The following is a 144,179-nucleotide window of genomic DNA, read 5'->3' as shown; positions in this document are numbered from 1 at the left end:
CCGAGGCTCGTCAAGACCTCGGCCGACCTTGCTAAGCGAGACATCCTCCATTGACTCTCCCTCAGCTATTACAACTTTATCAGATTAGGTCTCCACGACCTCATTCACAAGATGGTCAAAATGCTTCTCCAGCATTCTTGACATAAAACAGTCATTTAAAAATAGTTCAAAAATACAATTTCTATAACGAACTCTCGTCTTGCCACATTACTCCACATCAACCCACATTATTTAATTCCACAACCATTTCATAAGTATTCCTATTCTCATTCAATCACATCATTTTTCATCTCATCGCATCTTTCCTCAATTTATCCTCATCAGATCTCATCCACTCGCATCTACCCATATCCACATCTCATCACATCACATTCATTCACATCTCATCCATTCAGACCACATCACATTCACTCACATCACATCTCATTTATTTTACCTCACATCTCATTCATTCATTCACATATATCCCTATTTACATCCCATCACATCACATTCATTCATATCCATCACATTCACATTCATTCATATCCATCACATTCATTCTCATCACCATTATATCACATCACTTCTGTCCACATCATATCTCATTCATACACATCTCATTTCATTCATCCACATCCATCCAATCGTTCACATGTACGACTACTCACATCTATCCATACATTCATATCTATCACTTCACATCCACATATATTCATGTCACATCTCATCTCTTTACATCACATCACATTCTTTCACATACACATCTATATCCATTCTTTCACATACATCCACATCCATTCTTTCACATACTCATTCACATCCATTCTTCGCATACACATTCACATCCATTCTTTACATACACATCCTAATCCATTCTTTCACATACCCATTCTTCACATACACATTCATATCCATTCTTCACATATACATTCACATCCATTCCTCACATACACATTCACAGCTATTATCATCACATACATTCACTCACATCTCATATCATTCATTTATATTCTGATTCACATGACATCATATCTCATCCATTCATTCACATTTATCTGATTCGCATCACATCTCATCAGATCTATTCATCTCATATTCTCATCACTTCTATTCACATCACATCTATCCAATCATCTACCTGATTCGCATCACATCTCATCACATCTATTCATCTCATATTCTCATCACTTCTATCCAATCATCTATCTGATTCACATCTAATCTCATCACATCTATTCATCTCATATTCTCATCACTTCTATTCACATCATATCTATCCAATAATCTATCTGATTCACATCACATCTCATCACATCTATTCATCTCATATTCTCATCACTTCTATTCACAGAATTTAAACATAGAATTTAAGAGGATCCAAATTTTTGATATAAAGATTCTTTATGCATCTATTTATGCATAATTCAAATTTAAGAAAAATAACACTTTTGAAATAAAATAAATTCCTTTATGCATCTTTCTATGCATAAAATCAAAATTAATGAGAATAACTCTTTTGAAATAAAAATAAATTCCTTTATGCATCTTTCTATGCATAAAATAAAAATTAATGAGAAGAACACTTTTGAAATAAAAATAAATTCCTTTATGCATCTTTCTATGCACAAAATCAAAATTAATGAGAACAACGCTTTTGAAATAAAAATAAATTCCTTTATACATCTTTCTATGCACAAAATCAAAATTAATGAGAACAACGCTTTTGAAATAAAAATAAATTCCTTTATGCATCTTTCTATGCACAAAACCAAAATTAATGAGAATAACGCTTTTGAAATAAAAATAAATTCCTTTATGCATCTTTCTATGCACAAAACCAAAATTAAAAAGAATAACGTTTTTGAAATAAAAATAAATTCCTTTATGCATCTTTATATGCATAAAACCAAAATTAATGAGAATAACTCTTTTGAAATAAAAATAAATTCCTTTATGCATCTTTCTATGCATAAAACCAAAATTAATGAGAATAACGCTTTTGAAATAAAAATAAATTCCTTTATGCATCTTTCTATGCATAAAATCAAAATTAATGAGAATAACTCTTTTGAAATAAAATAAATTCCTTTTTGCATCTTTCTATGCATTAAATCAAAATTAATGAGAATAACTCTTTTGAATTAACATAAAAATAAACTTTATTTTCCATAAAATTTTGGAAAATTTTACCATAACCTCCTTTGTATGGCTGACCATTTCTCAATTTTAACATTCAATTTATGACTTGAATTAATCCAATTTGAATTCTAATATCTCTAATCTACTCCATTTTCCAAAAATCAAGAGAGTAAATAATGAAAAGAGTTTAATCAATCTTTTAAATAAACTTTCTAGGATTAAGAAGGGCTGAATTGTAAAGAGGAGAAGGGGGTGGCCTTTCCATCAAGGCATAGCATCAGATTTTAATTCAAACATTTACAAAGCATAAATTTTAAGAAAACCATGGATTTAAAATTCACAATAAGTAAGAATTAAGGTTACATGGAATTTGTAAGCTTTCCTTTGGCTTAAGGGATTGAGGGTTCTACTCTTGTTTGCAGCAAGAGTGGCCACCAATTCTTTTGGAGAGGATTTAGTCAAAAATAATTGAATTATCAAGTGAATTCAATGTATTTGACTCTGGGGAGGAGTAGTGAGTTTGTTTGCTCTTAAGCTTCTCTATCTTGTGTGTGTGCATTATTGAAACCCTAACCCTAATTCCAACAATTGGTATCAAAGCTAGCTTCCTTGACACTTGATCTAGTAGTCTACCTCCCTCCTCACGACCCTATTTTTGTGTCTCATGTGTTTGATGAAATCAAAAGGTATGGTGTTGGGCATACTATCTTTTCACAAAGGTGACAAAGTCTGTGAAGCCTAGTGCATTGGCAAGTAGTCCAGAGCATAATTTTCTAGAAGCACTAGTAGAGCAAGAGGAGTTCTTGACATAGATGTCTGTGAGTTAGCCCACACCCCTTCACTTGGTGGTAATACATATTATGTTTCTTTCATAGATGATTACTCCAGATACACTTGGGTTTTCTTCATGAAATCTGAAGCTGAAGTATTTAGCATTTTCAAATAGTTTCATGTTTTGGTTCAAAACAACTCAGGTAGAAAAATCAAGGCCCTCAAGTCAGATAATGGAGGAGAATACCTCTCAAAAGACTTTAGCAAATACCTTCTTAAGCATGGCATTAGAAGGCGATTGACCTACAACTATACACCTTAGTAAAATGGAGTTGTTGAGAGGAAGAATAGAGTACTATTTGAGTCAGCCAGGTGCATGCTAAAGGAGAAGAACCTCCCCAACACCTAGTAGGCTGAAGCTATTAGCATAGCATGCTACCTAATGAATAGATCCCCAATTAAATCACTCTAAGGCATCACCCCATATAAAGCTTTTCATGGACTAAAGCCTTAGGTACATCATCTTAGAATATTTAGTTGTCTTGATTTTTCTCATATTCCAGATGCACATAGGAAGAAGCTTGATGGCAAGTCAAGAAAGTGTGTGTTTGTTGGATATAGTAGTGAGCATAAGGCTTAAAAACTTTATGATCCACTTAAGAAGGATACATTTGTGTCAAGGGATGTGATATTTGATGAACCTACTAGTTGGGTATCAGTTGATCCATCATATGTAGACACCCCTTCTTGAACAACTCCTCTCAAAGGCCAGATAGCACCTTTAGAAGACTCCATTGAAGAACTAGAAGAAGAAGATGATGCTCACCAAGAAGTCCTCAGGAGATCTATTTCTGTTGCCATATATATAGGTAGTGATGTGTGTGAACACACTTAGGACCGCCGGGGCACTTTTTCCCTCTTTAGGAGGTTTTTTCCCCCGGCTTGTATATACGCCCATCATTCTAGGGCTAACTTATCTTTTGTACATTGACACAATCTAATAAATTGTGTATTGTGTGCATTCTTGCTTCTTCTTCTTCAATCTTTGTGTGCTTTCATGCAACCCTAATTCCAACAATTGGTATCAGAGCAGGCATCGGCTCCCAGGGCTATGCCGCCAGCACCCTCCGACTCATGTTCTCTGATTGAGGTGAGCTTTCACGAGCGCTTGCAGGTCCCTATACTCTGCGTCATGAAGACTCAACTTCAGCATCATGAAGACTCAACTTCAGACCTGTCTCCCTTGGAGTAGCAATAGGCTTGCAGTCTTCAAGGCCAAATCTCCGCAACAATGTCTCAATATACTTTGTCTGACACAAAGCAATACCTCCATCACACTGCTTAAATTGTATCCCCAAATAATGATGCAAATGCCCCAAATATGATATCTCAAAAGAGGCATTCAAATCAGCCTTAAAATCAGCAATATGACTCTCATTTGGTCCTGTGAGCAGCATGTCATCGACATAGAGAGCAATGATTAGATGTACATCATCCACACATTTAGCATACAAAGTGATTTTTGTTGGACTATTCTGAAAACCATGTGCAGTCAAATATGCATGTATCTTTTCATACCAAGCTCGTGGAGCTTGCTTTAAACCATATAAAGCCTTTTTCAACCTGCACACTTTGTTTTCCTGCCATCTTTGAACAAAACCACGAGGCTGCGATACATACACCTCCTCATGCAAATCTCCATTCAAGAACGCTGTCTTTATGTCCAACTGATGTTCATTCCAACCATTATGAGCTGCCAATGCACAAATGCTACGAATGGTAGTCATACGACAAGTGGGAGCAAAGGTCTCATCAAAATCAATGCCCTTTTCTTGAGCATAACCCTTTGCAACAAGTCTAGCTTTATAGCGATCAACACTGCCATCTGGCTTTCGTTTCAACTTAAAAACCCACTTACATCCAATGGCCTTTTTACCAATAGGCAAATCACACAAAGACCATGTATGTGCTGTCAAATATTCATGTATCTTTTCATACCAAGCTCGTGGAGCTTGCTTTAAACCATATAAAGCCCTTTTCAACCTGCACACTTTGTTTTCCTGCCCTCTTTGAACAAAACCACGAGGCTGCAATACATACACCTCCTCATGCAAATCTCCATTCAAGAACGCGGTCTTTATGTCCAACTGATGTACATTCCAACCATTATGAGCTGCCAATGCACAAATGCTACGAATGGTAGTCATACGACAAGTGGGAGCAAAGGTCTCATCAAAATCAATGCCCTTTCTTGAGCATAACCCTTTGTAACAAGTCTAGATTTATAGCGATCAACACTGCCATCTGGCTTTTGTTTCAACTTAAAACCCCACTTACATCCAATGGCCTTTTTACCAATAGGCAAATCACACAAAGACCATGTACCATTCTTCATTATAGCATCATATTCACTTTGCATTGCAGCCAACCAATTTTTTGATTTTTGTGCCGCCTCATTAAATGAAAGAGGTTCTTTCTCTTCACACATACTAGACACAGCCAAAGCGTAACAATCTGATGCATAAGAGGCATACTGAAAACGTGAACGAGTATGACTAAACATAGGTGCATCAATTTTACTATCACGCAAGGTTTGCACCAGCCATTTAGGCATACCTCTAGCTTGCTCATTTTCAGCCCTATCTTCATAAATTATATCTTGTAAATCTGCATCAGAAATAGGCTGATCTATGATGTCGTTTGAAATCTGCATAGGCTGAATATTTGCCTCATTAGGACTTACATTTGAATTCCCACCTGTAAACAGAGGCAACAACGTATCAAATACATCCCGTGAGCTCACACCTGTCTCTTTGGTATGATAACAAAGGCTGCACAGCATCTTCCACAAAAACAACATCTCGACTAATCAAGATACGCTTTGACTGCGGATGATACAATCTGTAACCCTTCCTCTCAGCACTGTAACCAACAAAAATGCATTTGACAGCCTTATCATCCAATTTTCTACGTTGTTGCACAGGCACTAAAGCATAGGCCAAGCAACCAAAGACACGCAAGTGACCAATAGAAGGCTTCCTACCATGCGAAGCTTCGTATGGAGAAACAGACTGCAAGGCCTTAGTGGGACACCTGTTGAGTATATATGCAGCACACATGACAGCCTCAAGCCAAAACGCATGTGGCAAAGCTTGGCTCTTGACCATACATCGTGCCATCTCCATAAGTGACCTGTTTTTCCTCTCAACAACACCATTTTGCTGAGGGGTATATGGCACTGTACATTGGTGTTTTATCCCATGACTAGCCAGAAATGCATCAAACTCTTTAGACATGTACTCCTCCCTCGATTAGAACGGAGGGTGCCCACAGTACAATTGGATACATTTTCAACCACCATAAGCAAAAACTGTTTGAAGCACAAAAACACTTCGGACTTTGCCTTCAGTGGATATACCCATGCATGCCTTGAGTAATCATCAATGAAAGTCACAAAGTACAAGTGTTTACCAAATGATGGAGTTTGCATAGGCCCACATACACACTATGTACAAGTTGCAATTTGCGACTGGCCTGCACAGAACCATCCTTTGGAAACGTAGAACGCTGCATTTTGCCCAAAATACAGCCTTCACAAACATGTTTCAATGGTGCCTCAAGAGGGGGCAATGAAGCAACCATATCAAATTTCTGCAAACGCAGCAAACTAGCAAAGTTCAGATGACCAAAACGAGCATGCCATAGTTTTGCATCTGAAACTACCTTTTTATCAGAAACTGCATTTGCTGAATCTTCCACACACTTGTCATAAGAATTGAGCCTATACAGCCCACGAAACAAGGTGCCAGATACAGTAATCATATCACCAGAAGTCAAATCATGAATAGTACATCTGTCATTCACAAATTTGACTACAAGTCCAAGTCTAGCAAGCGCAGAGATAGACAATAGATTCTTCTTTATCCCTGGCACATACAAAGCATCTGAAAGTGTGAAAGCGCTGCCATTTGCACCAGTAAGCATAATTTTACCAATGCCCTTCACTGGATAAGAAGCATTATTGGCACATGTGATAGTATTCCCATTAGGGATAGCCTCAAGACAAGTGAACATATCACGATGCGAGGTAATGTGCTTTGTAGCACCACTGTCAAAATACCATACATCAGAGTCAACAGAAATTGCCAAACATGCATCATGTACAGATGGGTCATACTGGCAATACACGCTAAACGCCCATTCTGTATCCTGCACAACATTTGCAGAATCTGCATTTGTAGAAGCATCCGCTATTGTGGCTACATTTGACTCTTTCTTCATTGCCTCTTTCAAAGTGGGTAGTTGCTGTCTCCATCCAATTTGTCATCAGCAGCCAGCAGACAACATGCAAAATACATCATTGCTGTTATCAGCCATGGCCATTGACTAAAACTAATGCAAAAGCTACCTGTAATGAAGCAAAGACTGAACTCGTGCTATGTAGCACGGTCCACAATAGAATATGTATGCCTGTTTTGTAGAAAACTGCACTGTCAAAATTTTTACAGAAAATGATGAAAACACCTGTGCAAAACTTGCAATGCAAAAACGGAGCCCGAAACGACTGCATCTGAGGTCGTTTCGGGCTTCGTTTTTGCATTGCAAGTTCTACACAAGTGTTTTCGTCATTTTCTGCAAAAATTTTGACAGTGCAATTTTCTACAAAACAGGCATACATATTCTATTGTGGACCGTGCTACATAGCACGAGTTGTTCTCTGTTCAATCTTTGCTTTATTACAGGTAGCTTTTGCATCAGTTTTAGTCAGTGGCCATGGCTGATAACAGCAATGATGTATTTCGCATGTTGTCTGCTAGCTACTAATGACAATTGGATGGAGATAGCAACTACCCACTTTGGGCATACATGATGCAGCATGTTTTGGTTGCAAAAGGAGTGTGGAACATTGTGTAGGGTATGGATGTACGTCCAGGTTTTGTGGATGTAGGATCTGTTTTTGAGGATGTTATAGGTTCTAGCAGCTCTACTGTTATTGATGTTTTACCCACTGCTGAACAAGCTCGTTGGGATGGTAAAGATGCGCAAGCTCATGCCTTTATTGCACTTTCTGTCAAACGTAACATCACCCCACATATTCGTTCAGCTAAAACAGGCTTGGGATATTCTAGCTGGTTTGTATGCAGGTCGTAATGAGGCAAAAATCTCTTACCTGCGTAAAGATCTAGAATCAAAGATTATGTAGGAAGATGATGACATGAATGCTTTTCTTGCTAAGATTAAAGATCTCAAGGAATAGTTGATTTTTGCAGGTAAGATTATTCTTGATCATTCTCTTGTGCAGACTGTTCTTGATGCTTTACCTGAGTCATATCAGACTTTTGCTTCCACTTGGAGACTTGTTACTGAGGACAGACCTGATGTTATCAAGTATGATACTTTAGTCAACAAGCTCTTGTAAGAAGCGTAGTCCAGGCAAAACAGGGCTAGGCAGCGTGCAGTTGATCAGGCATTTGTTGCTGTGCCCAGCAGAGAAGAAGTGGTAAGGCAGTCCCTTCCACTGTTTCTTCTCCTATTAATAGGTCTGCAACTTCTTCTCCTTCCACAGGTAGCAACAATAGGTTTGAGAAGGCTCTTGATAAAGGCAAGCACTTTGTATGCTAAACGTGTGGATGATGTACATCTAATCATTGCTCTCTATGTCGATGACATGCTGCTCACAGGACCAAATAAGAGTCATATTGCTGATTTTAAGGCTGATTTGAATGCCTCTTTTGAGATGTCAGATTTGGGGCATTTGCATCATTATTTGGGGATACAATTTAAGCAGTGTGATGGAGGTATTGCTTTGTGTCAAACAAAGTATATTGAGACATTCTTGTGGAGATTTGGCCTTGAAGACTGCAAGCCTATTACTACTCCAATGGAGACAGGTTTGAAGTTGAGTCTTCTTGATGCTGGTGGAGATCACTTTGAAGTCACACTCTATCAGATAGATATTGGTTGCCTCATTTATGTATGCATTATGAGGCCGGACATTCAATTTGCAGTCTGACAGGTGAGCAAGTTTATGCATAGCCTAGGGTCTCTGCATTGGAAGGCAGTTAAATGCATCTTTCGCTACTTGAGTGGCACCATACATCTTGGATTGTTTTATCCCAAGGGGGGTTCATTGCCACCAGATTTATATGCTTATTTGGACTCAGATCGGGCTGGTTGCTATGACACAAGAGTGTCCATAAGTGGTTTTTGTTTCATGCTCGGTAGCTCATGCATATCTTGGTTGGGCAAGAAGCAACCTACTGTGGCCACTTCTAGTTGTGAAGCTGAGTACAGGGCAGCTTTCACAGCTACGGTTGAGTGTGTGTGGCTCTATGGTTAGCTGACTTGGGTGTTGGATAGGAGTCTACCACATCTATCTACACTGACAGTCAGAGTGCATTGGCAGTTGCGAGAAACCCAGTTTTTCATGCTCGCACAAAGCACATTGAGGTGCATTATCACTATGTCAGGGAGAGATTCTTTTCGCAAAGCTTTGGGCTTGCTCCCCTTTGTGGACTGATCTACTTAGGGCATGGCACTTCCCTATACATGAGTGCTAGCTCTCGTTCATACCATCACTCCCAGGGGGGATTTGTTGCCATATATAGAGGCAGTGATGTGTGTGAACACAGACCGCCGAGGCACTTTTTCCCTCTTTAGGAGGTTTTTTCCCCCGGCTTGTATATACGCCCATCATTCTAGGGCTAACTTATCTTTTGTACATTGACACAATCTAATAAATTGTGTGTTGTGTGCATTCTTGCTTCTTCTTCTCCAAGCTTTGTGTGCTTTCCTGCAACCCTAATTCCAACAATTTCTAGAGATAAAAAGTAGCCCCAAAGTTTAACATATCATAGAGGTAACGATTTATATTTTAAACAAACCAATTATGCTCTCTTAACATCATTGCCTCCTTGCAGCATGATAAATCCCTTTTCTATGAGGATTCTTATGATAAGCAAGAACGGTTAGATGCAATGGACAAAGAGACAACGACCTTGCACAAAAACCACACTTGAGATCTGTGTGAGCTCCCCCCCAACCAGAAAGCCATAGGATACACATGTATTTATAAGTTGAAGTACAACAACGAAGGCAAGATAGATAGGTATAAAGCAAGACTTGTGGCTAAAGGTTTTGCTTCAAAGGGGGTTGATTATGAAGATACCTTTGCACTAGTAGCCAAGATGAAATATATCAAGTTTGTTCTTTCTCTAGCTTCTCTTTATAAGTGGAAATTGTGGCAAAATGGATGTCAACAATGCCTTTCTCAATGGTCAACTTGAGGAAGAAGTCTACATGTAACAACCTGCAGGTTATGTCAAAGCAGGAAAATGGCATCTTGTTTGCAAGGTCTAGAAGAGCTTGTATGGTATAAAACAAGATCCTAGAGCCTGGTATGATAGAATTGATGCATATCAAAGCTCAAGGGCTCCACAAGAGTAATGCAAATTATACTCTCTACTACATGGTAAAAGAGAAGGACATTGTTCTTGTATTTTTGCACGTTGATTATCTAATTTTGATGGGAAGCAATGAAGTCATGGTTGTATCTATCAAATCCAAACTCTTAGCTAAGTTTGAAATGAAAGATCTTCGATACTTGCACTATATTCTTGAGATTGAAGCAGCTAGGACCATACTAGGTGGTATCTTCATTTCTCAGCAAAAGTACTTTTGCAGACTATCCTCAAGAAATTTGGAATGGAGACCTGCAAGCCAGTGTCTACACCAATGGAATCCACTTTGAAGCTGACAATGGATGAAACATGACATTCTTCTGACACTACTTTGTATAGGCAACTTACTGGTTCTCTGATTTATTTGATTGTCACTAGGCTTAACTACTGTTTTACAGTCAATAGTCTTGCAGAGCCCCAAATTGTCTCATTGGGCTATAGCCAAAAGGGTGCTCAAATATCTTAAAGACACTCATCATTGGGGTATCTTATATGCAGGTGACACTCTGAGTCTACATTGGGGTATCTTATATGTAGGTGACACCCTAATTTTGCATGGATTTAGTGACTCAGACTATGCATCATGTCTGTGAGCATAAGAGTAATATGATGCACAACTCAAATGATGCTCTTATGAGATTAGAGAACCTCCAAAGTACATGCTTTATAGGCATCAAGCATTATCTTATGACCTAGATATTCCCACTATGATAGAGGGTGTTCACACAAACTAACTTCAAAATACCCAATACCCCCCCTTCAAAGTGATGGAGGCGATACATGGAAAACCTTCAATAGTCTCTATACTCTAACACTATAGCAAAGAAAAAAAACGTGTTCCCTGCTCTACTAACTAAGAGGTTAATGAGCATGGGGCATAAAAGCATGGCTCAATGCAAAGGATTTAGAGGTCAAGTTGTGCCTCAGGAGATAAAGACAACCTACATCAGTATACCACAACAACTCCCTTGCTGTAAGCAGAGGGTAAAGAGGGAATGATAAAGCATCACAAAAAGAAACACAAAATATTCAAATTTTGGGGGACTTCTTGGTGGGTAGAGAACCCATAAATCAAAAACATAATAGGAATCCCAAAAATATTTTAATATTTTAAAATTTTAAAAACTTACTTTTGAGCATACGTCAATGAAGAGTAGTCTCTTTTAATGACGTCTCCTTGCCACAATGCGAATGTAGATTTTGTTGCGGAGGGAAATAATGACTTAATATAGATGCTTGGACCTTCCATGGTACGTCAAAAGGCCCAATTTGATGGACGAGGCTTCATTTTGATGATTTTCTCCATATTGTAGATAAGCCCTTTGTCCCCTTTCACATATAGTGCCTGTTTCTACAAACCTAATTGTATACTGACCAAGATGCCTATAGAAGATGGTGTGGAGGGATGTTACAAACCACAATGTCCTCCTAACAACCCTTGAGCCTTGTGATTTTCTCCTTTAGGAAGGTGATGTGTGTTTTTGCATAAATGTTTGTTGATTTGACCCATGGATGTGCTGCATTTTTTGCTTTATAGGCTGTAGGTGTAGCAATTGGACCTCTCCTTCCTTGTGCTAATGGATGAATGTAGGTTAAATGTTGAGCGATGGCTATGGGCTATTTGGACAACAAGCATCTCATGAAGATATACTTGGGGTAGCACATAGATTTAGAAAAGAAAATGTAGCATAGCATGAGAAAAATGCATAGCTTTATATGGGAAAAAACATAGCATAGCATGATGATGGTGATAGCTGTAATAAAAAACACATAGAGGAGGTGTGGCTAAGATGGATGTGATACCATGTTAGATTTTATGGTGCCCATAGGGAGAATGTGCAAAGAGAGTGATGAAGAATCAAGCCATGACTTGGTGGATGGAGGATAGCCATGGTGTGTGTGTAGAGAGAGAGAGAGGGAGAGAGAGAGAGATGTGATAGCAGCATAAGAGAAATATGTTGCATAACTCAAAAGATTCTCTTTTGATTAGAGAACCTCCCAACTACATTGCATAGGGCTGAAGCCTTATCTTTTAGTCTAGACTTTAATAAGGGTTGTTCACACTACTAGAGGGTGTTCACACCAACTAACTTCAAAATACCCAATAAGAATTGCATCTAGTCCAAAGACCAAGTTATAAAGTGTAGTCCATGTTGAAGTTTTGTAAGCAATGTTGATTCAAGTTAAAGTTCTCAATCTCAATCATTCCTAGAAACATCTATAATTTTTTAGAGCATTGTGTATAAAACTTTGTTCGTACTCTCTATTTGTCCCATTACGGGAAATTTAGACTCCAAATGTGCCCTTTTAGAGCCCATTTAAAAACATATAAGGCTAGCTAATGAGAGCGCTTAGATTCTAGATCATGTAAATGGATATTTTTTGTCAGAGTGGGCCTCCAAAAATTCAAGCTCAAAAAAGAGGAATAAAATATATTAGCATAAAACTAAAAAATAGAAGAATATCGGGCCTAAATATAACTTGCCAAACTTTAAAAACAATGTATGTCAGAAGGAATCTCAAGAAAAGAGGCCATACTGGTTGAAAACTAGTCTAGAGACTAGAAGAAACTTGAGTTTTAGTCGTGTTTAAGAAAAAACCAAATTTTTTTTCACTTTTGCCACAATTTGAACTTTATTCTTTTTGTTTTCATGCCTCTTTTGTGTATCACTCATTTTCGCCATATCTACTTCATCTCTTCTTCTCTTGCAAAAATTTACAGTATGTTTCTTTTTCTCAGCCTCGTTTTTCTTCCATCTTAATAGTCCGGTAAACTTCTTTAAAATATGTTTGCTAATCATGATTCTTTGTGATTTTATTTTTTTTGTTATGTTTGTTTGGTATGGAACCTTACTGATCATAATATCATTTGTGAAAACTTATAGGGTTATTTGTTAACTCTGCTACTACGAGGAAAACTCAGTGCAAGGTATGGTTCACAAACAAATTTTTAAAGTTTTATTTTAGTTTTAGATTATTAAGCCCATCAAAATGGTAATAATTTTATGTTCTCCCTTTGTAGATGAGCTCTAGGAGAAAACATGTCTACTGCAACATTGAAAGTGTCGAGCTTTTCAACAGGACGGATGCTGATACAAGCTAGATCCCTTAGTAGTGCAGAAAGTTATATTAGATCACAATGAGACCCAGCACTTGAGGAGCATTCACAAGGTAAAACGAAAGACATTGGTGATCCTAACAAGCATTGGAAAGGTAGGGTCCTAGAGCTCTGCAAGGCAGCCAAATGGTGCAATAGAGGTTCTTGCGCAACATGTTTATATGCATAAGGACATAATGCTACATCACCAATGATCAAAGTATAAGATCTAAGATAAATAAGAAGATTCAGTACGTAGTATTTGTTTTTTACATTTAATAGCTAATTGTTTTGTGCTCTATAGCTAAGCATTAAAATTTTCTTATAGCTTTATATCCACCAAATGTGTAGGAGTGGAAGAATGCAGAGTGCCTCTGTAATAAAGGATGAACCAATTTTTGGGAAAGGGATGGGATGTAAAGAGGGCCTATGTTGAAGATGCCATTGAATGCAAAGTAAGAATGCAAAGTAACAATGCCGAATGTAACATTTAGGTAAAATTAGAATATAATGTTTGTTTGTGTTTGTAGCCAATTCTATTAGGGTAACAGGTGTTGATTTTTAGCATTTGTTGTTTCTATGACTAGGTATTTCATTGGGAGGCAAACATTATGCATGCGATTTTGTTTATAGAAGATGGTGGCTGCTGTGGAGAGGCGTCTGGCAAAAGCTTGGATCAAGACATGCATGATGGAACTAAGTCTTCCCCATCATAGATGTTGTAATCCAATCACAAGGTCAAGACGTGAGACCCGTTATTACTAGTCAATCTAGAAAGCCATTTGCCATAGGCCTTTCTTAGACAAGAGATCCAATTGATGTATAGTAGTGCACCAAGTGAAGTTAGATGGTAGGAAAATCAGAAACAGGAGTGAAGCTTCCAAAAACCTACTCTATTTGTATTAAACCACATATCCTAGAGGTTATGGAATCACCCTGAGATTGTAACCTTTCCATCTATAATAAAATTTCAAGAGTTATCTTTGGTCTATATGTTGTGTAGTTCTTCTCTCTAGAATTTTGAAATGTTTTCTTTGAGGTTTTGGACTCATTTAATCAATGATCTTCTCTCTAAAAATTTTGCATGTTTTGGAGTTTATCTCTTCTTCTTTAAAAAAAAACATTTTAGGTTAGCTTTCTTCTTGCATCTGCTTTTTCTGTCTATTTGCTTCAATGGTAACAACACGTCTTAGACATCCCTTCTTCTCTACCTTAAAAATGTATAGATTTCAACATTAAGCCATCATCACTATTACTTACATACATTACTTTAAATTCTACATATAGGTATCATGAATAAACAAAAGAACCATATCATGTAAATACATTACCACCACGAAGCAAGTTTTCTTGGTGCTACTTACTATATCATAGAGACTAAGAAAACAAAATCACTACAACACGATAAAGGTCCAACAACTGGACGTGATGACCTTTGTTGCGTTTTAGTCATTCTGTAAAGTTTTCCAAATCATTACAATGCAATAAGGGTCCAATAATTGGACATGATGACCCCTATCACATTGTCGTGATTTAGCAAAGTTTCCAAATCACTATAATACTAACAGAATCATTAGGGGAGAATTAAACTCTAAAGTTTCCAAATCACTACAACACTGGTAGAAGCATTAGGTACATAATGTTGCCAAATGACTAGGAAAATAAAATCACTACAACGTGATAAGGGTCCAACAACTGGACATGATAAACCCTACTGCATTGTAGTGATTTAGCAAAGTTTCCAAATCACTACAACATTGGCAGAAGCATTAGGGGGAGAATTAGACTCCAAAGTTTCCAAATCACTACAATATTGTCAGAAGCATTAGGTGTATAATTTTACCAAAAGATTAAGAAAACAAAATCACTACAACACAATAAGGGCACAATAAGGGTCTAACAATTGAACATGACGATCCCTATCATGTTATAGTGCTTTGGCAAAGTTTTCAAATCACTACAAGCATTAGGGGAGAATGGACTCAATTTTGGGCCTTTTTTCTCTACAAAGAGAAAGACTTTAGACTAACAAAAAGAGAGCCATAGGAAAATAAATTCACTACAATGCGATAAGGATCTAACAATTGGACATGATAACCCCTATCACATTGTAGTGATTTGGCAAAGTTTCCAAATCACTACAATGTAATAAGGGTCAAACAATTGGACATGATGACCCCTATCATGTTGTACTAATTTGGCAAAGTTTGCCAAATCACTACAATGTGATAAGGTTCCAACAATTGGACATGACAACCCCTATCACGTTGTAGTGATTTGGCAAAGTTTCCAAATCACCACAACACTGGCAAAAGCATTAGGGGAGAATTGCACTCAATTTTAGGACTTTTTGCTTCCTATTTTGCATCTGCTAACATTGAATGATGCCTATGGCTTACATGTGTTTGTGCCTCTACATTTCAAAGACCATTGATGAACCGACCTTTTTTTTTTGCATCTCTTCATTTGGAGTGCAATAGCTCCCATCTTCCTCACAATCATTTCCATTCGTTTGATGTAATGGCCAATACTCACATTTATGCCTTGAGACAAGTAGTCTTGTTGTGCTAATCGATCTTTGAAACCTTGCCTTTTGAATTTAGCAAGGAAGGCTTGTGATAAGTCATTGTATGTGGCTTTAGAAAATGGATCTAAGTTCCTATACCAACTGGTGATCTCATCCTTCAATGGCTGGAAGGATATACAACTTCTGGTCAATTGTATGATTTCATTGGGGCTATGCATCATGTGACCTCAAATTGTTTTTTATGGCCATCTGGGTCTTCATCCCAAAGTTCACTATATTGCGTAAAGTCTGCTAAGCGAACTATAGCTCTTGACGGTGGTAACACCATTGAGAATAAAAGAGTTAAACTAAAATCTTCTTCTTCAAAAAAGTTTAAGGCTCTTCTTTTGGGTATATTGAATAATTTCCTAAGGCCAAATTTTGGCATATTCCAGAAACTTCTCAAGTTCTTTTGAGCACTTGGAATAGGTGTATGAGTACTACTTTCGACCTCTTCACTTTTTCTTACACTACTCTCTCCTTCTTTTATTAGACCTGACATGAGGTTTATACTCAACATTGTCACTTTGTTAGAACTTGAAACAACTAAATCATAAAAAGAAGAATCGTTGTTGTTTATACTCGAGGGAGTACTTCTTATGATATGGCCTTGATTTAGATATACACTAGTGTTTGTAGAACCTCTAAGTCCTTCTTGAATTAAGTCGTTTATCTTTTCCAATCTCTCAGCTAATAGTAAGGTACGTCTCTCATCTCTTTGCTTCCTTCTACCTCTCTCTCTCTCTTTCTCTAACGTCAGTACCACTACTTTTACTACTCATCCATCTACACTTCACTAACTCCTTTCAATAGAATTCAATCTCATGAAAAATATAGCTTAACACTTCGTTGATGTTGGGAAATCCTAGAGTGGACTCCAATAAGGCATATAGAGTTCTATTTAGGCTAGCATAGTTTCTAATGAAGCACCTATAATATGCTAGTCTCCCTATGATCCCTCGTAATTTTATCTCTCTAATTGGTCTATCCATAATCTCTGTCTCTAGAATATAATAACTTGATATTTTAATAATAATTAAGACATTCGGATCTCTCGTACCACAGGGTCTCTAAATCTTCTAGCTTTTGTTTAGTTTCTCGAAAAGATTCTACCTTCATTCCACTACACACAGAAGGAAATATTTCTTAAAATCCTCAAAGTGTAAGTAATAAGGAATTTCTGTTGATGGCCTTGGTCCTCTCCAATATCCTGAGTGTTAAAACCCTAAGATCTCTCTAGATAATTGTTATGCATAAACATGCATAAATCAAATATCTCTTTTCTTTTGGTTATTCTTACACATGGTGGTCTCCCCACCAATCAATGATCGGTTTTCGGTGTAGCACCATCATGTCCCTAGGTGTGTAGATTCTGAGACTGTACAACATTATTTATGGGGATGCAGCACTGCACAATAGATTTGGGGTTTCGTAGCCCAACTTATGGGCAAATTGAGTGGCCGAGCCATGCATCTCTCCCTCTCTTGCTCTCTCTATTCAGCACACTCTAGTGCTCCTTTGCTTCACTCTTTCATGGTATCGCTCCCGGTTCAGCTACTCCATCTCACCTCTGCCTTCCTCACAGTTTGGCCACCTACCACCTTTACCATTTCACCTTTTCATGCCACCTCTCACAACCCCACAACCGCCCGACTCACATAGTGACCCCCTCATAGATCATCATAGCCACACCTCTCCTCACTTCACCATTGCTTCCATAAACCCTTCTTAACATGTTGTTTGCTGAGGACAAACTTGATGGGACTAACTACCCATTGTGGTCCTATATGATGAGGCATGTACTGGTTGCTGAAGGCCTTTGGAATGTGGTCAGTGGTAGTGAAACTCGTCCTGTTTCACAACTACCAGTGCAACCAGGTGCTGTAGGTATATCAGTGCTCCTCCACATGTACCACCAGTACCTCCCACTACTGCTCAAACGAGATGGGATGGAAGAGATGCACAGGCACATGAATTGCTTGCACTTTCAGTAAAGCAAAGCATTATTCCTCATATTCGGTCATGTAAGACTTCAAAACAGGCATGGGATGCACTTGTTGCATTATACCAGGTGCACAATGAAGCATGTGTTCCATATCTGCTCAAACAGTTGGAGTCTGAGCACATGAATGAGGGAGACTCAATGGACAGCTTCTTGACCAAGATAAAATATTTTAAGGAGCAACTTGCTAGTGTGGATGAGATATATCCTGATAGTACATTGGTGCCCACAATTCTCAATGCATTGCCAAATTCTTATCAGAGTTTTACCTCTACCCTTAGACTCATGATGAAGCAAAATCCAAATGCCCTTACAGTTGATGAGCTGGTTTCAGTACTCTTGCAAGAAGAGCAGTCTAGGCAAAACACATCTAATATGCGAGTTGGTGAACCAAGCTTTTGTTGCCAATCAGAAAGGTAAAGGTGAACCTTCTTTGCATGGTGGCTATACGCTGAAATCAAAATCCTCAGGTAAGGATGCAGAGAAAGAAGGTGATAAGCCTAAAAAGAAGGTTAAGTGTCACTATTGCAAGAAACTAGGGCACTACATACATGAGTGTAAGAAAAGGCTAGAGAAGGAGAAAAAGAAAGAATCGGGCATGGCTGTGGTGGGGCTGATGCATCTGCACCAAGTGCAGAGAAGAAGGAATCTGCAAGTTTTGCTCAAGATGATTGGGCATGGATTGTACATTGCAGTTATGACCCTTCTATTTATGATGTATGCATGTCAGTGGTAAAATCGAATTCTTGGAACTTTGACATTGGTGCTAGTAAGCACATTACTTCACCAAAAAGTTTGTTCTCATCTCTGGAATCTGTCCCAAGTGTAGGAACTATCGCATGTGCAAATGGTTCCTCATATCCTGTCAAAGGAGTTGGTAGAGTTGTGCTCTCACTGTTATAAATGGGGGCACATTTACTCTTTCAAAAGTTTTATATGTGCCAGGCATTAAGAAGAACTTGTTATGAGTTTCAGCTTTAGCCTTGTCAGGCTTGACGGCGGTGAAATTTGTGGATGACAGATATACAGTTCAGGATAGAAATGATGGTTATTCTATCATTGCCTCAGGTATCTTGTTTCATGGCCTATATAAGGATGTTTTTGAGAAGTTGCAGCATGATGCTTGCTCAGTCTCTACGACTAGTGCTATGAGTGATGCAAAATTATGGCATGCACGATTTGGCCATCTGAATTATGGTGTATTCTTGGTAAAATGCATCCAGCATCATTTCCAAAGGATGGATCTGTGAGACTGGTTAAGAAATTATAGCTTATACATAGTGATGTATGTGGTCCTATGAGGACACCATCTATTGGGGGATATCTCTACTTCGTCACTTTTATTGATGATTACTCCAGATATAGCTGGGTGTATCCATTAAAGCAGAAGTCAGAGTTTTTTCTATGCTTTAAGCACTTTGTATCCATGGTTGAATGTAAAGTTGGAACCCTTCGTTCAAATCGAGGGGGGAGTATATGTCCAAGGAATTTCATGCATATATGGCTGAAAAAGGCATAAGGCATCAATGTACAATGCCATACACACCTCAGCAAAATGGTGTGGCTAAGAGGAAGAATAGGTCTCTCATGGAGATGGCACGATGTATGGTGAAAGCCCAAGATTTACCTCATGGTTTTTGGTTAGAGGCAACTATGTGCGCAAACTATGTGTTGAACAAATGCCCTACCAAGGCCTTGCAGTCTAAAACTCCTTATAAAGCTTGGCATGGCAGGAAGCCTTATGTGGCTCATTTGCATGTTTTTGGTTGTCTTGCTTATGCTCTTGTGCCCGAGCAACAATACAGTAAGCTTATTGATAAGGCAGTTAAATGCATATTTATGGGATATAGTTCAAAAAGCAAGGGATATAGACTCTACCATCCGGCCCTCAAAGCGGATTTTGGTAAAGTAGAGATGTTGTTTTTATCAAAACTCAGTTTAGCCCATGCTTTCATGCAAAAAATAGCAGAATGTATGCTCAGAGGACATGTTTGATTTGCTCCTACCTTTGTTTAATGGAGGGAAGCCATATGTATGCTCAGAGGACATGTTTGATTTGCTCCTACCTTTGTTTAATGGAGGGAAGCCATATGTAGAGCAATTGAATGCTCAACCAAGTGCTGAAATTCAGCCTTTGTAGGTGCAAAATCAGCCTGCAAGTCAGCCTTTTGATGAGGCAATTATTGAGGATGTAGTGGATGAGGAGAGAGCAGCCATAGAAGAATCTAAGCGTATGCCAAAATGGCTTGTGCAAACATTGAGGGATAGTAAGTTGGCAGCTCCTTTACCTAGCAGAACTCGTGCAGGTTCTAATCATGTAGATTATTCTCATGTGGATCATGTTCTCATTTCTACTTTATGTACTGAGGAGAAACCTATTTCCTTTGAGGAAGCATAGGATGATGATCATTGTATGATGATCATTGGATGCATGCTATGCAGGATGAGTATAACTCTATACTCAAGAATGACACTTGGTATTTGATAGATCTACCTCATGGCACAAAGGAAATTAGTACTAAGTGGGTTTACAAGTTAAAACGTAATGTAGATGGTAGCATTGATCACTACAAGGCCAGACTTGTTGCAAAGGGGTATGCCCAACAAAAGGGCATTGATTATGATGAGACCTTTGCACTCACATCTTGTATGACTACCATTAGGTGTCTCATTGCTTTAGTAGCACATCATGGGTGGAATGTACATCAGTTGGACATTAAGACTGCATTCTTGAATGGTGATTTACATGAGGAGGTGTATGTATCGCAACCTCCTGGTTTTGATGTGAAAGGGAAAGAGTCTAAAGTATGTAGGTTGAAAAAGGCTCTTCATGGCCTTAAGCAGGCTCCTAGAGCATGGTATGAGAAGATTCATGCATACTTGGTTGCAAATGGTTTTTGCAACAGTCCAACAGAAAGTACCCTCTATGTGAAGAGGAGTAAGGGTACATTTTTGGTCATCGTTCTATACGTTGATGACATGCTGCTCATGAGACCCAATATAGATCAGATTTCAGCCTTTAAGGCTTATTTGCAGTCATCGTTTGAGATGTCAAATTTGGGACCTTGCATTATTATTTGGGGATTCAGTTTATACAGCGCAATGATGGCATTGTCACATTGCAGTCTAAATATATACAGAAGCTATTAAAGAGGTTTATCTTGAAGACTGTAAACCTGTGGTTACACCTATGGAGACAAGTACTCGACTTAGTCTTCAAGATGCAAGAGACTCTTTTGATGCTAGTTTGTATCAATAGGCTGTTGGATCCCTTCTTTTATGTATGCAACATGAGGCCAGATATACAGTATGCGGTCTCACAGTTGAGCAAATTTATGCATAACCCATGTACAAAGCATTGGCAGGCTGTCAAGCAGGTGGTTTTCTGGGGCACTCGGTATTTTGGATTGTTTTATCCAAAGGGGGGTGAGTCACAGCTGCATGCTTTTAGTGATTCAGATTGGGCTGGATGTTATGACACACGAGTGTCCACCAATGGGTTTTGCTTTTGCCTTGGTGATTCATGTATATCACCGCTCAGCAAGAAGCAGCCTACAGTGGCCACTTCCAAATGTGAAGCTGAGTACAGGGCAGCTTTTACAGCTACAGTTGAGTGTGTGTAGCCGTCTTATGGTGGCTGATTTGGGTGTTGGACAGTCATCTAGCACTACCATTTTCACTAACAGCCAGAGCGTATTAGCAGTTGCAAGGAACCCAGTGTTTCATACCGCACTAAGCACATTGAGGTGAATTACCACTTTATCAGGGAAAGACTCTTTACAATAGAGATCAGCTTGGTCTATGTGCCTACACATGGCAACATGGCAGATTTATTCACAAAGACTTTTCCTCGTCAGGGAAAAGTCTTTCATACTCGTACTAAGCACATTGAGGTGAATTACCACTTTGTCAGGAAAAGACTCTTTGCAAGAGGTCAGCTTGGTCTATGTGCCTACACATGGCAGATTTATTCACGAAGACTTTTCCTCGTGAAAAGTTTGAAGCTTTTCGTAAAGCTTTGGGCTTACTGCCTTTTCAGGATTTGATCGCCATACCTTGTACATGTTCACATCATCACTCTAGGGGGAGATTTGTAGCATTATATGGTAGTGATGTGTGTGAACACACTTAGGACCGCGGGGGTACTTTTTCCCTTACTACTAGGAGGTTTTTTCCCCGTGCATATGTACACCCTCTTATCTACTCATTTTGGGGTGTGTACTTATCTTTTGTATTTGGCACACATTTGTTGATTCTATTCTAGTGAATTTGTGTGTGTGCATTGTTGAAACCATAACCCTAATTCCAACATTCACCCCTATATTGGACTCCATGTAAATGATGTCCCGTGTTCCTAACTCCACGCTAATGAGTCATCCTCTTACTCCTTTATTTCATTGGTATGAGAACTCTTGGTTTAGATATTGATGCTTTGATTAGGAGATTAATTATTTTTAGATTACTGTTAATCTAGTTTTTAGAATGCATTTACTTGATCATGATTAGTGATAACCATTTTTGGATTACTATTAATCTAGTTTTTTAAAATGCATTTTTTTATATCATGATTAGTGTTAATCATTTTTCGAAATTGATTTTTACACAATTTTTAGATTTGTTAATTTCTTGATTTGAGCAGAATAGCAAAGAAATTTATATTAATTATTTTTAATTTATATTAATAACTATTTTTAGAATCCTAATCCACTTAACTGCTTGATTTTCTTGAATTTCTTGATCTCTTGATTTTTGAAATTAGGATTTACAAGAATTTCAACAACTAGAATTGAGTGATTTCTTGCATTATCTTGCTTAGGGAGCATACTTTTTCAAAGATTAATCCTTAGAGCCCTTATTTCTTCAAGATTGAAACCCTAGATTGCCATATCTTTGAGTTCTTGAAGGAATATGGCAAGAAGAAGGTTGCTGTATAGAAATTTAGTGTAGTTTCAAGAAATTGTGCAAAATCTTGTTTCAGTTTCAAGAAAGTGTGGTGAATCTTGGTGTAGTTTCAAGAAAATGTGCAGATTCTTGGTGCAATTTCAAGTGTGCAGAATACAGTTGTTGTTTAGATTCAAGTACAGAGTTAAAGATTATAGTGCAGAGTACTATTTTGTTTTGCAGATCTACAGTGCAAAACAAAGCAATTTATAGATTATGCAAAGTTTATTATGCTGAAATCAAATCTTGATACAAAACAACAACAATAAGTGATTCTTGATCAAATATTTATAATCTTGTCACTTTCTTGCAAATAAATTAGACAAATCTATTGGAGTAGTACAAATCTATTGGAGTAGTACAAATCTACACAAATCTATTAGAGTAGTACAAATCTATTGGAGTAGTACAAATCTACACAAATCTATTGGAGTAGTAAAAATCTACACAAATTAGTGTGATCTTGATGTACTGCAAGTACAAATTAGAAAAATCTACACAAATTAGTGTGATCTTGAGTAAACACAAATTAGTAGCTAGCACCTTGAGAGTAAGCAGACCCTATGGCAGCCCCAAAATGAGGTCTCATAGTAGTAGTTACTCATGCTGATCTTTTACTCTCAAGGTACAAATCTACACAAATTAGACAAAGATTACAAATCTATTGGTGTAGTACAAATCTACGCAAATTAGTGTGATCTTGAGTGAGTAGTTTCAGCTCATCATAACTTTGCTCAGCCAAGATTCATCACATTGTTTTCTGAAGGCTCAGTTGCTCAGCCTAGTAGTATCCAAACGCAATCACAATCTCAACAAGGCTTCACAGCAGCCCAACGCAAGCATGATTTCAACAAGGCTCGACCAAGGGCTTCATCGGCTTGTTTTTTGTGAAGGCTCGACCAAGGGCTTCATCGGCTTGTTTTTTGTGAAGGCTCAACCAAGGGCTTCATCACTTTGTTTTTTGAAGGCTCAGCAAATGTTTTCACAAAAAAAAAAAAGAAAAAGAGAAAGAAAAACAAGAAGCCAATATTATTAAGCTCTTTAAACTCTCAGGAGATGTGTGAGAAAGAGGGAAGAAAAGAATACACTAAAAAAACACAACCAAACAAAAAGTTTGAATAGAGAGAGTTTCTTTTACCCTTTATTTTATTTATGCCTTATCTATTTTTTCCATTCAATTTTCACACCTTTGGTCCAAATAAAGTACTTCTTGTCTACAACACATTTACTTGGGCCTTAGGGGTGTTTCGCACACATAGCTTGCATCATTGGGATTTTGGTGGGTTTGTACACGTACCTTGGGCTTGCTCACATGCTTTTAGTGTATTAGTTGGTGTTCACACACTATGTGTGGGACATTAGGGATTATTCACACACTTGGGTTTGATGTGGTGTGTTTATTCACACATGACTATAGTTTGGGCATTATTTAGGCTTATTCACACATGGTGTGAGTTTTGTGCATTTCTAGCTACATGCCACTAGTGTATTGTGTCGCTTTTGGGGATTTTGTGAGTTCATAGACACCTTAAGCTATATTGGTGTTCATTTACACATGCCTCATACTTTGGGCATTTTGGATGTTTGTATGGCACCGAGGTGCAACATTGTGTATGTATGCCATGTAGATGAGCTATATGCATATCATGATTATCAGATGTTTAGCTCGGGTGAGAAGACAACAATATCATGTTATTTTGATGAGTGCAGGGCTATGTACATGCATGCATCCTTATATCCATTTGTATGGGATCAAATGAGGAGCTATGATGCCTACTTGGATTTCATTGGTCAATTTGGGACCCTTTGCACATACCAACACTTATGGGAGGAGTGGTAATGGGTTTGATCCATATCATTGCATCGAGGATGATGATAATGTTCATGATTGACTATGGATGATTATATGGGTGATGATGATCTTGATATTATTCATGGGTATGATACGTGTTGCGAGTATGGATGATTATTTGCGTGATGATGATCTTGAGCATTCATGGGGCCTTATCATACCATGCTTCTATTTTTCTCACTCTTTCGCTACTATCACACTGGTGTTTGCATGGGCCTTGATAGCTTCTACGACTCGCCCATAACATCAACTAGCCATCATCTCATTGATTCTCATTTACTAAGACCGACTCATTCATTGTATTATGATGAAGATGATGATGTATTGTACACACACACACACACACACACACACACATGATGATATTGATGTATCACACACACATGCACATGATCATAGTGATATACATGCACATGATCATAGTGATATACATGCACATGATGATGATATATGTGATAGTGATGTGTGTGAGTTAGATGCATCAGTCTATTCTTCTAGGATTTATATTTTTGGAGATATCGCTGTTACTCCTAATATTCATAGCATTCCTTGCAGTGTTCGTGTGGATAGAGTTCATGTATTTGAGTAGTGGGGGGTAGTGATGATTTTTCTTAGAGTAGACCTCGTAGGAGAGGTAGGATTGTGCATATGGATCTAGAGAGTTTTGTATTTGATTTGGGCATTTTCCTAGATCTAGTGAGATCAGAGAGATTGACCTATCTTAGGATATAGGTTATACATGGATTCCATTGGTGGACACAGACCATGATCATTGATGATGATTTTAGAGGTTGTGAGGATGACATGGTCAGTGATTTGATGGATGTTGACCATATCCATATGACCATATCCATAGTAGCTTATGGTATAGATCTTGAGAGATTTGTATTTGATCTAGACATCTCCTTAGATCCTATACTATTGGAGATAGAGTTATCTTGGGATATAGGTCACATAGGGGAATCATTGATGGAGATAGACCATGTTTATTAGGATGACCTTGGAGGCCTTGGGGATGCCATAGATGATGATTTAGGAGATGATAACATTTATCTTTTAGATGATGATTTAGGAGATGATACCATTTATCTTTTATGTGAGGATACCTCTTCATTTTTCTGTGAGATGACTATGATAATGTTGGTGATTATATTAATATCTTAGACTATCATACACACTTAGAGGGCCTTACACCTGAGGATATAGTTCATGGATCAAATCACACTCATGCACACATAGATGTGATGGATTATACCTTTGAATTTTTGAGTAGAGCTATGTGGGATGATGATGGCATGGGTTCCCATTTGATCCTACATGAGGCCGACCTAGAGAAGAGTTCATCTGGCTCCCATGGGTGCCTACATGATCCTATGATCCTTGAAGTTGGGATATTCATCTTTGGGTGCATTCTATGCCACTTGAGATGTATGGTAGATGCTTATGTGGCATGGCACTCTGATGCACTTGAGACATACTTTTGTCTTGCCCTACACGATGATTCTTTTGTGCCAAGGTCTTTCTACATTTCGACCATGATGAGTGATGGCTACATTTAGTGGGACACCACGGATGTCATATTTGCATTATGGTCATTATTAGGAGGGACTTACAAGTTTTCCCTTTGACCCAGGAGCTACTGCATCAACATTGGAGATCCATGATGTGTATCATATCTATCCATTTGACCCAAGAGGATTGACTAGATGTGATCGACATTGGATCACATTTTTTGTTCAATCTAGGTGCTTTGAGGGTCATTGCTTTTGACTCTACATGGCTTGGATTCCTCTTTTATCTAAGCAAATGTGGTTGTAAGGATTACTTCATCTTCGAGGTGATATTTGTATCTTTTCCATTTGATCCAGGAGGATATCGGACTAGCCTCATCATCGACATGAGTCCTTTATCCTTTTCACTTGACTCTGGGGGTCATGAGATTCATGTATTGGTATTGGTGCTCTGCGATGGTGACACTTGATCACGTATTTGGCTTTTTATATATATCCTTTGTATTTGTATATATGTGCACGAACACCCTTTGATTTCAAAGATGAAATCGTTATAGGAGGGGATAGTGTGTAATGAAGTAGATTTGGTATGCACATTTGGTATGCACACGCACATGGGGGATGGGTCCTAGGCACTTGGGCTTAGGGTCATTTACATGTGTACTTTTGGGGGCCTTCAGCTATATTAGACATAGGGCTCATGGGAATTGTAACCTTTTTAATCATATCTTTACTCTATGGACATCTATGTCTTCTTGGTGCTCATGCCCAAGCTTCCATGGTGACCTTCACCCATGTATTGGACTCCATGTCTACGACGTCCCATGTTCTTGACTCCATGCTAACGAGTTATCCTGTTCCTCCTTTCTTTCAAATGCATATGTAAGGAGTAAAGGTAAAAAAAGAGAGAATGTTTCATAAGCTTTAATGAGGGTGTAAGTGCAGCGTTGGTTGTTTTCACCCACACCTTTTAAATATCCACCCTTGGGAAAAAAAACAATATAAAAATATGCCCTGGCGATTTCATATGCCACGTGGTCTTAAAAAAATATGCCCAGACAATCACATGGCCAATGTGCCACGTGTTTTTTTTTAACACTTGAAAGATTACGACAAAAAAATCTGATCACACTGGAAAATTCTAATCACCATTGGAAAGGGCAAGAAACATGCATCCAAGCATATTAGAAAGGGTGAAGGACAAGGTAGGCATCCACCATAATTTCTCTAAGGATACTAGTTCAATAGACCCTTCGATAAAAAAAACATATTCAAGGCTAAAAATAGTGATGACTCATCAAAATGGAACCAAAAGAAAGTGATAACCACACCAAGGAACTCAGATCCTCTTCATCTCCTAGAGGAAGCCCAAAAATTGGTTTAGGAATATTAAAAAAAGTTTGTTGAAGGAAAGGGATCGAACACTATCCACCCTAATGTTTTTCCAATCAACCAAGTGGGGAGATTATTTCTAGAGATTCTAATGGAGGATCCAAAGGATGATTTAAAAGAATCATCCAAAGAAACATTTCTAAAACTTCCTTTATATATTGGAGGTGAACTTGATGACCCATTACAGGAGGTGACCTTAATGACCCATTACATGAAGGAGCCTTATAGACTCCCTATGTGGAACCTAGCCCTCTTATGTGAGATTGACTATAGACCACGAGACATCAAAGCGTACTTATCTACTAAGGTCAAGGTTCCTATTGCAAATCTTCTACTTTAGGGTGATGTGAGTTTATGGATGGATTTAAAGAATTGTGGATGGAAGTGAGATTATGAGAAATTTTAAAGGAAAAAACATAACCTAGGCTTCTGTCGAAATTGAATGAGGAAAACTATGAGATGAGTGACAAAAAGGAAAGGTTGCCTAAGGTGTCTATAATAGATTGAGATATTACTATGAGAATGCCTAAGGTGCAGGATCAACTGAGAAGCCAAAAATGTCAAAATTTTATAAAGTAACAGTAAAAGATCAAACTGCAGGCATTTCTCTCATCGAATCAAGGAGATCTCCAAAATACAGGTGTAATTCTTCCATACCCACTCTCTTTCGTTTTTACTGTTCAATTAATTGCATGAACTATAATGCATGACCACATGGAAATTGTCAATGTACTACTTAGTTTTTGAAGTTGCTTGCATGCTAGTGTAAATCATTAATGAGCTTAACTTTATTGGAAATATTTATAGGCAGCATGACGTCTTTAGTTAACCTTGGCATACGATTGTCTTAGGTCTAGGGTCAAACCATCTTAATGTTTGACACCTGGCCATGTGTGTGTTGACCTCTAGGAAGGATCCACCACTGTGAACATGTAGATGATCACATCCGACGGTTCATCTCTATGTGCAAAAGCCGAGGTCTTAAGTGGGAGGATGCCTTCTTGGTACTCTTTCTATCCACTATAGAAGGCTCTATAGACAAGTGGCTTGATCAATTCCTAATCAACCACCTTGTGGACACTACAAAGAACACCTTTTGTCCTAGTAACTAAGAGCTAGGGAAACTATAACTACTACTAGGGGAGAGTTTGAACTAATGACGCGGACCACAATGCTGGTGGTTCACTACTGAAGGTGCATCAATGACTTACCTTGGCGACCTCATGGTGCATCAATGGCTTACCCTGACAACTTCATGGTGCATCAATGGGTGACTTAGGCCTTGCCTAGGACCACCCAAAAGAAGACTTAGGAGAGTCGGCCACACCACCAACCACTTTGCTAGAATTTCAAGATCTAACATCCTAACTAGAAAATTCACCTCTCATGTTTGATTGTGATGTGGGCTCTATACATCCAACAGAAACACCACTGGATGAGCTAGTAGCTTAGCTAAAGAAGGAGCTAGTAGAGGCACTCAAATTGAGCTAGAAGTCTCAAAGTGAGGAAAGCACTCTGCTCCAACTCAAGAAGGAGATTGAGGAACTAAAAACCTCAACAAGAAGGGTTGTGGTGTGCCATATGACAATCTTTGGGACACATTGCCCAGGAATGCCCAAAAGAGGAGGTACTGCTCCTTCTGCGAAAAGGGAGGACATGAAGATAAAGATTGTTACTATCTGAAGGGATTCTGTTAACTTCAACAAGTGCCTCACCCTACCTCAACAACCCCTAACTACACCCATTATGTTGTTGCTTCTAAAACTGTTCCACCAACCTTTCACACTGCCACACCTCCCCTTTGCCAACCTACTCCTTAGGTGACCAACCTTCCACTTCTCATTCCCAATCCTCCTGCACTAGCCACTATGGCAACAGCTCCTAGATTCACCCTCCCCCACCCCGTAATCACCCAGTCCTCTACTACATATGTGGGGAGTATGGCCACTACCAAAGCCAATGCCCTCTTCCTAAAGGTAAACCATCTTGTAGCACTATCTAGAGTCTACGGATAATTACACTCACAATTGCCCCTAACAACGAGCATCCACTTCAGCCGACTTCACATTCCAACCAGTTTCGGCCACCCCCTTGGTTTCAGTAGTAGGAAATCCACCGCCACTTGCTCTCTGCTTTGCACACAACCCTTCCTCCCCCACTCTTGGTGTGTCTCTCACACCCACACATCAACCATTCAGGTGGATCCACCCTCAACCATAGTGGTACCCATGCACAAAACAAGGCCATGCTAGAAGAACCAACCCGTGAAGGGGAGGAGCCCAATGATACCAACTTCCCAGCACGATCATAGACCAGTCCTTGCATGTATTCAAGGACCTCCACAACCATCCCTATGCGTCAGACAAATCACCTACCTCTTCCCTCTCACAATCCAAACCTCATCTTCCACCCTTCTCCGTATAAGATGTATTCCATGAGAATAAGATGATACTAAACCTCTTTGATCTTCTCCATATTAGCCCTAATGTCCGCGCCCACAATGCCTCATTGCACTACTAGAGAAGCTTGATGATGCGCCACCCAATTCTAATGGTGGGCAATATGGTGTGATTCCACTTCCTACAAGGTCACAGATTGTTGGTTGCATGGATATTGGACCAATCCCTCCCTTATTGACTATCGGAACCTCTGCCTCTTTGTGGAGATTCATAGCACCCCGCTTTCGAGGGAATTTGTTATGGTGGCTCTAGGGTAAATATAATGCCGAAATTCATAGTCCATTGGTGCCACAGTTGCCCCCACTTTGTCTTCCACCCCTCATCTGACCACATCTTGGCCCATGTCTAAAGAAATCCTTGTTCCACATGGTGATGAGTCAAAACTACTTGACTGGCTCCAAGCAGCGGATGAAGGAGGTCAAATAAAATTTGCGAAAGGCATGGCATGATATCTCCAGAAGCCTCAGTTCCAGGAAGTTCAATTGGTATCAGTTTACCAGGATTGTTATCTAGAACAGGCAAAGAAGCTGGTTCCACATTGGCAAGGGTCATTTTTGGTCCACGAAATTCTCCCTCAAGGTGTTGTGCAACTCCGCACACAGTGGAAAGCCTTCTACTACAATTGGTAAATGGCTCAAGGATCAAGGTGTATAGCTTTGGGGCCTCTCTTTAAACCTATTTTCATAACCACATCCCCCATGTCTTATCATACTTGCCCCCCTTCACACATGCTAGCCCCATCTCCTCTTTGCCTACTCAGTCGGCCTTCCCAAACCTTCTTCCATCCCTCCACACTCATGGTTTGCCTCTTCATCACATACTCGAGTCCCTTCTCATGGCCACTTTCTTACTACTCACCTCCCTACACATGGAAACTTTCATCCTTGCCCCCCCTTGCACGTTTCTTACTCACCTCCCTCCCATGGGCAATTCTCATACTCACCCGATGGCTTCATCCTACTCGCCTCCCCCACATGCTTTTCATAATCGCACCCAAATGTTATCTTTCCATACAACCCCAAATCCTCCTGCTTCATAGCCCACATCTCCTACTCGCCCCTGCTTGGGCACATTTCATACTACACGACCACATCTCCTTTTCGCCCTCCCCTGGCCACGTTTCATACTGCACAATCACATCTTCTACCTGCCCTCGCTTGGCCATGTTTCATAATGCACGGCCACATCTCCTACCCGCCCCCACTTGGCCACATTTCATACTACATGGCCACATCTCCTACTTGCCCCCGCTTGGCCATGTTTCATAATGCACGGCCACATCTCCTACCCGCCCCCACTTGGCCACATTTCATACTACATGGCCACATCTCCTACTTGCCCCCGCCTGGCCACATTTCATACTCACCCACCCTCTTTGCATGTTTCTTACTCTTCTTTCCCACATGGAAACTTTCATACTCGCCCCCCCTCCTTTCATGTTTCTTACTCGCCCTCCCCACATGGAAACTTTCATACTTGCCCCCCCTCCTTACATAATTCCTACTCTCGCCTACCACCCTTCATGGTGCTCACCTCCACATGGCTTTTCATTCTCGCCTCCCCCTCTTCATGCTTGCCTTCACACTCAACAACAAACGATAGCCATATCATAAAAGTAGCCAACTCACATAGTTGGCATCCTTTTTCTTGCTCATTGATTTCAAATTCGCCCTTTCCAACTTCATCCTAGCTAGGGCCGCAGCCTATTCAGTTTGGCAATTATCTCATACCCGCCTCCTATGGCTTTTCATGCTCGTGCCCTCTCTTAATCCTTTTGGAAAATTCCTTCTCGCTCCACCTCATCCCTCCTTGTCACCCCCTCTCTTAATCCTTTTGGAAAATTCTTTCTTGTTCCACATCATCACTCCTACTCATTCCACGTCATCCCTCCTACTCACCCCATGCCACTCCTCAAGCCTCCACACCACATCTCCCTTGTAGGTCGTTCGTTGTTGCTTGCGTGAATTCTTTAGTTAATTGGGCAACCTTCTAATAATCACTTCCATTTCTATTTGGTAACCTACCATGCTCACCTCTAAAAGATCACATCAGTCACCCTTGCTTTTCCTATTCACACAATCTACCTGCCTCATGCTCACCTCTACTCACTCGTGTGCTTGCCTTCTCCTACTCCTCCTTATCTCCCAACTCCACCTCCTTCTTGTACTATTTTCCTTCTCCTACTTGCCCTCTCCCTTTTTCTCCTTATCTCCCACCTCTATCTCCTACTCACCTCTGTTTTTCTCCTTGTCTCCCTGCCTCTATCTCCTACTCAACCCCTTCTCCTTGCTTGTCTGCATCTCCTCTTCCTACTATCCGTGTATAGTGCCTTGTAGCACCCAAAAAATTCCTTTTTCTACCGCTTTTTCCCACGCCATTTTTCCTCTTTAGACTACGTCTATTTTTGTCTACTTTCCTTTTGTCTTCCATTTCTTCTCTCCTACCACACTTCACTCAAGGTAGATGGCCTCCCCATGGTACTCCTATAGATTCCGTATAAGCATTCTATCACTAGGTTCTTATGACCTATGTGGAGCATGTCCTCCATCTACATAGGTGACCCCGACCACCCAGGTGCTGCCTTTTGTAACCATTCTTGTGAGATGATGACCACACTGATCACTACCCCAAGTGCTCTACAGTGTAACCATTGCCTTTTGTATCGGCTACTACGGCAATGGCCCCACAGGTATAATCTTTACTTGTTTCTTCAAATTCATCTAAATCTTCATCAACCTCGTCTGGCAGTGATCCTTGATATTCTCCCTATGAGGATAATGCTATAATTCCCATTTTCGCTCCACCTACTTGCCTCCACCCCACCGCCACACCACTACCTTCCAACCTTGTCTCTATACACCATTTCCACCTGACCCCCTCATCCACCTCCCGCACTACCCCCTTCACCATCAATTTCATCGACCGATGCCTCCTCAACTCTACCACTTTATTCAATCAAGCTACACCTGCTTCCGCTGAGCTGCATAAAGAGACTCAAGAAGAAAAATTGCTAGAAGTAGAGCACCCACAAAGAAGCCACATCACTACAAGAAGGACTCCCCGAAGAACAACTGGATATAGGAAAGCGACAAAGAATTAAGTAGACACCAAGCCCCAGCAGTAAGAGGCAACATTTGGTTGATGCAGAGGGAATTCCAGAGACGTCCTTCCTTCACAACATGGATTATGACAAATTCCTTCATGAGACTGTAGAAGGCATGGACAGTCTCTTACAATTGCCACACTCTAGACTGGAAGGAGCAGCGGAAACAAGTGCTTCTCTTTGGGAACAAGAGCAGAGAGTGTGGTGATGCCATCTCCTCACCACTCATATGCTTTATGACAAAAATACAACGCTATGGAAGCAGGTCCAGGATGCAACCAATCAAGCTCAAACACTCCAAGAGCATCTAACAATAGCGGAAGCAACACACAGAGATGTAATCCTAAAAAGCTTAAAGGCTACCAAGGAGCAAGAAGTGAGATACCAAAAACTCAAAATTAATAATCTTGTTCTCAGCCAAACCTTGGTACAAAGAATCAAGGAAAATACAAACTTGAAAGCGTAACTGGAACAGGCAAAGGAACAGATTCAAAGAGAAGTGGAACATAACAAGGAACAAGCAAGCATCCAGGCTCAACAGCTACACGAGTTCTAGAATACCTTCCAGGCTAAGGAAGAAGAACTATAAGGAAACCTGAAATCATTATCCACGGCCCTTAAGGATGCTGAACAAAGAGTGCTCCAACTTCAACAAGAAAGAGAACAAAGCAATAAAGCAAATGCAAAAAAAAGTATGAGCACTGACAAACCCTGTCAGTCATGCGTACCACACGAACATACATGTGACTGCTCAATGCATGCCAATGAGTATAGCCGCCGAATGGCTACACTCGCCCTGCAACCTGGAAGAGCATAAAACAGGTATAATGCAAGGCCGGAGCCATGTACCTGGTGCCTGGACTGAAATTAATTAAGCAGGAAAGCTGCCGCCTACAGACAAAAATGCGTGGAGCTCTCTCTCTTTCTCTCCCTTGCTCTGTATGGTATGACACCTGCTCTCTCTCTCTCTCTCTCTCCCACTTGCCCTGTATGCTGGAGAGAAGCAGGTTCTCTCTCTCCCACTTGCTCTGTATGCTGGAGAGAAGCAGGCTCTCTCTCTCTCTCTCTCTCTCTCTCTCTCTCTCTCTCTCTCTCTCTCTCTCTCTCTCTCTCTCTCTCCCACGGCTGAAAACGCTGATTGGAGCGCTGATAGTAGTTGAGCGTTTCTCTCACGCTGATAGTAGCTGAGCGTTTCTCTCACACTGGTGCCCGCCAATTACGTGTGTGTGTTGAGTGCTTACACGAGCTCTCTGCTCTTTCTCTACAGCAAGAGCTACAGCCCATAAGCAAGGCTTGCTTCATTCCTTCACCTGCACGCAGCTCACGGCTGAAAACAAGCGCTAATCTCTCTGTGTGTGTGTGTAGCGTGCATACACAAGACTCTGCTCTCTCTCCACTGCAAGCTCTACAGCCCACAGTGCAAAACTTCAACTCCTTCCACCTGTACACACTTGCTCACGACTTCACAGCTCCTCTCTAATGGATAAGCCTCGCCATAAATTGCGTTCCCACGCTGGCTATGCCGCAAGCGTCGCCAAGGCTCCCGGCTCGCAGATCTGACTCCGCTCTTGCAGATCTACACTCGCAACAGCACCACAACTCTCGAAGCTTCGCTGCGAGCTCCGCCCGTCAAACCACCGCGACCACGCACACGTGCATTGCGCACACGCCACACTCCACGCTCTGATACCAGTTGAAGGGACCTCGGGGTGTGTGCAGATGCTGTGCTGTGCGAGAGAGGAGATGAAGGAGAAGAGGAACACACAAAATGTGGGTGGGGAGACCTCAAAGTGTCAACCCCCTATAAACACTATAGTATATATATGTTTAAGGTACAATCATCAGTGGGTGCCCGCCCAACGCATGGGCGGCCGGGCAAAGGCAATGCGCCTTTGACCCCAACAGACTAATTCTAATGGGCAGTCAAATCTCGAAATGATTTGCTCATATAAGAACTTAGTTATTGTTCGTGCATCAGCTCGCTTGGCCTCTGCTCATTTCATGAAATAGTCTGTGTGGTGGCCACCACGATCACATATCGGGCTTGCGAGATGAATGCGCAACTGGACTAATAGGTCCAACAAAATTAATTCCCCATTTCTCAAAAGGTTGTCTTACAAAAACAGGGGTAAGTGGCATCATGTTCCTTTTTTGTGGAATAGCAAATCGTAAACACTCTTCACACCTTTTAACAAACTCTATGGCGTCCCCAAACAACATAGGCCACCATAGTCCTTCTTGAAGCACCTTGTGAGCTGTAATTTCACCAGTGAAATGTCCTCCAGCTATCCCTGAGTGCACTTTGTCTAAAATTATGACAAATTCATCTTCCCGCACACATCTCCTTAAGACATTGTCCTTACCTAGCTTGTATAGTTCTCCAACAATTAATTGATAAGGTCCAACCAACTTAACAAGCCAACGCATTTTATCTTTGTTCAAGGGTCGTTCTTGTGGAAAACTATAAGCTAGATAATTTGATATTTCTTTGCTCCATTCGGGCACCATGTATAGTTTGAACAAACAAGCATCTAGGAGGTCATCATCAACACCAGTTTTCGGTTCCCCATTTGTAATTCTCGACATATGATTGGCCAACACATATTGTGTTCCCTTTCTTACTGTGACCGTGTCAAATTCCAATAGTAATAACAACTAGCATGTGATTCCTGTCCTGGCTACACTTTCCAAGTCTCTTCTCATTCTGGGGGTGCCAGTGTTAGACAGCCTAGAATTTGAAGGTTGGATTGGTAATTCTTGCCTTGGACCAATTCCAACGCTGGTTGATGGACCCATGCCCGCAAATTGCACTTCCTCATCGTTGCTGGTTTGGAGACCAAAAAATCCCCGGGCTATATCAATGATACCACTAGATCTAGTAGGGGAGGGTGGTTTCTCCTCTTCCCCAAACCTAGAGAATCGTAGCCCTTCTTCCTCCATGGATTCTTCACTACTTGTCTCAAATGGTGGTTAGATTCCTTAATACACTCAATTAAGTGCTGAGTGGCCTGAACCAACACTCTTTTGATAGGAAGATCCTGGGTGATTTGATGCACTATCATTGGGAGTGAAGTCGTCTCCGATGAGCTTTCCAGACCTCAAGTGCATGTGAATATGATTTGATAAGCTAATTTGCTAACCCAATTGAATTTTAGTAAGATATTGTCGATTTATTTTATGAGGCCGTGAGAATGGAGATAACAGTTCACAGCGTGAGAAGTTTAGAGAATCGTTCACATCATGAAATGGTAAACCGTTCACACCATGAACTAATTTATGTACTTTCACGTGCTCCAAATTTTACTTTGGACTCAAAAATCAGCATTACCTTGTTATAATTTTTATTGATCTCAAGCACTTCCCTAACCTTGTTATAATTTTTACTGGTCTCAAGCACTTCCCTAACCTTAATCTCACAATACCAGGTTCGTGAACTAGATCTAGTTAAGTCGTGAAACTACAAAAATAGTTCACATCGTGAAAATGGAAACCGTTCACGTCGTCAGTTCCTATGTAGTTCACGCCGTGAGATGTAATTGGTTCACGTCGTGAGATGCACTGAAACAGTTCACGTCATGAAATGTAAATCGTTCATGTCGTGAAATGTTTAGTGTTTCATGTTGTGAAGCATTTTCTGCTAGTTCATGGATCGCAATTTTGTTAGGGTTGGCAGTACTGGTAGAGCAAGGGTTGGCCTAGCTCTACTAGCACTCGTGCTAGCAATTGAGCACCATATCTATACATTGATGTTTCATGATTTCCCAGTCATTTGTAATGTGCATAATATAGCAATTGTCTCTATCATAGATGCGGGCATTCACTGTGATGATAGTCATGTTTTTTAAATGCCTTCCCTGGTGTCTTAGTTAGAGCAACTTGACACAGGCACAGTTGAAAGATGGAGCCTTGTTTTCCTTAGGCTATGGTAACTCTAGCATCTTATCTTCAAATTTTATGGCCAATTTGTAGCATGCATCCAACATGGTTGGTTTAGATAAGAGAAAATAGTCATGCATTCTGGGGTCCTATACTTCCTTACACAAGCATGGCAATAGCTGATCATCAATGAGCCTCTCCTGAATCTTACACCAAGAGTTCAAGTGCTTAAGACGAGAGACATAATCCCTCTGACTAATGGTCTTGCTACTTGATATTGTAGAGTTGTGCCACTAGGCTCCACTTATCACCGCTTCTAGCAAAGCTTGGCATGAACACATTCTTAAGCTGATCTTCAGGCTTAAGCATCCTATATCATTGGTGTACCTTCCCACCTAACGTTAGGAAAAAGAATGCATATTTGTAAGCTCGTTAATGAGTCCACAAGTTTCACAAATGAACTCAAAGATTTCCATATGTTGAATGGGATTCCCATTTCCATTAAATCTTTGCATTAGTTTTTCTCTTTATGATGATAAGGCTTCATGGGATTATGCCTTAGGGTGTGATTATGAACACTTCCCAATATCCTAGCCACCCCCTTCTTATTTTAGTTGCAATCCTTAACATATTAACTGTGGCAATAGCTATAGTTAAGGCTTAGACTGGCTCATAAGTTGGTTCAGTGAGCTGTACATTTCCTCTCCTCTTCCCCCTTCATGGGTGAATTTCTTTGTGATACTCCTCTCAGCCTAAGTTTCTGGGAAAGGGTATAATGCCTCTAGCCTTTAGGGAAACATATCTTGCTCTTGCAAAAGCATTATTTTCATGTAAGCAAAGAATTCATGATTGGTTATCAACTCATTAATATCTTCCTTATTATATATCTGTTCTTTAGGTTTCTCACTTTTTTTCTTCTCTCCTTTTGCATAACATTTGGTTCTAGGATTTTCCCTCTTTCCCTATATCCTTGTTCAGCTAGAGCCCTCCTAGCATCCAATTCTTGTTTCTCTTGGTTATAAATATGTAACTGTCTTAAGGCCTCCTATAACTTTATCTCTACCTCCATCTCTTTTCTTGTAGGAAAATGGGTTTCCCCAGTTCTAGCGATACACTCTACATCCCTCTTAATCCTTGGAGTGAAAGAGATGAGATCTTGAGACTAGCTCAAGACTTCCCTCTGGACAAAAGTTCAAGGCTTCCCTCTGGATAAAATTTTAAGACTAGCTCAAGGCTTCCCTCTCTGGATAAAAGTTTAAAGGGGAGGTGATGTATACACCATCCCTCTTCAGGAAACTCAAGATATTACTTGTTGCACGACCCTCTTCAGCGTAGAGTGAGCCTCTTGTTATATATATTTGACATAATCCTTTAGCAATATTCAACAAGCCACTAGATAGTATAGGGGAGTTAGAAATTCTCTCCTTCACTTGTTCCATTAACAATATGAGCGTCCTCCATGGACTCTTCACTACTCGTTTCACTTGGATATAGAACTCTCCATGGACTCTAATGTGTGTTGGCCAAAGGGCCAAATCCAATACTCCTTTGGTATGAAGATCCTAAGTAATTCAATGCACTATCATCTAAAGCGACTTCATCTCCTAAAATCTTTCATGATCTCAAGTACATGAAATGGGGTTTTCATGACCATGAATAAAATATGGGGTTATTTCACTCTTCCCATCGAGGGGGTTGACATAGAATGGGAGTTCTAGGTTACTCTCAATAACCTTAAAGAAATCATTAAAGGAATCATGGGGGCTCATAATGATCACGAAGCATCATTGTGAAACATAATGAAAAGCTTAAGCTAAAGTAATTAATACATGGATTAACACAATCATAGGTGTGATTAGTATAATCATGCTCACATTGTATTAACTAACTTGCCTCTTAAATAGGAATCTTGGATACATTGATTCACCAAAGAAACTTGTGGGCATGAACCTAGGGAGCATCCCCTACATCTTCCCCTAAACCTCCTCCATAAAACCTTGAATCTCTCCACCTCTCCATAACTCATGGGCTCTGATTTCTAACTCATTTATTGGTGATTTTACATGGATAAAATGATTATGAACCTTAGTACCTTGTTCCCTAATGTCATAAAGGATATTTTGGTGTATTTAATCCAACACCCCCCCTCAACAAAATATCCATGACTAAAGTTAATGATAATGCTAGTTCTAGTTACTGTTTACAATGATGGGTATGATGACCAATGCTAGTGCCCGTAGGTCTTATTCCAATTAGGTTTACAATGCCATTTATGATGCCAGATGCTAGGCCCTAGTTATGTTTACAATATGGGGATGACTATAGGAGGGTAGGTTCTCTTTTGTTTAGAAAGCCTAGCTCTCTAAGATAGTTGGCCTCATGTGAGGCTCCTGCTTCTTCCTTTGCTTCATCTCCACTTGAATATGCCTCCTCTATAAGTAAGGACTTTTAAACCTTTTTCTTGGCAAAACAATCCTTCTCTGCATGATTACTTCTCCCATAGAAGTTACAAGACTTCTTAGGAAACTCCTTTCTCTGAAATGATCATTTGAAGGATGCCTTTGGTCCATGTTTCTTGTAGCCTCCTTCGTTGAAGTAAGCTTTCTCCATGTGATAGTGACCTTGCCTCTGCTTGATCTTCTTCTCCTCTTTGAATAGAGAAGCATACATCCAATAGCGATGGATAAGGGAGGTTGGTAAGTGTGGTAACAATGTTAACATACTCATCTTATGGTAGGCTATTTAGAAGTACTGTAGAAACTTCATCATCTTGTGGTAGGCTCTTTAGAAGCACTGTAATAATTTTTCTTCATCATCCTCAATGTGTTTGTTGATTCTTACAAGTTGGGTTAAAATGCTATTTATATAGTTTAGGTGAGTGGGAAGATAATCTCCCACATTCATTTTCAATTTAAAGAATTTTAGAAGAAGAGAGATTTTGGAGTTCTTGGCTTGTGCTCCAAACAGTACATCAAGTGTTTCCCAAGATTCATTTGATGTGTCCTTCCCATCGATATGGTGGATGAGATTATCACTCAAACCTAAGGCTATAATGGCAAGTGCTTTTTCATCTTTGGTTAGCCATTTAGCCTCTTGATCCCTTGTACCTGGTTTCTTATCTGTATTACCATTTGCAACATTCCACAATCCTTTATTCATAATGTTTATTTAACTTTAGTTTGCCATGTGGAAATTTTGGCCTTTAAACTTGTCTATCTTCATTGAATAAGCCATTGTAGAGAAGGTCTTACCTTTGGGGTGAATACCCAAAAGGCAGTGTCTAGTCCCTTTACAAATTTGAATGGCAAGACAACCTAGAATTCACCCTCTCCATACATATGCATGTTATTGCTCAAAAGTTCTCTTAGACCCATAGACCTTGCATAAGCATAATAATGTGGCTTCTTTTTTATCTTTATAATCTTCTTTTTAATGTAGGTTTTATTGGCATTGTGAAAGATAATTGTATATAAGCCATTAATATTAATGAGCAACTATAATGTGAGCGGATAGAGGATTGGAAAAACCTCTAATGGAATGAATGAACAACCAAATGCAAATAATGGCTTAGATTAGGGTTGATTAAACACTGATTAGTGGAGACAATTCTTTGTTTGTACTACAAAAAATGGGGTAGCTTAAAGCATGCAATTGATCACCTTCCACTTATCCAATGCTAAAATGCTTCAAGATTGATATTGCTATGTGTATTGAGTTGTGATTGAGTCCATAAAGCATGCCATTAAACTTAATGAACATGACTTAAAGAACATATTACCAAAAGAGCTTTTTGTGAAGCACACAGTTGTGAACCGGCTGCTACATGCCTTCACTTGAAAAGCGGACACCAAAGTCGGATTCATAGGGTCAAAAAACCCTGGAACTCATTGGAATCATGTTGATTTGTCATATATGCGTCGAGATCTGATTTTCCCCCAAAAAAATAGGTGACTGGTTCTGCTACTCCCGCTGGCGAATGGCGCCATTTTACTTCAATTCTTTTGAGCTATGGCTATGTCGATGGTTGTGAAGAGCCTGATTTGGTAATGGCGTTATGTAATGGGAGATATCAGGCCTCCACTAGAGATGGGTCTGGCAGAGAGAGAAAATAATGGTTAAAACTTGATTATACTAATGATGGTAACCAATTAGGATAATGATAAGCATAATGCAAGTGTAACTGATGATCCTGATGGCTTTGATACCAATTGAAGGAATCATGGGGGCTCATAATGATCAAGAAGCATCACTGTGAAACATACTGAGAAGCGTAAGCTAAACTAATTAAGACATGGATTAATGTAATCATAGGAGTGATTAGTATAATCATGCTCACGTTGTATTAACCGACTTGCCTCTTAAGTAGGCATCTTGGATACATTGATTCACTAAAGAAACTTGTAGGCATGAACCTAAGTAGCATCTCCTACATCTTCTCCTAAACCTCCTCCATAAGGCGTAGAATCTCTCCACCCCTCCATAACTCATGGGCTCTAATTTTTAACTCATCTACTAGTGCTTTTATATGGATAAAATGATTATAAACCTTAGTCCCTTGTTCTCAAATGTCATAAAGGATATTTTGGTGTATTTAATCCAATAACTCATGGGCTCTAATTTTTAACTCATCTACTGGTGCTTTTATATGGATAAAATGATTATAAACCTTAGTCCCTTGTTCTCGAATGTCATAAAGGATATTTTGGTGTATTTAATCCAATAATCATCATGGGTGGCCTTCGGATAAATAGTTCTCAGTACTATATTGGGCCAATCAATGCAAACTGTCACCTTAGGGCACCTAGTGAGCACATTCACAATACTCTTACAAGAAGAGGAACCATTGCTAGAAATGGATCCTTTATTACCTAAACCCATGGGGCTTGAAAACCTAGCACCTAGACTTGACCCTATTTTAAATCTTCCAAGATTGGATTTAGGATTTAAAGCATTTGGAAATTAGCATAATTAAAGCCCAACTTTATCCATGGTATGAATATAATCTCATGACCCTTGAATATATGGAAATTATTAGGTCAACCTACAAGCTCATCCTAAGCAGATTCCTCTTTCACATAGGACATGAATATGCCATGTCTAGGGTACTATTATGATAATTAATTTATTAATTGTTGGGTGACCCAACAAGTGAAAAGAATATATTGGGCTAAGTTGATTGTGAGTGAATCCAATCAATGGTAACGTGTGAGACATATGGTGTGAGTTTGATTGTGAGTGAATCTGATCGACTTTGTGACACGTGTGACGTGTGTGAAGACGTGTGGTGTGAGATTCATTGTGAGTGAATCCAATCAACTCTGTGAACACGTGTGGTGTGAGCTTCATTGTGAGTGAATCCAATCAACTCTATGAACACGTGTGACGCGTGTGAAGACATTGTGACCAAATCCAATGTGGGAGTGAATCCAATTCATGATGTGTGATTCATGGTAGTGAATCTAGATAATGATTTCCACTTGTCAGTATTATTTTTATGAGTGATTCTAAAGTAATTATGATCTAACATTGTGGACTATTTTTTACTATAGATCGTAAGTTTGGGACAAAAAAGGTGGACATTGGACGGAATTATCTAGCTGTGCACATGTGTGCAAAATAATTAATTTCGTATAGTTTGGCCCATTGTACATATGTTAGGTAAGGTTTATTTTCAACAAGATACTTTAAAAACAAGGTTTATTTTCAACAAGATACTTTAAAAACATTGGACTATGGTTCAATTTTGTAAAAGCCCAATTTTGGAGAAAAGCTATGCTATTTATGGCTCCAAGGACTAAATTTATGAACTATGATTTAAATACCGCATGTGGGAGAGAAGCCACACACGTCGAGGGGGAGGATTGTTCCCAATCTTGTGTTCTCTGATTTTTATGCTCTTGAGTTATGTTATGGTGTCTATGGTTTATTTTCTTTATTTATCAATTTGTGGTATATTCAAATCTCCATGTACCAAAGGTCCTATAACAGTGGTATCAGAGCACGACAAATTCAAGTTTAGAATTTGGGTCATGTCGACATGAAGAAAAATCACGAAATTGATTTTTTTTCAAAGGTTGTTGGCTTGGAGCAAATTTGAAGGCTTTCTACAAATTCAAAATACTTGCACAAGAAGAGAAGGAATCTGCAAGGGCTTTGGACAAAGATAGGATTCATTCAAAAATCCAAAGTACAAAGGAGGCAAAAGCAAAGAGACCTTTGGGCAAAGAATCAAAGGTTTATGGGAAATTTCTTAGCCGTCGGATCAAGATTTGAATCAAGGGTTGAGGTTTAGAGCCACCTTTATCCATAAAACCACTTTTCTTGTAGTGAAACCAACCTTCTTCTCCCAAAACCACCTTCATCAATTCTAATCCTCTTCATAATCCATCTGTATGGATGAAATCAGATCTTTGAGGAGGTTATTGGTCCAATTTCAGAATTGCTAAGCTTACCCTCTACTTAATTCATATAATGGAAGGCTCTTATTAATCTTACAAATACAATGAATTTGGAAATGCCCTCACAGGTGAAAATTGCACTTCGCCGATTTCAAGAGAGGGAGAAGTTTAAAATTTAAAGATTAAAACTTTAGATTTTTCAAAGCTTTAAAATATTTTCCTTTCCACCCCTTTGGCGACGGCGATGGTAGCACACAGACGCGGATTTCCTCCTTGTTCCCTCCCATTCATGCTGCACGCTTTTGTCTCTTGTTAAAACCCCCCAAAAAAGCTTTTGAGTTTTGCTATGCTAGAAAGCTTCTCTCTCTCTCTCTCTCTCTCTCTCTCTCTCTCTCTCTCTCTCTCTCTCTCTCTCTCTCTCTCTCTCTCTCTCTCTCTCTCTCTCACAAGCTCTAAAAATTATGCAAGAAAATTTCAAAAGCCTCAACGATGTCTTCTATAAATTTCCAATTTTTTTTAGCTCTAATTGCTCCAAAATTCTAAATTTTACTTAAAATATACTATTTTTGAGCTTCCAGGAGCCCGAGAAATTACCCAAATTTTTTCTAAATTCTTTTCGTAGCCTCTATAGCAGATTTGTCAAATTTCCAGCTGCTTACCACTTTTGGATTTAGCCTCTCCAATTCAAATCAAGGAATATAAGTGTCGAATTGAAGCTTTTGTTGATGCTTTCGATAAGTTTCTTTATCAAGTCAGCAAATTTTGGAGGTATTAAACAACTTGCCGAAGTCGACCAACTTTGGATTGGTGGAGTATCAACTTGATACAAGCTATTGCAAATTGTTCGAGGTGGAAAATCTAGCAAGAGTTTTGAGCAGGCTTCTTTTCGAATTGTCAACATCAAGGCGTTATTGGATTATTATTCTTATTGTTTGTTGGATGCCATTGACTTCAAGAGCTTCAATAACCCTTCTTTTGAATACACGGGAGTTAAATAAGCTTATTATTTTTCCTGTTTTATTTCCACACTTCCATATTATTTTGCTTGGTTCTTCTATAATGGCAACCTATTCTCTACCGCCAACTATCCAAGATCAATTAAATGCACTTTAAGCTCGACTCCTTAGTGAGAGTAATCAAAGAGAAGAACTTGAGAGAAGAATTTCACGCAAGAAAAGAAGAAGGTCATCTTTCGGATCTCATTCTTTAGATTTTGAGGGGCATTGCATACACAAAACAATACAGGCTACTCTTCAAGCACAAGAAAGGAAGAAGGAAAGCAAGATTAGCCGCCGTAAAGCTTTCACTTTTAAACTTGACGACTATTTTTCTAGGGAAGAATTTTCGAAGAATGATAAAGTCAAATGTGCTGCCAACCATTTCTTTGAAAGTGCATCTCTATGGTGGAACATCATCAAGCAAGGACCAAATAGACCAAGGACTTAGAAGGAATCTCAAAAGCTCATCAAACAAAATTTTCTTCCACCTCAATACAAAGCCAGGGCATGTCAACAATGGGATATGCTACACCAACTTGATAAAGAAACTGTGCAAATGTATGTGGATAAATTTTGGCAAACACTTATCCAACTTCAAGCTATCGAGAGAGTGCGATCGAAGGAACAAAAGTGAAAGTCATAGCCAGATTGAAAGTCATAGCCAGATTGAAGTCAGTCATTAGAGAGAAAGTGAACATGTTCCATCCTCATGCTCTTAGCAACGCCATTTCTCTAGTGACAAATAGTGAGAATAAAAATGGATTTTCTAGGGACACTATAGCGGTGGATTCTCACATTCCTCAATTTTCCTTGATCTAACCCTCTTTCTAAAAATTTTGAGAAATTTCAACGTAAAGGTGAAGTAGCAAGGGATAATGGTTCACAAGTGAATTGAAAGAAGACCGAAACCAGCAAAGAAGAATAACGAGCCGCCTCGTGTGATTACATGCTCTACGGATGCAACAAAGAAGGACACTATGCATACGAGTGTCTAGAGAAGACAAAGAATTGAGTTGCGGCCGTGAATGTGATTGAAGATGAGGACAACATCGACCAACTAAATTAAGAGGGTAATCCAAATCCTGACTTCTACTACTAACAAGGTAAGCCTAAAACTCATTCTTATACATTGTTCAATATGAAAAGAAATTTAGAGTCCATAGGTGAATTTTTTGGCAAGCAAGAGGGGGGGAAATTATTATAGAATATGTTTATTGATTTCCTAAATAGATAAAGAATAGTGCTTAGTTAAATTCAAATTATTCATCATAAATAGTTTCAATATACTGATATGTACTTTTTAAATGTGGAAGAAAATACATATTAGACCATTCACTATTAAGACTTTAGTGAACTAACAACAATGACTGATATGTACTTTCTAAATGTGGAAGAAAATACATATTAGACCATTCACTCTATCAAGACTTCAGCGAACTAACAATGATGTACATATGTTTTTTGATTGATCACTGAAGAATATATGTCACTTATTGTCATTTCACATTGAGCCTATAGATTCTATTATACATAAAATTACTTCAATTTGTTATAGTTATCTTCATCTCAAAACCAAGAAAAATTAATGAGTCGTTTGTGAAGGGTACTTGTGTTGGTTTCTGTGAAGGATACTCTTTTTTATGCTCGTGATGGATACTTTTGATGACATTTATCTGTGATGGACAACTTATCATAATTAAGTTTTGAGAGGGATTCTATCTGGGACTCTATCCTGAATCTTTTCACTTGCTCAAATTAAATATGCAACTGAGGACAATTGTTGTAACCCAAGCAAGAGGGATGTTACAATAATTAATTTATTAATTATTGGGTGACCCAACAATTGAAAAGAATATCTTGGGCTAAGTTGATTTTGAGTGATTCTGATCAACAGTAACATGTGAGACGTGTGGTGTGAGTGAATCCGATCAAGTGTGTAACACGTGTGAAAGTGAGTTTGATTGTGAGTGAATCCAATCAACTCTGTGAATAAGTGCGATGCGTGTGAAGACATTGTGAATGTGGGAGTGAATTCAATTAATTATGTGTGATGCATGGTTTATGTGTAAATTATGATAGTGGGTCTAGATAAAAATTTCCACTTGTTAGTATTAAAGTAATTGTGATCTAACATTGTGGATTGTTTTTTAGTATAGATTATAAGTTTGGGATAACAAAGGTGGACATTGGACAGAATTATCTAGTCGTGCACATGTGTGCAAAATAATTAATTTTGTATGGTTTGGCCCATTGTACATATGTTGGGCAATATTTATTTTTGATGAGAGACTTTAAAGGCATTGGATTATGGTTCAATTTTGTAAAAGCCCAATTTTGAAAAAAAGCTATGCTATTTATGGCTCCAAGGGCTAAATTTATGAAATATGATTTAAATACCGCGTGTGGGAGAGTAGCCACACACGTCAATGGAGGATTGCACCTAAGCTTGTGTTCACTGATTTTTATGCTCTTGAGTTATGCTATGGTGTCTATGGTTTATTTTCTTTATTTATCAATTTGTGGTATATTCAAATCTCCATATACCAAAGGTCCTGTTAATAGGTACTTTTGAATATATAGCCTAGAAGTAAAAACTAACCCCTTAGCTGCAAATTCTTTATGGTTGAGTTTATGTTGGAAGGGGGCTGGAAGTAGACTTAGTTATGGGATGGGAATGGATTATTTCTTACCAGTGCAATGAAGATCCACGACATGGAGATGGTGATACCATTTTGTGACATTAAAGGATCTATATGATGCTAATTGTAAAAGGCTATAGGCTTCTCAACATAAAAACTTGTCTTCTTTGTGAGAAGGCCTTTCCAAAAAAGTATCTATCCTTTCAACTCCATTCTCACCATAAAAAGAAATAGCTTCTACCTCTAACTTCACCACCTTGCCACTATGGAATATGTCCCTTCTTACACCCTATCGACATCAACAACATAGATTAAATTTTGCTCGGACAAGGGTAACCCCTGCAACCTTTAACATCACCATAGCGTAGTCGATTGCCACTTTGGAATATGTCCCTTCTTATACCCTGTCCACACCAACAACAGATATTGAATTTTACTCTGGCAAGGGTAAGCCCCCATGACCTTTAACAAAAAAAAAACAAAAATAGACCCTCTACTCAAGCAAATAGCCTATTTAATGTCTGCCATTGATAATAAGGACCTACCCTTTACATCGATAGTACCTCATGATGATGAAGCTTCTACTTCGAAAGCCCCCCTTCGACCAACATCAAAAAAGGAATCAAAGTCTTCTATAATAAAACCCCTCATAATCGACATCCCCTCTTGAAAACTCTCATGAAGACTAGGCCCATCATCAAGGTGGTGTGCCTAAACCAACAATTATCACTACTCCATTGCAAGCCAATGCCATGAAGGGTACCAAACCTTCATTCCCACAAAAGAAGGTATAACCACCTCATAAGTCAATGTCAAAATAATTCCATGGTATTAAAAGGTGGGTAGAGAAGCAGTTATTAGTGGCTGAAGGCTACTATAAAGGTGGGTAGAGAAGTAGTTATTAGTGGCTCAAGGCTACTATAAAGGTGGCAATTTGATTTTCCTACCTCGCTAACCATCACAACATAAGTCTCAAAAGTGTAGAAAGTGGAATACTTGTCAACAAAATCTTCTTGTAGCTCATCAGTTATGGGCTTCCCAAAAAAATATTGCAAGTGCAGGGATTCAAAAAGAGGCTCAAAATGCACCGAGTCCATTCGACCATGTTCGACAAGCCATCCACATCGGTTGTGACTTACCAATGTCCTTGCCAGGTAGGGTCTCCTAATTCTTTCATCCTCACATGGACACCCCAACCTCATTCCCACCCACCTTATTGGCAAGCCTCATTACATATCAACTACCAGTTTTCTATCTTAAACTATGTGTAAGAGTCAAAGAAAGCTGGCAAAAAAGAGTCCAAGAGTAGAGTGTTGGAGTTTTCACCAAAAAGAAGCTTGTACATGGGCCCACCTTTTACCCGTTGCCCATGTATGCCACGTGCAATATACCCACCTTTTACCCAATGCCCATGCATGCCACGTGTAACATATCTATGGGCTCTGCATGTAATAATCGCATAGGCATTGTTCCTTCACAGATTGAGTTATGCCACATTGAGCACACTCTCCCTCCATATTGTAAACCAAAGGACAACAAAAAATGCCCATAAAAAAGCTTGATCCTACTTTAAAAGTGGTGAGATGAACACTGTGTTACTTGTCGTTTATAAAGAAATGTTAGTCTTTACTATCTTGGATGGTGGTGCTTGTGTTAGTATAATCACCAACGATTTCTCCAATTACTGGAGGGTTGGGAAGTCCACCTCTCATAGGCACACCTTGTGGTCAAGCGCTTATTATTGACGGGAACACAACTAAACCATTGGCGTTTTGCCAATGCAAGGATTAAGACCTTCGGAGCACGCATTGAGAGAAAGGGTCGTACACCATGGTCCTCGGACGCCTTGCATTTACATTGCCAAATATTATGACACAAAACTATCCGAACTGATTTCGGACAGTTCAACATGTGTAAATGTTGCAACAGGTTGTTGGATAGCGAAGATGCGAACCATGATTATGAGAACCAAGATTATGAGCCTCTTCTAGAGCTTGATGGCTCTAGATTAGATTCATGTGTTGGGAACCATGGATACTCTCCCATAAAATCTTAGAACAAGGTTTGAAAATTACCTCCCTATTCATGCTTAGTGTATCATCCCTTTTGGGAGCAAAGAGTGAATTTGAACCGGAGATAGTTAGTGATTCATTTAACAAGAACTCTTATGTAGAAGGATCAACTAGGCATGAAAATTGAATCATGCATGGACAAATGTGTGGCAAGCAACCCGGATCTTTCTTGTTGTGTTTAGATGCGATTCGGACTCATTTCGGACCCGAAACTTTGTTATGGCGATTTTGCACTATCTTCGCCCCGGGACCCAAATTTGACGCGCTGGGAGAAGTGATTACGATGCCCAAATCCATGCATGGAGTGATGTGGACATAGAGCAACTTCCCTAGCACAAGTCTGTGTGGTCCGTTCTCTGATGGGGTCCCGGATCCTCAACTTCTAACTGTCCGAATCCGGGTTCTCGAAAAAGATGCACGAGCGTGCCAAATGGCGAAAATTTCCAACCATGGCCCAAACGATGCCGAAGAGGCATGAAAATCGAATCATGCATGGACAAATGTGTGGCAAGCAACCCGGATCTTTCTTGTTGTGTGCAGATGCGATTCGGACTCATTTCGGATCTGAAACTCTATTATGGCGATTTTGCACTATCTTCGTCGGAACCGAACTTTGACGCGCTGGGAGAACTGTTTGCGTTGCCCAAATCCATGCACAGAGTGATGTGGACATAGAGCAACTTCCCTAGCACAAGTCCGTGTGCATCGCCAAGCAAGAAGGAGGAAACCAAATAGAAAGCCTAAAGCCTGAGAAGTATCTTCTCCCATGGAGACGAATCTTCATTAGCTTTGCTATGTTGAGGTTGTGGATTCACATGAGACCTACTCCAAACAATGGGAAGCTAACCTAAATAAGATCACCCTTCAGGCCAAGATAATGGCCAATAAAGGTGACAAGGAGCCCACAAGCTCCAAGCAAGCCAAGCTCTTTGCTAATAGATCAAAGCTGAGGCAGAGAGGAAGCCAAACTCAAAGAGCTCAATGAGGAAGTCTAAAAGCAAGTGTTTGAGGAGTTTAAGTCCAACAATATTAAGGATAAAGTGGTAGTAGACAATGAGAAGACTCAAAGAAGCCCAAGCGGAGAGCCTCATGCCTCTTATAATGGCCTTGCCAAAGGTCAAAGAAGTTAATCTTGATGTTCTTGGTGAAGAACCTATTGCCAAAGACCTCACCCCTACGCAAGAAGGAGATTTGACAACCTTGCTAAAGGTACACTGACATGAAGGGGATTCCTTCAGAAGTGGTAAAACACACCATCCCTTTCCATGAAGATGCAAAACCATCCAAACCAAGAGCTTACCACATACAAACAAATAATCAAAGAATAGACAAGCATATCGACATGAGATTTGTGTATGGAATTGAGCACACCAAGTGATTTTCACTGATAGTGATCATTCCCACAAAGAATAAAAAGCTTAGAGTGTGTATTGAACTAAAAAAGGCTAATATGCTGCCACAGTTTGCAATCACTACCCTTGCCATACATGGACCATATGTTAGGAGGAGTCATTGGAGTGGATGCTTAAGCTTCTTGGATGGCTTCTCAGGTTCTCGCTCAGGTTACAACCAAGTGATGATGATCGATCTAGTTGATCACTAGAAGACAACATTATAGAGTGGGGGAGCTACGCTTATCGCATCATGCCATTTCGCTTTTTGACCAATGCCCTTGCCACCGTCCAACACTTGATGTGTATAGCCTTTAAGGATCTCCTTTAGAAGATCGTGGAGATATTCATTACTGACCTATGCATGCACTAGGAGTATCTTGCTCATCTTAGGCTTGTTTTCGAGAGATACCAACTCTACCACATCTTATTGAACCCACTCGAATGTTGATTCTAGGCTAAACATGGTGTCATCCTTAGACACATTATCTATAAGAATGGCATCTGCACATACGAGAATAAGATCCGCGTGATCTTGGAGTTACCACCACCTAACTACAAGGGGGTGTAGAGATTCATGGGGCATGTAGGTTATTATGATTATTTTTGAATGGACAGACGGCTATCCTCCTTCAGTCCTTAAGAGACTTCAAAGCCTCTAACCCTTTTTGCTTTGTTGCTACTATGTGCATGGGCTTCTACTACCACCTGAGTCACCCTTGCTATCGCTATGAGGCAAATCTCTTGCAGCCTGTGGGCCATGTTGATGTGCACCTGTAGATGCGGTTCGTTGTGGTGCCTCGAGTAGCTGCTATGTGTGTAAATTCAAACCCACGTTTCTTCTTTGGATGCTAACAAAAACTGGCCACACTCCCTCCTAGGCTGTTGATGATGTAAACCCTACCTCCTTCATCTTCTATAGAGGTGCCCTATGACTCCCCATCTACCCTCTCTAGCTCACCTAAATAGCTTCAAGACTTTAAAAAGCCAAAATTTATTTTAGAACGAACTCTATTAATTGCCACGTTTTAACTAATACCCTGAAGCCATGCACTCAATGTAGTGGCATGTTTATTTTTCCCTTTCCAGTAAACAGATTTTGGGTTTGATTTTTTAAAAAATAAAATTTCTAAGGATGGGTTTAGACGTGCATAGTGGAAAAGGGTTTCACATGAAGTGACAAGAAATGATCCATGAGCATTCCATGTCAACCTCAACCCCTTGATTGAGGAGAGGACATTTCACAAAAAGTCACAAAAGATAAGTTGTAAAAAAGGTGACTTCCCACTATGTCACTAAGTATTATTTTATTGTAAACAAACAATAAATGCTAATCAAAACATAACTACACCATACCCACAAATTTCTAGAAACAAAATTGCAAAAACAAACCTCCACCCTTGGATCCCTTGATGATTGACTTTTTAATGTAAACAATAACTATACCTTACACAAACAATATGTGCTAATCAAAACGTATTTGGTCCACCCTTGGATCACTTGATCATTGATCCCAAGAGCTTTGGCTGAACAATTTTCCTCCATTCCTCATAGAGTGTTGAATAAGGCTAGACCACATGCAATTTATCTAGTCACATCATTCTGTGTTAAATTCCGTTTGATTCTACCTCAAATCTCGCATGAATCCTCAGCCACTTGTTGCACTATGCCCATCGAGATTTATTCCTCTACCACTTGTGCAATGCCAATTTGTTAATGAGATTTATAGGGGAAATGTCCTCTTGAAACAGCATGTCTGATCCAGGCCTAAGGTGGAAGTTCCTTGGGTGCCTTCTCCTCTCGCTCGTGTGAACCATTTCCTCTCGCGTGTGGGCATGTCACGCATGTGTGAGTGCCGAGAGTCCAGAGTCGTGACTCGTGAGGGCACCCAGGGGGGGCGATAAGAACCAAGCTTCATACGTCTCACCTGTCGCTTTGATGACGATGATGGGGGAGCCCATTCTCTTTTACCTTCTTGCACTGTCACGGTGCCTACTATTAAATGCCCCAATTATGTCCTTCCACGGAGAAAGAGACCCGTTGTTCTTCTAGGGTTTGCCCCTCTGTTGGTTATGGCGGAACAGGTGAGCCCTTTCTCTGCGCTGAAAACCTGTGTTCCTTTTGCTTCTCATTTTACTTGCAGCAATTAGGGTTTTGCTTGTGTACTCCTTCCTTCCTTCTCGCTTTGGGGATTAGGATTTCCGAGCTGGAAGCTAGGTTTTTCTGTGCTTCCTCGCACTCTCGTCTTCCTCCCGAGCGTGAGGATTGAAGGCTTTTTTCATTGTAACTAGCTGGTGATTGAGCCGTGGAATCTGCAAAGAGCAGGGGAAGCAGAAGGCGTCTCTCCATCTCTGCAAAACTATCTGTACGGCAAACGGAAACCCTAGCTGTGCCTGAGAGGAAACCATAAGAAGCTTTTCACGGAGGCGCCCAGCTTGACGACCATGGTGGTGTCGGGCTTCTTCGAAACAAAGGAGGAGGAGCTGGACCTCAACGGCGAGAGCTTCACGCAGATGATGGCAAGCGCTATGGCTTCTTTGCCAATTCCTCAGAACGCACGCGTTACTGCTGCTGCCACCACCGCCAGTGGTGTTGTGGCAACACCAGCAGCATCTAAATGTGGTACTGCTAAAGTTGGCCTTGTACGAACCAACGTTGCCCGTTTCAAGAAGATGACATCTTCCCGGGTCCCCATCCCCGGTCACCTTACCATTCCTCCAGGTCTTAACCCCAGCGCTTTGCTTGATTCTCCGGTCCTATCGACAGGCCAGGCAAGTTACCGTCGTTTCATCCATTAGTATAGTCGATTTGACACTTATCTCTGTGCGTAACTAGGTTTCAACAACCTCAATTCTAGACAAAGGCCACAATCTGTAGCACTGTTGAGTAGAACTTGTCTTTATAACAGATCAAACGTAAGAGGAGCTTTCTTATGGTTCTTAACAGGCAGAACCATCTCCATCAACGGGGAGTTCTCCACTCCCTCCAATCAATCAAGGGAGTGGATCAGCAGCTGTGCCTGCATCAGATTCTCTAGAGAAGAGCTCAGATCAAGATGGCAGTGAAACCTTTCTTTTTAAAAAAGTTCCAAGCCTTAGAAGAAATGGGCTTTCTCCTCTCTGTATGACATCAACGGGGAGTTCTCCACTCCCTCCAATCAATCAAGGGAGTGGATCAGCAGCTGTGCCTGCATCAGATTCTCTAGAGAAGAGCTCAGATCAAGATGGCAGTGAAACCTTTCTTTTTAAAAAAGTTCCAAGCCTTAGAAGAAATGGGCTTTCTCCTCTCTGTATGACAGTTAGCCCTATGGCTGTTTCCAAAGTGGTCCCCCAGGCAGCACCATTGTCCTCCTTTCGGGATGCACCTAATGTTGTGGCTTCTCTTCAAATGAGAGCGCCATCAGAAAGTATCACTGAAGCTTCAGAAAAAACTGAACCAAGCCAGCTGCCTCCTCAAGCCCATTCTCCTCCTGTGGAAATGCTGTCGGAGGATGGTTACAACTGGAGGAAGTATGGCCAGAAGCAGGTAAAAAGCAGTGAGTTCCCCCGAAGCTATTATAAATGCTCTCATCCTAATTGTCCTGTAAAGAAAAAGGTTGAACGGTCAGAAGTGGTTTACAAGGGGGAGCATGATCATCCAAAGCCACAAGCAACTAAAAGAATGTCCATGGGAGCTGCACAGGCTATGAATGGGAGTAGCAGAGATGGCTTAATTGCAGTAACTTTGAGAGTTGATGGTTCCTATGAGCATATTACAGATGCATCCTACACAAGGGGGCAACTACCTAACGGTTCTTGTGGGACAACACAGACTTCAGAGCCCTCCTTTGGGTCCAGTGATGATGAGAGAGATGGTGCAGGGAGGAGCAAAGCTGATGAAGGAGATAATGTTGAACATGATTCCAAGCGTAGGTATGGAATGCTATTGAATGTTGCGCTAGTTTGGTTGGCTTACTTCTACCATTTGCGTAATCAAGCTTGTTACAACAAGTCCTGCCATTGCACTCACCATTTTCATATGGTTTCAGGAAGAAGCAGAATGCAGGTGATGCAGGATCGGTATTACCCTCAAGAACTGTCCGTGAGCCCCGTGTGGTCATACAAACTATGAGTGATGTCAATATTGTTGATGATGGTTACAGGTGGTGCAAGTATGGACAAAAAATAATTAAAGGAAACCCACACCCTCGGTATGGATTCCAAGCCTCACTTATGATCTTCTCTTTCTGAATTGGACAATGCATTGGTTTAATGCAACAAGAACGTGTCAAATTCGTTCCTGGAAAAGGCACACACTGGTGTATTTTTTAGTAGAAAATATTGGGCCTTGCTTGGCCACGGTCAACATTATGTTTTCTTTAAATCAATATTAACCATCTTTTGGACGCTTAAAAGTGTGGTTCACTATAATATATGAAATAGGAACTCAGCAAACACATCCTTTGGAGGACTGTATGCACTTCTTTGTTACTCATGTATGCAGGCGATGCAGTTCTCTTTGCATTTATCTCAGAGGATCTACAAAAACTGACCCATGTCTGGGCATTTTTGCAAGTGCAGTGGATTGTGTGTAATTTTGGGAAAAAACAAAGACAATGATTGCCTAGACAGTTCAGCCCGGAGTGCACCCCCTTATTACATATCTCGAGCAAGAGATCGAGGTAGTTGAGCTCTTAAATTTTTGGGGATTGAAATCCCGAGAGATTATAAGTGGCAGAAATGCTCACAACATAGGGTCAACACAGGCTTGACTATTCAGTGTGCCTTTGAGAACTACTACATTCATGTGTGTATTCAGGGAGATGGCATTTCAGATTAAACCTATTCAATCCCTTGGTCACTCAGGTCTTGTTTTATGGAGTAGAGGTCTGGGGAGGAGGCAGATTTAAGAAGACTTGGAATGATATTGAGATAATACAGAAAACACTTCTATGAAGACATAGGGAAGGCAAGACTATTGTTTGATACTGGGAGTATGCCCTTGGGAATAGCTGCTTTGAAGAAAGCGTACCATTAGATTAAAAAGCATAAGCCTAGTGACAAACTACCAAGGATTGCATGGGAAGTGACTTCAAACAGCAAAAGCCCATCAAAAGCAAACACATGGTCGTTGTGGACCTTGCTCCTAAAACTTGGAGCTGCAAGGGGAGGCACAAGGGAATAAACTTTGCAGCGACATGCAGGCAAGAGACTGAAGTGCACACGCTTCTTGTCTGTTGAGCCTATGCACACATCAGACAAAAGTTTACACAGGTTGTGGAGGGGTTTCTTACTCTGCAGGATATGCTTAGCAACCAACATGTAGCAGTGATGAGCTCCTATTTTGCTCCTATAGACCATATTTTGGTCTCCAGAACAGCTATGCACACATCAGACAAAAGTTTACACAGGTTGTGGAGGGGTTTCTTACTCTGCAGGATATGCTTAGCAACCAACATGTAGCAGTGATGAGCTCCTATTTTGCTCCTATAGACCATATTTTGGTCTCCAGAACAGCTATACAATATTCTTCTATCCACTCTCCCTCCAATGGCAAGGCATGCCTGAGTAAGCTTATCCACCATGACCTAATATACTTGGGTGATGACAAGTAAAAATACTTCGAGTTGTTTTCCCAAGGATGTTGCTGCAGGATGGCTCACTGGCACTACCCTTCCACACCTCTAGTAAACTCTCAATGGTAGAGCTTCTTGAGCATGATGGCTCACCAGCAATACCCTCCCACACCTCCTCAAGTAAACTCTAAATGGTAGAGCTTCTTGAACAGCCCTTTGTTCCAAGAGGTATCCTCCATGTGTCTTGTGCCTGTGCAGCAAGATAATGATTGAGTGCAAGAGGTGGAGAACCAATCACAATCTCACTCTTCCCAAACCTGATTTATACATTATTGATTCTAAGGGGGCTATGAACAGCCCTTCATTCCAAGGAGCCTCATGGGGTGCCAAGAAAGAAATTCTTCCACCTGCGCACAAATCTAGCTGAAGCAAGGGTAGGCTTTGATACCAAAGTAAAATTACTGGTACAATGCAAGTGTGAACAGATAGAGAATGAACAACGAAATAAAATTATTGGTGCAATGCTAGTGTAAACAGATAGAGAATGGACAATGAAAGACTTCATCACATAAGCATTCACAAGTATCCTAGTGTAATTGTATTATGCACAATGAAAAGAATGCAAGGGAATGCTATTTTTGTACAAAAGGATACCAAAGGTGGATATCCCTATGTCGCCACCCCAATGCTGCTGTTAGATGCTTATGCTTAGCCCAATGATGTCTGCAGATCAGTTTTTTAGCGCTTCCACACCTTTTGCATTGCATAAGACCTTCTAGGATAATCAGCAATTTATAAGGGCTAGGTGGCCAGCTCCTACAACCTGTTTTTTCTCCAATTCTCCCACATGGATTCGTACAGGTCGCCCATCTGCTGTTCATTGCCCAGCCCAGCCAGTCCACATATGGGCGCCATAAAAACAGGAAACTTCCATTTCGTGGCCAAAAGTTGCGGAAACTCTAGTTCTAGGGAGGAGCCGTTTCTGTTTCTGCCTTATTTATCTCTGAGAATTTTCCCATGATTTTTTCATGGTAAGTTTGATTTTCCCCAAAAGTTGCTGAAACTCCATTTCTAGGGAGGAGCCATTTTTGTTTTTGCGTTTCCTAATCTCCTTGAGAATTTTCCCATGATTTTCTTGGGGTAAATTTTGATTTTCCCCAAAATTTCTCTCTATTAGATTATGAGCTATCCCAAGTTTCTCCTCTCTTTTCTCATCAATTTTATATATATCTACTATATAATGTTAAAGATATGTCGTTTCCTAGTTGTTTCCATTTCCTAGCTTCAAGCCATTTCCATTGTGGAGATATCATCTGTTTTCCATGCCATTTGTGTCGCACGCAACTATGTTGGTCCCTATATCCAGTAGTCCTACGGGGTCAAGATGCAACCCCAATAACTGTCAGACTAGTCGACCATGGCCGCAGGGATTGGAGGGGAGGTAGGTGTATGACACCTTTTTTTTTTTTCCGAGAAAAGATCCTTTCATTAGTTATATAAAAACGCTTGTAGGGCTACAAAAGATCCTCTCTACTCATAAGAAGACAGAGCAGAGAACAAAGCAAGGCAGCCAGGGAGACTCTCCCTAGGTGCTGAAAAATACAAGAATTAGTACAAAGAACTGAGAGGCTATATCATACAATAGGAGGGGGGAAAAGCCAAACAGGTGGCTTGTAGTGCCAACGGGGGGACCCCACGTGTAGGGTATAGAAGGGGCTGCTGCACCAAGTGGTGTGAAAGGCCTGGCGCCGCAAGATCGCCTTATCCGAGTCGCCCCGGATGCGGTCGTATTGTCCTTGCAGGGTGTGGATGAGCTCCTGCCAGATAGCCCGAACAGTCTCTGCTGGTGGCTCCGGTCTCCCCTCAAAGGCCCTGAAACACCGGGCCCTCCAGGTGAACCATATGGTGAGGCTGCTGAGGAGCTCCCATCGTAGATCCCTCTCCTGTGTCCAGCCGGCGGACGAGAAGTCCGGTGAAGGAACAAGGCGAGGCTGGCCCCTAATGAATCTGATGGCCTGGCTGTCCTGCTCCGTCTCATAGCCCATAGCAGGCCCTGACGAAGTCGACCAAGCAGCGGCTCCCCACGTATACATCCCCTCTGGAGCGAGGGGGGCCAGAATGCGCAGCATCCGCAGCCAAATCTGCTGCGCTTGAGGGCAGTCCCATAGGCAATGTCTTTGTGTCTCCATAGGGTGGCCGCATCGGACGCAGGCCGTCGGAAGACCGCTGTAGACAAGCCAGGTGCCAACTGCCGAACCCCTGTGGGCGACCAGCCACTGGAAAGTCGAGATCCTGCGTGCCTGTCGACTAGCCCAGAGCCTGGTCCAAAAGTCCTCCAGGAACTCTGGTGAGAGCCCCTGAAGCCGCCAGTGCCCCGATGCAGCTGGAGAGACCATCCTCCTCGCCGTCAAAATATGTCACCCCAACCGAACAGTATACTGGAAAAAGGTGATCTCTGTGGCCTCAAGGGATGCATAAGGATCATGCCACTCGTACTCGCCAGGGTTCCACTGGAGCCGGGCCAAGGGGCGTGCTGCATATGCCCATATACGCCAATCAGAGTCCACCTCTGCAGGGTCTGGATCAATATGCCACTTACGAGAAGCGGCGGCCACCACCCGTATCCTCTGAAAGATGCACTCTGCAACCAAAGGCGACTCCACCTCCACTCTCTGAAGTCTGCCCTCATCCTGGATCTCATAGTAGAGGCATCTGCCATCCTTAGTGCAAGCTCTGACAGCAATCAGGATCTCCAATTGAGTAAAGGCTCCCATCCACCGTGGGACCACGGGCTCGAGAGGCGTGAACCACTCCTCTGTGAGTGCCTCTTGAATGTCATCCCTCATAATCAACCCCCCTCTGAAGTGACCCAGCCTCTGTCATGTGCAGAGTGGGTATCTACCGTGTGCTATACGCATGCAAGACTAGTTTCGAGGCTTGGAGAAGCTTGGAACTAGGCAGGCTGATTGACGAGCTGAGTTAGGGATATACTAACGGGTGGGCACCCAAGTATGGACGGGCGGGCGGCCAAGTGTGGACGCCCGATGACTGGCCAAGAGCCTATAAAAGGGTGGCCAAGGTTAGTTATTGGATATAGAGAGTCTTGTGAGTTTGTGAGAGCTCTATGGTCTTGGAGCCTGGATCTAGTGCAGACATAGTTGCAAACATTCGCGAATGCATGGTGTTGCAAACGTTTGCAGTTTGCATCCCTTTGCAAACTTGACCTGCAATTTCAAGTTTCAAGCTTTCAAGTTTTTCATTGTGTTTTCAAGCATTGACTTTGAACATTCTATTTATGCCCAAAAAAAATATTTTTTTAACCTGCCACGAATGCGAATGCATCCACCCTCAATGCATTCTTTTGCAAACTCGGCATTCTCGAATGCGAATGCACGAATGCAAAGAATGCTTGCAACTATGAGTGCAGACGTGCACTTGCTTTATGCAGCCGAGGCCGGCAGCAGTCTCGAGGCCCGCGAGGGCAGCTTCGTGGCGGTATGGGACGTCACGAGGAGGAGATTGGTCGGTACGTCAACCTAGTTAGCTCAGCTCGTGGCTCGGTGGGGACAGCCAAGACTGTGGGCTCGCCCACGGCTGTCATGGTTGGGAGGTGAGTCAGGCGTGCACCCCCTTGCTTGTTTGTTGTTCGTTTGTTTGCAGGATTCGAGTTTCGAACCAAGATCGATCACGAGGGGATCCGTGGGGATTTGACAGTGGTATCAGAGCATACCTCGTGAACGAGCAAGTCGGTAGGTAGAGAAGAAGAGGTCGAAGAACGGTATGTGTTAAAAAACTTGCTGTTTTTTCTGTACATACTGCAGTTTTCAGATTTGGTATGTGTTTTTTATTCATCAAAGAAACCCATGTTGTTGATGGGAGATGGTAGTGTAGTAGGGTTGTGTCATGTGCATCATAGATGCCATGGACATTCTCAGGGCTAGATCCAGAAGAGGCAGCCAGATAAAGAGCAGAACCAGATAGAGCCAGGGATTGGAGCACAAGATACAGAAGTGGCCAGTTTGGATAAGGAGAAGAACCAGGGTGCAGTCGGCTGAGTATAGGAGCTGTCGGCTGTACCAGAAAGCATGTCGGCTGACGTCAGCAATGCCAGGAAGGTGTGGCAGCAGCAGGCGCATCAAGGACAAAAAGCACATCCAGTCGGGCTGCATAAAAAGGGGTTTTATGAACTTATTACTGGCCGACCAGCAGTCGGCCAGTTTCCCACATACTCCAAGGCCTATATAAAGGCACCCTTGCTCTTTGTTTTAGGCATTCTCTCCCACTAGGGGATTGGATCATTAGAGGTCCCATAGGGGACAGATTTTAGGGTTAGCCACCTTTTTATGAAGGCAGCCAAGGGCTGCAAAGATATGTACCTTTTTGTACCATAGTATATACTGAATTTCCAGCACTTCTTACTCTCTCTCTCTCTCTACTCTCTCTCTACCTGCGTTTTTGCATCAGATGGTGCGTTTTTGCATCAGAAGGTTTTCAAGAGTGTTTAGGGCTGAAAGAAGACTACCCAGAGCTTCCGCATGTTACAGGTTGCTTGCTTTGCAAGGAAGAGAGGGAGTTTTGTGCAGTCGCATGAGAGAAATCAGAGAAAAAAAAAGCATGTTGATTTTCGTTGCTTTTTTGAGCACGTGAGCGAAGGAGAGCAACGTTTGAGAAGGTGGCATGTTGGTGGGTTTGCACGCTGGCAGGCTGGGACAGGTGTCGCTGGCGTTGGGCTATAGGCGGCTGCAGGCACCTTAGGCCTGTGCAGCCAGGTGGCCAGGCACGCAGCTAGCCCAGGCGGCGCCTAGGCCAAGCGGGCTGGTGCCCAGGCCAGGCAGCGCCCAGGGCAGCCAACCCAGGTAGCGCCCAGGCCCACGTGGCCATATAGCCCTTGCATAGGCTGTCGCAGGCGCAGAAGACGCCGATTTCAGCATCCGACGGCAGTTGTGCAGGTGACGGCAAGAAAGCAGTCGGGATATTGACGTCAGCAGTCAACGATGGCAGCCCGGCGAGTGAATCCAGGGGAAAAGAAAGAAAGAAAAAAACTAAGAAAGCTTACGTTTTTATTAGCTTTTGGTTTTTTTTAGAGTTTAAAATTTTCAAAGTTTTAAAAGATTCCTCCAAGGTTTCAAGGGTTTCAAAGGTTTCAAGATGTTTATTTATTTATTTTTTAGACTAGAGAATATATATATCCATATATATATATATATATATATATATATATATATATATATATATATATATATATATTCACGGAAAAAAAAAACACAAAAGCTAAAGCAAAAGCTAAGCCTAGCTTTTCGAGTTTTTGGCTTTTGGGAAACCTTTATAAACCCCTCTAGTGGGCTTCTTGCCACACATCTCTCGAGTTCTCAAGTTCTCAAGTTTTCAAGCTCTCAAGCTCTCGAGTTCGCTCGCACTTTCATTGTTCAAAGATCGAATTTTCTCTCCGCGTACCCTCTTCACGATGTCGACCCAAGAATCAGAGTTGGAGCCTCTCGTGGAACGCGAAGGCTTGCCGGCTACGGAAGGCACTGATGCCGATCTTTTTGACGAGTTTGTGTCAAAATCAGATTTCCAAGAGTTCAAAGTAGCTCTCAAAGCTTCTTCGACCGAACGTCAGGCACAAATCGCAGCCCAGATGCAGGCTTTGCAGAACTCCATCGCTCTCTTGACCACTACCCTCTCTATTTTCTCGGGAATGGATACCTTGGCTTTAGCTTTAGGCCCCAACATTACTCCGAAACCGTTCGGGGGCGAGCAAAAGCAGAGAACCAAGGAGATCGTGGACACTTGGCTACACAAGTGGCAAGTTCACTTTCAGTTTCATCCATATGATGATAGAAAGAAGATCCAGTTAGCAGCAGGTTTCCTGTCTGGCAAAGCTTTGCTTTGGTGGAAGGAACTGAACCCAAAGCCAATGACTTGGGCACAATTTGAAGATATATTCAAGAAAGAATTCCTCAAGAAAGAGGATGGCTATGATGTTGTTGCCCGGTTTTCAGCTTTGACCATGACCTCGCAGCACCTCACTTATGAGGTCTACCTCCAGAAATTTCGTGACTTGCAGATGAAAGCTACAAAGATGGATCCCACTACTCTGTTGGGGTTTTTCATAGCTGGTTTACCCGACTCGTACCGATTACAGGTTAAAAATAACATATGTAAAACTTTGGACGAGGCCATTCATTCAGCTCGTATCTATGATGATACGATGGTCTCTTCCAAGTTGAAACCCGTTACCGAGCAGGGGAACAAGCATAAAAGAAAGTTCTCCGCACCTATGGCTAACACGACTGAAGGCAAGTCTTCGGACCACCCTTCGAAGAGTTCAAGTTCGACACCAGCGAAGAAGAAACGACTCCTTCGGGCTTTGAAGCTCAAGAAGGAAGGACGTTGTTTTATTTGCGAAGAAAAAGGACACATGCGTAATGAGTGTCCAAAGCAAAAGGGTACCAAGTCAAACGCAGGACCCAAGCCAAAGGTAGCTAACCAGTTGTCTTTGACAGGTAAGTCAGTTACTGTACTTTCTCGCCCTAGTACTTGTTCTGATTGTCTGTTCAATTCTAAGGTATTTGGCATGCATGATCTTCTCCGAGTTTATGGAGAAGTGAATGGCCATAAAATTCACATTCTGTTAGACCCTGGCAGTTCGCATAACTTTGTTAACTACAAACTTGTGCAGAAATTGAATCTTGATACGACACTCAGCGACCATATCTATGAGGTACGTCTACCTGCAGGCAGGCAAGTTTGGGATCGCAAGGTGGAGATGCTTCCAATCCAGATTCAGGACTACAAAGATACTCTGGAATGCTATGTTATGCATCTGGAAAATGTAGACTTGTTATTAGGGATTGAGTGGTTTAAGACTCTTGATGTCCAGATAGATTGGTCTAGTCATATTTTTTCTTTTCAGCATAGGGACACCAAGTATAGAATTTTAGGTGATTGCATTCATCCCTCTCAGGGACCTCTTGTAAATACTATTGATTTTGGAAATATAATGAATTCTTCTTTGTATACCGCTTTCCATTGTGTATTGATTCCACTTTCTTCTTTTCTCATCCCTTCCATGGATGTGAATGAATTAAGTGTGTTTGAAAGTAAAGAATTACAGAAGATACTTGATTCGTTTCAAGATGTATTTCCTAAGGAACTCCCATCGGGTTTACCACCTGAACGGGCAGTAGATCATCATATTGACTTGATCCCTGGTGCTCATCCTGTGAGTATTCCACCTTATAGGATGAGCCAAGCTGAGGAAGATGAGTTGGCTAAACAACTCGAAGATTATCTGAGGATGGGCCAGATCCGTCCAAGTAAATCACCTTGGGGTGCACCGGTGTTGCTTAGGAGAAAGAAGGACAATACTTGGAGAATGTGTATAGGTTACAAAAGATTGAACAAGCTGACTAATAAGAACCGTTATCCTCTCCCTAGATTAGATGACCTAATTGACCGGTTAGCAGGAGCGAAATATTTCACGAAGATAGATTTGCTACTGGCTACCACCAGATACGTATTCATGAAAGGCATGTCGAAAGAACCGCCTTTCGGACTAGGTATGGCCATTACGAGTTTCTCGTATTACCTTTTGGGTTAACCAATGCTCCAGCCACTTTCCAGCAAATGATGAACGATCTTTTTCGTGAACATTTGGAAAAATTTGTGGTAGTGTTCCTGGATGATATTTTGATTTATAGTCGTACTCTTGAGGATCATGTCAGACACCTCACGATTGTCTCATCTCTTTTAAGACAGAATCGACTATATGCCAAATTGAGTAAATGTGAGTTCTTTATGACCGACATCATTTACTTGGGACACAAGATCACTAGAGATGGATTGAGCATTGACTATGACCGAGTTCAGAAGGTTTTGGACTGGCCTATACCACGAATAGTGAAACAACTTCGTTCTTTTCTCGGTTTTGTTGTTTTTCTTCGGAAATCTGTACGGGAGTACTCTCAGCTCACACTACCGATGACCGACTTATTGAAAGGTCGTGGACGTAAGTCCAATCAGCCTATCACTTGGAATAACGATTTGGATATGGCCTTCAGACTTTTGAAAGATAAAGTCAAGGAAGCACCTATCTTAGCATTGCCTGATCCTAGTCGGCCTTATGTTCTTGAAACTAATGCCAGTGACTATGCTATCGGGCCTGCTTTATTTCAAGATGGTAGACTGGTTGCTTTTGAAAGTAAAAAGCTAGACGACACTCAATCTCGTTGGCCAACCCTTGAGAAGGAGCTTTATGCTGTGATTCATGCTCTCAAGGTTTGGAGACATTATTTATATGGCTCCAAGTTTGTGGTATTGACTGATCATCAGTCAATCAAGTATGTGTGTGATGCGGATGATTTGAGAGGAAGGAAAGCTCGTTGGGCAGAGTTAATGCAAGATTTTGATTTTCAGATCCGTTATCGGAAAGGGTCCATGAATAATATTGCAGATGCGCTTAGTCGGATTAGAGAGGTGAATTCTTTGTCGTTCACCGAGATTTCTACTGACTTATTTCAGTCATTGAGAGAGCTTTGCAGGACTGATAGTTATTTTGGTCCATTTTGGCAGAAGATCCAGGACGAGAGCTCATTGATTGACCAAGACTCGATGACTGAGCAGTCTACTATACAGGTTGCAAGAGGTCAGTGGATGATTCGGAATGGTTTGCTGTTCCGTAATGACAAAATTTGTGTACCACAGATCCCGGACATTAGGTCCAAGATTCTAAGGGAGTGTCACGACGCCCCTTCTGCTGGACACCCTGGGGTACACAGGACACTATCATTAGTGAAACACACTTTTTATTGGCCGAAGATGAAAGGGTATGTAGAAGATTATGTTCTCAAGTGTCAGATTTGTCAGGCAAATAAAGCTAAACGCTTTAGACAGGCTGGCTTGTTGCATCCTTTGCAAATCCCAGGTAATAAATGGAAAAGTATTTCCATGAATTTTATTACCGGATTGCCAAGAACACATCAAGGCCACGATTCTATTTGGGTTGTGGTAGATCGCTTGACAAAAATGGCTAGATTTTTATCGACCCGGAAGACTATTACAGCTACGCAATTAGCTCGGCAGTTTATCGAGCAATTGTTTAGACTGTACGGGTTACCGCAGGACATAGTCAGTGATAGGGACTCTAAGTTTACGAGTGATTTTTGGAAACTTGTTTTCGAGAAGTTGGAAATAACTTTGAATTTGAGTTCCTCAGATCATCCTCAATCCGATGGCCAGAGTGAAAGAGTGAATCAGATTTTGGAGGATATGCTTCGAGCATATGTATCCAAAAGACAAAGTTCATGGGAGAATTATCTTCCTATGTTAGAATTTGCATATAACAGTACTAAGCATACGAATACAGGGTTTAGTCCTTTCATGCTTATGTATGGTTTTCAACCAAGATCACCTGTTACAGTAGGATTCTCAGGACTTCAGCATGATGCAGCACGTAATTTTTTGCAAGATATGCAGGAAATGTTACAAGTTGCGAAGGAATCTATTAGAAGTGCTCAAGATCGAGACAAGTTTTATTCTAATAGACATCGTTCACCCAGAGAGTTCTCTGAAGGAACGATGGTGTATTTGCGAGTTCCGAAAGATTCCGAGACTTTACGAACAGGTAGATCTCCGAAATTATCCCCTAGATACTGTGGACCATTTCGTATTACATGACGGATTGGTTCAGTTGCATATGAATTGGATTTGCCTTCTCATGTGAAAGTTCATCCTGTATTTCATGTCAGTAGACTTAAGGAAGTACTGGGTGGAGCAGATCAATTAGTTACTCCTCAAGAAATCATAGATGTCCAGGACATGACATTTGTTCCGCACGAACCTGAAAAGATTCTTGGATTTCGTGAACGAAGATTGCGTCATACGCTTATCACGGAATACAAGATCAAGTGGAAGGATCGTGTTGAGGAGGACGCTACATGACGCTACATGGGAGACATTGACTTCTCTTCAGAGAGATTACCCTGGCTTTTTAGTGAGCTCAGGAGTGAGCTCTTAGAGGAAGGGGAGTATGTCATGTGCACAGTGGGTATCTACCGTGTGCTATACGCATGCAAGACTAGTTTCGAGGCTTGGGGAAGCTTGGAACTAGGCAGGCTGATTGACGAGCTGAGTTAGGGATATACTAACGGGCGGGCACCCAAGTATGGACGGGCGAGCGCCCAAGTGTGGACGCCCGATGACCGGCCAAGAGCCTATAAAAGGGTGGCCAAGGTTAGTTATTGGATATAGAGAGTCTCGCAGGTTTGTGAGAGCTCTATGGTCTTGGAGCCTGGATCTAGTGCAGACGTGCACCTGCTTTATGCAGCCAAGGCCGGCAGCAGTCTCGAGGCCCGCGAGGGCAGCTTCGTGGCGGTATGGGACGTCACGAGGAGGAGATTGGTCGGTACGTCAACCTAGTTAGCTCAGCTCGTGGCTCGGTGGGGACAGCCAAGACTGTGGGCTCGCCCACGGCTGTCATGGTTGGGAGGTGAGTCAGGCCTGCACCCCCTTGCTTGTTTGTTGTTCGTTTGTTTGCAGGATTCGAGTTTCGAACCAAGATCGATCACGAGGGGATCCGCGGGGATTTGACAGTGGCTGTCAAATCCCCACGGATCCCCTCGCCACTGTCAAATCCCCACGGATCCGCTCGTGATCGATCTTGGTTCGAAACTCGAATCCTGCAAACAAACGAACAACAAACAAGCAAGGGGGTGCAGGCCTGACTCACCTCCCAACCATGACAGCCGTGGGCGAGCCCACAGTCTTGGCTGTCCCCACCGAGCCACGAGCTGAGCTAACTAGGTTGACGTACCGACCAATCTCCTCCTCGTGACGTCCCATACCGCCACGAAGCTGTCAAATCCCCACGGATCCCCTCGTGATCGATCTTGGTTCGAAACTCGAATCCTGCAAACAAACGAACAACAAACAAGCAAGGGGGTGCAGGCCTGACTCACCTCCCAACCATGACAGCCGTGGGCGAGCCCACAGTCTTGGCTGTCCCCACCGAGCCACGAGCTGAGCTAACTAGGTTGACGTACCGACCAATCTCCTCCTCGTGACGTCCCATACCGCCACGAAGCTGCCCTCGCGGGCCTCGAGACTGCTGTCGGCCTCAGCTGCATAAAGCAGGTGCACGTCTGCACTAGATCCAGGCTCCAAGACCATAGAGCTCTCACAAACCTGCGAGACTCTCTATATCCAATAACTAACCTTGGCCACCCTTTTATAGGCTCTTGGCCGGTCATCGGGCGCCCACACTTGGGCGCCCGCCCGTCCATACTTGGGTGCCCGCCCGTTAGTATATCCCTAACTCAGCTCGTCAATCAGCCTGCCTAGTTCCAAGCTTCCCCAAGCCTCGAAACTAGTCTTGCATGCGTATAGCACACGGTAGATACCCACTGTGCACATGACATACTCCCCTTCCTCTGATACCACTGTCAAATCCCCACGGATCCCCTCGTGATCTTGGTTCGAAACTCGAAACCTGCAAACAAACGAACAAACAACAAGCAAGGGGGTGCAGGCCTGACTCACCTCCCAACCATGACAGCCGTGGGCGAGCCCACAGTCTTGGTTGTCCCCACCGAGCCACGAGCTGAGCTAACTAGGTTGACGTACCGACCAATCTCCTCCTCCCGACGTTCCATACCGCCACGAAGCTGCCCTCGCGGGCCTCGAGATTGTTGCCGGCCTCGGCTGTTGGGGTAAAGGCACTATGCCCACCCTTATAGTGTGTACAAGCCCATAAGTTATAGTACATAGTACACTTAGTACTTTTAATGTACTAAGTGCACTATGTGTACTAGTGCAATATACACATGTGATAGGGGAGTCACACACTCATATCTTCATGAGTTGACTTATCCCCACAACTCTCTCTCTCTCTCCCTTTGTTCTTCTCTGTGTATGTCTCCCACATGAATCTCTAACCTAACCCTAATTCTTCCTTCTCCCACACAACTGGTATCAGAGCGTAGGAAAGCGTAGCTCTCTCTCTCTCTGCAACTTACGCAGGCTGCAGTTGAATCAGGTCGACTAGTAGTTGATGTGGTAGAGCTACGTGTAGCATTAGCCACAAGTCAGCAGTCGCGAGAGGTGACAGCTCAGGCACGTAGAAGGGCAAGCGCTAGGCGAAGGCAGGCGTGTAATCGTGAAGGGTGAATCCAAGGGGGCATCGGCGTGGTACCTGGATTCGACGTTGGGAAGCGTGTAGTGCTACACGGCGCTGGCGACTAGGCGAAGTCGGAGGCCAGCGCGCACAACTCCCGACGCCCGTCAACTGGCCGCGTAGCCAACAAATAGGCGATACAGGCGAACGGCTAGTTGTGTTGTCGTGGGAGAGTTGGCGTCTCCTCGTTGGCGACTGTTCCGTGGTATCAGCGCTAGGCAGAGGCCTGGCCACGACTACGCGTGCAAGACCAACTGCTAGATACTACACAAATGCGAGGAATAGGCTTGAGGGTACGTGCGTAACACACAGAGAAATCCCTACTCCGACTTATTGACACACGGACGCCCTGCCTGAAACGGGCCAGCAGACAAGCTGTTGATGAGGCAAGCCCCTTCGTAAACCCTCAAACAGGCAGAGACTGATCTCCATAGCCACAGCCCTTTTCTGCAACAGCAAAAATCATCAACCCCTTTTCTTGCAACAAAAAGAAAAATCAGAAATTACAAAGTATTTGCCTCAATTTTTTTTTTGGGATTTGCAATTGAGCAGGTACAGGTGCTGAATTGCTCAATTTTGAGCAAAATTGGCAAAATTGGGTGACATTGGTCACAATCAGGATCAATTTGCAAGAAATTGGTCGCAATCAGGATCAATTTGCAGGAAATTGGATGTCGAAATTTGGGGCTTTTGATGTAATTGTGCAATTAAGCACTCATACATGCTGTATGATGTGAGAAATCGCACATTTGGGCAAAATTGCAGCAAATTGCAATGCAAATCAAGGGGCTTTTGTGCTGATTGGGTTGATTTGCATGCAGGCACTCGCAGTTGATGCTGTGGATAATGTGTTGATGCCTGACAAGCACTCAATGTGCGTGTAAATCAAGGGGCTTTCATGTATTGGATGTATATGTGGCCAGGGGGAAGCATCGTGAACACTCTGGATGCCTTCATGTGCGTCAATGTACCATGTATGATCAGAAATTGATCTCAAATCAAGGGGCTTTTCAAGATTTTATGCTTGTTAAGCTTGGCAAAGCAGCAGGCAAGACATTTATGCCTTGAATCCTCAGAAATCAGCTTGCAGTCAAGGGGCTTTTGCCCAATTTCTGTTCGGGACTATTGTATGCAGTGTTCGGGATTGTAAAAGTCTGATTTTCACTCATTTGGACAGCCAGGAGAGCATTTATTGCTATTGTACCTGCTGGTACAGATTTGGCACAGCTTTGTGCAAGTTTTGGCATGGCTGTACACTGATTTGAGTGAGGAAAAGGGTACAGGTTTGGTACATCATTGGTGAGCACTTGGTACTGCTGTACAGTACTTTGGAAGGGCAACAGAGCACATTTAAGGTGCTGTCCAAAATCTGCAGCAACCAGATTTTGGTGATTTCATCACAAACAGTGGGAGAATAGTTGCATTCTTGCTTCCGCAGTGGGAGATAAAGCTTGGGAGAACAATTGTGAGCACTTTGTGTGCTTTTGGTGCAGTGTTTGCACATTTTGCGGGGAGTCAGGCATTGACAGGTTGCATATTGCTATGGCAACCACAGGTGAGAGCTCTTCATTGCTTCACATCAAGAAGCTTGAAGGCTCACATAACTATGATATTTGGCAAACCCAGTGCTATAATGTGTTGCTCCAGAAGAAGCAGCACAAGCCCATCAAAGAAAGGGGTGTAATGCCCGCTTCTCTTACTGCTGAAGAGTGGGAAGATATGGATGAGCTGGCAAGATCGATTATCATGTTGTCTGTGTCAGACTCTTTACTTTTCAGCATTCGTGAAGAGAAGATAGCTTGGGGAATGTGGCAGAGATTGCAGGACTTGTATGCCCAACAAAGTACCTCAAGCAAAGTGTATTGGTTGAAGAAACTCATAGGTCTTCAGATGAAGGAAGGGGCGTCTACGACAGCCCATCTAAATGAGTTTAATGGTATTGTCAGCCAGGTCATTAATCAAAAGTTGGCAATGGACGATGAGTTCAAAGCCACTTTTCTGTTATGCACTTTGCCAGAGAGTTGGGACACATTCAGGACAGCCACTAGCAATTCGCATGCTATGCTGTCATATGCAGATGTTGAGGGTGCTCTTCTTCAAGAAGAGATGAACAGGAAAAACAACTCTGTTGGAAAGTCCAATGCAATGAATGCACGTGGGAGATCCCAACAAAGGGGAAAAAGCCAAGAACGGGGAAGGAGCAAGTCTCGCTCCAAAAGGGATTTGGAATGCCATTATTGTGGCAAGAAGGGACACATTAAAAAGCAATGCTACAAATGGAAAAATGATCAAAAAGAAAAGGGAAAAGGCAAAGACAAAGACAAAGATGAAGCCAAAGATGTAAAGCCAAAGGACAAAAGTGGAGTCAAGATTGAAGAAATCAATGTGTCACATGCAGGTGGCAGTGAGGATGAGGTCCTATTTACGTCTTCACTTGATGCCCATTCACTTCTTACAGGTGGTCATGGTATGCACTCATGGATCATTGATTCAGGTGCCTCCTTTCATGTCACAGGTTGCAGAGACTTGTTTGCCAGGTATACTGCTGGCAATGAAGGAAAGGTTTATTTGGGTGATAACCATGCATGCAAGATTCTTGGCAGAGGTGATGTGAGGCTTGTGTTTTCAGATGGCTCACAGCTTATGCTCCATGATGTCAGGCATGTGCCTGAGATCAAGAAGAACCTGCTTTCTACTGGACAGCTTTATGATGCTGATTATGTTACCACATTTGGTCGTGGAAAGTGGAAAATTAGTAAGGGCTCACTGGTTGTTGCCAGAGGCTCTAAGGTGGACACTCTTTACTTTATGCATGCAGGTGTTTGTCACCATGCTAATGTAAATGCAACCGAGCTGCCGGAAATTTCTGTGGCATAGCCGGTTGGGACACATGAGTGTCAAGGGAATGGAGCAATTGTCTCGTTTGGGTTACTTGCCTTCTCTAAAGTTTTCAAGTTTTCAGTTTTGTGAGCATTGTATTTATGGCAGGCAACTCCAGTGCCCCCACAAGAAAGCTCTTGGACAGAAAGATGCTCAGTTAGAGCTTGTGCATACAGATGTATGTGAGATGCCTCAGCTTTCTTTGGGAGGGGCAAAATATTGTGTCTTTTATTGATGATGCCACACGCAAGGTGTGGGTTTATCCTCTTCGTTTGAAGAGTGATACATTCTCAGTGTTTCAGAAGTTTGTTGCTCATGTTGAGAATCAAACTGGCAAAACACTGAAGGCTTTGCGTTCCGACAATGGTGAAGAGTATATGTCCAAACAGTTTCAGGACTTTTGTGATGCTAAAGGCATCAAGAGGGAGCTCTCTACTCCTTATGATCCTCCACAAAACGGGACAGCAGAGAGGATGAACAAGACCATTCAGGAGAAGGTCCGTTCTAAGTTGTCACATGCTGCATTACCTCATGGATTTTGGGCTGAAGCTGTTATGACAGCCGTTCACCTTATAAACAGGTCACCTAACACGAGGCTTGGTGGAAAAGTGCCAGAAGAAGTATGGACAGGGAAGCCTTCGTCATACAAGCACTTGAGAGTGTTTGGTTGCGTTGCGTACGTGCACATACGCAGGGAAATGCGCACCAAACTTGATCCTAAGTCTCACAAATGCATATTCCTAGGATATGGTGACAGAGGTGAAATGGGGTATAGACTTTGGGATCCCGTGAATAGAAAGATCATACGCAGCAATGATGTCATTTTTGATGAAACATGCATGTATAAGGAGCCTGCAAGGCAACAGGAGCCTAGCAGAGTCATCTTTGATGATGATGGACATCATGGACAACAACAAAGGGCCGTAAATCAGCCATTACAGCAGGAAAACCAGCCCTTAAATGGTGCTGAAAATGGTCCAAATGGACAGCGAGAGATGGCAGAAGATATCCCTATGGATATACCACAGTTAGAGGAGATACCGGGCATGATATTTCAGCCTTATGGCATGGAACAGGAGCCACCAATGGGTGATATGCAGGCTGGACAGCAACCTGCAAATGATGGTCATTGGGTACGGAGGTCCACAAGACCCTCGAGAGCCCCTGACAGGTTTGTTCCAGGGGTTGACTACTTGATGCTTACTGAGCCCTGACTGTGGGGAGCCCTCATGTTATAAGGAGGCTTTACAGAGGGCAGACAAAGCTCTTTGGGAGCGTGCCATGAAGTCAGAGATGGATTCTCTGCACAAAAATGGAACATGGAAGTTGGTGCATTTACCTGCAGGCAAGAAAGTTTTGCCATGCAAGTGGGTATACAGGCTCAAAGTTGCACTTGATGCAAAGCCAAGGTACAAAGCCAGGTTAGTGGCTAAGGGCTTCAAGCAGGAATATGGTGTGGACTTTGAGGAGATCTTCTCTCCAGTGGTCAAAATAACCACACTTAGAGCTGTGTTAGCTTTGGTTGCGCATGATGATCTGGACTTGATTCAGATGGATGTGAAGACTGCTTTTCTTCACGGTGATCTCCATGAGGAGATATATATGCAGCAGCCAGAGGGTTATGCAGTGAGTGGAAAGGAGAAGCTTGTATGCAAGCTGAAAAAGAGTCTTTATGGGCTCAAACAGGCACCAAGGAAATGGTATCATAAATTTGATACATTCATGAAATCCCAGAAATTCAGGAGAAGTGACATAGATCACTGCTTGTACACCAAGAAAGCTTTGGATGGCAGTCTATTGATCCTCATCTTGTATGTTGATGATATGTTGATTGCCGGGAAATCTCGTAAAGAGATGGATGCCTTGAAGAAGAGGCTGCATGAAACCTTTGATATGAAGGATTTGGGTGATGCAAATCACATTTTGGGTATGCGGATACTTTGGGACAGAAATCAGCATGTGTTGTATTTGTCTCAAAAGGAATACATTGGCAAAGTCTTGCAGAGGTTCAATATGGACGGGGGGAAGAAGACTAGTACTCCTTTGCCTCCATATGTGAAACTCAGTGCTATGGACAGCCCACAGTCGGATAGAGACAGGGCTGATATGGCCAAGGTTCCGTATGCTTCCGCTTGTGGCAGTCTCATGTATGCCATGGTTGCTACTAGGCCGGACATTGCATTTGCAGTGGGAGTGGTTTCTAGATACATGGCCAATCCTGGCAAGAAGCATTGGGAAGCAGTGAAAGGTGTCATGAGATACCTGAAGGGCACACAGGATATGTGCATTTGCTTTGGCAAACAGGATGCATTAGTGCATGGTTACACGGATTCGGATTATGCCGGTCATCCAGATAACCGGAAGTCTACTACCGGTTATGTGTTTACATTCACAGGAGGTGCTGTGTCATGGATATCTAGGATGCAGAAGTGCACTGCCTTATCTACTACAGAGGCCGAGTATATTGCAACCACAGAGGCTTGCAAGGAGGCATTATGGCTATCTCGGTTAGTGGTTGATTTGGGCTATACAGGGGATATTCCATTGTTGCATTGTGACAGTCAGAGTGCCATCCAGTTGGCAAAGAACCTTGTCTTTCATGCAAAGACGAAGCATGTGGATGTGAAGTATCACTTCATCAGAGAGGTGATAGAGAACAAGCAAATTCAGCTTGTTAAGATTCATACGGATGACAACCCGGCTGATCTGTTGACGAAGAGTTTGCCTCCGGAGCGGTTTGCTCATTGCAGACACTTGATGGGCATTGGATGAGGCCAGTTTCAGCCTTGATATGGCCTTGTATATTATCATGTACATGCTGATTTTTCTTTTCCTTCATTTAAGGACACTTTGCCTTTAAGTGGGAGGTTGTTGGGGTAAAGGCACTATGCCCACCCTTATAGTGTGTACAAGCCCATAAGTTATAGTACATAGTACACTTAGTACTTTTAATGTACTAAGTGCACTATGTGTACTAGTGCAATATACATGTGTGATAGGGGAGTCACACACTCATATCTTCATGAGTTGACTTATCCCCACAACTCTCTCTCTCTCTCCCTTTGTTCTTCTCTGTGTATGTCTCCCACATGAATCTCTAACCTAACCCTAATTCTTCCTTCTCCCACACAATTGCATAAAGCAGGTGCACGTCTGCACTAGATCCAGGCTCCAAGACCATAGAGCTCATAAACTCCCTCTCCACCTGGATCTCCTCTGGAAGACTGCAGAGGGCCTGCCAGTCTCCAAAACTGCGTGCTGGGCCTGCTGCCAGTGGTCCCTAGGCTAAACGAGGCCGAGAACCCAGCATATGACCCTGCACTGCGCGAATTGCTGGGCTCCAGATGAGCGGCTGTCTGGCCCGCTCCTCATCACAAGAAGGTGGTCTCTGAGAGAGCCCCGGTCTCAGCAGCTCCCAAGCTCTCAGGATGCTCAAGGCAAATCTGTCCTCCCATCCTCTACTAAGGCCTGTCCTCCTCATCTTCGTGAAGATCCATTGTATCTCTGGTGCCCAAGTGCCCCCTGCTGGGAGAGCTCGAGCCTGCAGCCGCTGCAAAAGAAGCTCTTTCCAAGGCTCAGCGCCTGGAAGCAGCCCCCGAACAATAAGCTTCCCCAATAAGGCTCTACTTTGATCAACTGGATCTATAATGCCCAAGCCTCCCTGGGCCAACGGAAGTGTAATAACTGCCCAAGCAACCTTTGTCCTGGCTGGCTGACCATCCCTCCCAGACCAATGAAAGTTCCTGATCAGCCTCTGTATCTGGTTGATACAAGAGCTCGAGAAGATCCAGCAAGACGTAATGTACCACATGGTCGCTAAAAGCACCTGATTTGCCACCACCACCCTCCCAACCAAGGATAGCCGAGCTGTACTCCAATACAAAAGCTTCTTCCGAATGCTCAGAAGAAGCGGGGCAATTTACTGCTCAGGTGACAAATCTAGTCCAATCTGGCATCCCAAATATCGCACTGCTGTGCCAGGAGGAATCCATCTGAAACCCGGGTCTGGGCTCCATGCCGGAGTGGGAGCGCTACTGATCCAAAAGGCCACTGTCTTGCGCCAATTGATCAATGCTCCCAAAGCTGCACTAAAAACCTGGAGCGATTGCTCTGCCCGTTGAAGATTGACCTCCTGGCCATGCAAAAATAAACCCGTGTCATCAGCAAACTCAGCATCGAGTAGGTCCTCCCCCCTGACTGGGAGCTGGAGTCCTCTCAAACCAACCTCCTCTGCCGTCAGATACATGCTCATAGCCTCCGCAAAGAAGAGAAAAAGAAATGGGGTGAGAGGACACCCCTGGCGGACTGATCTGGTCAACTCAAAACTCGGCCCCTTTCCTCCTGCAATCAGCACCTGGCTACGAGCTGTGGAATATAGAGCCGCCACCCCTTGAATCCAACCTGGCTCAAAGCCCATGCGAAGCATAGTGCCCTCTAAGAAACCCCAATCGACTCGATCGTATGCCTTCTCAAAATCGAGAAGCATCACGACCAAGTCCTCACCAAGAAATCTAGCTCGGGCCGTCGCCTCCCAGAAGGTGAAAATGTTGTCAAGGATACTACGCTCCTTGACGAATCCTGTCTGGGTAGCATGAATCAACTCCCCCAGGAAGGGCTGGATCCTCAAACTCAAGGCCTTTGCCAAGACCTTGTAGACAGTATTGAGGATCGTAATAGGCCTCCAATGCCGGATATCATCTGATACTCCCTCCCCCTTGGGGATAAGAAAGATCAAGCCCTCTGTAAAGCTCTATGGCATCACCCCAGTGTCCAAAACATACTGAAAGCCCCTGCGGAGGCCTGGCCCCAAAAGGTCCTAATAGCGCATAAAAAAGGTAGGCGTCAATCCGTCCTCCCCTGGGCAACTATGGCGCGGGAGGACCCTCAAGGCCTCAGCAAGCTCAACCTCTGAGAGAGGCTCACCCAGAACTGTACGCATACGATCTGTGATCCTCCTCTGCACATGGGCCCACACAGTCTGCCTGCAAGCATCCCGAGCCTCAATGGCTGGCGCCGCTGAGAGGTCTCTATAGAACCCAGTGGCTATGGCTCTAATCTCCTTTGGCTCAGTAGCTACTACCGAGCCGTCCGGCCTCCCAAGCTGGCGGACTCTTGCTCGAGCATGGCGGGGCCCAGTAATCTCAAAAAACTCCCCAGTCACTCTATCACCAAGCTGCGTCCACTGAGAGGCCTGGCGACGATAGTAAAACTCATGTCTCTGCTCCTCTGCCTCTCTAACCTCGTGGCGTGCCTGGCTCAGCTGGGACGCCACCCACTCACATGTAGGCTGCTGCTCCTGAAGGCGCTGAAGCGAAGCAAGGCTACGTCTCAGCCTACGCTCCCTCTCGCGGGCCTCTCACAGCCGTGTCAAGGCTGCAGCGTGCAAAAAAGAGCTGAGCTCGATGAGTCCCTGGGCACACTGGCCTGTTGCATCCTGGTCAGAGCTCTGACAATCATGCCATATCCTCTCAATGTCCTCAGCGAGACTAGGGTCAGTAAGTACCCTCTCTGGATCCTCAACTGCAAGCTGGTCTCCCGTGTCCTCTCCTCAAGAGTCAAAATAACTGGCACATGGTCTGAAAAAGAGGTGCGAGCGAGAATGCCAACGGAGCCCCCTCGCTCCCCTAACCTGTCGCCCACATAAAAGCGATCAATCCGTGATAGATTAGTCCCTCCCTGCCGGTGATCCGATTGAGAGAAACTAAGACTGTCCTGAGAGCGGGAGAAGGCCTCATGCTGCCATGCATCAGTGATCCTCAGTGTCATGCAAAATCGCTCCCAAGCTGCAAGCTCTGTACCGTGCACTGTAACAAGACTGCCTCCCACCCTATCGGCCGGGTCCTCAAGCATGTTGAAGTCTCCCTCGACACACCAATGTGCGGCCTCTGGCAATGCATCCGTAACCTGGGTCCAGAACTCTGCTCTGGCACTAGCATGGTTGGGGGCATAGACATTGAGCACGCCAAAGAGCTCATCATGCGTCCTCAGAATGACATACTGTGCTCTACCAGGCACAATGATCCCGCGATCCACAATGGCCTGCCGCCATACATCCGCAATGACCATGCGTACTCCTCCCTGCCCACCCAAAGGGCCAAATCTTGCAGACCAAAACGTGTCCCATCTACCAGGCATCACCGAACCATATCTCCGGATCCTGCTCTCACCCAAATGGTGCTCCTGCATCAACAAAATATCAATACTGCCCCCAACCAGGCATCTCTGAAGCTCCTGCCTCAAGCACCCACGATAACGTATATAATGTGTGCCGCCAAGACCCTGTACATTCCATGAGATGATTGGATGACCTGCTGAGGTGGATGCTGGCTCAGCCGTACGGCAGGCCTTGGCAAGCGGCTTGGATGGAGAATAGTCCCCATCCGAGCGGCTACGAATCTGTCCACCCGGTGTATTGCAAGAATCACGGATCAGGCGCCAGTGGCTGTGTCCCATGGCGACTGCCTCCCGCTTAGACAGAGCACCTTGGTGTATACATACATATCCAGGGTCGCGTGCTAAGTCTGCCACAATGCGAACGACCAAATGTCGAATCCCTGAGGCATCCACACTCCCGGGATCAATGAAAAAATGAGCCAACTCCCATAGTCGGCCTATCACATCTGTCACCTCCAGATCGCTCACATGGTGAGAAAACTCAACTGCCTGAGTCTTCAAAGTGCTAAGGGCGAGCTCCAGGGTCCACTCCCGGCTGCAAGGGCCACAGAGAGGGAATGAGAAGGCCACCGCTGAATCAAGTGCCTCCTCCCCGCGGGCCGGAGGTATCACTACATGAACTCGGATGGGTGCTGGCTCATGGGGGCCCTCTCCTCCAAAAAGCCGTGTGAAGGAGTAATCAAAAGCATCCGAGCGTTGTCTGGTGTCGAGACGACTCAGCCGACTGCGGATAGAGGATATCCGTGAAGCCCGAATCGGCATGGTAAGTCTCCTCTACGGTGCTTGAGCAAGGTCAGTGCTCAGAGTCCTCCGGACTGCAGGTGAACGCCAGGGGACTGCCAGGGCCTCCCGAGGAGCTGAGGCGAGCGGGGGGGGAGGGGGGTGGGGAAGGAACCGCTGCCGGAACCGGAACTGGGACGGGAGGAGGCGAAGGAGGAAGCGAAGCGGGAGGGGGAGACGGGGGAGGGGGGGTAGGGGCGAAGGAGGGGGTGCTGGCATCTCCTGGTCCTCAGTCGACGCTGGGGTCTCCTCGTGGAGGGGAGCAAAGCTGTTCCTCATGGGAACCCAGTGGTGCTGAGTCTGTGGCTGTTGCTGCATCGGTCTCTGGGCGTGCTGCTGGGGCTGTCTCCCTCGGCGACGCCCCTGTCCAGGCTGCCACTCCGAGGTCTCTGTGGGCTGAGTAGGTGTCCCGGAGGCTGCCTGCCGAGCCGCATCTGTGGGCGGGCCATCAGGGGCATGTTGCTGCGGTGCAGGTCGGGGTCTCCTGCAAGGGCAGACCTTGGCCAGGTGGCTGACCTGTCTGCAAATAAAGCACTGGTTTTCGGGAGCCCCGAGAACTCCACTCTCTGATCAATCCATCCCCCCCCCCCCTATCCTAGGTAGCTGAATGACCTTCGGAAGGGAGGAGATGTCAGGAACCAAGACTCTGACCGAAGGTAGCCCAGCTGCTCTAGCCGCCACTGAGGCTGTAGTGGGGCCAGTCTCGAGCACCGAGCCCACCAGTGCTCCTAGCCTCGAAAGGAGCGGAAGGTACTCGCAGCGGAGTCTAGGGAAGCAAACAGTAACATGGAAAAGGTGCTCTCCCTGCTCGGCCGCTGTGGGGTCAAAGCCATGCTGCCAAGGTCTGAAGAATGCCCGAGCGCCCTTGATGTCAAGGGGACTCATGGCAAGGACCTGGGCCACACTCTGGGAGGTCTCGAACTCGATCTGATAGTGTCCACGGCCTAGAAGCTGAACGTCCAGGATCTTGCCCACGTCTGCAAGAAGGCGGGCCTGAAGAAGATCCCGGATCTCCCCTCTGCTAGGGCGAGTGTCAACTATACGGCAGATGGTGGAATGTGCTTGGAGGCGTTCCACCTCTGCGGCGAGGCTCGCTTCCTCTTCCGGCGAAAGAGAAAGCCTGATGGGGGTATCCTCAGGGGCGGTCGAGGAGTCCCGCTGAGGTGGGGCGGGAGAAGCCTCCATCAGAGTCTGAAGCTGTGGCGAAGGCGGAGCAAATGCGAAACCTGCAAGAATCGAGCTGCATACGGAGGGCGGAAAGGGTAGGCGGAAGGATAAAAAAAAGAAAAAAAGAAAAACCCCTAGGGGGCGGAAAAACCAACAAGAAGGGAAGGGGCAGGGGTTGGGATAATGCGGCAAAGAAAAAACCGGGGGGGGGGGGGGGGGGGGGGGGGCAGCGCGAAAGGAGAGGCGGGGGGAGAGAGGGGGCTGGCGGAGGGGGGGGGACGGGGCGCTGACGAGGGGAGGGGGGACGCGATGGCGGCTGACGGGGGGGGCGGGCGCTTCAGCGCGCAAGAGGGCGAGAAGGCGAGAAGAAGGGGGGGGGCGCGATGGCGAGATGAAGGGGGGGGCGCAGAAGCGATGGCAGGCGGGGGGAGGAAAGGGGGCGGGAGGAAGGGAAGGCGAGGGGGGCGAGCAGGCAGCGCGAGCGCGAGCAGGGGTGAAGGCGGGAGCTTCAGCGAGCCAGGTGTATGACACCTTAATACTAGTGATATTGCAGTAGCTTGAATGCTTTTCACACGATACGTTTGGACATTAATATTTCATGGTTCATTCAAGTAGGACTTTACATTAGCATGTATCTGGGTAATATTGCATTGCCTTGAATTTTCTACATTTCATGTGTAACTGCTCTTGCGAATGAGGTGATAGCTCAAGTGGTAAAGGTGCTTGTATAGGAACAGGAGGTTTTGGGTAACTCTACTTGCCAATGAGGTGATTAGCTCAAGTGTTGCATTGCCTTGAATTTTTTACATTTCATGTATAACTCTACTTGCCAATGAGGTGATAGCTCATGTGGTAAAGGTGCTTGCCTAGGAACTGGAGGTTTTGGGTTCTAAACCCCACAAGGTGCTTCCTTGGTAGCATCGCCTACGGGTAGATAAAAAAGTGCCTATACGGGTGGGCGCGTACGGCAGTGCAAACAATAACTATGGGAGGATCTTGGGCCTAAGGCCAATTGGGGAAAAAAAACTCTATTCTATAGTTAGTTGCTCTTATAAGGCATCTTAGCATCAGCCACCAGTAGAAGAGCAAGGAGGTGCAGTTCCTTTTTTTTTTCTGGAAAAAAGATCCTTCTATTAGTTATTGAAAAAACAGTCTCAAAGGGCGAAAAAACAGCCACGAAGGACTAGATACAAACTCGCCTCATGTACACGGCGGGAATCAAGCAGTCAAAGGGGGGGGGGAGGGGGGAAGAGACGCTTCTCCTCTGGTTGGCCGCTCTATGAGGAGAAGACTATCTCATACAGGGGGACGATGGGGGGGAACAGCCACACAGGAGTTCCAAGTGGGATCACCACCTCTATCAGTGAGAAAAGGGCTAGGCCGCCAGAGCCTCAAGAAAGCTTCCCGTCGCTTCCGCATGTGGTCAGATCCACCCTGCAACTTTTCCCACTGAACACGGAGGGTATATATGATATCGAGCCAAATGCTCGTGGTAGACTATGTTGGCGGAGTGTTTCGTTGCATCTAGCTCGCCATATGTGCCAGGCTGCAATACTAGTGCAAATCTCCCATCTCTGGCATGAGCTTGGACGTTAGTGATCTGCAGGTGGGGCTGTGTTTGCTATTGCCGAAATGCGGTGGTGAGAGACCTGAAGGGCTAGCCCTCCCCTATCCTCCTCGTATGCCTTGACCATCACAGCCTCTGTGGCCCAAGCAACAGTGCCCCATGTAATGATCCAAATCGAGGCCCTGGCCATATTGAAGATGCGGAGAACCCGCTGCCAAACCTGTTGAGCCTTCGGGCAATCCCAAAGACAATGTCGCTGAGACTCTTGAGGGTGGCTGCACCTCGGGCAAGCTGTTGGCAGACCTCCAATTGCTAACCAAGTGCCGACTGCCAAGCTCCTATCTGCCATCAGCGAAAGAATGAGGGTGATCTTTCTAGGCCGAAAACTATCCCAAAGCCTCTTCCAAAAACCTGAGAGGAAACATTGTGAGAGGCCTTGTGGCTGTCAATGTGCTACTGTTGTCGGGGTGCCACCAATCTCTGGCATCTAGATCCTGCGGGTTAGCCGCATTGCATATGCTAAAAAGGGAGCATCTAGAGTCTCCTCCCGATCAACGGGGTCATGCCAAGTCTACTCTCCCGGGTCCCACTGAAGGTGCGTGAGAGGTCGGCACTTGTCAGAATATGTAGCGGAAATGATAACCAAACTTGGGTAGACAAGAGCAAGTAGATTGCAGAAAATAAACAGCACAAGAAACACAGAGAGATAGGTGTGTAAACTCTTCTCTATACACAAGATCCCGAGAAAACTGAATGAGGAAGTGGTGGGGGCAAGGGGCCTATTTATATGCCCCTGGGAGAGCAGTCGGCCAGCACAAAAGATGCCCACGATTGAGTGAATGCAGTCGGCCAGCACAAGAAATGTCCACGACTGAGTGAATGCAGTCGGCCAGCAGTCCAGAAGCCCACGCATGATCTGTGTGCAGTCGGCCAGCCACAGGACTGCTGTTGGGACAGTCGGCCAGCCCTGGAGTGCTCCTGCCAACCTCTGGCATCCCTCCCCACCACTAGAAAAAATGGAAAAAAATAGGGAAAAATACGGGGAGTGAGGAAAAATGATAAAACACCTTATACAGGGCGGGCACACCCACAACAGAGGCGCTGGTGTATAAATATAGACAGGAGATGACTTCTAACACCCCCTCTCAGCTCCTGGCTGTGAAACCAACCCAAGGGAGCTGGAGTGCCGCCTGAGCGTAGCCTGAGGTAGAGACTTCGTGAAGAGGTCCGCCGCATTGTCCTCCGTCGAACAATAAAGTAGCAAGATGTCACCAGCCAAGATCTTCTCACGTACAAAGTGATACTGTATCTCTATATGCTTGGTCCGGGCATGGAAAACCGGGTTCCGAGCAATAGCTATACAACTCTGGTTATCGCACTGGATGACTGTGGGCTCCCTCTGTGGAAACCCAATCTCGCCTAGCAGCCTCCGCCGCCATACAACCTCACAAGCAGCACCACAAGCAGCCCGATACTCTGCCTCTGTCGAAGAAAGGGCAATAGTTGGCTGCCTCTTGTTGTCCAAGAAACTGCTCCTGAGCCGAGGGTGAAACTATATCCTGAAGTAGATCTCCTCGTGTCTGGATCTCCTCCCAAATCTGAGTCACTCCAACCTTGGAGCCTGACTCCATTCCCTCCTGTGTAAAAGAGTCCCGGATCCTTCGTACTCTGCAGATACCGCAAGATCCGCAATCCTGCATCCCAATGAGACTTCAATGGCGTCTGCATAAAAGAGCTCAACAGCCCCACGGAGAAGCTCAAGTCCAATCTGGTGTTCAGCAACCAGATCAATGAACCAACCAACTTCCGGTACTGCGAGGCATCAACTGGCTCACAAGGATCAGTAACGGTTAACTTTGTGTTCGGGTCCATCGGCGAGGTAATAGGCTTGCAGTTCTCCATCCCAAAGGCCTCAAGCAACTCATGAACATACCGCTGCTGAGAGACGAAAAACCCCCTCTGGGTCTGCCAGATCTCCAATCCCAAGAAGAAGTGGAGTAAGCCTAAGTTGGTCATCTCAAACTCCTTTGACAAGGCAGCCTTTGACACTCCAATGTGCTCCACATGACCGCCGGTGAGAATGAGATCATCCACATAAAGGATGATAAGCGTGACCATGCTGCGTTCCCGAAAGAGATATAGGTTTGGATCTACAACCGATCTCTGAAATCCAGTCGGAATAAAGAAGGAATCAATCTTCTGATTCCAAGCCCTGGGAGCCTGCTTAAGACCATACAAGGCCTTACGTAACCTGTAAACCATCCCTTCAGATCCTGGAACAATAAAGCCTGGAGGCTGCTCAACGTACACCTCCACCTGCTGCAGGTCACCATTAAGGAACGCAGATTTTACATCCATTTGATACACGGGCCACCTCTGAGAAGAAGCAAGGGCAAGAACGGTCCGAATCGTGGACATCCGTGCTGTCGGTGCAAAGGTATCCTCGTAGTCGATGCCTGGCCGCTGAGCATAACCTTTAGCCACAAGTCTGGCTTTGTGTTTGTCCACCGACCCATCAGACGCGTATTTGGTCTTAAAGACCCATTTGACACAAATGACTGACCGCTTCGACGGCCTCGATACCAACTCCCAAATGTTGTTCTTCTCGATGCATCAAGTTCCACCTGCATGGCTTTCCTCCAAGTATCCTGTGAAAGGGCTTCCTTTACGGAAGTGGGCTCTTTATCCCGCATGATACGAGACATCAAAGCATAGTTCACCTGAAGAAGCTCCGCTGTGTTGCTTTTATCTCGGACTCTATGTGATCTTCGAGGGCCGTCCTCTGTGGTCCACTCGGAGGGTGGCTTCGTGACACCTGACTCCCGAAGGGTGTCTAACAACCACCTAGGTACTCGAACAGATCGTGGAGCCTCCTGTGGTCGCGGGGGCTCTACTCCAGTTGCGGGCTCAACCTCCCGTGATGACTGAGGTGGATCAACTGGAATGATAGTCTGGGAATCATCATCAGACTCCTCTGGATCTCCTCGACAGTGGATGCTGGAACATGCTCGTCAAAGACAACATCCCGGCTGACAACAATCTCGTTCCTTTCTGGATCATACAACCTGTAACCCTTGGAAATAGAGTTATATCCCACAAATACCAGCTTGCGGGACTTGGAGTCAAGCTTCTCTCTCTGCTTCTTCGGAATATGTACATACGCGTCACTCCCAAAGACACGGAAGTGCGAGACATTAGGTTTCCTACCAAAGTATGCCTCAAATGGAGTCATATGGGGTACTGAAGTCGTCGGAGATCGGTTAATGGTATGGACAGCCGTTGCTACAGCCTCACCCCAAAGTGGACGAGGAAGATCACGATGCTCCAGCATGGTCCTCGCCATCTCCACTACAGTCCTGTTCTTGCGTTCAACAACTCCATTCTCCGAAGATGATCCAGTATTGGCCAGTTCCCTTTTGATGCCATGATCTGCACAAAATCTGAAAAATACAATCGAGGAGAATTCACCTCCTTTATCACCCCTGAGAGTCTTAACGTGAAATCCAGACTCTTTCTCCACCATCACGTGCCAATCCTTGAACCGTGCAAAAGCTTGGTCCTTCTGGGAAAGAAAGTAGACCCACGTGAATCTGGTACAATCATCAACAAGCAGCATAAAGTAGAGAGATCCTCCCAGAGATGGTATCTGCTGAGGTCCACACAAGTCAGTGTGAATCAACTCCAATGGTTTCGAAGCCCGCCTGGAAGCCTGCTTCGGAAAGGATTCCCTATGCTGCTTACCACGTATGCAAGAACTGCAACGTCCTTGCCTACTACCAACATCTGGCAAGCCAACCACCATCTGGTCTCGGAAAGCTCGCCCCAAAGCATCCACATTTAAGTGGCCAAAACGGAAGTGCCACAAATCTCCGACCTGAGAACCTGTCAATGAGGAGAGTGTAGAGTGCTTGTAGATGCCATTCTCCACACCGCCTTCCCAAACAACCTGGCCAGTCTCACGGTCCCTTAGAGCAAGTGAATGCTCCTCAAATTCCACCCGAAAGCCAGTCTTGCATACCTCATGCACTGACAGAAGATGAAAACCCAGAGCAGGGACATAAAGAACACGGGAAGCATGCTTGCCCCCCTTGCCGTCGGGAATAATCTCCATCCGGCCCTCACTATGTATCGGAATAGTGGAGTTATCGCTAATAAAGATGCGACCTGACTGCCGTTTTAGATCCAGAAAGAAGTCACGGGAAGGAGTCATGTGCCTGGAAGCACCACTGTCAAGAATCCATTCTCGGGTATCCTTCGCGGTGAAGCCAACTGCCTCCTCGTTCGAAGATGATGAAGCATCGGAGTCCACCATCTCTAAGTGCACAAATGCCGGAGTCTTTGCAGTTGAGGCTGAGGAATCAGCACACTTCCCTGTCCGCTTAGGGCACTTCCTCCCTTTCTCGCCACAATCATTACAAGATCTTTCAGCCTTCCGTTTTCTTCTCAGAAGACTTCCCCGGTGAAGCCTTCCCTTTGCCCTTGTTGTTATTCCGGCCTTTCGATTGTTGGCCAGTTAAGGCCTCCGAACCTCCGCTGTGAGGAGGGTTCGTGAAACGTTCCTCCTGGTCCAAGACCATTGGCACAAGCTCCTCCCATGTTATGGTGCTGAGCCTGCCACTCGTAATCAACGAGGAATAGAAAGTAGAATACTGAGCAGGCAAGTGGGAAAGCAAAGTGATGGCCATGTCTTCAGATGATATCTCTTTCCCAGCATGTAGGACTTCCTGCTGAAGGGCCTGCAGCTTGTTAATGTGTTCCCGCATCGTCGAAGACTTTGCAGGGTTCATAACCCGCATCTGCACTTCCAAGGAGATCCGTTTCATGGGTGATACCCTGTTATACAAAGAAGCCAAGTGCTCCCATATGCCTCTCGCCAGCGTCATGTGCTTCACATGATTGATCACTTGTGGTGTGCAATTGAGGAAAATAAACGACCGGACCCTGGCGTTGACACGATCCCACATGTGTGCCTGTGCCTCTCGGTCCTTCCTCGTCGACATTAACGCCCCTTCCTCAGCTTCCGGCCGTGGAACCCCGATGATGATAAAATCAGCAAGGTCATATGACTCCAGCACCGACTCCATCATGAGCTTCCAGATGCCGTAATTGGACCCGTCCAACTGACGATCCATTGGGAACGTGGGGAGAGTCGGAATCTTCACGTGCTTCTCAGCCATCTCTAGTAAATCTGCCATCGCGGAGAGTAACCTGAAAGGGTGGGTGGGTGGGGAAAAAAAATCTGAAAACCTGCAAGTGGCTGTCCAGCACCTTAGCCCGCCTTCCTCTTGCACCTTCTCTTCCCGTACAGTCCAAAACAGTCCACCAATCAGCAGCCTATCGCTCCCCCTCTTGCTCAGAAAAACTTCCAAGATCTATCTCGAGCCTAGGGCTTTGATACCATGTCAGAATATGCAGCGGAAATGATAACCAAACTTGAAGTAGACTGCAGAAAATAAACAGCACAAGAAACACAGAGAGATAGGTGTGTAAACTCTTCTCTATACACAAGATCCTGAGAAAACTGAAGGAGGAAGTGGTGGGGGCAAGGGGCCTATTTATATGCCCCTGGGAGAGCAGTCGGCTAGCACAAAAGATGCCCACGACTGAGTGAATGCAGTCGGCCAGCACAAGAAATGTCCACGACTGAGTGAATGCAGTCGGCCAGCAGTCCAGAAGCCCACGCATGATCTGTGTGCAGTCGGCCAGCCACAGGACTGCTGTTGGGACAGTCGGCCAGCCCTGGAGTGCTCCTGCCAACCTCTGGCATCCCTCCCCCACCACTAGAAAAAATGGAAAAAAATAAGGAAAAATACGGGGAGTGAGGAAAAATGATAAAACACCTTATACAGGGCGGGCACACCCACAACAGAGGCGCTGGTGTATAAATATAGACAGGAGATGACTTCTAACAGCACTCCCATATCCATAGTTGCCAGAATCTCTCCCTGGCCACCTTGGCCAGTGGTGGGTCTATGTGCCACTCCCGTGCCTGAAATCCAATCACCCTCACCCTCTATAAGGTGCAGCCACTGAAATTCTATAAGGGAAGCTCGGATCTCTCTAATTTGCCATGGGATCCAATAGAAAAGGTGAGTAAACCACTGTCCTCATTTGCTCCATGAACTGCCACGCCTGGTGTAACTATTTGGCCCTCCTAGCTCTTTTCACATCATGCAACTCATGCTCGGACTCCTGGACAGATGGATGAAAGCATTGGAACAAGGATTTTGAAGTTGGCTCAAGAAAAAGCACCAGACTCGGTCAAAAAGTCAAACTGCATTGACCATGAGCCAAGGGCACCATTGGATATAGGAGGCTGAGACGGATCAAAAAGCTAAAGGTCGCTTTTTCAAAAGTAGCTCCAAGGCCAAAAAGCAAGGCCTTGAAGCTAGTAAAGCTTAAATTAGGAATTTTGAGTAATTTTTGATCATTATTAAAATATAAAAGATAAAAGCAAAACAAATGCAAAGTTTGGGTTGCTTTTGGCAAAAAGCAAGGGCTCCCTTCAAGTATAAAAGCATCACTGATCCCTCTTGAAGATATAGAGTAAGGGTGTGGAGATACTTTGGACCTGACCATCTTCTTCACCGAAATCAACCGGTTGCCTACATTCAGCAGCTTGCTGCCGCCAGACGTCATGCTGTGCCATGCCTGTGCACCTTCCTGCAGCACAACTGCTCCACCTTTGCGCCGCCCTGCAGTGCTTGCTCAGTCGGATTGCCGCCTTGTGGTGCTGCCATCGCCTGTTGCTTCAGCGTCGCCTTATCTAAGAGCTGGGCCGCCTGGATTTACTGCAGCGCTTGCGTCACCCAAATTAGTTGTGCCACCACATGCATCATTTGAACATACCACCACCGTCGTGTGTAGCTGTTGCCACGTTGCGCCGCTTGCCCAGCCTTACTCCGCCACCTGTATAGCAATATCAGGCACCAATTCTTTTTGGGAACACTCTCAGATTTGTCCTCATCAAAGGATTTGATTTTTGGTACAAAATATCACCAATAAGGAAAAGGGTTACAACGCCATCTCAGTGTTTGGTCTTCTGTAAAGCTTTCTTGAGAATCTTTTACAGATTGGGAATTGAGTTCTCCTGGTGATCTTTGAGATTTGGAATCATACTTTGGATTTTGGTACTAGCCCGGTGAGAGACTCTTGTGGGTCATCCTAATGGTGTGCTCGGCATGAGAGATCTTGTGCCTCGACACTGACTTCGACCCGGACTTCTACTTCGACATATTTGTTTGATATTGTATTCATTGGTTGTATTGGTCCTGGCTTGGAAAAGCTTGTGGATTGTTCCTGAATAAATTCTTGAAAGGGAGCGAGGCTTATTCCGTGCTCAGTGTGGTGTATTGTGTAAAGATTCCTTTTACCCTTATTTCTCTCCCCTTTCTCTCTCTATCTCTGTAACTCTTGGACAGTCTGTCACTGCACGCTTTGCTGGGCTTACAGATGGGTGATCTTGTCAAGAGCCGTGTAAACAATGCATATGCCATGAACCATCCTTTTTCTGAACCAATAAGACTGAGGAGCAAAAAGGTGATGAGCTAGGTCTAATCAAACCCTTTTCTAATAGCTCGTTCACTTGCTTCATAATCTCCTCTTGTTGTGCTTGAATCACACGATATGGAAGTCTGTTATGAGGTGAACTCCTTGGCATGATTTCAATCTGAGGATCTTTCGGTGTCTTTGGAGGTAACTCTCCTAGAAGAGTACTTGCAAAATAATCTTCGAATTTCTTTCGGAAATCTTTCCTTTCATGATCAAGAGTTGGGGAGTGATTGATCACTCTCAGATTCCTTTGGATCTTTGACATATATCAAGTACGAGGAGATAGATTGCTTTATTGCTTTAGGAACTTGTACATGCCTAATGAGTTGAATGGAGTTCCCCTCAACTCCTACATCAAAAGCTACATTCTTGTCCTTAAAAGGAAACCTAATCTTGTTTCCATCCCAATCAATGGCCGGGTTTGTCTTCTTATGCTAGGGCATATCCCAAAGTACATCACAATGTCCAACTTTGCTACAACCAGTGTTGCCAGGCGTTTCTGAAACGGCAGGTATGAAACGGGTTTCATACGTTTTGAAACGTTTCATAAAAGGTAAGAAACGGGTACAGAAAGGTTTCATACAAAATAGAAAAAGCATGTATATTTTTAACTTGAAATATACAAAAGAAAAAACTGTTGACATAACTTATAAGAGACCACATTGAATTCATTTCAATAAAAACAAAATACATGTAAGATATGATAATATCACAAATCACGTGGGTGATCGCTGAGGACTAAACAGAAATCAAAAGGATCACCACGTGGGTGATGAGTCATGACTCAAAATCCAAGATCAAAATAAATAACATGTCCAAATAAAATGATACTGGTAGCTCCTAGCTACTATCTGTATCCTCATCTGCATCTTCTGCCTCTGCAGCCTCACTCTCAAGGTCATTGCCTCTGCAGTCTCACTCTCAAGGTCACTACCGGCCATCCCACTCACACCCAATGCGGGAGATAGCTCTCATTGCCTTCTTCCATCGAGGAGTCCTGACAATGTGGAAGGATAATCCACATTGAATAAACAACTTCATCAACTCCCTCGTTGCCTCTTTCATGGCAGCCTTTTGCATCCCTGCCGGTACATGTCCTCTCTTGAACACTGGAAGACTAGTTCTTTTGGCTCGAGGTGCTGAGCTAGAACCACCTGCAACACCACCTGCAACCTCACCACTGGTATCTTCCTCTCTGATACTGCGAGTCCTCTTGGAGACACTTTGACGGGCTTCAAGCTCTCCCAGATTGGGGATATCCTCAAGGGGGATACCTAGCTGCATGGCCTTCCAAGCCTTGAGGCTATCATAGATTTCTTGTGGCACATGCTTACATGGCCCAATGCCAAAACCCTTTGTTTGTGACAAATGTGCCTTCAGCCTGGTGACACTGCCATGGTGCTTATCAGCACAAAAGTTGCATTTCCACTTTTCGGAGCCCGAGCCACCATATCTAGACTCGAAGGTGACATTGTTCCAAAGAGAATCACATGTTCGAGGCATCCTACAAGGCGGGGATAAATGCAGATTGTTGGCCCTGCAAGTGCGACACAGAACATAAACTAATCTCATTATATGATTCATGATTTTAACTATCATCTTGGCCAACAATAGAGCAAGGGGAAGAGAAGGTAGATAGCCTTAGAAGTTAGGCCTCAATAGAGCAAGGGTGGACCGCGGAAGATATGCCATAAATATTGATGGAAGAGAAAAAAGTTTGCTGCTTTGTGAGTTATGCAGAGAAAACCAACATAAAGCAAAACATGACATTACCCCTTTGGAAGACCTCCACAAGGCCCAAGGACACCAAGGAGCAGGCGGGCTGACACGAGCGATGGAAGGCTGGTAGCCTGGCACACAAATCGGCGAAGTCACAAGCGGCCGTCACTGGGAAACGTGAACGAAAGTGCGCGGTTCGATTCACGAAACGATTTGTTTTTTAGGTTTTTAAAATATGCATGATGAAAAAAACGCGTTTCGTATAGGACAAAACGTTTCGTACGTTTCGAACCTGTACGAAACGCGTTTCTATGCAACTGTGGCTACAACAAAGTTCTCATGATCTACATAGTCTCCAATCTGTAAGCAAAGCTTTCCGAAAGTAGGGGTTACCTCTACTGACATTTCCTCAAAGGCGGCACCTCCTGAAATAGGAGCTCCAAACCTATCCGGAGGGAGGTTCATAGCTTCAACCACTCGAGGATGAATATAGTGGTGGGTAGCACCACTGTCGAAATGGATAAGCATGGGTTAGTTAGCAACTCTGTCCCAGGCCTTGAAAAGTTGCCTTCTCTTTGGCAGTGTATCGTCTTGATGTTGAAGTTCCTTTGGCAATGCATTGGTTTGGGGCGGTTTGGCTTCTTGATTTGGTCAATCAGGACATTTTAGTATTTTACAGCCATATGTACCTTCTTCCCACATTGGAAACATTTTTCCTCTTTGACATATTCTTCAAGTTGCCTGTGGGATAACTTCTTTCGGTAAAGTGGAGTTTTATCCCCACTCTTGTTCTTCTCTTGTGGCTCGTTTCTTGATTGAGATCTTCCTTTGAACCTCTTCTTTTGGGATGGATTTCGATTCTCGTTCTTTGATTTGCCCACCATCCAAGGCATGTGTAGGGCTTTAGCTTGCAAGGCTTTGTCTTGTGCTTCTTTCAAAGTTTTCGGTCCCGCCATGTAAACTCCTTGCATAAGCTTAGGTTGCAAGGCTTTGTCTTGTGCTTCTTCCAAAGTTTTCGGTCCCGTCATGTAAGCTCCTTGCATAAGCTTAGGTTGCAATCCATTGACAAACTTACGCATTTCCATTAGTGATTGAATAGGAGTGTAGGAAGTAAATTTCAATGAGACGGCTGAAAAATTATTAAGATAAGTTGCCACATTCTCACCGACTTTTTGCTTTGCCTCGTCCCATTCCTTCTGCACATCTGCCTCAAAGTTTGTGGGAAGGAACTTCTTGTTGAACATGGTTTTGAAGTTAGTCCATGACGTTGGCTTAGTCCCGTCGTGCACCGCTTTTAGCCATCAATTCAAGGCGGCATCTTTTAAATGCATACTAACCATGCGGAGTTAGGATTTCGGAGAAGTCCTTGCCTCCAAAGGCGGCATCAAATTGCTTGATGAAGGATACGGCTTTTTGGGTGTCCCGATTTCCATAAAAGGCTTTGAACTTGACGCTCTTCTCTGCCAGCTTGAAGTCCACTTTGCCGGTTGAAGGCTCCCTTGCCTTCTTTTCCCTTCCGTGGCCCGAAGAGGTTACATGCCTAGAGGTAGCTTATCTATGTCTGTCAAATCTCCATAGGATCACCTCGTAGAACGCTCCTGGTACAAGACTCCAAACTTGCAAACAAACCAAGCAAACATGAAGGGGGTGCATGCCTGACTCACCTCTGAACCTTGACAGCCGTGGGCAAGCCCACAAGTCTTGGCTATCCCCACCGAGCCACGAGCTGAGCTAACTAGTTGGACGTACCGACCAATCTTTGCCTCGTGACGTCCCATAGCACCATGAAGCTACCCTCGCGGGCCTCGAGACTTCTGCCAGCCTTGGTTGCATAAAGCAGGTGCACGACTGCACTAGATCCAAGCTCTTGACCATAGAGCTCTCACAAAGACACGTGAGACTCTATATGCTAACGACTAACCTTGGTCACCTTTTTATAGGCTCTTGCTTGGTCATCGTGCGTCCACACTTGGGCGCCCGCCCGTCCATACTTGGGTGCCCGTCCGTTAGTCTATCCCTAACCCAGCTCGCCAATCAGCGTGTCTAGCTCCAAGCTTCCCCAAACCTCGAAGCTAGTCTTGGGTGCGTGTAGCACACGGTAGATACACTTTCAAAAAAAGCTAGTCTCCAAGCTTCTCCAAACCTCGAAGCTAGTCTTGTGTGCGTGTAGTACACGGCAGATACACACTGTGCACATGACCTACTCCCCTTCCTCTAAGAGCTCACTCTCGAGCTCACTAAAAGACCAGGGTAATCCCTCTGAAGGGTAGTCAATGTCTCCCATGTAGCGTCCTCCTCAACCACGATCCTTCCACTTGATCTTGTGTTCCGTGATAAGTGTATTACGCAATCGTCTTTTACGAAATCCAAGAATCTTTTTTGGTTCGTGTGGAACAAATATCATATTCTCGACATCTATAATTTCTTAAGGAGTAACTAACTGGTCTGTTCCACCCAGTACTTAAGTCTACTGACATGAAATACGGGATGAACTTTCACATGAGAAGGCAAATCCAATTCATATGCGATTGAACCAATCCGAAATGGTCCACAGTATCTAGGGGATAATTTCGGAGAGCAATCTGTCCCGAAAGTCTCGGAATCTTTCGAAACTTACAAATACACCATCGTTCCTTCAGAGAACTCCCTGGGTGAACGATGTCTATTAGAATAAAATCTCTCTGTCTTGAGCACTTCTAATAGATTCCCTTGCAACTTGTAACATTTCTTGCATGTCTTGCAAAAAATTACGCGCTAGATCATGTTGAAGTTCTAAAAATCCCACTGTAACAGGTGATCTAGGTTGAAAACCATACATAAGCATAAAAGGACTAAAACTTGTACTCGTATACTTAGTACTATTATATGCAAATTCTAACATAGGAAGATAATCCTCCCATGAACTCTGTCTTTTGGAAACATATGCTCGAAGCCTATCCTCCAAAATCTGATTAACTCTTTCAATCTGGCCATCAGATTGAGGATGATCTGAGGAACTCAAATTTAAAGTTATTTTCAACTTCTCAAAAACAAGTGTCCAAAAGTCACTTGTAAACTTGAGTCCCTATCACTGACTATGTCTTGTGGTAACACGCACAGTCTAAATAATTGCTTGATAAATTGTCGTGCTAATTGCGTAGCTGTAATGGTCTTCCGGGTCGGTAAAAATCTAGCCATTTTTGTCAAGGGATCCACCACAACCCAAATAGAATCGTGGCCTTGACATGTTCTTGGCAATCCAGTAATAAAATCCATGGAAATACTTTCCCATTTATTACCTGGGATTTGCAAAGGATGCGGCAACCTAGCTTGTCTAAAGTGTTCAGCGTTATTTGCTTGATAAACTTGACACTTGAGAACGTAATCTTCTACATACCCTTTCATCTTTGGCCAATAAAAAGTGTGTTTCACTAACGATAATGTCCTGTGTACCCCAGGGTGTCCAACAGAAGGGGCGTCGTGACACTCCTTAAGAATCTTGGACCTAATATTCGGGATCTGTGGTAGAGAAATTTTGTCATTACGGAATAGTAAACCATTCTGAATCATCCACTGACCTCCTGTAGCCTGAATGGTAGACTGCTCAGTCACTGCAATCAATGAGCTCCTGTGCTTGATCTTTTGCCAAAATGGACCAAAATAACTATCAGTCCTACAAAGCCCTCTCAATGACTGAAATAAGTCAGTAGAAATCTCGGTGAACGATAAAGTATTCACCTCTCTAATTCGACTAAGCGCATCTGCGACACTATTCATGGACTCCTTTCGATAACGAATGTCAAAATCAAAATCTTGCATTAACTCAGCCCATCGAGCTTTCCTTCCTCTCAAATCATCTGTATCACACACACACTTGATTGATTGATGATCAGTCAATACCACAAACTTGGAGCCATATAAATAATGTCTCCAAACCTTGAGAGCGTGAATGACAGCATAAATCTCCTTCTCAAGGGTTGGCCAACGAGATTGAGTCGTCTAGCTTTTTACTCTTGAAAGCAACAGGTCTACCATCTTAAAATAGAGCAGCCCCGATTGCATAGTCACTGGCATCAGTTTCAAGACCATAAGGCCGACTAGGATCGGGTAATGCTAAGATAGGTGCTTCCTTGACTTTATCTTTCAAAAGTCTGAAGGCCATGTCCAGATCGTTATTCCAAGTGATAGGGTGATTCGACTTACGTCCACGACCTTTCAATAAGTCGGTCATCGGTAGTGTGAGCTGAGAGTACTCCCGCACAGATTTTCAAAGAAAAACAACAAAACCGAGAAAAGAACGAAGTTGTTTCACTGTCTGCAGTATAGGCCAGGCTAGAACCTTCTAAACTCGGTCATAGTCAATGCTCAATCCATCTCTAGTGATCTTGTGTTCCAAGTAAATGATGTATGTCATGAAAAACTTACATTTACTTAATTTAGCATATAGTTGATTCTGTCTTAAAATAGTTAAGACAATCGTGAGGTGTGTAACATGATCCTCAAGAGTATGACTATATATCAAAATATTATCCAGGAACACAACCACAAATTTTTTCAAATGTTCATGAAAAAGATTGTTCATCATTTGTTGGAAAGTGGTTGGAGCATTGGTTAATCCAAAAGGCAATATGAGAAACTCGTAATGGCCATACCTAGTCCAAAAGGCGGTTCTTTCGACATGCCTTTCATGAATATGTATCTAAGATAGCTAGTACGTAAATCTATCTTTGTGAAATACTTCGCTCCGACTAACCGGTCAATCAAGTCATCTGATCTAGGGAGAGAACAACGGTTCTTAATTGTCAGGTTGTTCAATCTCTTGTAATCTATAGACATTCACTAGGTGTTGTCCTTCTTTTTCCTGAGTAACACAGGTGCACCCCAAGGTGATTTACTTGGATGGATCTAGCCCATCCTCAAATAATCTTGGAGTTGTTTGGCCAACTCATCTTTCTCAGCTTGGCTCATCTTGTAAGGTGGAATACTAACAGGGTGAGCACTAGGGACCAGGTCAATATGATGATCTACCGCCCTTTCAGGTGGTAAGTCTGATGGCAGTTCCTTGAAATACATCTTGAAACAAATCAAGTATCTTCTTTAATTCGTTGCTTTCAAACACACTTAATTCATTAACATCCATAGTAGGTATGAGAAATGAAGAAAGTGGAATCGAGAGACAATGAAAAGCAGTATACAAGGAAGAATCCATTATATTTCCAAAATCAACTGTATGTACAAGAGGTCCCTGAGAGGGATGTATACAATCACCTAAGATACTATACTGGGTGTTCTTATGTTCAAAAGAAAAAGTATGACTAGACCAATCTATCTGGACTTGAAGAGTCTTAAACCACTCAATCCCTAATAACAACTCTACATGCTCTAGATGCATAATATAGCATTCTAGAGTATCTTCGTAGTCCTGAATCCGGATCGGTAGCTTCTCCACCTTTCGATCCCATACTTGCCGACCCCCGCAGGTAGGCGTACCTCATAGGTATGATCGCTAGGTGTTGTGTCAAGATCCAATTTCTGCACAAGTTTGTAATTAACAAAGTTGTGTGAGCTGCCAGGGTCTAGAAGAATGTGGATTCTATGGCCATTCACTTCTCCATAAACTCGGAGAAGATCATGCACGCCAAAACTTTAGAGTTGAATAGACAATCAGAACATGAACTAGGGCGAGAAAGTACAGTAATTGACGTAGCTGTCAAAGACAACTGGTTAGCTGCCTTTGGCTTGGGTCCTGCATTGGTCTTTGCACCCTTCTGCTTCGGGCACTTGTTACGCATATGTCCTTTTTCTTCGCAGATGAAGCAATGTCCCTCCTCCTTGAGCTTCAAAGCCTTGAGAAGGCGTTGTTTCTTCGTTGGGGTCGAAGTTGAATTCTTCGAAGGTTGGTCCGAAGACTTTCCTTCTGTCGTGCTAGCCATCGGTGCGGAGAACTTCCTTTTGTGCTTGTCCCACTGCTCGGTCGTGGGTTTAGACTTAGAAGAGACCATTGTATCATCATAGATACGAGCGGAATGAATGGCCTCGTCCAAAGTTTTGCATTTGTTATTTTTAACCTGTAAACGGTACGAGTCGGGTAAACCGGCTACGAAGAAATCCAAAAGAGTGGTGGAATCCATCTTCGTAGCTTTCATCTGCAAGTCTCTAAATTTTTGGAGATAGACCTCATAAGTGAGGTTCTGCGAGGTCATGGTCAAAGTAGCAAATCGAGCAACAATATCATAGTCATCCTCTTTCTTGAGGAATTCTTTCTTGAAGACTTCTTCGAATTGTGCCCAAGTCGTTGGTTTAGGGTTGAGTTCTTTCCACCAAAGCATTGCCTGAGAGAAAACCTGCTGCTAACTGGATCTTTTTGCCATCGTCATACGGATGAAATTGAAAATGGACCTGCCACTTATGTAGCCAGGTGTCCACTATCTCCTTGGTACGCTGCTTTTGCTCGCTCCCAAACTATTCCGGAGTAATGTTGGGGCCTAAAGCAAATGCCAAGGTATCCATACTCGAAAGAGTAGATAGAGTAGTGGTCAACAAAGAGATGGAGTTCTGTAAAGCCTGCATATGTGCGGCGACTTGTGCTTGACGTTCTGAGGAAGAAGCTTGGAGAGCAACTTTAAACTCTTGGAAATCTGATTTTGAAATAAAATCGTCGAAAAGATCGCCATCGGTGGCTTCTGTAGCCCTACCGTCGTTACGTTCGGGAATGGGCTCTAACTCGGATTCTAGGGTCGATATCTTGAAGAGGGCAAGATGAGAGAAAAGTTTGATCTTGCACAAAGAAGAGTGCTAGAGAGCTTGAGAGCTTGAGAGATGTGTTGCAAGAAGCCTCCTTGAGGGGAATTTATAAGCTTCCCCAAAAGCTTACTTAGCTTTTGCTTTTGTGTTTATATATATATATATTCTTAAAAAAAAACACCATAAAAGTAAAGCATGGGTTTTTTAAAACCCTTTTCTAAGGTTGAGAAAAAAAAAAACGAAAGCAAGGTAATGCGTAGCGTGGGTTAAAAAAGAAAAAAGAAAAAAGAAACTAAAAAAAACTTATCCAACGCTTGCTTTTCATGTTTTTTTTGCCACCCGCCTGTTGTCTGCAATGTGCCCGCCTATGATTAGCGCTGCCTGTTTGTCGCCCGTCGGCCTGCGTGTACCACCTGCGCACGTGCTTGCCCGTTTGCGCCTGGCTATAATCAGCGCACCTGTGTCTGCCTACGCATACCAGCCCGTGTGCAAGGCCCGCTTGCCTACGTGCGCTAGGCCACTCGCCTGCCCGCCTGTGTGTACCAGCCTGCCAACGTGCACCACTTGTCTGCGTGTGTGCTACCCGCCTGACTGGTGCGGTGTTCTTGTTGCTGGCCTCTTCACACATGTGGGCTGCGCAGCCTTCAGGCGTCACAAAGCTACAGCCACGCCTTGGCTACTTCTCTGTCTCTTACAAAAATACAGTCGACATGTTGTTACTTCTTCTCTTTGTTTACACAGTTGAAAAACACATACAACCCTTCTTCTTGCAAAGCAAACAATCCTTACAAGACCAAAATCCCCACCATGGGTTCTTACGATGCAAAGAAACATATTGAATCTGAAAAAACAGCAGTATGCACACAAAAAACAGCAATCTTCTCGAACTTGTCACCAGCCTGGACATTTCCCAGTCTGAAAGGGGTCTGGTGGACTCCAGGATGTTTAAATATTTGGAAAGTACAAGCTTTGGGAATGGGGGATTATCCTAGAATACAAAGGACCACACTCCTAAAATTTAGGAGAGTTGCTATTTTTGGCCCGACTCCAATGGAAATTCTGTTCGCGTCATTACATCTGGAATTGAGCAGATACCAAGAGTTGGCAAAGTGCCTATGACAGAATGTCTACCAGTTGGGATATTTTTAGAGGTAAAGATTATGGAAGGACCCATCTCTTAGATTGGGACATGTGGCAAGAAAGTGGACCAAAGTGAGACAAGTGGCCTGACACTTGTTATAAAGTGGATCAAAGTGAGACAAGTGGCCTTACACTTGTCATTTCAGCTATTGTGTGGCTCTCCACTTGTCATTGTAGCCTTCTCTTGCCATTTTAGCTCATGGGAGGCTCTCTTGCTGCACACTAGCCTCTACCACCGTTGAAGGCTTCTCTAATGATGGCTACTCTCTTTCTCTCTCACTTGAAGGCTGCCCATGAAGAATACCGGCTGTATGGGACTGTTTTGGAGGCTTCCATCGCGAAGAAATACTGAAGCCAAGGGTATTCAATCATTTATTATGATTTCTAGCCATTGTATGTGTTGTACCAGCATTTGTACTTGCTGTACCTGCTGTACCAGCCATCGTACCGGCTGTACCAGCCACTGTACTTGCTGTACCAGCTTCTGTACCTGTTGTACCAGCCACCGTACCGGCTGTACCAGCCATTGTACCTGCTGTACCGGCTGAATGGAGAGTTGTACTTGCTGTACTAGCTCTATTGCATGAAGACCCGTGGTTTTTTTGGGGAAGAATCAGTACCCACACGGAGGTATATGGATTATATTGTTGGCTCGGCATTTCTACAACCTATGTTCTGGCTTGGTTGCCTTGTGTTGGGCTGTGTTATGGCATTTGTATATGGATAATCCGGCATTTCCCGTGGGGAGAGTAAGGCCCTCAAAGCTTGTACATGATATTATTCTCCTTGGGTAATAAAATACTCCAAGGGGGGGGGTCGGCCCATTCCGGCCTCTATGCAATGTCACTCGTGCAAGCTCCATTTGCAGCATTTGTGGATGTTTTGTCCAGCTTTATGTTTTATGCAAAGTGATGATGGATATGTGTTAAGGCTGTGGCCATGTTTAAATGTTTTAATATGCATTGATGGTATCAACAAGTGTGTCAAAGGCCCTAGTCCCCCGGGCACCCGCCGCCGCGAGTTACAGAACTCGTACCTTTTCTTTGACCGCTTTCTCTCCACCTATCGACTTGCTTGTTCTCGAGGCTTGCTTTGATACAAGTGTCAAATCCCCATAGGATCACCTCGTAGAACGCTCTTAGTACAAGACTTAAAACTTGCAAACAAACCAAGCAAACGCGAAGGGGGTGTAGGCCTGACTCACCTCCCAACCTTGACAGCCGTGGGCAAGCCCACAAGTCTTGGCTGTCTCCACCGAGCCACGAGCTGGGCTAACTAGTTGGACGTACCAACCAATCTCTACCTCGTGACATCCCATACCGCCACGAAGCTACTCTCGAAGGCCTTGAGACTGCTGCCGGCCTTGGTTGCATAAAGCAGGTGCACGTCTGCACCAGATCCAGGTTTCTGACTATAGAGCTCTCACAAAGACACACGAGACTCTATATGCTAATGACTAACCTTGGTCACCCTTTTATAGGCTCTTGGCCAGTCATCGAGCATCCACACTTGGGTGCTCGCCCGTCCATACTTGGGTGCCTGCCCGTTAGTCTATCCCTAACCCAGCTCGCCAATCAGCCTGCCAAGCTTTCCCAAACCTTGAAGCTAGTCTTGTGTGCGTGTAGCACACGGTAGATACACACTGTGCACATGACAATGTCCTCCATGGGTGGTGGATTGGGTAGCTCTGGATCCTTCACCAGTAGTGATTCCTTTGGTTCGAAGGTAGGCTTTGACTGCCTCCACTCCTTCGGCTTCGGTGGCTTGAACTTTGATAAAATCTTGGAACATTTGAGCCCTTATATGATCATGTTCTTTCTTGGCTCTTGAAGCTAAGAACTCTTCATCTTGGATCCATCTTGAGGTCTTGTATTAGCCTCATAGTTGTTTCCTTCGTAGGGCCCTTGATCTCCCTTGGCTCTTGACATGGCTGTGCCACCCCAAGAAAGATTTCTTCAAGAAAAATCCTTGCTCTGATCCCATTGTAAGCCCCAGGGGATCATGTGGTACATAGCGGCGGTGGTATGTTCAGAGGCGGGAGGCGGCGGCGGCGCAACGCTTAGATAAGGCGGCGTTGAAGCGGCAGGCGATGGCGGCGATCTGGCGGAGTAGGCGTTGTAGGGCGGCGCGAAGGTAGAGCAATGGTGCTGCAGGGAGGCGCACCGGTGGAGATGGCAGAGCAGGACGGCGGAAGGCTGTTGAACGTAGGTAGCTAGTTGATTTTGGTGAAGAAGATGGTTAGCTCCAGCCTTCAAAGTATCTTCACACCCTAGGTCTATATCTTCAAGAGGGATGGATGATTCTTTTATACTTGAAGGGGGTCCTTGCTTTTTGCCAAAAGTGGCCTTAACTTTGCTTTTATCGTTTATATTTTATTTTAATAATGATAAAAAATTACTCAAAGTTCTTGATTTATGCTTTACTAGCTTCACGGCCTTGCTTTTTGGCCTTGGAGTTGCTTTTTGAAAAAGCGGCCTTCAGCTTTTTGATCCATCTTAGCCTCCTCTATCCAATGGTGCCCTTGGCTCGTGGTCAACGCAATTTGACTTTTTGTTTTTTCTTGCTTTTTGATTGAGATTGGTGCTTTTTCTTGATCCAACTTCAAAATCCCTGTTCCAATGCTTTCATCCATCTGTCCAGGTGTCTGGGCATGAGTTCCATCAGTGAAAAGAGCTAGGAGGGCCAAATAGTTACACCTGGTAAACACGCTAAACCACACTGGTGGAGTCGGGTCTGGGATAGGAGTCAGCCACACCTGAGGAATAGCTAAGTCGATGTTGATGTTGAGCTTGTCTCTACCCCGGATCCTTGTCAGGTCTCTCTCCTGCTACTCCGGGGTAATTGCATGTGTGCGATCCAATCTCCAAGGGACTTGGCAGGTCCTATGCTCAACGCTCCCCATGATACATGAGGTTGGGCCCCCAACATGTGGCCATTGGGTAAACGGATCAAGGGGTTCTAGACTAATGGTTGCTGAAGCCGCTCCTCTGAGGCTACCTGAGCTATTTGCTTGAGGGCCGGCCCGAGGTGATCCCAAGCTCGAAGTAAATTGGTTGCAAATCTGTCCTCTAAAGCTGGACTAAAACCGCCGGGCCGCATCTCTGTGAAGATCCGTTTGGTACTATAAGGCCAAGGGTCACCTAGACTCGGGGTGTGGGCTGAAATTTCGGCCAATCTAAGGCTCACAACTGGGAAGGAGTCATCTATCAATGAGCTTGTTCAACAGGGCACGGCCAATACATGCTTGAGAGAAGGCCCATCACGAAGGGATGTACCACATGGTGGCAAGAAGAACCTAGTTCGCCACACCACTCTACTTGCATCGAAGAGTCTCACAGTATCATAGTCACATGAAACGGGAAACGGAACTAGAACGACAAGGCTATCAGAAATGAAAACTGGAAATGGAAACGGATAAGAAACGACTTCTTGGAAAGAACATAGTTATATTTTGTATGCAACCTTAAGAGTTTTACCAAGAAACGGCACAAAGGAAACGAGAAACGGGTGACAATGGAAACGGAGTTTCCAATCCGATATGGCCCCGAAACGGAGTTTCCTTGTGACTATGCACAGTACTCCATTACAAAATCTTCTTCCAAATACTCATAAGAAGAGGGGCGAGTGCTGCTTAGGAGAGATGTCAATGCCCACCTGGCAGCCAAGATAGCGAACTTGAGTGTCCCTCGGGAGCCACAGGAAAGCCTCAACTGGGTGCCAAGTCAGGGTGGGTGCGGAGCCTACCCAAAAACCACATGACTTGTGCCAGTTGATCTGTGCTCTTGATGCGCAACAAAAGATCTCGATTGCCTCCCCGAATCTCTGGAGATTCCCCACATCTCTTGAAAGCATCTCTTGAAAGGTAAGCTGCTGTGTCATCTGCAAACTCTAGGTCAAGTAGCTCCTCTTGAGTGCGGAGGGGGAGACGCAATCCTTGAAGCCCGGTCTCTTGGGCTGAGAGGAAATTGCTCATTGCCTCGCCGACGATTAGGAAGAAGTAAGGTGCCAGAGGACAGCCCTGCTGTACGGAGCAGGAAAGGGGGAATCTATCGCCACGGGCTCCCTGAATGAGAACGTGGCTGTGCGAGGCTGAGTAGAGTCCTGAAACCCCGCGAATCCACTCCATGGGGAATCTCATCCGGCTCATCGTGCCCTCCAAAAAGCTCCAATCCACCCTATCATGAGCTTTCTCAAAGTCTAGTAGTAGCACTATGAGGTCCTGCTGTCGCATCTTGGCTGAAGTTGTCGCCTCCTAGAAGGTGAAGATTTTATCCATAATGCTCCAATCTTGAACAAAGCCGGTCTGAGTGTCATGAATCAAGTCAAGGAGGAAAGGCTGAAGTCTCTTGCCTTGGCCAAGATCTTATAGGCAATCCCTAGACACAGGGCCCTCGTGATCCCAACAAGAACTAGATGCTTTACTCAGGGTTCTAAATGAAGACCCTACATGTTGGCATTATGAAGGCCAAGGAATCTATTAACAAATTGTATATAATATCATTGTTTCTTAGTTTCATAAAAAAAAGGTTTGGGTGGAGAATATTCTTCCAAAGGTAAGCATACCAATCTTTATTAGTCAATGTTTATATATTTTACCCTAGGAAAGAACTTATTTCAAAGTGATTGCAAGTGTAGGTTCCATGCGAGATCATCTCTATAGTTCAATGATAGATCTAATGCATAGTGTTACAAAATTTGATTTTGAATAAAAGTATCAACAACTTCTACAACATTACCAAGCATATGACAGTGTTCAGAAATATGTCACACCAATGGATGGTGTGGGCATGATTGTCTTTGGCAAAGACAATCGCCTACGTTTGGACGCTTATTTAACTATGGAAATGTTGATACCACCAACTTGGTGGAAAGGCTATGGCAATATATAAAGTACACGCTATTGGATACAAGGATCAATAGGTTAGCCTTGGACCTTCTACATGCACTTGTTGGTGATTCCACACTCGACTACCGAATCTCCAATCTGTCTCCACCGTCCTCGGGAATCAAGTGAATCAAACCCTTTGAGAGCCTTTTTGGCATGGTACTTGTGAGCATAATCTCATTGAAGGCAGCTCGAAGGCCGCCTTCCATGAGGTCCCAGTGACAAAGAAAGAAAGAGATTGGAAGCCACTCTGGCCCCGGCCATTTGTCCCTGGGAAGTGCTGTCAATGCCTCCGCCAGCTCCTCAACAGTAAATGGAGTCAATAAGGAGGACCGAAGAGAGGGGGGAACCACCTCTCTCGTGTGCCGCTAGACCCTCGCGCGTCCATCACATGTGGGGATAGTGGGACACCAGTGAGAAGAGATTGAAAAAAATCCATGGCTATGGGGGGGATAAGAAACAAATAACTCCATCGTGGCCACGCAACCTACGAATGCCGTCTCTCCTCCTTTGGGGGCCAACTATCTCAAAGAAATCCCCTGTGACTTTGTTGCCGGCCTGGGTCCAGAATGAAGATCTGGCATGGTACTTGTACTCTACCCTCCTCTTCTCTATGGATCTAATCTCTGTGCGGGCGGCAACAAGCTAACTCTCAATCCATAGGAGAGTGGGGAGCTCTCCTAAAGCCTCTGTAAAGAAGCCAGACCCCTTCTCAGACTCCTCTCCTACTCCCAAAATCCCTCCAATCTTCTCTAGGCTGCCTCCTGTAAGAAATTGATGATCTCCCCTAGGCCCACATCCAATGTGCACGTAGTAGAGCCTGAAATAAACTCCAGTCTCGCCCATATTTGCTCTATCCTGATGCAGATCTCGGGGTCCTGAATGAGGTTGTCCGGAATCCTAAAGCTCGCATGCCTGTCCTGCCCTCCAAGGGTCCTAGGACAGAATAACCGGGGCGTGATCTGAAAAAGTAGTGCCTGCCAGGATACCGATCATGCCCCCACGGCCGCAAGTCCACTCATCAACATAAAACCGGTCAAGTCTAGATAGGTTGGGGCCGCTGCTGCTCCTATCCGATCGCAAGAAGCTAAGGCTCCTAGGATTGCGTCCAAACTTTGGAAGATGCCAAGGGTACTGTCCCGTAAGTGCCAGTATCATCTCCTCCCAGGCAGAGTACTCTGCTCTTGAGATTATGGCTGTGCCTCCTCCAAGTTTGTCCTCTGCTTCCTCTATCATGTTAAAACCCATGCATGAAAAGTCAGCCTGCCAGAATGTGCTCCAAAAGAGGGGTCTACCTGCAGCGGCATTTGGGGCATAGACATTGAGGAAGCCACCTATGCTCACCTTGCAACTATGACTCCTAAGCCTGTTAATTACTGCCGGGAAAAGTTGCTCACTGACAAAGAAGGGTCGAAGGATGGAGACCAGAAAGTGTGACTCCTGCCTGGTGAAATCTTCCCGCATCGGTGGATGCGCCCCTCAGAAAGGTGGTGCTCCTAGAGGAAAAGAATGTCGGTAGGACCCCAACTGCAGCTCTTTGAAGCTCTCCTCTGAGGGCGCCTTGTCTTTGAAAGCATTGAGGCTACCTTAAACCCTGAATGTTCCATGAGACTAATTCGCATATCAATCTTTGTGTGAGGCGGAACTTGCAGAACTGCCCTCCACTTGAAGAGTCTTGGGCGAGGGTTTAGACGGGAAATAATCACAATCCATCCTAGGATGAAGGCGCGCCAAGTGGGCGTTGATCCTTGCCTCCATTGGGCGCCACTGAACACAAAAAACCAACACCTCCAGGTTGGAGGCCACCATCTCCCTGTCCTGGTCCGAACTCTATCGATCACAATGGAGGTACGTATAAGAAGGGGGGAGAGATATTGCGACTGAAATATGCATGAACACAAAAAACCAACACCTCCAGGTTGGAGGCCACCATCTCCCTGTCCTGGTCTCTGTGGCATGAGCCTCCAAGCTCCATCCTAGCCAATGGCCATAGATGGGTGAGTACATCGGTGATGGGAGAGCTCAACGGTGATGGGAGAGCTCAACTGCGTGTCCCTGAATGGTGGCAACCACCGACTCTGAGTCCCACTCCGTCCCCGGGGCTGCACTCAAGGGAAAGAGAAGATCATTGTGCCATTGGTGAAAAACCCCACACATATCCAAATAGGGGCTACTGTCTCCTCAAACATATCTGTCCCTTTTAAGGAAGACATCGGAAGAAATTGTAATCCATAGGTTGTCCCAAGATCTTGGGATCCCACTTGGGGACTCTAGCGGGAGAGTCCTCACCGGGAAGTGGCAATGGTCATCTTAACCGGCTTAACAAAACAGTGAATCAAGTGGTGAACGGAACTCGCCGGCTGCCTCCACTCCGGGTCGGGGGCTGCTGCTAGGGGTTGATGGGAGTGCTCTGGAGAGGCGGAGGGAGGGGGAGGGTGTGTTCTGATGAGGAGGACGGGGCGGAAGGAACTGCTGCAGGAAGAGTTGGGGGCGAGGATGGAGGAGGAGGCTGAGGGGGGCACGGCTGGGGGAGATCCATCGGAGAGGAAGGCTGCTGGGAGAGGCTTGCCGGGGGTGGGTGCTATGTGATAAATGCTCAAAACGGTTCTCTGAAAGAATCGAATCCTCCTGTTTTCTGCCAGCCTGGCAATCGGGACCCGGTGCTCTACTGCCTAAGAACTTGCCGCGGCGGGGGTGGGGGGGGGGTGGTTCTCCTGGACTGACGCTGAGGGTAGGCTCCGGCTAGATGTCCCATCTACTTGCAAATGAAGGATTGGCCTGGAAGGCCTGAATACTCCACTTGCTGAATGATGGGGTCGCCCCGAAGGTATGGAATGGATATAACATGAGGCACTGAACATGGCGAGGCAACACAGATGCGAAGGGATGGAATCCCGGCTGCCTGGGTGAGGGCCGAGGAAGTACTTGGGGGGGGGGGGGGGGGTGTTCCATCACTCCCCCGATGGCATCACCAATCACCGGGAGAAGAGGAAGGTATTCCTTCCTAATGCCTAGGAAGCAAACTTGTCACTGGGAAGCCCGACACACCAGCCAGAAGGTTGGACATAGGGTCGAAGCCGTGCTGCCACCTGCAAAGAAGGCCTGGGCAGTACGCAATGCAAGGGGCTTAGCTGCATGACTGGGTCTGATGCCGCTGGTGAGTCGAACTCCACCTTGTAGTAGCCATGCCCCAAAGGGTGAATGTCTGTGATCTTTGCAGGCTCACCGATGAGGCTCGCGTGTAAACGATCTCTGAGTTGTCCGCGCGCAAGGCGACTACCAACAATTTTGCAAACCAGGGTGGAGGCCTCTAATGCCACAGCAGTCGTAGCGAGGATCTGAAGGTCCGCTTCGGAAAAAGATAAGCAAGTAAAGGTGGCCTCGGTCGGGGTTGACAGAGTGGCTGCCATGGAGTCCTCCCGGGGGGGAGGGGGGGGGGTGAAGACCAGAAAATGCCGAGACTTGCTGAAAGGAAAACTCCCCGAAGAACCAGAAAAAAACTACCTGCGGGAAGGAGGAGAAACTGGGAAAAAGCTGCGGAGGTGGGAAGGTGGGGAGCCGGGAAGAAGGGGGGGGTGTGCTGAAAACGGGAGACAAGGGAGAAAAGGCAGAAGCTGGCGGAAGGGAAGAAACGTGGAGGGGGGAGGAGAAGGGTGAAGAGGCGGAGAAAGGGGGAAGGGGGGCGGTGCAGAGGAGAGGGGGGAAACGGGGGGCAGAAAGCGGAAAGGGATGGGTAGGCACGGAGAGGGGGAAAGGCGGCGCACAGATGCAAAGGGGGGAGGATGGGCAGGGTGGTGCAGAGAGGGGGGAAAGGTGGCGCACAGACGTGGAAGGGGGCGGGACGGGGAAGGGCGGGCGAAGAAGAAAGCAGGGGGGGGCGCGCGGACAGATTCGAAGGGGGCGGTGAAGAAGGTGGGGGGGGGGGGGGGAGCGCAAACGATTCCTATCACAAATGTACTTAGGGAGGTGCAGTCTTATATGTGTGGAGCATACAGATTGTAGTTGTCTATAGGAAGGGCCGGGTCTGTACTCCTCGTCTGTATCACATTTAGGCTGATATTGTGTCTTGACGTGTCTTTGCTTTGCAGTGTCATTTTAGTCATGGAACTTACTGTTTATCCTCTGAAAAGTTGCCAAGTTCTAACTGCTTGGCTTGATGTTACCATTTTGCAGAAGCTATTACAAGTGCCATAATCACGGGTGTCCAGTTCGAAAACACGTGGAACGATCTTCAACAGATATCAGAGCTGTAATAACTACTTATGAGGGCAAGCATAATCATGATGCTCCAGCTGCAAGGAACAGCAACCAATATAGTACTAGATCAATTGTAACTTCAGTCACTTCTGCCCTGAATGCTTCAAGTGCCACACCAGTTACTAGGCCCACTTCTTCATGGCAGCATTATTACTCGATGGGGAGGCTGTTGGAGGAGAGATTGAAGGGTGATGATATGTCTGTTGGCTCAAATGTGGGTGGTGCAAGCATGCTAGCTGTCTGCACAGCTTTTGTTCAGCCAGGTAGAGGCCAAGGAGCTCCAGAAAACTTGGTCCCAACATCTTTAAGCTTCTTGAACCCAGGAGTAAATGGAAGACTGGCATTTCAGGGAGCTGAATCCTCTAGGCAGGGTCTGGTTTCGAGGCTGAAGGAGGAGCCAGATGAGGACGTCCGAAGGTCCTGACTCATGACATGGCAGTGAGGTCCATAAACAGACGAAAGGCAAATCAGCTTTGACACTGTTGACCAGACGTTGGCAATAGGGTAGGACACAGTAACACCATTGGAGCATGTGGTAACATGCTTAGCTTGATGTTACCATTTTGCAGAAGCGATTACAAGTGCCATCATCATGGGTGTCTAGTTCTGAACTATATGGAAGAATCTTCAACAGGTATCAGAGCCGTAATAACTATTTATGAGGGCAAGCATAATCATGATGCACCGGCTGCAAGGAACAGCAACCATGATAGTACCGGACCAATTGTAACTGCGGTCACTCTTCTGCCTGCCCTGAATGCTTCAAGTGCCATGCCAATTACCAGGCCGAAGGAGGAGCCAGATGAGGACAACTGTGTACCAAGTTCTTGGCTGCCATCAAAGGTCTTAGGTTCCTCTATTTTGACTCATTACATGATGGCAGAGAGACTTGTTCACCAGACCTTGACAATAGGGGAGCACACAGAGCAACAGATTGCATATAGCATCCATCGGACCATGTGGTTAGCTGTCTATTGCCTTGAATACAGATTCATACTACCTTTTCAAATATTTGAAGGTGTGCAATCCCCACTCAATTTTCCTGGGCTTTCGCATTTTCACATCTTGTGACGAGCTTTTGTTCTTTGGTGGTTGCCCACGAGGGCAATTATATAAAGTTTTCTGGAACAACAAGGTGGTTTATCAAGCTTTCCTAGCAATCTTGTAAGATGACCCTTTCAACATGAGTTCACTAACGCATTGTGTCTTCAAGTTGTCATGCCAGTGCTAAGAGCTTTTAGCCAGCTTATTCTAGGTGCAAACTTTGTTTTCAAAAATCCTAGTAAGTTGGCTGGGTATATATTTTTTGAAGTCTGTATGGAAAATAGGTGTCGTTGGTATGGTCTCTTTTTGGGGTATTTATTACATGAATCCATGCTTTGGCCACAGCCCTTCACTCCAGAACTTGCGGTGCTGTGTTTCTTCCATACGAAGAAGAGCAGAAGATGAAGGGACATGTGATAATAGTGCTACCTGAAAGATTTTTTCTAGGAACTTTCAGAAATGGCAGCACAGGCACACTATTAGGCTAATTGGTGTCGAAATTTCTTAACAAATCATATTCATGTGTGCACATGGGCTAAGCATCTTTTACTGGTTATTTGGGTGGAACCTGTGATGCTATGGAGACCTAAATGCTAGCAAAAGCAGTCGAGAAACCCTGTCACATGCACCCATGCACTGAGGTGCAATGTGACACACTAGCTCATCATCATTGCCATACTTGTATGTTAGTAGTCACCTTTGTAGGATTATTTGTCGTACGCTGTGACCCCACTGTGAGCCCTAATTCAAGGGCATGTCAGGTATACGCTATGGAGACCTAAATGCTAACAAAAGCAGTTGAGAAACCCTGTCACATACACACATGCACTGAGGTGAAATGTGACACACAATCTCATCATCATTGCCATAGTTGGTATATTTGTAGTTACCTTTATAGGATTATTTGTTGTACAGCGTGACCCCACTGTGAGCCCTAATTCAAGGGCATGTCAGGTATAAGCTATGGAGACCTAAATGCTAACAAAAGCAGTTGAGAAACCCTGTCACATGCACCCATACACTGAGGTGCAATGTGACACTAGCTCATCATCATTGCCATACTTGTATATTAGTAGTTACGTTTGTAGGATTATTTGTCGTATGCCGTGACCCCATCTGTGAGCCCTAATCCAAGGGCATGTCAGGGATAAGCTACACATGTCTTTCCAAGCCTTAGGTGTTAGTGTTTCTCACTTACGCACTTGGAGAACAATCAGTTCATGTAGGTTACCCTAGCATAGCATGCATGTAGAAGCATGTAAGTTGTTTAGCAAAGGGATTCAAGACTGTAGGCCAGCCCTATGGTCAGCTTATGAGCCTGGCTTGTGGGTCACCATGGGCCACACGAGAAGGGGCATACAAGAGTCCTACACCCAATGGGCAGCCTTATAGATTTAGTGCAGTTGGCCAGCAGTCAGAACAGCACAAGTGTGAAACGATTGCTTGAAGGTGTATCATTGAATGCTAATGTCAGTGGTCGTGAGCATTATTAACAGGCCGACAGTAGTCCAGATAACCGACCAGCAACAAATCGTCATATATAAGCCCTCAGCCCACTGCCTAAATCATCTTTCATAGATACAGTAGTAAAGCATTGCATGCTTGAGTCTTTGAACTTGTGCATACATCAGTTCAGCCGCAGCCTGTCAGAAATATAGAAACTTTGGATATCTGGCATCAAAGTAGGGGATCCCATCAAGTAGTCCACTGTACTAGCGCCCTTCTTGTTATTCCAGCATGTAAAAGCACCCGAACCGGGCCATCGTGACAAACCATTATAAATAAGCAACCCATGAGCACTCCCCAAAGCCAAGAGATGTCCCATACTCTGTGATCTCACCCATATCATGTGATGTCCTCTGTATGCCCTCTTCATCCGCTTCAAGCTCTCTATATAAAGGTTCCTCTATGTCATAAAGTGTTGATTGCTCATTGCCCGTACGAGCATTGAAGTCCCCCAACAAAAGAATGTCTCCCAAGTTAGCAAAGCGTATGATGTTCTCATACAATGGCAAATAAGGTGACTAACCCTGCTATGTATGCATATCTCGAGTAGGCAGGAGGAAACTAGCTTACGGCAATGTATATGTCCTGTAGCCTCTCTGTGCGAACTCTAATCCTCATATATAGTGCATCTGCGTCTCTATGTACTACATGAACCCTATCCCGAAGCTCCTCTCTAAATAACACAGCCACTCTTCCTGATCCTCTAGTACTACTTGGTGTACGTGGGTGGGGGCGATAAACCGACTCCCATGTATATCGGCGCACTGTTGGGAGGCGACTCCCTGCACTCTGATGGGTCTCCGTATAGAAGACAATGTCTCTATCTCTGCATGTGTCTTCGAAGTATCCTGCATCTAGACGTAGAGAACCATTACAATTCCATACTGTTAGCTTTAGGGTCCCATAGGCCGCGCACCGTCATGTAGATCAGCGCTCTGTAATAATCACCCTACCGTCCCTGTACACTGCCCACTTCCCTTCCTTCTGTGCTTCATATACCCAAGGCATATGCTCTTTTTTGTGTGCTACTTGTGTTGGTGTTAGATCCTCATCCAGATAAATCTTCTCTCCCTTGAGAGCCATCCTTTTTAATAAGAAGGCCCTCTACGATAAAGGTCTTGTTGTGCGTTCTGCAATCATACTGGTTGCATGTTACATTGGTATTAGAGCTTTTGGTTGTGGTCCAACCTGACTACCTACAATGAGAGCATTTCGTGAATGGTAAAGTGAGTGCATTTCGTGAATGATAAAATTGAGGTCGGGAAAAACTTACCCAGCCATTCACCATGTCGGGAGAAGAAGAAAGAAGGTTCAAAGAAGACAACATCGTAGAAGAAAGTGTCCATGAAGACACCACTGTAGAAGAAAGCATCTAGGAAGATGCAACAAAAGAAGAAACGATCTGCAATGCACAAACATTTTCCTTCAAGAGTTGATGGAACAAAACAGGCTACTCAAGTTACAACTATAGTAGACATAAATAGTAGCCTCAAGAGTAGTCGAAAGGGCAAGGTTCCCAAAATGTTGAACACATGCTATTTCTCATGGAGCAACAAAGATGACGAGAACTTGTTGAGTAACGAAAGATAGAGGGAGCCAAATGCGGGATGCTGAAGATTGGTGCTAGGCAGAATGCATGGTGTATGACAAGGAGCTATTAGGGGTGATCACAACTCTCAAGCATTGAAAACCTTTCCTTCATGGGAGGGAAATCACAGTGAAGGCTGATCACCAGACACTTGAATGGTTGCGGATCATTTAATTGCCCAGTGGAGTGATAGGCAAGCCAGGCACTCCATTGGACACTAGGCATGATTGTAGACCATGCTAGGCACGTGCCCAATGGAGTGAAAGAGAAGGTAGGTGGAGTCAAGTCTTCCAACAATTTGGAGGCATGATTGAATATGTCTCTAGCAAGAATAACCCTGTTGTTGACGCTTTTAGTTGGAAATCAACCATTCAGACATTATAAGGGTCCATCGTGCTAGAAATTCAAGTCAAAGATTTGGATAGTATAAAGGCATAGTATGGAGATTCAGTAGAATTCGGGACTCCATACAATTTTGCCTGATAGTTTAGAACTCGTTGATTTATACAGTTCACGATGGTTGGTTGTTCTACAAAAACCAGCTATGTCAAAAACTAGCTATGTGTACTAAGGGAAAAAAGACACATTCTTCATGATGCCCATGATTCTCTCGTTGAAGGTCATCATGGTATCAACAATACCTTGGAGAAGTATGTCCAAGGATGCCATATTTGCCAAAAAGGTTCCACACTCAAAGTAGGTTGGGTTGCTTCAACCTTTGCTTGTTCTTGAGGGACCTTTTCAAGGTATGGGCATGGACTTATAGGTCCTCTTCCAACAACATTTATGGGAACCAAGAAATTTGGTAGAATTCGGGACTATATAATTTTGTCCCATTTCAGAACCAGGTCATTATGCAGTTCACAATGGTTGGTTATTCTTCTACAAAAATTGGCTATGTGTACTAAGGGAGAAAAGGCATGTACTTCTTCATGATGATGATTCTCTTGTTGGGGGTCATCGTGGTATTAATAGTATCTTGGAGAAGTTGGAGCACTTATTCTATTGGGCAAAGATGAGAAGAGACATCTACCGGTATGTCTAGGCATGCCATAATTTACCAAAAAGCGAAGGTTCCACACTCGAAGTAGATCAGTTTGCTTCAATCTATGCACGTTCTTGAGGGAACTTTTCAAGATATTAGTATGGACTTCGTAGGCACTCTTCCAACAGCTACGGGAGCCAATAATACATTGTATTTGACCATTATTGATTGGTTCAGTAAGTTTTACATGCTCATTCCATGCAAGCAGACGGCCACATCAAAAGATATTGCTTGCTTGTTTATTTGACTTTGGTTTCCCATTTGTGGTTTACCATGGACAATTACTTCAGACAGATATCCAAGTTTACTTCCATTTTTGGAGGGCATTATTTGATAACTTTCGAACTAAGTTGCAGTTGTCTAGTGCATTTTATCCACAGATAGATGGTCAGACAGAAATATAAAATCCACTGGTCTTTGATGTTTTCAAATCTTAATTCCATGACAAGCAGTTGAAATGGGAACAATATCTTCCTTTGGTGCATGCTATCCTAAATGACAACTCATTCCTCTAGCATTGGTAGGATTCCATATGAGGTAGCATTTGGTCTCGCATTTTCTCCTCTCTTTTTACGAGGATGGTGTCGCCATCATTGGAGGCCAACAAAACTACAAACATTTTTAGAGATTATTGAGTCTGTGAAGGAGCGTAAAGCACATAACGCATACACCAAGCAAGCCAACAGTCTACAAGGAGCGAGATTGGATATGTCTTCGAATCATGAAGCAATCGTTAAAGCAGTGGGCAAGAATTGTCCCAATCTCTCTTTCCAAAGATTTGGCCTGTTCCTTATCGTAAAGAAGCTTAGTGATGTCTCCATGAAAAGTTGCTCGCTAGTTGGACTATGCATGATGTCTTCCACGTCTCATGGTTGAAGCCTTATGTTATACCATCCTTACGAGCGGTTCCAGATGAGCAATAGTAGTTGAAGTGGTCGATGAAGCAGAAATTATCAAACCTGAGTAGATTCTTCTCCACGAGTGGCAGCATTGTTTTGGTCGAAGACCCAGACAATTTTACACCAAGTTCAAGGACCGAGGCACACTCACAAAGCTGTTTGGCTAAACGATGAAATCTTCCAAGAGTACCCACAGATATTAGCGGAGTACTTTTGAGGCCATGCAACTACCACCAATCGAAGCAGAAGGGAATGTCACATGCACACATGCACTGAGGTGCAATGTGACATAATGGCTTATCGTTAGTGTCATACTTGTATATAAGTAACTTTTTAGGATTATTTGTCATACACACCGTGATCCCATTTTGAGCCCTAGTCCGAGGATGTATTCGCCACGTGAGCGACGTAGGTCTTTCTAAGCATTAGGGTGTCACAGTCTATCACTGGTCAAAGGGTTGATTTTCAATTCAATGAAGGGTGGGTATGCTGCACATTCGAACTATTTTCTTGTTCAATGGTTTTAACAAAATAATTTTCGGTTTAGGTGGTTCTAGCAAAATAATTCTTGGTTCACGAAGCTCTTCCACTTTCTCCTGCGTGCATAGCGAGCTATGTAGGTTTTTCCAAGCCTTAACGGCTATATTAGGGAGTTTGAGAAGATCCCATTACTTTGGGATTTTTTTTTTCAATATTCTTTTTAGTGTATCTTCAACATACCAAATCCAAAGTTGTTGGAGAATGTGGATTTAGAACCTACTCTTCAAGAGCTTTCCAACAATATGTTAGATGAGCTAGTTTTGATAAAAGCTTATAAAGGTTCACCTTGTCCCCATATTTTTTATCTTGCAAAATGGGAATTGGGATTTTACCAAACTCTGTAATATAGTCTATCACTTAACCCACTTGGAGAAGAGTCAGTTTATGTAGTTTATTCTAGTATGCATAGCATGCACATAGAAGCATGTAAGTTGTTTAGCAAAGGGATTCAAGGCTCTAGGCTAATCCTATGGCCAACCTATGAGCCTTGCTTGTGTGCCACCAAGGGCCACAACCAAAGGGGGATACAAGAGTCCTACATCCAGTCGACAACCTTACAATGGCTTGGACAACCAGTCGGCCGACCACCACCAAGACAACACAAGTGTGAAATGATTACTTGAAAGTGTAGCATATAATGCTAATATCAACTATCATGAGCATTATTGACGGCTGACAATAGTCTAGATAATCGACTAGCAACAACAACAAATCATCATATATATAAGAAAGTCATTGTCCCATTGCCTTAATCATCTCATTTTTTCATAGATTCAACAGTAAACCATTGTAGAAGTATGTGTGCTTGAGTCTTTGGACTTGTGCATACATCAATTCAGCCCGACACTTCATTGTATAACAGTCCTCAAGGCAGGTGGAAGCTATCTTCAACGTTCTATCTTCATCCCTCAACAGATCTGGGTGTGCATAAGGCTCTCGAAAGTGGCCTCATAGTTGTCTTCAATACATTTTATGGTTCAGTGGGATGTTTGGTCTACATTATCCTTGTGTTGGAATCCAAAGCAATAAAGAAATACTCTTGCTTGCAGGAGGAGGACCTCACTATATCCTCAATTAGTGACTCTTTAGAGTTTTTAGCTAGCCGAGTATTAGGCTAATACACTACGTTAGGGCTATTGTATGGCTAATTGCCATTGGATTAAACTCTATTGTGCTCCGAATCCACTCTAGTATGTAGTCCTTATTCATCTTTGCCTTCCTTTAATTAATTCACACGCATTAGTACTTATATAATTCACACACATTAGTACTTATATAAGCTGTTAATTCACTAACACACTAGAAAATGTATGCATTTGAGCATTGAGGATAGACACATACCACTAAAATAAACATCCAGTCCTATATTTATGCTATAAAATGCATCCATTTAACAAAGGACTACTAGAAAATAATCTCAACATAAGCTTAAATTTCACACACTCACTCTAAACAACAAAATAAACATTTCCTATTTTCAGATTAGTATTTAATACTTTCTATTTTAGATTTCCACTTATTAACCCTCCAAATAATGCGCATTTACTCGTATTTTACATTACAAGTATAAGATATATTCATTATCTAGCCAAATCCTTTAACATAGTAATATAAAATAGAAAATAAACTAAAGTTTAGTTGTAAAATTTCTCCAAATTCATTATAAATTTTGAAAATTTTAAAATGACCTCAAAATTAATTAAATAAATTATTATTTATTTAAAAAGGGATTCTTATGGTTTCTTAGTTACATAATATTGTGAATACTCTATTTTAACTTAGTTTGTAAGCAGCACTAATATTAATTAGGGTTCCTTTGTTAATTGGGTTGCAGTCATATTTTATTTAAATACTTAATCCCATCATTAATTGTATTGTAACTATGTTCTATTATTTAAATTAAGTGTATCTAATCAAGATTTATCTTTGTTATGAAGAAAATTATTAGCTCATGATTAGAATTCTTAATATTCACTAATTACTATATTAATTACACAGAAATAAGCAATCCAACCTTAAAGATTAAGCATTTTGTGTTGTAAATTGGATTGCTCTTGCCTCCAGGACTATGTAGGGAACATTGCTAAGCCTTGTATGCGTCCACTTTCTTCAAAAGATTTTGAAATTAAGCCTAATTTATCAAAGTGCAGTTTCTTAATCAGTGTGCTAATTAGCCTCCTTTTTCTCATGCTCTAAACTCATAGATAATGGTGAAATAGGAAGAAATGAATGCATAATCCCATAGAGGATAGTCCCAATGCATGCCAATCATCTTTCACTCCCCAAAATCTCTCGAAGAAGCTCCCCTATGGCTGCATGAGAAACACGATTTTCTTTCTCCTCCTAAAACCACCATTTCACATCAATTATAAAGATCTATCTATTCACACTAACTTACATCCTTTCATATATAGAATATTCGATCGGCTCTAAATTTGGCCTTGGAGGCTCTTGTGTATACACATAAACCTCATACTATGTACAAATCTACATCCCACTAGATATCCGGCGTTTGTCTAGTGCAAGGTAATCGAACCCAAAAGTGCCGCCTATTTAAAATTACCAAAAAATATTTTTTTTCGCTGTACATAAAATTTTGCTAGAAATAACTAATACGCCTAAAAATAGCTTATTAAATACTAAAATAGCATAAATACTTACTGAAAATAGCAAAATCTAAATAAGGTAAAAAATGACCAAATTAAGCCTAAAATTAAGAATTATATTGATTTTTCCACACTTAATTACGAAGCATCCTCACAGTTTCTATCCTTTGGACTGTTTCTGTTTGGTGCACAGGAGATGGAGGTGTTGAGTCAATTGTGGATGAAGTGGGACACTTGTTAGTATCATAGTCAAAGGTTTTACAATATATGCAATATAGAAGAACAGGCGCCTTGTATGCACAATGGGGTTTGGGATGGTCTTAGTGATTGCATTCAACACAAGGCATTTTGTTCCTCACTTGTAGAGGCATTGAGGATGTTTGGTTTTGAAGGAGTTCATCCTCTCTTAGGGATATCGATTGGAAGGTTTTAAGCAAGGCTGCATAGAATTCAGGGAATGTCAATTTCGAGATCGATCTTTCTTTTGCCATTGCTTCACTTGGTTTGCTGTTTTTTGTCTCAATTTTCGGGTTGAATTTTGAGGCTACTGGTCGGAGGCCAAAATGATCGATTTTGACTTCAGACGGCTTTCCGATGAGCCCTAGAGCGCCTTCATCGGATATAGGGTTTATAAGATACGGGCTTCCAAACAGGTCTGTTTTCCAAAATCTTTTTTGTGTGTCGACGAATCCCTTTTCACGCCGTGACACAGACTTCACGAGTTTTATAATTTTTGTTTCTTTGATTTTTTTTTGGTTGCGTGAACGAAGGGTCTCATGTCGTAAACCGGACTTCACGAAAATGTTAGATTCGGTTTTTTTTTTGGTTCGCGTGAACAAAGGGTCTCACGCTGTGAACCCTTATTGGTTCACGTCGTGAACCGGACTCCACGAAAAGGTTAAATTCATTTTTTTGGGTGGGAGTTTCGAGAGTGTGAGCCCTTAGGTCATGAAGTTGCAAAAAATGTTTTTTTTTTGGGTGGTTTCGAGAGCGTGAACCCTTAGGTTGTGAAGTTGCAGAAAATGGTTCATGTGTAAACCAGACTTCATGGATAAATTAAATTTGATTTTTTTTGGGCGCAAGTTCCGAGGGCATGAGCCCTTAGGCCATGAAGTTGCAAAAAATGGTTCATGCGTGAACCAGGCTTCATGGAAAAATTAAATTTGATTTTTTTTTGGGCACGGGTTGTTTCCATTTTTGGGAGGGGTATTTTTTGAATTCAAAATGAAAGAGGTATGGGCATTTTTCCAAAAAGGTAAGTGGGAATAAAAAAAAGTCAACCTTTTTATGACACCCCTTACACACCTTTCATAAATGACCCCTAAAATGGACAATTTGACAACTCATGAACATCTACTCATTGAATTCTCATTAGTCTTAATGAGTTATGTAAAAAAGTGATTAAGAATTAATTTAAGATTAATTTTTTCACTAATCTTTTTCACCTTTATACTAATCAAAGATTCTAATTAACCACTAATCTCTAATTAATTCACACAATTGAGCACATCATTAGATAGATCAAGGGAATGCTAATCTTTGTGCATCAACAAATGTGTAAATTAATCTAAAATAGGAGATTAATTAGACTCTTAATTGTGGTCTCCTCTTTTAAGGTAAAATTAAGTAGAAAGTTAAATTTCTCCAATTAATGAAAAAATTGATGTAATTAGGTGATTTGATGTATCTAGATGCTCTCAAAACATTTAAAAACATCAATTTTTGACTACTCATATGATCAATTTAGACCCCAATTAACATATTTTCTAAATTTTTTATCTCTTGAACAAGATTAATTACTCTTAATGAGAAAAGTTTGTCCATTAAGAGAAATTAGTCAAATTCAACGATTTTTGGATGGTTTAAAGAATTTTTTTGAAAGATTAAGCTACTTCTAATGCCTACCAACCCTCTAATCCAAATAATTTCAACAACAAATACAATTAAACTAAAATTAATGATCTTAGTTCTATGTTTAATACTAAGGAGAGCTAACATTCACTAAAATTGCATTTTATTGCATTGTTTGATATAATGGTTGGATGCAAACTAAGCCTAATACGAACTATGTGCAAGCCCTAAGAACATGAAAAACCACAATAACAATAACAAAAATAATAAATTAAGCTAAAAATTAAGCAAAAGGCATTCTTTTTAAAAACAAAAAGAAGAGCTATTCTACATCAAATCTCACACAAAAGCACCATTAAATCCACATATTTTTCATGGAAAACCATTAATCAAGATAATGGGTAATGGGTAATGTGTAGATTAGAGAAAAAACGATGGAAAAAGCTAAGGGATGGCTCTCGGAAGCAACACCAAAAATGTTAAGACTCACCTTAACCTTCCTTGAAACACATCCAAAAAGAGATTACCTGGTGAAACAGTAACTATCGTGAGAATCTTTTCAATGGCCGAGCTCGTAATCCTTGAGGTCTCCAAGCTCTACAACTCCTTGAGAAGCAATTCCACCACGCCTCCCGCGAGCGTTGTCACATCGTCGCATATTGCACTATGGGTACTCGTCCCTCCTCTCACCTCACTTCACTCACACACACTCACTAGCATGCATTAGGGAGAGAGATTAGCAAGAACAAGACTCAATTGCACAATGGAAGAGTGTCTTGTATTATGAGAGAAATTCACTTATATATATGGCCATAAGTGTTCACACTCACTTAAATTGTGGCCGGTCGGGCACTTCAGGCTCATAAGAGGCCTAATACTATTACAATGACTACTCTCATGATATATCCATGAAGTACATCACTTAGGCATTTATCCTAACTTGCTACCACACACTTTTGAAGTGAGAATCGCCATAAATACTTCGTCACACCATTATGGGCGTCCATCCAAGTTGTAGCTTTGGACACTACTGCTTCATATCTTGAATGTATGACCCTTTGGTGTATCTATCGTAACTCCTTGATGTAAGATAATGGTGGTAGCTCCTGTTAACCCTAGAATTGGGTTAACATTGGGTTTGTCAGACATGATATGCATCTAGCTCTAGGTTTATATAATGTTGACATAATTCTAGCTTAGTCCCCTTTGAGTCCTTATAAGTCCATGTACACACTTAGATGTATAATTAAGACATTTTCAAGATTCTCAAAATGAGATCCTTCTAACACAGATCCCATCACCAACCTTATGATACCTCAAATTTAGTCAATTCTGCACCAGAATCACCTACATAATTAGACCAAGGTTTCGTAGGAGATACTTTAGGAATCTCTTGAGAGATATACCTCAATAATTTTTCTAGAAGACCATGCATATTTAACCTAATTGTCTCTTTCTCTTCATCTTTTATGACAATGCATATGGTCTTCTTCTAGAAGACCATAGAAGAAGACAATACTTTAGGAATCTCCTGAGAGATGCATCGGTATATCTTATATGGCGGATTCGACCTAACTATCTATTTCTCTTCATCTTTTATGATGATGGTTATGGGTGCATAAGGCACAATCTCATGACACTCATAAATCCTCTTTCTTGTGCATCTCCATTATCTCCACGATCAAACAATTAAGCCCTATTTACTTTTCCTTTCCTTTATGTTGAGACATCGAGCTCAACTAGTGCTATGTGACATACATCGATGACAACCGGGGTGATATTCCACACTTATGCCATTGGCATGGTTAGTGAGATTATGGTTGATATGCTGCTAGTGGATGATAGGCTGTGTGATAGCCACTTTGGAGTATTAGAGTTATGGCATAGTTATAACGCTAGTTCATATAGTCGCACTATAGACCCCCTTTTATATGTTGTTGTAGGAGAGTACTTTCCCTTTATATATGTACTCTTATCTTTTAGTTATATGGTTGTAGATAAGATAAGAAGATAGAAGAAAATTTAGCCATCCATCTCTCTCTTGTTGCACTCTCTTGTGTGTGTGGTTGCTTGCAAGGAACTCAAGCTCTCCCTCTTGTTAGACATCACCCCTTCTTGCTGGCTTCCTATTTGGTGTCCTACTATAGCCTCTAGGACTGATCATGTTAGTCAGAGGGGCTGGTCACCCCTTACATATATTTTCCCACATTATTCCCCATATTATGGAGTCTTGGGTATTTTCCCAGTCGTGGAGGTTTTTTATCACCAGTCGACTGCCTACTCATGGACATATATATAGCTGGCTTGCCTCCCTCATTTCTCACTGCTTGCTTAGCATTGTTTGTTGTAGTCCTTCACATACGAGGTTTTCTCCCCTCTTGCTCAGGACATGTATTCTTGGTTGATGATATTGAGAGCAGGTTCTCAATACGAGGTTTTCTCCCCTCTTGCTCGGGACATGTATTCTTGGTTGATGATATTGAGAGCAGGTTCTCACCTGTGTTTCCTCTCCATCTCTCTCTCTCTCACTCTCTCTCATGTGTTTCCACTTTCCCTTCTTCCGCTGCACATTCTATCATGGTATCATAGCGCCGGTGATCTTCAGTGTTGGATGCTCCCTCCTCTCCCTCCTGCGTTTTTGCATTTTCAGCAAGGTGGACAGATCTGCTTTTTTTTTTCTTAGAATGCTGGTTGCCTGCCTCTTCCAGGCGTTTCTTCTCAGCAGCTCGTGGTCAGCCTTGACCTTCTGAGACTTCCTTCACACCTATTTTTTGCACTGTTTTTAGGGCAATAGCACCTAGTGTGCTACGTTTTTCTATAGGTGGCTGCCTACAACAATTTGCAGCAGTTCTCAGCACTTATACCCCCCCCTGTAGTGCTGGTTGCCAGTTTTGTATAGGCCCACAGCAGCATGTTTGCTGCGTTTTCTTTTCCTACAGGTTTCTGATGCTGATGTGCTGATCTGAGGCTTGGGTGTACCTCTTTCTTCTGCGTTTCCAGATTTAGCCCAATCTACAGCCTCTTTTACCCCTCTGCGTTTTCAGATTTGCAGCCATGGTTGCTGCATTTTTCTGAACCGATCTTGCTGGTAGCTCTACCTTCATGTGGGCTTCATCTGTTGGACCCGAAGGTACCTTCTCTTCAGTGTTTTTTCTCATAGGAGGTGTGGACACTGGTTGGCCTTAATTTTCAGGTTTGTAGCCCCTTATTTGGCTACGTTTTCTTCTCCACTGGACACAGATCACTTGCAGAGGGGGTTTCTTGTTTGGATTGTGGCTTTAGAGGCAGTTTGGTACTTGAGGAGGATTCTGAATTTTAGATTTCAGTAAGCGTTTTGCTGATTTTGGAGCATCTATACTTGTGTTTGTGCCTGGCCTACACAGTTTCCCGATTTCTCCATGTTCCTTGCCTTTTGCTGGTGGTGGAGTGCTATTTTTTGCTGGATAGCAGTTATTTGGCTGCATTTTGCTCCCCATAGGAGTTTTCCACACTCAGAGGGGGCCTATCTCCAGCTACTTCACTTGAGGATCAGTTTCGGGAGCTGTTTTGTTTCTGTGGATACTTTCTTCTCTGACAGGAGCTTACATATTTTGGAGGAGAGCAGTGGTCTTTTCAGAGATCATGGAGCAGAGTTTATTTTGTCCAAGCCTATGTTCTTTGCAGTGTTTGTTGCAGAACAAGGAGGGTGTTTTGCTTGTGAGGTGTGATCCTTTCACATGGATCATTTATTTGTTTGCTGATTCTTGGGATCTGATTCTACTTATGGAACAGCCTTTTGCTATCTGTGATGATTTTGAGGAATTTGTGACCATTGCAATTTATATTCCTGCTTCCCTTCCTCATTGTGAGGAGTCTACCCCTGCTTGTATTTGTGATGCTTCTGAGGATGCCCCTCCCCCTCCTAGTTCTGCAGGTTTCTTGTTTTGAAGGATGTTTTTTTGGACCCAGTGGGATGCTTTGGATCTGTGGTTGCTAATCGTGCCTGGGGCGGCACAGTGGTACTTCCAGTTTTTTTTTGGATTTGGATCAGAATCAAGTTGGGCTTGTACCAGTCCAACCATATCTTCTTTCAGAGGGGGATGTGGAGTCCTTTCATCTTGCGATGTCCACCTCAGTGGTGTGTACTATTGTACAGCATTGGGCAACTCATGGTACAGAGTTTGAGCTGATGGACCCCATCTTTTCTACAGAGTCTTTACGTCTTGCGATGCCGATCTTTTCATAGGATGCTTTTATACAGCATTGGCTACTCTTGGTACAAAGTTGGAGCATATTGACTCTATTTCTTTTGAGGTTCCAGTAAGGAGCAGTTTGCTTCTCCCAAGATTGATTATCTACAGGATCTGATCTTGGTTGGTTATGAGGTTTTTCGTACCTTCTCTAGGCTAGATACATGACATTCGACTTCGGGGAGTGTTCTTATACTTGGATTTGGAACCATTATTTGGAGCAGCATGTTGCAGCCTACATGGTTATTTTCTTCCACCAGTAGAGGAGCGGTGTACCTACTAGCAGCTTGTTTTGTTGCTTTTGTAGTTGAGTTACTGATGAGGAGATCTTGTGGAGCTTTCTTGGTACATGTTTCCAGTCCTTCATCTTTGTTCGAGGGTGGCGTCTCTGGCTTCTTGAAGTTCACTCAACATCCGGTGCTAAGAGGGGGTGTTAGACATCATCCCCTAATTGCTGGCTTCCTATTTGGTGTCCTATTATAGCCTCTAGGACTGACCATGTTAGTCAGAGGTGCTGGTCACCCCTCACATATATTTTCCCACATTATTCTCCATATTATGGAGTCTTGGGTATTTTCTCAGTCGTGGAGGTTTTTTATCACCAAATCGGCTGCCTACTCATGGGCATATATATAGCTGGCTTGCCTCCCTCATTTCTCACTGCTTGCTTAGCATTGTTTGCTATGTAGTCCCTCACATACGAGGTTTTCTCCCCTCTTGCTCGGGACATGTATTCTTGGTTGATGATATTGAGAGCAGGTTCTCACCTGTGTTTCCTCTACATCTCTCTCTCTCACTCTCTCATGTGTTTCAACTTTTCCTTCTTTCGTTGCACATTCTATCACCTCTCCCCCACATTCTCTTTCCCAAACATGCTTTCCCATATGAAAATCATGTCAGCGTAAGGAAATGATTAGATGTTATATATTTAGATGTATGGGGACCGACCAAGATTGTAACAATTGCAGGTTGTAGGTATTATGTTACATTCATTGATGACCACACTAGAAAAGTAGGGGTTTACTTCATGAAGGAGAAAAGTGAGGTGTTTGCTCACTTTCAGAGATTTAAAGCCTTGGTTAAGAAGAAAAAAGGCATTCAAATAAAATGTCAGATCATATGGTGGGGGATAATATTTCTCCAAGAGTTCAACGATTTCTTGAGACAGTTTACATGTAGGTACAGTCCGCAAAAAACAGAATGATATTGTAGAAAGAAAAAACAGGCACATTGCAGAGGTGGCATGTGCCTTGATGGTGGTGGCTGAAAAGAATATGCCACCATATTTTTGGACATAAGCATTAGCATTGATGTGTACATTATGAACAGGACACCCTTGCAAAGCTATTTATGGTATGACGCTTGAACATAAGTTTACAGGCATAAGACCGGATGTGTCTCACTTGAAAGTATTTGGTGTTGAGATATCGAGCTCATCTAGTGAGGCAGTGGACACTGATGACCCGCCTGGGGGATAGGCCCCACACTTACACCATTGGCATGGTTGGTGAGATCATGGGTGATATGCGGCCAGTGGGATGACAGGCTGTGTGACAGCCATTCTAGAGACTGGCATAGTTATAACGCCAGCTCATTTAGTTGGGTTCACACTAGAGAGAACCCTAGTATGTATTTGGTTGAGTACCATTCATATAGTGTGTACTCTTATCTTTGTATATGGTGTGTTGAGTGTTGTGTGAAGAAGAAGAAGAAGATTTTCAGCCTCTCACCTTGTGTGTTCTCTTTTAGGGTTTTGTGAGTGTGTGTGTGCTTTGCAAGAGCTCAAGCTCTCTTCTCCCCTGCATCTTTTCATGGTATCAGAGCGTGGTTCATGCAAAGGGCTGAGCTGCAAGTAAGAGAAGCACAGGAAGTGGTACGCGAGGGTAAGAGCTTCAACTACTCTTCTCTATTTGTGTTGGCGACTAATCCTTGTCGGGAGCTCTACGGGAGGCACTGGCAAACGATCTTTGATTGAGGAGCTTTCTTCGCGGGAGTAAAGCTATAGGACAACTATATTGTTCTCTTGGACACCATTTTTCGGGCCGAAAACGCGTTTCGAGCACGTTACGACCTCCGTTTTTCAGAAAGCAGGCGATTTCGAGCACTAGTACGGGTAAGTCATCGATTCTCTGCAGAACTCTGTTTAAAGAATTGCAGGAAGACAGATTGGCTGTGTAGACAGTGTGTGGTTGCAAGGAGGTCAACAGTTGCCATTGGGTGTATGTATGCACATTGAGGTCACTTGTTGTGACATTTGAGTATACTACAGTACAATTGCAGAAAATACATTAGTTTGTGCAGGACAAACCAGAGTGCTGTTTCTGGTAAATTTGTGTGTCTAGAAAGATGTCAAATGATGGCATAAACCAGATTGTTGCTGAGAAGCTTGATAAGAATAACTTCCATGCTTGGAGGTTCAGGCTGACAAATTTCCTGATGGGAAAGGGTTACTGCTCTGGGACTATATAGAAGGTGAGCATGAAGATGCATCGGAGATACCGGAGATCAATCCGACTGCTGCAGATGTGAAAGAGTTCAAGGATTGGAACCAAGGAGCCAGAAAAGTTATGTGAAAGAGTTTAAGGATTGGAACCAAGGAGCCAGAAAAGTTATGTATACAGGACACCATGGTTGGGCACATACAGGATGCTAAGTCTCCCAAGGAGGTGTGGGACACCTTGGTAAAACTCTATGAAACAAATACCAAGGCACGAAAGATACAATTGAAGAATGAACTTCATACTGTGGAGAAAAAGAGAATGTTTGTGAATGACTATGCATTGAAGATAAAGGGTATTGTGGAATCCCTTGCATCATCTATTGGTGTTTCAGTAGTAGATGATGTGATGATAAGGTGGAAGTCTGCCTACGTGGTCTCAGGTCACAATACAAGGCGTTCAAGACGTCTATTCAGACTCGGAAAAACATTCCCAATTTTACAAATTTGGTGTCTATGTTGATTATAGAAGAGAAGAGCTTGGGTGAAGACCAACAGTCTTCACAAAACAAAAACAGTTCAGAGCAACAAGCCTTCTACACAAGTTCAGGAAGAGGACGAGGTAGAGGAGGCCGTGGATGCGGCCAAGGAGGTGGCCGAACAGGTAATCAAAATTATGGCCAGCACCAGCAACAACAACAGTCCCAGAATTCACAACAACAACAACAACAACACACAGGTGGAAGAGGCTAATTCAGAGGCAGGGGGAGTCAAAGAGGTCATGGAAATTGGCAAAGGTAGTATAATGATACACTTGGATGCTTTTATTGTGGTAAGCCTGGACATGTGCAGGTAGATTGTTATAAGAAGCAGGCTGACATGCAAAATGGAAAATTGCAGCAAAACATCTATGCATCCTCGAGCAGAAACAATGAGGATAATGAAAGGTTGTTTGTTATGCAGCATGTCATTAATGCCATGTCTGAAAATGTTGAAGCAGCATATAAAGATGATGTATGGTACGTTGATTCAGGTGCTTCGAACCACATGACAAGTCATGGGGAGTGGTTCAAGGAAATGAAAAACCTTGAAAGACCAGGTTTTGTGGAAACAGGGGATGACACTGCTCATCTAATTGTCCATGTTGGAGATGTGCCATTGTCTATGTAGGATGGCAAAGTGAAGTACCTTGCAGATGTACTTCATGTTCCGAACATAATAAAGAATCTGGTTTCAGTTGACCAGATGATTGAGCAGGGTCTGCAGGTTCGGTTTAATCCTGATGGTTGTTATGAAGACTTTAAAGACTAGTGCAGGTTGGTTGCAAAAGGCAACAGAGTGGGCAGAATGTTTACATTGAATGTAAACATGCCTGAAGTGAGTGCTGCGATGTTTGCAAATGGTTCAGGAATTGTTATAGACACAAACATTTGGCATAAAAGAATTGGACATGTGAATGTGCAGAGAATGAAGTCTATGCAGACTAAAGGAATTGTGACAGGGCTGCCAAAGTTCAAAGTTGAAGGTATGTAGAGAATATGTGAAGCATGCCAATTTGGAAAGCAAACACAGCATGTATTTCCACCTAACAGAAATGTGAGCAGAAATGTACTAGATGTTGTGCATTCAGATGTATGGGGTCCTACGAAGACCATGTCTATGGAAGGCTGCAGGTATTATGTGACATTTATTAATGACCACACAAGGAAAGTGTGGGTATACTTCATGATGAAGGAGAAGGGTGAGGTGTTCACTCATTTTCAGAATTTCTGAGTTATGGTTGAAAAGCAAACAGGGAAATATGTAAAGTGCCTAAGGTTAGATGGAGGGGGAGAGTACTTCTCCAATGAGTTCTCTGAATTTTTGAAGAAGAATGGTATTCAGAGACAGTTTACATGCAGATACACTTCGCAGGCAAAATGGAGTTGCTGAGCAGAAAAACAGGCACATTGCTGAGATTGCGCAAGCATTGATGGAAGAGAAGAATATGCCGCATAGCTATTGGGCTGAGGCTATTTCTACAGTAGTTTACATCATGAACAGAACTCCAACTGTAGCCATACATGATGTAACTCTAGAGGAGAGGTTTACTGGCAAAAAACCTGATTTGTCTCATCTGAAAGTCTTTGGATACATTGCATATGTGCATGTGCCAGATAAGCTGAGAACTAAGCTGGATCCAAAAGCTAAAAAATGTGTGTTTATTGGATATTCTCTTGAGCAAAAGGGATACAGGTATTATAACCCTGCTACACGTGAGTTGAGGGTAAGCAGGGATGTTGTTTTGGATGAGATGAGCAGTTGGTATGCTGCTGAAAAAGAAGCTATTGGGGCTGATGTGAGTGGAAATGTGGTTGCACAGAATGCAAGTCAGCAATCACAGTCTTTGAGTGGACCAGGAGAGTCCTCATCTAGTGGTTCAGTTGATAGACCATGGAGTGGCAGGCTACATCATAATACCAGTCCTGCAAATGTGATTAGTACATCACATAAAGGCAAAGAGAAAGTGGTTGAGCCCCTTAGTATGCTTGACATTTCTACAGGGCATTCTCTTGTTTTTGATGGAGAGTCTAGTGGCTCAGTGATGAGCCTTGATGAGGAACTTGGGATACCAGCTATGAGAACACCTGGTGTAAAGAAGGCTATGGAAGCCATGAATGCAAAGCTGCGAAGATCTGGGAGAGTGAAGAATCCTGTGCAGAGGTTTACCTATGATGGTTATGTGGCACATCACTATGCATACATGGCAAAAGTTGTGCAGGTTGTAGAGTCCACATGCATTGATGAGGCTATTGGAAATGTGTGTTGGGAGAAAGCTATGGGGATGAGGAGATGGATGCACTATATGGAAATGAGACTTGGGATTTAGTGCAATTGCCTGAAGGCAAGAAAGCCATTGGATGCAAGTGGGTGTACAAAGTAAAACATAACAATGATGGAAGCATAAGCAGGTACAAGGCTAGATTGGTAGTAGCTACAGATTATGTGACCAAATGGGTGGAGGCTAAGGCCATAGTCGAGGCTGTTGCATGTGATAGCTAAGTTCCTCTCTAAGAACACCATCCATAAGGTTTGGATGTCCCCTTGAACTCATTAGTGACCGAGGGACTCATTTCCTAAATGAGATAGTGGAGTTTCTTTTAGAAGAATATGTGGTTATCCATCATTGCAAGTCTTTCCCCCCTACTATCCATAGACAAATTATTAGGGGAAATTTGGGCTCCAAATGGTCCCTTTAAGGGCTTTCTCTCTCTTCCTGGAACCTAGAAAAAGTACAAAAATAATAATAATCTATTGGGTTTCTCTCTCTTTTTTAAGAATATAAATTCACCTTTTTTCATATTTTTCTAAAGAGAGTCAATGCTTCTTTTATTCTAATGTGCTTAAATTCCATGTAAATTCAACCATTGTGAGTCAAAATTAATAAATGAGAAAAGCCATTAGGAACTCAATGGAGTCTTCTTGGGCCCTTTTATTTGGCAGTTTAAGGGAGTCAAACCTTTTCTCTTAAGAAGAAATGTTTTCTAATTTAAAGCTTCAAAACGGCTACTTTATTTTAATTTGAATTTTGGGGGGAAAATGGAATTTAAAATCTAGCGGATAAAACCATATCATGTAACATATCTATGGAAAGCTCTTGATGCGTAGATCACGGATCTGTAATCTCCGCTCAAATCGGAGCTTGTATGTAGAAGTTATGGAGGTCCGAAAATTGTAAAATTGTCCCCCCACTTTTTGGGGGAAAAAGTGCACCCTTTGACCACTCTTACACCTCTCTTACAAACCCATGGTTTTTGCTTACATGGCGGGCTCCTATTTGTCAAAAAGTTAAACGTTTCCATAACCTCATGGCAAATTAAAAGGCCCAAAAAGACTCCATTGAGTTCCTAATGCTAATACTCTCTAAAGTAAGAAAACAAGTACGAGAATACTTTTGACATAAGTAACTATGTAACTTTAAGTACAACATGAAATTCAAAGATGTCGATTGGAAAAAGTGGTGTTTTTAAAAAGAACTCGAATATATCTTGAAGAAAACTTAGTATTTGAAAAGTTTTTTTTCTAGCACATATAAACACGCTTAAGTTCTATTCTAGTGCATTTTCATAAAGTTATGGTGGTTGTTGTTGTGGGAGAGTTTTCCTCATTCAATAGACACTCTTTTAGTCTAGCCTCCATTTGAATTTCCCTCCATTCAAATCTTCAATCTCTCAAGCAAGCCTCTAAGCTTTCACTTAAATCTCTCAAGCAAGCCTTTAAGTTTTCACTTGAATCTCCTCTTTTCTCACATACTATTTATGCGTGGACAACAATAAAAAGAGGTTTGATTTTCTGGTGCCATCAAGTGGAACCAAAAAGTCATATTTACCTTCATTGATTTTCAATACCCAATTCCTCTACTGCCAGGAAGTGTTGTTGCATCAAGAATGTCGCCTACAGTGCTGAATAGAGGTATGGATATGTTTAGAGGGCATTAATTTTAGTTATTTGAAATGTAAGTGTCTAAAATTATTGATAATGTTTTACGACACTTATATTTTGCAAAGAAATAAGTTAATTACAATTTTAGTATTGTTTTATGGCTTGTAGAACATCAAAAAAAGCTGTTAGAGTGATTTAGATATATGGACTTGGATGATGAGTATGCTCCTCTCTATAAGAGAATAGAGGCTTCTAAGGTCAACCCTTATGTAATGCAACAAGCTAGGGAATTAGGGAGAAAGCATGTCGATATATGGGTAAAAGGATCAATTTACCTACATGATCCCTCAACCTAACAACCACATAAATTTTCATGGATAGCAGCTAATAGGATCTTATAATGTTGTAGAAGGCCCATTGGAATAAGAAGGATTTATAAAAATTCATCTATAACCAAGACAAAACGTTTAAACTTTGTAAATTTCTTCTTGAAAGCTTTCCAAGTGGTTGGATTTCATCCATTCATCTTCAGTGCCACCCACTAGCTGGCAGCTACTTCTTTACAAAGTTGAATATGAGATACAAAAGGGTTTGAGTTCTCTTCAATGCCAGTATGAAGTTCAATCTTCTTTTGCATCCTCATATGACTGACGAGTCTTACTAATCATCCCACTAAGAGTATGTGAAAATGTAAGAAAATTCTTTAGTATCAAGATAATGTGTGTTTCTTGGTTTTTTTAACAAGAACCTGGTAATGTTTAATAGGTTTTAAGGCATAAAATAATTGTACTTACTTAAAAAAACAAGAACCTGGTAATGTTTAATAGGTTTTTTTAACAAGAACCTGGTAATGTTCATAAAATAATTGTACTTACTTAAAAAAACAAGTTGGGACCTCCTTTAGTGATCCCCTTAATCTAAAACACATAGATTCCCAACTTTTTATTTTTATTAAGTTAATTTTGAATTCATATTTGGACAGATCATGAAAAATTGATCACTTTTTCTTTTTATAGCTCATTAATCTGAGCTACGGAACAAAAGTTATAGTCATTTCTTTGACACCCTTGAGAAAGTCACTAAAGCGATTTGGGACATCCAACAAGATTGTGACCATCTAAGTATGTTGTGGTGATTCTACTTTATTTTCACACATAAGTTCTCCCATAATGTAATATGACACCGTTTCATTGACATATCTCACTAGTAAAAGTGATTTCTTTGACATATCTCCAGAATAATTAGGCAGAAAGTGCAAATGAGAAAATGAGCTCACTTTCTAGTTTTCATATATATTAAAGAACTAACAATATGAAGTGTGGTCTAAGTATTTTATTAAGTAATTCATATTTATTTATTGATAATATATTCATATAAGGAATATATAAAAAATATATCATATTAAGTTAAGTTTGAATTCGTATTTGGGAAGTGCATGAAAAATCGAGCACTTTTTCTTTTTATAGCTTGTCAATCCAAGTTACGGATCAAAAGTTATGGTTATTTCTTTGACACCCTTGAGAAATTCACTACAAATTGATTTGGAGAATCCATCAAGATTGTGACCATCTAGATAATCACGTTGTAGTGATTCTACTTTATTTTCATACATAAGTTCTCCATAATGTAATATGACACCATTTCATTGACATATCTCACTAGTAAAAGTGATTTCTTTGACATATCTCTAGAATTATTGTACATAAAGTGTAAATGAGCAAATGAGCTGACAACACTGTAGTTTTCATATATATTAAAGAACTGACAATATAAAGTGTGGCCTAAGTATTTTATTAAGCAATTTATATTTATTTATTAACAATATATTCATATAAGGAATATATAAAATATATCTAATTATCAAAAGTTCTATTAACGATGGCTCACTTCTTGTTGGTCCAAACTCTTTCTCTCTCTAAAGGCAAAAGGCCCGAAATTGAGTCCAATTCTCCGATTCTCCCCTAATGCTTCTACTAGTGTCCTAATGATTTGTTGGAAACTTTACCAAATCACTACAATGTAATAGGGGCCGTCATGTCCAATTGTTGTTGGACCCTTATCGCATTATAGTGATTTTTTTTCCCTAGTCTTTTGGCAACATTATGCACCTAATGCTTCTGCCAGTGTTGTAGTGATTTGGAAACTTTGGAGTCTAATGCTTTTGCTAGTGTTGTAGTGATTTAGAAACTTTGAAGTCTAATTCTCCCCTAATGCTTCTGCCAATATTGTAGTGATTTGGAAACTTTACCAAATCACTACAATACGATAGGAGTCATCATGTCAATTGTTGGACTGTTATCGTGTTGTAGTGATTTAACAAACTTTGCCAAATTAGTACAGCGTAATAAGGGTCGTCATATCCAATTGTTGGACCTTTATTACCTTGTAGGTGATTTGGAAACTTTGTCAAAGCACGACAACGTGATAGGGGTTGTCATGTCTAATTGTTGGACCCTTATTGCATTGTAGTGATTTTGGGCTCTCTTCCTATTGGTCTAAACTCTTTTTCTTTATAAAGAATAAAGGCCCAAAATTAAGTATAATTCTCTCCTATGCTTCTGCTAGTTTTGTAGTGATTTGAAAACTTTGCCAAATCACTACAATGCATAGGGGTCATCATGTTCAATTATTAAACCCTTATCATATTTAGTGTTTTTATTTTCTTAGTCTTTTAGTAACATTATGCACCTAATGCTTCCGCCGGTATTGTAGCGATTTGGAAACTTTGGAGTCTAATTCTTTCCTAATTCTTTTGCCAGTATTGTAGTGATTTAGAAACTTTACCAAATCACCATAACCCCATAAGGGTCATCATGTCCAATTGTTGGACCCTTATCGCATTTTAGTGATTTGATAAACTTTGCCAAATCACTATAATGCGATAGGGGTCATCATGTCCAATTTTTGGACCCTTATCGCATTATAGTGATCTTGAAACTTTTTCAATCCACTACAACGCGATAAGGGTTTTCATGTCCAATTGTTGGACCCTTATGCGTTATAGTGATTTTGTTTTCATAGGACTCTCTTCTTATTGTTGGTCCAAACTCTTACTCTCTCTAGAGAAAAAAGGCCCGAAATTGAGTCTAATGCTTCTGTGAGTGTTGTAGTGATTTGAAAACTTTGCCAAATTACTACAACGTAATAAGGGTCATTATGTCCGATTGTTGGACCCTTATCGCATTATTGTAGTGATTTTGTTTTCCTAGTCTTTTGGCAACATTATGCACCTAATGCTTCTGTGAGTGTTGTAGTGTAAGATTCCTCCCTCTAGCTTTTGAGAAGTAAAGGTATAAGAACCTCCCCTTCTGTTCTTGAAATTATTCCCCTTTCTGAAATAGGAGAAAGATCTTGTGGGTCTATAGTTTTAGAAATTTTTGGATTATGGTCCAATTAAGGTTTCAATGGGCCAATTAGATTAATCCAAGTGTTGGGATGAGATAAATCCAAGAGAATAAAAGAAAATACCCAAAAATGAGTAAATACTCACATAAGATGAAGAGTTGACTAAGTACAAGGTTTATTAGTTAAAAATTATGAGATATTACTAAAAAAAGAGATATTTTGGAATAATGATGCATTTTTGACACCTTGGTAAGGAGAGGGGGACTCTTGAGGTAGGAACCTATTTCACATGCGTGGAAGGATTTTTAATTCAAAAAAATTGTGATATTTTTATCTCTCCTCTCTCATGGATCAAACCAAATAAAAAAGGGAGCTAAACTAGTCCAAATCTTATCCAAATTGAGTCAAACTGAACCTGGAAAATTATATAACCCAGTTGGACTTGGTTAGTGGCCTCCCTCACCTATAAATAGACCCTCAGTAATTTGTAAAAAAATATTAGAGCTATACTATGCCAATATTATATTAAAATAATCATATTTTCTATTATCCATTAAATTTTTCTCTCTCTCGGGAGCTTGGAGCTCTCTCTCTCTACAAAAACTCTTGGAGTTGCTCTTCTCCTCTTGGTGGACCAATTGATTGGTCGAGGGCTTCACTGCTAATAGAGAATCAAGCAAAACTTGGAGGTAAAATCAAATTTTTATGTTTTTTTTCAATTTATCTCAACAACTTTCTTCTTCTCAACCCCTCTCAAGCTTGAGAAGCTTTCTAAATAATTGTTTTAATTCAAATTAAGCTTTCCCTTAAAGTCTTAATACTTAATTAAGAGAAAGTTAATCTTTATGTTTCTTTGTAATGCTTTTTTAAAGTAAATCTCTCTCTCTAAAAGAATAGCCAACTTTATGGCTAAATCCCTTGAAAAAGGATGCTTCTCAATGATAGTCTCTTAATTCAAAGCTAAACTCTAGGCTTGATAAGCTACAAATTAAGAAAATGGTATTTTTATAATTTTATGTTAACAAAATAATGGTTATTTCTTTTAGATTATTTATAAGTAGTTAAAACTACTTTGATTGATTCTAAATGAGAAATAGATTATCTTATCAATTTGGGAAAAGAGAAATAATGGAATGAGCTTAATCTAGTGGGATAATCATAATTAAGTTTATGATTATGATTAAAATTATGATTTAAATTCATAATTTAGTTTTAAGCATAAAAGATGAACTACTATCATATTTTCATTACAAGCTTTTACTCTTTTAAGAAAAATTGAGAAGTATCAATAATAGCAGCGAAGCTATGGCAAAAATTTTAGAAAATAATACATATCTTATTTTTATGCATAATGCTAAAAGAGGACTTCCTACCATATTCTAGGATTGGATATCCTATGCAAAAAGAATGATTTTCATCATATTCATGAGAAATAAACTTTTTGTAATTATGCACAATTAATTGATTATGAGAAAAGAGTAAATTTTGGTAAATTTATTTTTATATAAAAAGAGGAATTTCCATGATATTTGAGATCCAAGTAATTAAATGGTAAAAGAGGATTTTTTGGCATAATTCAAATTATGAGTATTTATCAAAAGGGAAATTTTGAGCATTATTAATTTTATTGAGAAATATGGGTAGAATTGATTTTTGTAAATCCCATGAATCTTTTACTCAAAAAGAAGAATATTGAATATATTTCACTTGAGAATTTTGAGAAAGAATATGAAAATATCCATCGAGAAAAAGTACCTTTATCTAGGCCAAGCAATTGGCAAAAACTTAGAAAAGTCCCATGGGCATCGAAAGTAGAAAATAGTACTAAATGTGAATGCGATGTGAATAAGATGTGAATGCGATGTGATAAGATGTGAATGCGATGTGATAAGATGTGAGTGGATGTGATGAGATGCTGATAAGATGTGAATGCAATGTGATAAGATGTGAGTGGATGCTGATGAGATGTGATGTGATGTAAATGGATGTGGATGTGATGAGATGTGGATGGGATGTGATGTGATGTAAATGGACGTGGATGTGAATGTGATGAGATGTGATGTGATGTAAATGGATGTGGATGTGGATGTGATGAGATGTGGATGGGATGTGATGTGATATATAGTAAATGGATGTGGATGGGATGTGATGTGATATATAGTAAATGGATGTGGATGTGAATGTGATGAGATGTGATGTGATGTAAATAGATGTGGATGTGAATGTGATGAGATGTGAATAAGATGTGATGATATGTGAAAGGATGTGATGTGATGTAAACGGATAAGAATAAGATGTGATAATATGTGAAAGGATGTGATGTGATGTAAATGGATAAGAATAATATGTGATGATATGTGAAAGGATGTGATGATATGTGAAAGGATGTGATGTGATGTAAATGGATGAGAATGAGATGTGATGATATGTGAAAGGATGTGATGTGATGTAAATGGATGAGAATGAGATGTGATGTGATAGATATGCATGTGAATGAATGGATGGATGTGGATAGATGTGCAAGTGAATGGATGGATGGATGTGGATAGATGTGAATGTGAATGAATAGATGGATGTGGATGAATGTGATGAGATGTGATGAGATATGGATAGATGTGGATGTAATGTAATGTGGATGGAATGAATGAGATGTGATGTGGATAGATGTGGATGGAATGAATGAGATGTGATGTGGATAGATGTGGACGTGATGTAATGTGGATGCAATGAATGTGATGGATGTGAATGGGTGTGATGGATGGATGTGAATGGGTGTGATGAGATGTGAGTGGATGTGATGAGATGTGAATGAATGTGATGAGATGTGAGTGGATGCGATATGATGAGATGTGAATGGATGTGATGAGATGTGAGTGGATGCGATGAGATGTGAATGGATGATATGAGATGTGAATGGATGTGAATGTGATGTGATGATATCTGAATGGATGCGATGATATCTGAATGGATGCGATGAGATGTGAATGGATCTGAATGTGATGTGATGATATTGAATGGATGTGATGTGATGTGAATATGATATGATGAGATGTAAATGGATGTGAATATGATGTGATGAGACATGAATGGATGAGATGTGATGTGGATGGATGTGATGTGATGAGATGTGGATCTGAATGAATATAAATGAATGTGATGTAATGTGAATGGATGGATGAGATGTAAGGTGAATGTGATGTGATGTGGATCTAGGTAGATGTGAATGGATGAGATGTGATGTGATGTGAATGGATGTGATGTAATGTGAATGGATGGATGAGATGTAAGGTGGATGAATGTGATGTGATGTGGATCTAGGTAGATGTGAATGGATGAGATGTGATGTGAATGGATGTGATGTGATGTGGATCGGGGTAGATGTGAATGGATGAGATGTGATGTGGATATGGGTAGATGTGAATGGATGAGATGTGATGTGGATATGGGTAGATGTGATGAGATGTAATATGGGTAGATGTGAATGGATGAGATGTGATGTGGATATGGGTAGATGTGATGAGATGTAATATGATATGATTGGATGAGAATGGATGAAGATGATGGGAATACATATGACTGGATGTGGAATAAGCAATGTGAATTGATGTAGAAGAATGTGGAATAACGAGAAATGATGTGGAACAATGTGGAAAGATGAGAGTTCGTTAGAAACTGTATTTATTGTTGAAATATACAAGTGAATAGGGTGTGTGCGGGAACAAGCCCTTGGCTAGAGGCTGTAAAAGAGAATCTATAAATGTGAGAGAACCTGTGAAAAGGTGAGAAGAATCTACTGGGAGAGAATAAAGGGTAGCATGAGGAGATTTAGGAGGTGTGGAGATATTCTGGGAGAGGTGGAGAGAATCAAGCAAAAGAGGTGGAGTGAATCAAGGAGAAATCAGTGGGATTAGATGCTTGGATGTAAACTCTATAAATTGAGACATTGGCCTAATGAGAACTTGCTGGTTTTTGATTATCCATGCCTACATTAAGCTATTAGCACTAATCACATCTTAATTATCATCCAATCTCTTTGTTAATGATGTTGATTCTAGCATTTGATCCACCATAGCTCATCACATTGTTGTAATTTTAACATTTATGACCTGTTTTTAAATGACTGTTTTATGTCAAGAATACTAGGGAAGCATTTTGACCATCTTGTGAATGAGGTCGTGGAGACCTAAGTGATAAAGTTGCAACAGCTGATGGAGAGTCAACAGAGGACGTCTCGCGTAGCACGGTCGACCGAGGTCTTGAGCAACCTCGGTTCGATTTAAATGGGGAGCTTCCGATATGGTGGATGAGGGACCAAGGAAGCGGCCTATGAGTGAAGCGCTAGGTGACCTGCGAAGGAGCATAGAGGGTGCTGACCATATGGTGCTCAGGCTCTAGGTCGCCGAAGATACCCATGCATGCGTCGAGGAAGAAAACTAGAACAAGGAGTTAGAGTTGTTTTCTGAACTCGGGCATGGATTTGGTTGATTGGCCTTGCTGGTCCTCAACGGATGAGTCCATGGCTCTTTTATATGTATCTGTTGGTTGATCTTGCTGATCTTCAGTCCATCTGGATTTTCTTAAGTGAATATATTTCCGGGTACTATGAGCTAGGAACTATTGAAAAGGCCCCTAAGTAAATAGGTGGTGAGCGTTCTGGTTGCTAATGATGCCATAGGTACACCGATGAAGGAATGATTGGAAATTAGAATTCAAGCTGGATATTTTGGAGGATTATGATCAGTGATACTATGGTTTCATTGAAAGATTATCTTAAAGACAGCTGAATCTGTGAAACATGCAATTTCATATTGGGTGTGTAAGTGGTGTGACTATCTTGAAGCTTGAAGCGTCAGCTAGGGGGCCTGGGAACTCTTTTCCCTGGTACCCAGGGCAAAACATAACCAAATTTCTAAATGGATCCTATCACTACAGTGGTTGGGCAGTTGGCTAACCCATGGGATTGGATGGGGTTAGGTTGGACTGATGGATCCCTAAAATGAGACTCAATTCTGTTATGTTACGATAGATGAAGTAAATCCTGGATAGTCCTTGTTCTCCAAATAGTCCTTGCTCTATGGAAAAGAATCAACGGCTGTGCCTCTTGACGAGGAAAAAAGCGTTGGTCTCTATGATCCAAGTGAAAGTCTCTTCCTTGATCTGACCAATTGATGTACGGGTTCGGTTAGATTAGTTTGGTTAGTGAAGACCTTGACTACGTTGGAATAAAATATCCTGGAGGAATCGCCTATGTCTATTGGGCGAGGGAAGTTTTTTTGAGTTCGGTTTCGGAAGAACTGAGGGATTAGTCTCTTGTCCAGATATCCGTGGGCGAGGCCCCGAGCGAGAGGTTCTGCCCTGCGCAAGAAGTGCTACTTTCGCTGCTAGCACCCCAGAATTTGTTGCGTGGAGGGGGCAGGGATCTAACTTCCCTTGGTGCATTACTACATATCAATTGGATCTCTTGTCTAAGAAAGGCCAATGGCCAATGGCTTTCTAGATTAACCACTAACTTCCCTTGGTGCATTACTACATATCAATTGGATCTCTTGTCTAAGAAAGACCAATGGCCAATGGCTTTCTAGATTAACCACTAAAACAAGTCTCGACCTTGTGATTGGATTATAACATCTATGATGGGGAAGATTGAGTTCCATCATGCATGTCTTGATCCAAGCCCTGTCAAACACCTCTCCACAGTAGCCGCCATCTTCTAGAACAAAATCACCATGCATAATGTTTTCCTCCCAATAAAATACATTGTCATAGAAACAAAAAATGCTAAAAATCAACGCATGTCACCCTAATAGAATTTGCTATAAACACAAATAAATATTATGTTCTAATTTCACATGAATGTAACATTTGGCATTGTTACTTTGCATTCAATGGCATCTTTAACAAAGGTCCTCTTTACATCTCATCCCTCCTCTAAAAATTGGTTCATCCTTTACAGAGGCACTCTGCATTTTACCACTCCTGCACATTTGACGGATATAAAGCTCTAAGAAAATTTTAATGCTTATCTATAGAGCACATAACAATTAGCTATTAAACGCAAAAAACAAATACTACTTACTAAATCTTATTGTGTGTCTTAGATCTTATACTTTAATCATTGGTGATGTAGCAGTATGTCCTTATGCATATAAACTTGTTGCACAAGGACCTCTATTGCACCATTTGGATGCCTAGTAGAACTCCATGTTCCTACCTTTCCAATGCTTGTTGGGATCACCAATGTCTTTTTGTCCTATCTTGAATGCTCCAGAAGTGTTGGGCCTTATCGCGTGATCCAGTATAACTTCCTGAACCGCTGAAGGATCCAGCTTTCATCAACATCCTTCATGTTGAAAAGCTCTACACTTTCAATGATGCACACATGTTTTCTCCTAGAGCTCATCTACAAAGAGAGAACATAAAATTATTACCATTTCTATGGGCTTAATAATCTAAATAACTAAAATAAAACTTTTAAAATTTTTGTAAACCATACCTTGCTCTTAGTTTTCCTTGTAGTAGCTGAGTTGACAAATAACCCTATAAGTTTTCACAAATGATATCATGGTCAATAAGGCTCCATACAAACAAACATAACAAATAAAATAAAATCACAAATAAATCATGATTAACAAATATAGCTTAAAGAAATTTACAGGACTATTAAGATGGAAGAAAAAAGAGGTTGAGAGAAAGAAACATACTATAAATTTTTGTAAGAGAATAAGAAGAGATGAAGGAAATGAGTGACACACAAGAGAGGTGGGAAAACAAAAAGAACAAAGTTTGAATTCTGGAGAAAGTGAAAATATTTTTTGTTTTTTCTTAAACTCAAGTTTCTTCTAGTCTCTAGACTAGTCTTTAATTAGACTGGCCTCTTTTCCTAAGATTCGTTCTGGAATACATTGTATTTAAACTTTGATAGGTGGTATTCAGGCTTGACATTCTTCTATTTTTTGAGTTTTATGCTAATATATTTTATTTCTCTTTTTTGAGCTACAATTTATGGGGCCTTCTCTGACAAAAAAGATCCATGTTACATGGATCTAGAATCCAAGCGCTCTCATTGGTTGGCCTTATATTTTTTTAATGGGCTCTAAAAGGGCCCATTTGGATTTTGAATTTCCCATAATGGGACAAACAGAGAGTATGAACAAAGTTTTATACATAGTGCTCTCAAAAATTATAGATGCTTCTAGGAATGATTGCGAATGTTAACTTGCATCAATGTTGCTTACAAAACTTGAACATGGACTACACCTCATAACTTGGTCTTTGGACTGGATGCAATTCTTATTAGGTATTTAGAAGTTAGTTGGTTTGAACACCCTCTACTAGTGTGAACAACCCTTATTAAAGTCTAGACTAAAAGATATGTCTTCAGCCCTATGGCATGTAGTTTGGAGGTTCTCTAATCACAAGAGTATCTTTTGAGTTATGCAACATATTTCTCTTATGCTTGCTATTACATCTCTCTCTCTCCCTCTCTCTCTCTCTCAATACACACACCATGGCTATCCTCATCCACCATAGTCATGGCTTGATTCTTCATCACTCTCTTTGCACATGCTCCCTATGGGCACCATAAAATCTAACACGGTATCATAGCAACCTTATCCACATCTCCTCTATGTGTTTTTCATTAGAGCTATCACCATCATCATGCTATGCTATGTTTTTTTCCCATATAAAGCTATGCATTTTTCTCATGCTATGCTACTCAACCTATGCTACGTTTTCTTTTCTAAATAAATCTATGTGCTACCACGAGGATCTCTTCATGAGATGCTTGTTGTCCACATAGCCTGTAGCCATCACTCAACATTCAACCTGCATTCAGCCCCATTAGCACAAGGAAGGAGAGATCCAATTGCTGCACTTATAACCTGTAAAGCAGAAAATGCAGCACATCCACGGGTCAAATCAACAAAAATTTATGCAAAACACACATCACCTTCCTAAAGGAGAAAAGAACAAGGCTCAAGGGTTTCTAGGAGGACACTATGGTTTGTAACATCCCTCCACACCATCTTCTATAGGAATCTTGGTCATTATATAATTAGGTTTGTAGCAATAGGCATTATATGTGAAAGGGTACAAAAGGCTTATTTAAAATATGGAGAAAATCATCAAAATGAAGCCTCCTGCATCAAATTGGACATTTTGAAGTACCATGGAAGGTCTGGAAGCATCCACATTAATTCATCATTACCTTTCGCAACAAAATCTACAATGACATTGGCATGGAGACATTATTAAAAGAGACTAGTCTTCACCAACGTGTGCTCAAAAGTTTTTAAACTTTCAAAATCTATTTAGGATTCCTATTATGTTTGAGTCATGGGTTCTCTACCCGCCAGGAAGTCCCCCAAAATTTTAATATTTTGTGTTTCTTTTTGTGATGCTCTATCATTCCCTCTTTATTCTGCTTAGAGCAAGGGGGTTGTTGTGGTATGCTAATGTAGGTGGTCTTTACCTCCTGAGGCACGACTTGACCTCTGAATCCTTTGCACACACCGAGCCATGCTTTTATGCCCCATGCTCATGAGCCTCTCAGTCAGTAGGAAATGTGTTCTTTTTCTTTGCTACTATTAGAGTATATAGACTATTGAAGGTTTTCCAAGTATCACCTCCATCACTTTGAAGGGGGGTATTGGGTATTTCAAAGTTAGTTGGTGTGACCACCCTTTATCATAATGGGAACATCTAGGTCATAAGATAATGGTTGATACCTATAAAGCATGTACTTCATAGGTTCTGTAATCTCACAAGGGTATCATTTGAGTTGTGCAACATATTCCTCTTATGCTTGCTAACCCAAGGGCTCTCTCTCTGTCTCTCTCTCTCTCTCTCTCTCTCTCTCTCTCTCTCTCACACACACACACACACACACACACACACACACACACCACTCACCATGGATACCCTCCATCCATGGCTTCATCCTTTATCCCTCTCTTTGCACATGCTGCATCCAGGCATCATGAATGCTAACAATTCTTCTGTTAAAATTCATGATCCCAACTTTGAGGGTGGCCAAGAAAATGGAATGGATTGGCCATGAGTTATCTAGATGAAACTCATTGAGCTCGAGAAACTAGAAGAGGCTAGGTTACACTCTTTGGTGGATATTGGGGACCTGGCCCTACTCCCTAGTTTGCACACATACTCACACCATGCTCCGAGTTCCCTCTTACTAATCCTCTCTACCCCTTTGTAGAATTACCCCCATGTCCTCCTTAACTCACCCTACCCATGATCTTTAGCTCCACACTATTCCTTAAAACCCCTCCCTTTTTTGCTTACTTGTCTTTGTGGTGTGTGGTTGATCGTGTTGAAGTGCCATATTTCGTGGGTCTTCGTCTCGGGGTCTTTTTGAGCGTTACCTTTTTTTAAATTCAAGCCTATTTTAGCATTCCTTAGGGGTTATCCGGTCATGGTTCCCGCTCATGCTCAATTCGATGTGGAAAACCTTCTTTTACTGGGGCAGAAGAGCATGGCAATGAGACTGTTATTAGCCACTCACAAATTTTTGGATTATCCAAGTTGATGTCCGATCGGGAATGGCATTATGATGCTCGTCTAGAGCATTGTCAATAAGCGACATTGGATATTCAAAGGGAACACGTTGACGACGATGATGCCTCATTTGTGCCAACATTAGGCTTGGCAAAGATAGTGTCAGTGTCCACTCTCGGAGGATAGTCGGCATATGGAAGACTTCAATGTTCCACTAGTGGTAACCTCCCATACGGCTCAGAATCTACTTTGTTGCTTGCTAGAGTAAGTACACAACAAATTGGCATGCGTTGTACAGCCCTAATGCATTTCCAACTTATGTAGCCTAGTCAAGGGAAAGGATGATGGATCTGTGGTAGGTTCAAGGCCAAACTTATCATAAAAGGTTATGCCAATAGAAAGGGATAGATTATGATGAAACTTTTACTCCCACTTCTCATATGACCACTATCAAACTTATTATTGCTTTGGCATCCCACTAACATGGATGGAAAGTGTACCAATTGGACATCAAAATAGTATTCTTAAATGGTGAGTTATGGGAAGAAGTTTATATGAGTCAACCAACTAGATTTTCCCAACCTGATCAAGAACAGAAGTAATGCATGCTTAAGAAAGCTTCATATGGTTTGGAACTCGAGGGGTTCACTATATGTAAACTCTCTATATCACGTGCGTTCAATGCCTAATTTAAAAACCCCTTATCTATAATTTTTTCTTGAATAAAAGACACCCTTTTTTTATTCAATCTATAAATACCCCCTTTAAATGGCACCCTTCTGTATGTACAAAATGTGTTAAAAAACGATTTTAAAACACCCTTCTGTTGAACCCATGTGCTATGCTTACATATTTATGATGAGTGAACCCCCTCGCCCACCCCGGGAGGTTTGTACAAAACCCCTAGGGCTTGGTACCAAAAGATTTATGCCTATTTAACTAGACAAGGATTTCAAAAATAGTCCTATACAAAAAGCACTTTATATGTTAAAACGGACAAGTAAAATTTGCTTTGTTGGCATTCTCTATGTTGATGACATGCTACTGATAGGAACTAAATGGAGGATTTGATATATCTTTTCGGAAAGCCATCATGATAGTCACATATCACTCTCTATACCTAACCTTACACTAAATCTAACAAGGCCATAATGCTAGACATAGATCATCTCCATCAAGGGAACTCACATCAAGGGAACTCACATCACCCTATGTACCGAACCTAACATACATTCTAAAGCCCATATATTTTGAAAATGAGTCAAGCAAAGAAAGGTAAAATGATAGAGGTTGCTCCATGAATCAAACACTTAGGTCCACTTCTTGTGAGCAAATTAACATACCCACTAGCCCCTAGCTCCTATAATTATAAATGTTTTTTGGTGCTTAAAGTGTTACCTCTCTTACTCCCCAATATAGGACTTTTATAAGAACCCTCTTCCCTTATCCTACTGTAGTTGATATATTAATTTTTGCATGTATATTTCTAGTGAGAGAATATGAAATTTAATAAGACACTCATTTTTAAATGAGAAAATTGAAAGACTGAGAAATTGAGAATAGAATTTAATATTAATAATTAAGTTACCATGTGCAAAAATTAAGTTAGGGTTTTCCCATGTGTGCATGTACAACCCCTTGTACCTTGGAGTTAGAAAAATAAAGAAAGTTTTCCAAAAGAAATAATTTTTTTTGAAGAATTTAATAATAACAATTGTCCATAAAAATATGCAAGGAAATATGTGTGCATTAACCTTTGCAAAGGACGGGAATAGAGTGTACATTTAATTAAATTCAAGGTTGAATGGGTGAAAGGTAAAAAGTATAAGGTTGAAATTTGCGTGAAAAAATCTAAGGCATATAAAAATACCAATTATTGTGGAGATAAGCATTTTGAACTAACATTTATTTCTAGCCGTGCATAAATGTGGGA

The 144,179-nt window shown here is 42.6% G+C and overlaps 1 protein-coding gene across 3 annotated transcripts; it reads left to right on the top strand.

The window, feature by feature from the left end:
• The first annotated feature begins 52,454 nt into the window (after nucleotides 1-52,454).
• On the top strand, nucleotides 52,455-108,435 carry LOC147615867 (WRKY transcription factor WRKY24-like). Of its 3 annotated transcripts, none has more exons than XM_086778487.1 (5): nucleotides 52,455-52,718; nucleotides 52,867-53,424; nucleotides 53,600-54,560; nucleotides 54,677-54,838; nucleotides 107,135-108,435. In XM_086778487.1, the coding sequence occupies exons 2-5, from the start codon at nucleotides 53,094-53,096 to the stop codon at nucleotides 107,640-107,642; spliced, it is 1,962 nt and encodes a 653-aa protein (XP_086634613.1). In that variant the 5' UTR covers nucleotides 52,455-52,718; nucleotides 52,867-53,093; the 3' UTR covers nucleotides 107,643-108,435. The 3 variants fall into 3 exon arrangements, with proteins under 3 accessions (XP_086634613.1, XP_086634612.1, XP_086634611.1); XM_086778486.1 differs by having other exon boundaries at nucleotides 52,455-52,733; nucleotides 52,975-53,424; XM_086778485.1 differs by having other exon boundaries at nucleotides 52,455-53,424.
• Nucleotides 108,436-144,179: the final 35,744 nt, after the last annotated feature.

This window comes from Cibotium barometz, chromosome 39 (assembly GCF_041138505.1).
Source record: "Cibotium barometz isolate CiBa-2024 chromosome 39, ASM4113850v1, whole genome shotgun sequence".
Classification (NCBI taxonomy): domain Eukaryota; kingdom Viridiplantae; phylum Streptophyta; class Polypodiopsida; order Cyatheales; family Cibotiaceae; genus Cibotium; species Cibotium barometz.
The sequence above is the reverse complement of the archived record's forward strand: the minus strand, read 5'-3'. Positions and strand labels throughout refer to the sequence as shown.

Bases quoted from the DNA above. Each gene is read 5' to 3' on its own strand.
- LOC147615867 (XM_086778487.1), top strand. From the start codon at position 53,094: ATGGTGGTGTCGGGCTTCTTCGAAACAAAGGAGGAGGAGCTGGACCTC. The intron at 53,425-53,599 runs GTTACCGTCGTT...CTTAACAGGCAG, and splicing joins CCTATCGACAGGCCAGGCAA to AACCATCTCCATCAACGGGG. The intron at 54,561-54,676 runs GTATGGAATGCT...ATATGGTTTCAG, and splicing joins GAACATGATTCCAAGCGTAG to GAAGAAGCAGAATGCAGGTG.